The sequence below is a fragment of the Physella acuta genome, unplaced genomic scaffold (assembly GCF_028476545.2).
Source record: "Physella acuta isolate Inbredline_101_S28 unplaced genomic scaffold, ASM2847654v3 ptg000325l, whole genome shotgun sequence".
Taxonomy (NCBI): domain Eukaryota; kingdom Metazoa; phylum Mollusca; class Gastropoda; family Physidae; genus Physella; species Physella acuta.
In genome coordinates this window covers 10001-142231 of record NW_026731844.1, presented here as the reverse complement: position 1 = coordinate 142231, position 132231 = coordinate 10001, and the positions used below count along the sequence as shown (strand labels likewise).

At 37.1% G+C, this 132231-nt stretch overlaps 7 protein-coding genes across 10 annotated transcripts in view; 2 read left to right on the top strand and 5 right to left on the bottom strand.

Annotated features, from left to right (window-relative positions):
* The window catches only part of LOC131940705 (mucin-2-like), a 5082-nt gene extending 3474 nt beyond the window's left edge, over nucleotides 1-1608 (bottom strand). Inside the window, exons 1-3 of the mRNA XM_059299462.1 lie at nucleotides 1530-1608; nucleotides 1190-1249; nucleotides 835-939 (exon numbers count right to left, since the gene is read on the bottom strand). Of these exons, the coding sequence (XP_059155445.1) occupies nucleotides 835-939; nucleotides 1190-1249; nucleotides 1530-1608 (244 nt within the window). The remainder of the gene's footprint in view (nucleotides 1-834; nucleotides 940-1189; nucleotides 1250-1529) is intronic.
* A 3910-nt stretch (nucleotides 1609-5518) lies between these two features.
* Nucleotides 5519-14641, top strand: LOC131940657 (GRAM domain-containing protein 2B). Of its 2 annotated transcripts, XM_059299374.1 has the most exons (16): nucleotides 5519-5687; nucleotides 5945-6013; nucleotides 6222-6325; nucleotides 6757-6817; nucleotides 6983-7063; nucleotides 8953-8995; nucleotides 9350-9437; nucleotides 9730-9833; nucleotides 10518-10613; nucleotides 11170-11247; nucleotides 12265-12478; nucleotides 12623-12680; nucleotides 12836-12877; nucleotides 13170-13280; nucleotides 13473-13578; nucleotides 13920-14641. In XM_059299374.1, exons 3-16 carry the CDS (start codon nucleotides 6232-6234, stop codon nucleotides 13989-13991), a joined length of 1248 nt encoding a protein of 415 aa, XP_059155357.1. In that variant the 5' UTR covers nucleotides 5519-5687; nucleotides 5945-6013; nucleotides 6222-6231; the 3' UTR covers nucleotides 13992-14641. The 2 variants fall into 2 exon arrangements, with proteins under 2 accessions (XP_059155357.1, XP_059155358.1); XM_059299375.1 differs by lacking the exon at nucleotides 6983-7063.
* Nucleotides 14642-31388: 16747 nt separating this feature from the next.
* Nucleotides 31389-74434, bottom strand: LOC131940703 (uncharacterized). 3 transcript variants are annotated; one of them, XM_059299457.1, is made up of 3 exons: nucleotides 74224-74434; nucleotides 33498-33688; nucleotides 31389-32368 (listed from the first exon to the last, which is right to left on the bottom strand). In XM_059299457.1, the coding sequence occupies exons 2-3, from the start codon at nucleotides 33634-33636 to the stop codon at nucleotides 32061-32063; spliced, it is 447 nt and encodes a 148-aa protein (XP_059155440.1). In that variant the 5' UTR covers nucleotides 33637-33688; nucleotides 74224-74434; the 3' UTR covers nucleotides 31389-32060. The 3 variants fall into 3 exon arrangements, with proteins under 3 accessions (XP_059155440.1, XP_059155442.1, XP_059155441.1); XM_059299459.1 differs by having other exon boundaries at nucleotides 31389-32365; XM_059299458.1 differs by lacking the exon at nucleotides 74224-74434 and adding an exon at nucleotides 46525-46627.
* An 8662-nt stretch (nucleotides 74435-83096) lies between these two features.
* LOC131940704 (uncharacterized) lies at nucleotides 83097-88726 on the bottom strand. The gene is made up of 5 exons (XM_059299460.1): nucleotides 88309-88726; nucleotides 87472-87626; nucleotides 86442-87168; nucleotides 83677-83861; nucleotides 83097-83558 (listed from the first exon to the last, which is right to left on the bottom strand). Exons 1-5 carry the CDS (start codon nucleotides 88724-88726, stop codon nucleotides 83097-83099), a joined length of 1947 nt encoding a protein of 648 aa, XP_059155443.1.
* A 6495-nt stretch (nucleotides 88727-95221) lies between these two features.
* LOC131940658 (uncharacterized protein C15orf61) lies at nucleotides 95222-98243 on the bottom strand. Its single transcript, XM_059299376.1, has 3 exons — nucleotides 97774-98243; nucleotides 96725-96857; nucleotides 95222-96111 (listed from the first exon to the last, which is right to left on the bottom strand). Exons 1-3 carry the CDS (start codon nucleotides 98092-98094, stop codon nucleotides 95981-95983), a joined length of 585 nt encoding a protein of 194 aa, XP_059155359.1. The 5' UTR covers nucleotides 98095-98243; the 3' UTR covers nucleotides 95222-95980.
* Nucleotides 98244-98359: 116 nt separating this feature from the next.
* Nucleotides 98360-110042, top strand: LOC131940702 (major vault protein). The gene is made up of 25 exons (XM_059299456.1): nucleotides 98360-98593; nucleotides 99016-99149; nucleotides 99378-99441; nucleotides 99711-99935; nucleotides 100141-100232; nucleotides 100419-100488; nucleotides 100607-100701; nucleotides 101110-101176; nucleotides 101526-101667; nucleotides 102089-102193; nucleotides 102278-102368; nucleotides 102605-102665; nucleotides 102788-102882; nucleotides 103124-103202; nucleotides 103486-103639; nucleotides 103799-103878; nucleotides 104085-104144; nucleotides 104291-104369; nucleotides 104658-104782; nucleotides 105019-105119; nucleotides 105555-105781; nucleotides 106570-106634; nucleotides 106781-106861; nucleotides 107443-107523; nucleotides 108187-110042. Exons 1-25 carry the CDS (start codon nucleotides 98540-98542, stop codon nucleotides 108310-108312), a joined length of 2553 nt encoding a protein of 850 aa, XP_059155439.1. The 5' UTR covers nucleotides 98360-98539; the 3' UTR covers nucleotides 108313-110042.
* A 6009-nt stretch (nucleotides 110043-116051) lies between these two features.
* The window catches only part of LOC131940676 (neuropeptide Y receptor type 2), a gene marked incomplete at its 5' end in the record, with an annotated part of 23734 nt that continues 7554 nt past the window's right edge, over nucleotides 116052-132231 (bottom strand). Inside the window, 5 exons of the mRNA XM_059299406.1 lie at nucleotides 116052-116843; nucleotides 120032-120245; nucleotides 120731-120840; nucleotides 124130-124331; nucleotides 131868-132001. Coding sequence (XP_059155389.1) covers nucleotides 116052-116843; nucleotides 120032-120245; nucleotides 120731-120840; nucleotides 124130-124331; nucleotides 131868-132001 — 1452 coding nt within the window. The remainder of the gene's footprint in view (nucleotides 116844-120031; nucleotides 120246-120730; nucleotides 120841-124129; nucleotides 124332-131867; nucleotides 132002-132231) is intronic.

Genomic DNA, 132231 nt, shown 5'->3' with positions numbered 1-132231 from the left:
GGTTTTGTTCAATGCTGGGGTTATGGGAGACATTTTGGTCTCACAGGTTCTGTTCAATGCTGGGGTTATGGGAGACATTTTGGTCTCACAGGTTTTGTTCAATGCTGGGGTTATGGGAGACATTTTGGTCTCACAGGTTCAATGCTGGGGTTATGGGAGACACTTTGGTCTCACAGGTTCTGTTCAATGCTGGGGTTATGGGAGACATTTTGGTCTCACAGGTTCTGTTCAATGCTGGGGTTATGGGAGACACTTTGGTCTCACAGGTTCAATGCTGGGGTTATGGGAGACACTTTGGTCTCACAGGTTCTGTTCAATGCTGGGGTTATAGGAGACACTTTGGTCTCACAGGTTCTGTTCAATGCTGGGGTTATGGGAGACACTTTGGTCTCACAGGTTCTGTTCAATGCTGGGGTTATGGGAGACATTTTGGTCTCACAGGTTCTGTTCAATGCTGGGGTTATGGGAGACACTTTGGTCTCACAGGTTCAATGCTGGGGTTATGGGAGACACTTTGGTCTCACAGGTTCTGTTCAATGCTGGGGTTATGGGAGACATTTTGGTCTCACAGGTTTTGTTCAATGCTGGGGTTATGGGAGACACTTTGGTCTCACAGGTTCTGTTCAATGCTGGGGTTATGGGAGACACTTTGGTCTCACAGGTTCTGTTCAATGCTGGGGTTATGGGAGACACTTTGGTCTCACAGGTTCTGTTCAATGCTGGGGTTATGGGAGACACTTTGGTCTCACAGGTTCTGTTCAATGCTGGGGTTATGGGAGACATTTTGGTCTCATAGGTTCACTGCTGGGGTTATGGGAGACACTTTGGTCTCACAGGTTCTGTTCAATGCTGGGTTTATGGGAGACATTTTGGTCTTACGGGTTCTGTTCAATGCTGGGGTTATGGGAGACATTTTGGTCTTACAGGTTCTGTTCAATGCTGGGGTTATGGGAGACACTTTGGTCTCACAGGTTCTGTTCAATGCTGGAGTTATGGGAGACACTTTGGTCTCATAGGTTCTGTTCAATGCTGGGGTTATGGGAGACACTTTGGTCTCACAGGTTCAATGCTGGGGTTATGGGAGACACTTTGGTCTCACAGGTTCTGTTCAATGCTGGGGTTATAGGAGACACTTTGGTCTCACAGGTTCTGTTCAATGCTGGGGTTATGGGAGACATTTTGGTCTTACAGGTTCTGTTCAATGCTGGGGTTATGGGAGACACTTTGGTCTCACAGATTCTATTCAATGCTGGGGTTATGGGAGACACTTTGGTCTCACAGGTTCAACGCTGGGGTTATGGGAGACATTTTGGTCTCACAGGTTCAACGCTGGGGTTATGGGAGACACTTTGGTCTCACAGGTTCTGTTCAATGCTGGGGTTATGGGAGACACTTTGGTCTCACAGGTTCAACGCTGGGGTTATGGGAGACATTTTGGTCTCACAGGTTCAACGCTGGGGTTATGGGAGACACTTTGGTCTCACAGGTTCTGTTCAATGCTGGGGTTATGGGAGACATTTTGGTCTCACATGTTCTGTTCAATGCTGGGGTTATGGGAGACACTTTGGTCTCACAGTTTTTGTTCAATGCTGGGGTTATGGGAGACATTTTGGTCTCACAGGTTCTGTTCAATGCTGGGGTTATGGGAGACACTTTGGTCTCACAGGTTCAATGCTGGGGTTATGGGAGACATTTTGGTCTCACAGGTTCTGTTCAATGCTGGGGTTATGGGAGACACTTTGGTCTCATAGGTTCTGTTCAATGCTGGGGTTATGGGAGACACTTTGGTCTCACAGGTTCTGTTCAATGCTGGGGTTATGGGAGACATTTTGGTCTCACAGGTTCTGTTCAATGCTGGGGTTATGGGAGACACTTTGGTCTCACAGGTTCAATGCTGGGGTTATGGGAGACATTTTGGTCTCACAGGTTCTGTTCAATGCTGGGGTTATGGGAGACACTTTGGTCTCACAGGTTCTGTTCAATGCTGGGGTTATGGGAGACACTTTGGTCTCACAGGTTCTGTTCAATGCTGGGGTTATGGGAGACATTTTGGTCTCACAGGTTCAATGCTGGGGTTATGGGAGACACTTTGGTCTCACAGGTTCTGTTCAATGCTGGGGTTATGGGAGACACTTTGGTCTCACAGGTTCTGTTCAATGCTGGGGTTATGGGAGACACTTTGGTCTCACAGGTTCTGTTCAATGCTGGGGTTATGGGAGACATTTTGGTCTCACAGGTTCTGTTCAATGCTGGGGTTATGGGAGACACTTTGGTCTCACAGATTCTGTTCAATGCTGGGGTTATGGGAGACACTTTGGTCTCACAGGTTCAATGCTGGGGTTATGGGAGACACTTTGGTCTCACAGGTTCTGTTCAATGCTGGGGTTATAGGAGACACTTTGGTCTCACAGGTTCTGTTCAATGCTGGGGTTATGGGAGACACTTTGGTCTCACAGGTTCTGTTCAATGCTGGGGTTATGGGAGACACTTTGGTCTCACAGGTTCTGTTCAATGCTGGGATTATGGGAGACACTTTGGAGAAGGGGGGTGATGTTGGTCCTCTTTAATACATCCACATTGATGGTGGTGCTCTTTTTTTCATTCACATTGACGGGGGTCCTTTTTCTTTTACATTCACACTGACAGGAGGGAGGGGGGGGATTTATTCGAAATATCAACCCTGCCCCCCCCCCCCCCTTTTTGACGTGACGGAGGGTCTTTTTTTAAAATAAATTCACACTAACATGATATTCACTATGACAGGGGGTCCTTTGTGATACATTCACTATGACGGGGGTATTAATTTGATACATTCACTATGACGGAGTATTTTGTATAACCCCGCATTACAATTGAAGTTTTTTTTTGTGTGTGATAAAAATCACGTTGTGTTCATGTTGACGTGGAACACGGTGTATTTTGAAAATGTTCATAAGGGGGGGGGGGGGGGGGCAAAATTTTGTATCGTATTCAGTTTCCTGTAGGTATCTTTGTTATTGTTGCGGTATCAATGACCGTATTCATAATCAGCTTTATGAATAACATCGTGATTTGAGTAAAGGCTAAAGCAATAACTAGGCTTAGGTCTAAAGTCCGGATTTATGTCAGGTTTGTTTTAGTGAATGGTTAGAACCAGGGTTAGTATTATAGCTGTGGTGTATTAAAAGTATGTGTGTGGGGGGGGGGGGGGGGGGGAAGGGGGGGGGGGGCTGAAAACACAGCAGACTAGAGCCCTGTGGTTTCAAGACCCCCAGATTATCTCATATAAAAACAAAAGTAAATTTCTTTTCAATCAACTACCTGTTTCAACAATTAAAATCAATTTTAAACAATTATCCACCACAAATATCAATGTCAACGTATTCCCTCCCACTAGAGGATTATAAAATCTCCAAGTGTTATGATAGACCTTCATTCATCACTTCTTGTTCAGACACTGTTTACATGAAGTGAGGTTAGATCTCCCTGGAATAACACAGCGTTTTTTCTTCTTCTGACAATCAAATAGTCTGATTCGCACAATGACGTCACTAGGTCGGGTGATATCCGGTGCGGCCACCCCCCCCCCTCCACCGACTAAATATCTGATGTACTAAAACTATAGAAAATTTGGTGTTTACCTTTATCCCGAATGGTGTCATCCTGTGCCTAACGATATAAAAGTAAAAGTTAAGATTCTTTTTTAGACCTAACAATTCATTGGGCTGATTAAGTGGATCAAGTCGCTTAACCTCGGCATATGAAGGGGTGGTGTGGTCAGCACTTAGCCCAGCTGCATTTACTCTCCCAAACGTATGTCAGGTACCCATCAGAGCTGAGTGGTCTCAGGGACAACCTACAGTCACAAGACCGAACCTGGTTCTGAACTCGAGACCTTCGGGCTAGCAGTTGAACGCTCTACCATTTTGAAACTGAATATATTAGTTAATCAGAGGCGTAGCGAGGGGGGGGGGGGGGGGCGGGCGGGGGGGGGGGGGACATATGTCCCCGGGCGCCGACCTTAGGGGGGCGCCAAATTGAAAGTTTGAGGGGGGGGGCTGCAAATTAAAAGTTCGAGGGGGGGGTGCAAATCGAAAGTTTGAGGGGGGGGGTGCAAATGAAAAGTTCGAGGGGGGGGGTGCAAATCGAAAATTTGCTCCCGAGGGGGGCGCCAAATTGAAAGTATGTCCCCGGGCGCCGGGAAGGGTCGCTACGCCTCTGTATTTAATTGACATTATTTAACTTTTACACAAATTGTTTTAACAAATTCATCATTGCATCTCATCTTGACCTAGATTTTTTATATTTTTTTAAATTATATAGTAAAGGGAAATAACTCAATTAATCACAGTTTTATCTTGGATGTGAAAAGCTCATGAACAATATGTTCTGTAATTCATAATTAAGTACAAGATGTTATTTAAGTATTTTTTTGTTTCTAAAAGAGTAGATAAATACTAAAACTGTTTAAAACTCCACTTAATGTTAGTTAACCGATACTCCAGCCTTTAAGAAAAAACTTTTTTTTTTTTTTTATCTTTCATGTTAGGGCCTAAGTAAAATTAAAGTTGTTATATGGGGCAAGGGAAGTAACGTTCACCTGTTTCTGTGACCTCGGCATATGAAGGGATAGTCATGGTCAGCACTATGCGCAGTCGCCTTTACTTTCCCTAACGTCAGTTAGGTACCCATCAGAGCTGGGTGGATTTATGGACGGTCTACCGACTTGAACCCGGATTCGAACTCGAGTCTAGCAGTCTAGCTCTCTACCGCTAGGCCACTCTTTCCCATCATCTAGCATACCCCGATCTTTCTCGCTCAGGCACATTATATTGAAGGCAGTACAAAAATAGACTAGAGCGGGCTTTATATGTTATGAGAGGTGTGATACATCCAAAAATATTTAAATTTATATAATTAGTCGTTATTAACTTTTAGTAACTTTTTTCAGGCAACGCACTTCTGTTTATATGACGTCACGCTATTTTAAACTAGAGTAAGAATGTTCCGTTTAACCCCCCTTCGTCCTTTCAACAAACAATTTATTGAAATGATTAGGATATTATTATGCTCATAAAAGATTTTAGCAAATATTTTCTTTTCAAGACTGCTTTTTAAAAAATTGAGATATTATTTTAAAACGGATTGCAATAAAAACAACTCTTCTGCACATCGAACTCCAACACTCCAATATTTTCATGACGTAATAATTTTATGGCATCAATTTCATTTTTGTCCGGGTCAAATCGTCGTGCACCGAGCCTTAAAGCGGTCAAATTATTTATTATACCTAAAAATTATAATAAATTATATATTCATTTTATAGAAATGCTACTAAAATGTAATAATATATATAATCATTGTTGTATTAATAATACAAAACTATTCTGTAAGCTATAAATAATATTTTTACAAAATACTTTTACAATCTGACATATCAATTTACATCTACATCCAGCATCTTTTTGAGGCATCACAAATTGATATTACACCGGAGAGTCAAATGAAATAAGGAAGTTGCCTCGTTTTGATGTATACCAAAATAAACTGACCGATGGAGACGTACATCATTGGTTTCCAGCTTTGTTTGTATACAAATTTGCAAAGAAATATTTGCAAAACAACATTTGAAGCGCACTAATTAGGATCTAAATATGGGTGTATACACACATTTATTTGGAAAGCTTTGTAATAAACCTGTAAAATTGGTATGCTTTTTAAAAAGTTATTTTTACCTTAATCTCGATTCTAGACAGATCAAGCGATCAAGATTTCCCCACATCAGCTGTCTCAGAGTAACAGATCTCTGTTCTGTTAAGTCTCAAGTCTACATCTAGTCTAGTGCCATTCGGCCCAGTCAACTAACCCACTAGCTAGGCTAATGTATAGACTAGTGTAGCTGTCCAATATGTGACAATATTTACATTTAGGCCCTAGATCTAAATGTTTTATTTTTTTTTTATAGATGTCAAGAAACCTGAAACAGCATCTCCTGGCTTAAACTACAAAACTGTAGCAAAGTATCTTTAGTGGGGTAAGTAGTAGATTTATTTTCAATTAACTTGGGCATGTCTGAGTCTCCCCGTTGTAAATAATGAAAACATTTGTGACTAATATCAAAGAGTTGAGAGAGTGATTAATTTGACCAATAGCCCTTATTTTTGAAAAACAGTTGTTTTTACTGGAGAGCCAGAGCTTAATAATAATAAACGTTAATAATAAACTGTAAATTGCCTCTGTAGAAGTTACCGGATGGAAGTGTTGGGTACAGCTGTTGGAACCATTACAAATGACACTTTTATGGATGATCTTGGTACATCTGGTGCTGATGGTACACTTATCCCAGGTATTTTTACTTTAAATAAAAGGAACAGTTTTAACATCCTTGATAAAAAATATCTGTAAAATTATACTTAACACCAAATTTGAAAAATATTACATTGTTTATTACTACATAAGCCTACTGTTAACTATTTCTGTTCCTCTTTAAAAAAAGAATCATAAACTTTGATATATTAATTTTGAAAATATCCACATGTCATCGGGCATTATAAAATCATGCCTACAGTTTGGTCTTGGTTAGTGGGGTGGTATGCTTGTCCTAGACTTCACATCTATATAAACTCATGTTTTGAGTTAGATACAATGGCTTAACTCTAAAGAATGCTCCAGTGTTCACTATGGGCAAATGATGCTATTTTGTTTCATGTAGATGTACTCTACTGATGTCCTTCTGATAATAGTGTCAATTGAAACTGAGAAATTAATATTTTTCAGGTCAAAGAGCATCCTCAGAATATGGTTCATCATTAAACACTGACAACAAGTCTGATGGAAGGTAAGTTAATAATCACCCACTTTTATTATAACTGTATTTATAACTGACTTGATGAATATTGTCCTTTTCAGGTTTTAGTTTGGTGGTTCTCTCCATGTCCCTGGATAAATCTATTAGAATCTATCAGCGTGTATAGACAAATTAATGTGTTGCTTGTATTTTCAGACATGGGCATTTTTTGAAAAAGAAGCCTGTTGTTTATAACATGACCACATACCCACCAGAAAACCCACCTCGAAATATTGGGTAATTTTTTAAAACCATAAAGGATGTTCACTTCTTTTTATTTCAATTCTATTGTGGACATTATTTTGAATCCATTTTGGAGTATTGAAGAATAGTTTAATTTCTCGTATAGCTGGTACAGCTTTGTGGAAAAATGCATGGTCATTATCCAGCAGCTCTTTGTAAAAGATTGAAAGTTTCTATAGATTATTCAGTGGAGCTTTATAGCAAAACTTCTTTGATTAGACTTTTGATAATCAATAAATCAGTAATTTAATACCTGACAGTGCAGTTTAAGCATCTTGAATTTGATGATTCTCATGAAGTTTATTTCTACAGCACTGGCAAGATTTTTATGCTCCAAGATATATTTATCTATTTTATAATTTTTGTTTTATTAAATTCCTTTTTGCTCTTTATTTCTCAGATGAGCACTGCTTTTCAGCTCAGTGTTTTAGTATTTAATGTATATACAAATAATCACTTTAAGCAGTTTTTAATTAATTAAATTGATTTTAACCTATATATCATTACCTATTTGATTTAAACAAAAAACTTATTTAATACAGTATCAGATTTTATCTTTATTATAAAGGCTGTTGAACTTTTTGAAGATTTGATCAGTACATTATTATGTTAATACATGGTTTTTAAACCCTAGATGTTTCATTAATTTTTAAGACTTTTCACATTTTTACCTTTATAAAGTATCAACATTGCAATGTTTCCTTTTATTGATTTTAAACTTTTGCCAAACTGCACTGTTTTTTTGTGTGTATTAATTTTAATTGCTAGCTTAGTATTGCCTATATTTTTTTTTTACATCTGTTTACACTTGAAAAAAGGCAATTAAAACAAGATATCAGGTAGTTTGTGAACAAAAATATCTGTTTAGGGACTTTTGGCTTGAAAAATCCATCATGGACATGAATACTGCTAGACCTTACTTTGTTGATTACTGTAATACATACCAAAGTGTGAAAAAACTGCTGGTGTTATGACATGTAGCATTTAGGTGTAGAGAATCTTTATAATTTCAGTTAATAATCTGCTGTAGCCAGGCCTGTTGTATGAATCATGTTTGTCTGGATGCTCATCTGTCTAGTTAGGTCCTGCTAAGTGTTAATATTAAAAGGCCATGCTGTAGATAGTTTCATTTTAGTTTAGAAAAAAAAATGTCAACTACAAATTTAGTAATTTGTAAAAATGTTCAGTGGTGTTTTTTCAGAACCACCTTTTTGTGACTTTTGTAGAGGAATGTAATTTAACTATCTTGAGTTATGGACAAATTATTTCAAAAAGAAAAGTCATATGTTTACTTGTGTAGCAAGGGCCTAAAATATACATGTACAATCTGTTACTTCATTTGCTTTAAGCTTTGAAATGTTATGCCATTGTAGCTTTTATACTTTTTTTAAATATTAGAGAAAAAGATGTAAATATTTTTTATTAGCATGTTTTTGTTAATGATTCTAATTTGTTGAACAATGTTAAGTAGTCACTTACTTCAATTCATTTTAAATATTACTTTAATTTATTTATGTAAAATGTTTACCAAACTTTCATCACCTATCACCACAGATTGGTATACACTTCTTTTCTATTTTTAGGATCCACTTGGTTCATCTAATCATTTTTAAGTTATTTCAAAAGATTCTATGTTTGAATTATTTTCAATGCTAAATTCTACTGTGTATTTGATATTTAATTTTATAATCCGCCTAGAGTAAAGGTGCACTACATTTTGTTATAACAGTTGAAGATCATCATCTTTTTTTATTTTTATCTAAAATATTTCCTGTAGTTATTTTATTATTGACAAATTAATTTTAAAACACCTTTTTTCAGATTGTACATTTTTTGTTGTTTTCAATTGATCTAATGTAATTTTAAACATATTTTTTGAACAGTCCAAGCTCAAAAAGTCCAGTGAAAAAAGTTCCTGATGTCTCTGTAAGTAGTGTGTCCACAAAGCTAGCAATTCACCTGATTACTCTACAACCATTCTAATCATATTAAAGTGTTGAACAAGGGTAGGCTCCCTTCCATATTGGTGAACATGGGTGAAATGTAGCTAAAACATGGTACTCTTCCTTCCTAACATTCTGACCACCTTAAAGATTTGGTTAAAGTTATTAGCTTCATCTCTAGTACTAGGAGTTGTGGCAGATACCTAACTCCCCTAACATTTGCCATTCTGCCCCAATCAGCAGTGTTTACTACCTAACTGCTAGACTACCCTTTCAGCTAGAAATAATTACACCATCCAACACTTACCTTAATTTTTCACTTTTTTTGTGTTTGTAGGAATTACCTGTCAACATAAGCAAGTCAAGGACCATTAGATTTCACAAATTGTTCAAGTCTGCACCAGTTGATGAATATCCAATTGAATGTAAGCTTGTACTCTTCAATTTCTATCTTTTTTAAGACCCTTTGTATATTCACCTGTTAGTACACATTCTGTTTGCTGTGACCTGTGTTACACAATACGTTGGTGAAAGTTGTTTTTTACCAACAATAATAAATATATATTCATGTGTAAGTTTTTTTGTGGAACTGATACCTTACAGTAATAGAGATTTGTCTAGGAGACCTGGGCCCCCTTATACTTTATCTATATGCTGTTTATGAAGTATAACTAAAATTTAAATGACAGCATTAACTCTATTTTCTCTGTCCCACAGCCTTCTCATGTGCCTTTAAAGGAGATATACTTCTCCACGGTCAGATGTATGTGTCGCACAAGTGGCTGTGTTTTTACTCTAAGATCAAAGCCAAAGGGCGATGTGTAAGTTTGATACTTACTTTTTAGTCAAGCATAATCATATTTAAAAATTGACAAACCAAACCTTGTTTGATTTGTGACATAAGTATAATTTGTGTAGGTAATCTATAAGAATTCATTTTGTTCTATTTTTCTGTATCAACTGTATACAGTTCATAATATTAACATCTTTAAAAGAAAATAATCTAAAATTTATTCAACCCGTTTTTAAATTCTCTTCCTTCATGTCAATCTCTTTCACTTAAGTTCATATCAACTTTTTGGCAGAGTTCCCTTTTGCCCAATTGTACTGTTCACAAGTACAAAGATCAGTTGCAGGCAGAATGTAACATTGAAAGATGAATATTCAATTAACACTACGTTTGTTTTATAAATTTATTTATCGTGACTTACACTCAATGAGACACGTTAATTAAGATGTAAAAGTTTTGGTAGAAATTTTAGTTAGACATTAATAAATTGAAGAGCACCATTTCAAAATATAAATGTTCATAGTCTGAAACCAACTGATTGGCTACACACAACTACTGGATCTGACATTGACACTAAATTCAGACCACAATACAAAAATTTAATGTGTTCAATTAATGCAATATGCACATCAACTTTCTACATCTTGATTCAGTTTTGTTCAATTAATTTCATATATGCCAGTATTCAAAACAAAACTTTTAAAAACACGAACAGATTGAGATTCCATTTGACAAGATCATCAGTATAACCAGGGAGAAGTTGGCACTGATTATACCAAATGCTATTGGCATTCAGATAGCTGATCACAAGGTAAAGAAATACTTTCATCACTTGTATCTCATATGGTTATACTTGCAGATAGTAAATAAAACCTTATTCTAATACAATTTCTTAGTCATATGAAAACTTCAGGATAAACAATTTACATTTTAAAATATTGATTTACCAGTATTAATGCATGAGTAAAATGTAAATAGAAAAGTTTAATCAATCACACCTTAACATTTTTATGTTGTTGAATATCTGAAAGTTCATCTTTATTATATGTCAGGAAATAACTTAACACTTAACATGTATTGTTAATTTTAAAGTGTATTAAATATATGTTGTTTTGTGTATGCTACTAAACTGTTGAATCCAAAAGTAAAAGCTAGAAAAATGTTTTGTTTCACTGCTTTTGCTTCAGATTGTTTGTGCATCTATGTTTTTCACTAACAATGGCATTAATGTTCACAAAGTGTCTCTCTGTTTTCACAAAAACCATTTTCTTAAAAAACTACAACTTGGGGCATGATTTAGCTGTGGGAAAGGCATTGTTGGTCAATTTGATTTGATTTCTGCCCTAACAAGAATTTAATTTTCTCAGTATGTTTTTGGATCTTTTATATCAAGAGATTCAACCTACAAAAAACTGGTCACACTGTGGAAGATAAATCAGGACATGGTAAGTGGGTCCAGCTTTCCTGGATCAAATTTCCTTGAATCATTAACACAATATCCCTGCAACAATGTCCCAGCCTTCAGGTCATCTTATGCCACCACTCACCATGTTGGGAGGTGTTTTCTTGATTTCTTCAGTAATGTTTCCCAAATAGCTTATAAAATTCCTTTTTACCATCATGATGTGATAAGAGCTTAAATTTTCAGTTGTTTTTCTTCATGAAGGGTGTCTTGAATAAAAGTTCTTTTAGCATTTTGCTCAGAAAAGATACTAGTAAGAAAAGGATCATTGCAGAACTGCTTGCAGTAACCAAATCTGAACCATTATGTTGGTTTGTAAAACACATTATGTGTAAATATTTTTATAACTTCACTTGAAAAATAGTCTAAAATATTTCAGGAAAGGCATTGGAAGAATTTATTAATAAACATAACCTGCTCTGTGCTGTTAGTTGCATTAGTTAAGGACAGTCTTGATCTGGTACAGCAGCACCAATAAAATGTATATGATCAGCTAGTTTGGTTAAACTACTATTTCTAAGCTAGTGTGTAATGTAAGAAGAGTGTTCATTGTTTTAAAAGGTGCTTTAGTAAACTCTTTTTGTTGTTGTGTGCTAGTATTGTGACTACTTCAAAAGTAATATCATCAGCAGATAATTTGTTTGGGCTGAACTTTTCAAACCTTCATTTTAAAGACAGGGCAATTCAACATTAAATTTGATAGCTCTTTGTCCTCATTGTTGTAAAAATTAACTTTTAACCAATCCGCTTTTGTTATAATTTTAATAAGCTTAACAATATAATAGAAAGCGTTGGGTATGCTTTTGAAGACATTTTGTCCATTACATTTTGTACAATCTTTCTGTTCTAGGTGACTAAGGTCCTGTAGTTAAAATCAAATGATGGATTTGAATTTTTATTAACAGTATGTTTTATTGAAGCATATATTATTTAGTTTGCACATAGATGCAATTTATTACCGTACTGTTGCACATTGTAATGCTCACATGCTGTGTTCTAGGCTCTAGGTGATGTGGGGCTTGGTCTCAATGTTGGTGTGGGTGTGTTGAGCCACTCCAACAGTGCTGACAGCTCAGAAAGTGACACAACAGAGGATGATGTTGATGCTGGAGGTCAGCTTGACCGCGTGCTCTCCGCCCATCGCAGGATTGATGTTGACGTCATCAAACACACAGATTCACCTTTGCTGGGCAGACAGCCAGGAATTCAGCCCTGTAGGTGTCACACTCTTAGACTTTCATACTCCGCCATGACTGGCTCAGATATTTTTATACCATACATTAAATGTTTTATAGCTGATTGTTCCATTCCGCTATAGATAATTTGTTGTACTACTAGTATTGTCACTTTTTTTGCAGGTTTGAACTGCAGTAGCGCAGTCAATACTTTTTTTTCTTTCTCTCTAAAACTTCAAAAGTAAGTTGATGGATGTATAAAAAGTAAATTTAAAATTTTTTTTAATTATAATTAGAACCTTCAATATTTGTGGCTGCTCTAAGGAGCATATATTATTGATTTAAAACTATTATTTTGGTATTTCTAAAGATAAAGTTTCAATCAATTGATTTCAGAATACCTCGTACCAGCATGTTGCTTGGGATTTGTACCATACTGTAAGATTTACTTGTAGATTTTACTTAAATTGTTCATGCAGTTTTAATAAAACCTTATTTTATACAAGTTAAGAAAACATGCTGTGGTGCAAGGCCGTAGAAAATGAGCTAGTTGTTTTTACTCTTAAATTTACATAGCATGCATTTTTAAAATGTCATCATGATAATATTGTTTTATTAAATCTACGAATTTGACCATATTTTCTGTTTATAATTTGCCTTCCAAGTGTTATTTCCTACTGTAGTACCTACATACTGGGTCATATATAGTGTCATTGTTTCTTCTTCCCAGGGTGTTTTTCCTTCTGTTGTCAGCCATGGGACTAACTTACAAAATTCTACTGCTGCAGAGTAAACTGGAGATCAAAAATGTCTGGTCCCCTCACTCTTCCGTCAATTTCAGGTAAATTTACAATCACCATTTTTGCCATTTACCTCTACATTTACTAGATGACTTGAATTTGCTTTATTCTAATTAGTGAAAAAAATGTAATACTTAGAGCAATTTTAGAGTAAAATTATTTAAGAGCTGTGATTATAAATTTCTTCTGAAACCTGGACTGTCTTTTCAATGTAAACCATTTGATTGTTATAGAGACCGAGCTATGAGCAACTTGTATTGGCTACAAACAGAAAGCCATGCATCAGTTGTGCGACAGCTACACAGTGTTTTAGAGGCCAACATTCATCTTTTAGAAGAGGTAAGTATGCACATTCTTTTACTCCAGCTGTCATAATTTACTTTGTTGAAAAGTACTGTAAGTACTGTGGTCGGTTGCTTTTGTCTGATACTTAAAGCAGAAAATAGTTGTAACTATGAAACTTTGATAGAGTAGACAGTTCAAACAAATAATTGAATTAGATATATGTTCAGTTGTGAGCATAAATTAATTTTTAATCTCAAACTGTCTGGATTTTTAAAAAGTGGGATCTTTCTATTAGAAGCAGTGTTTAATTTTTAAAGTTAGTTCAACTGTTTTGGTTCAGGTACTTGCACCTAAAACTGTCTAGTTTTTATTGTTTGTACAACTTGTTGCTTCAGGTGAATGTTTTGCTCAAGAGCCTCCACCGAGATCCCCAAAAAAGCTCAAACTGTAGCAAGAATGACAAGTAGCCTCAGCAAGTTTTACCAGTGCTTGATATTATCAGCAAAATGTTTTGGGCCTTGTTGGAATAAGTGAAATACTTGAACACAATCCTTTTACATACTTTGTTTTTCCAGCTGTAGATGGTATGACATTTTATCTTTTTTTTACCAACTTTCAAATTACAGAGACAGATGTTTTTTTTTATAAAGAGAATCAAAGGCAGTAGCAATATGTTTTTGGTATTTTGTACTTACTTTGATATTTACTTAAGGCTTTGAGGGATATTGTTTTTTTAACAGGCAAATGAAAAAGAAGTATTTGTATTTTATTTGAAGAATTTTATTCTATAAATAATGATATACAGAACTTTGTTATTCATCTGAAATACATATTTTAAAAAATGGGCTATCACATGCTATACCGTTAGTTTTTAGATTCCCATTATCCATATAATCATCTCTCTTTGTATGCTTTTGGTATAGAATTATATTTAGTTTGATCATTTTACTATGGGGCCAATTAGCACAGAATTTTAAAACATTTGGTTTATCATTATCAATTTTTCTTTCTTATTTTTATCATACACATTTTAGAGTTACAGCACACATGAATAACAGCTACATTTTTCAGTATGTTTTAAATTTTATTTATATAATAGATTCTTCTTTAACAATTTGTATACATATACACATGAATAACAGCTACATTTTTCAGTATGTTTTAAATTTTATTTATATAATAGATTCTTCTTTAACAATTTGTATACATATACACAAAGTTTGTGAACATTCATAAGACGATGTGCAAATATAAACTGTTTATAATTATAGTGCATATTTTTGAAATCTATTTGTGTAATGCTTCCATTTTCTTGTCTTCTGTTAAGGGCATGGGCGGGTGATGAGTACCAACTTTCTTATTTCCGAGTCTAAAGATGTAATACTTGGTTAATAGTTATAACTCAAAGAGTTAAGCATAAAAATATTTGTTTTAATTTTTTAAATCTTGCGTTGCCATGGTGACGGCGGCCATATTGGATTTTATTGACGATTTTTAAATGGAAATAACTCAAAAATGGTTTGTACAAATTTCATGAAAACTTAATATAGTCTGCAGACACATGTGTTTAAGACTTCTGATAGATTACATTTTCAAAAAAGAAAATAGTTTTTTTTTTACTTTTTTTTTTCAAACATCACTGTAAAAATTTCATTATTTCGTCCAATTTTTTCACTATTTCAACAACAAAAAATTTTTTTTTACAAAAATTCCAAAAGTGTTCTATCAGTTTTATTTGAACATATATAAAGAGTAACTGGAGCAAATTTAGTTCAGTTCTGATAATTATTAACAAAGTTATTTCAACAATTGTACAAAAAAACATCAAACTGAGAAAAACGCAAAAAACTAACAAAAAGTTGCAAAAAATGAAAATTTATCGCTGTATGTCACTAAAATCGACCACATTTATAGCCTGAAGTTTGGTGCTGCTGAATATATTCCTTCTGAGCTTGTTCGGCTGTTAGTTTTATTTTTTTCTGGCGCTCTTTGTTTTACCTAGAGTTGTAGTAAAGCTGTTGTCATGGCGTCTTTTTTCGCGTCCTTCACTGAGTCTTCGACTATGGTTTCCTTCTTTTGACAGCAATGCCATAACATGCCTGGGCCCAAAATTGAATTATGCTATCACAGAAACAGAAGTATATTTTGCATGGTCTCATGTCTAAAGCCAATTATGATAAGACGATGTCTTTGTTTATTGTGAAAGGCCTTGTTCTGGATTCTTTTGCAGTTGTATACTTACGGTTTACAACATTTTTATTACTGCCACACCATGCTTGAAGCAAACCCTTTACACTTTTTTCATCAATAGTAGCCACTACATCACATGTATTGATAACATCAAGAAGCAAATCACAGTCGACAATAATTCTGCATGGCTGTGGTTTACAATTAGTACTACCAGTACGAGATGTAACAGTGCTTTCTTCTGTCTGTAAAAACTGTGTCTTACATTGCCGCAGTTTCTTAGTAAATGTGCATATTACATCTGCACCAGTGCTTGTCTGAATAGTGCTAGATTGAGTGGAGGTAGCTGCAATCAGTTGCATTCGGACGTGCCCTAGCTTTAGTAAATTAGTTAGATGTGTGTAGTGTATCTATTTTTAGCGAGTGTTTTGTTCTACGCATTATCGAAAGAGAAACAAATTAAATCGCCTCACTGCTTATGATAATTCACACAAACTAATCTAAACTGTTAATAGTATATTTAATTGAAATAATTATATGTTAAACTAATGTAAGTATTTTACAGAAGCTTAGAGAAACAAAACTAGATCAAACTTAGCAACGCGCTGAAACTAAGGGAATGTTTACTTACGAAGCGAAACGACCAATCGCTAACTAGCTTCCGCCGCCGTATGCCAATGAAAAAATTGAGGTAAAAAATTTGCATACCGGAAAAACCCGACTGAGTAAAATAAACAACTTTATGACGTAGAAAAATAATCACATTAAAATAGGTATTTTGATTGGTCATTTAATTTTAGAACAAATAAAGAAAGGAGGTCACGGCCTTTCCATTGATATGAAACACATTAGGTTTCCGCGAAGCCTAATAGTACTTTTCTAGGTCGAAAAATTGCTATTTTTACTAAAAAATTAAACAAAAGACCCTGTACACACTACATTGAACCCGGTTTTTCATAATTAAATACTAATTTTAGGGTCATAACAATGTCATTTTTAGATTCAACGATGGTTATTCTGTATAGATCAAGTAAAAGTGGGAAATCGATGATTTAGTGGATTTATGACGAAAAGTACACCCGCCCATGCCCTTAACCCAATTTTTGCTTGCTATAGTGTGATATTAGTTGTATAAATCCTGGATGGTTAGATTTTGTCCTATTTTTAATTCTTACAGTTGGCTTTCATGGTTTTAGTTTGGCATTAATTTATTATTTGTTCTTTTGAATTGGCTTGGTAAATGATTATTTAAATTTCATTTATGAGGAGAAAAATGTCAACGCACAAGTTGTTTTAAAAAAATTAGTTTTTCTTCTCATTTTCATCCTCCGTCATTGGATATCATTTAATGTTTTAAAAAAATCATTTAGACCATAAAAGTGAATAACTTTTTGTCTTGTTCTGGTCTTGTAGGAAGCTAGGCTTGGTTTTTTTCTTGAACTAGGTGTAGCTTGTGTTGTATATGAATTGTTTCTCTCCTAGTCACTACATGTTGCCCGGTTCATCAGCTCCATATTTGACTAGGTTAAATATGGCTTTTGTTACAGAAATATTTTGCTTTTTTAGTCTAATCAGAATGTTATTAGTTTAAATAGGTTCCACATTGCTTTTTCCATACATATATGTGCCATAACTTCCAAGGGTATGTGAAAATTTTGTACATAGTTTACACAGTTTGTCTAGAATATTTATGGTCCATGTGCGCCAGATATTTTATTTACATTTTTGCAAGAATGTAAGGCTGTCAGTGGCCTCTTTCTCTCAATTTTTACATATTTCTAAAGTTATTTATAGCTTTATCTAAGTGTCAAATATTTTCTTTACTTAAAACTTAAAATCACTGTATTGAACCTACAGTTTCAATATTTTTTACTATTTACTTAAACTTGGTATTGAATTGAATGGACATACCTTTCATATGTCTACGAATCATTTTTAAAAATAACCCCTATTAACCCTTAAAACTTAACGCTTTACACATTTCTTGCCACGCCCTCTGGATTTTTTGTGGACCATTGTTGCAGATTTCTCTAGATTTTAGATAACATATCAACTTTGATTTTTATTTTTAAAATTTATATCAGCAGTAGCTGAGGATTTTTTAAAAGGTTGAAATTTGTACAGATTGTATGATTTGTTTAGTCTAAAACATAATTTTTTTCATCACACAAGGTTGAGTGTTGCTGTCATACAATGATGTAACTTGAGTGATTGGCTAGAATTCATCACATAAGGTTGAGTGTTACGTAACTTGAGTGATTGGCTAGAATTCATCACATAAGGTTGAGTGTTACGTAACTTGAGTGATTGGCTAGAATTCATCACATAAGGTTGAGTGTTACGTAACTTGAGTGATTGGCTAGAGTTAACGTACGGGTAGGGCGTAACATTTTTGTTTCAAGTAGTCCCATGTTAACTGTGATTCTTCCATATCCATGTACACAATTTTCGCATTTTTACTTTGTTCTATTATATCACTGTTTTTTTTTTAGTTACATCCCTTTGGGTGAAGAGTTATATGAATTGCATCCCTTTGATATATGATTTTATTGAATGACTTCCCCTTTTGTTTACTACCATCTCCCATCACTACTTGACGCCCACTTTGATTGTCCCTGCTACAGCTGTTTACTCTGTGGCACCACACAATACAGACACTGCTGGTATCAGTTGTACTCTATACTTTGTTATTCAAAGTTTTCTCTAGTTGTACTGCTAATATCTAGTTTTCCTTATTAAGAGGTGATTCTCACCACAGCATTAGATGAATGTCTTGTATTTACTTGAGTTTTTTTCTTTACAATTTTTCATATGTTGTGTCAGGCTGAATCACTATCTGCTGTTCACTTACCCTGGGTTGTTTAATGAAAGTGAATTCACTTGTACATGAAATGTTTAACAGTGAATTATTTTTTTTTTACAATCCCAAATCAAACTAGTTGATCTTTAAGCTACTGCACTACAGTTGATGATATATGTTGACCAATGAAGTATTTATGTTTTAGCATCATACTGTTGTCTCATAGATTTTTTTTTTTTTTTCATGAAGTCTAATGCTGAATGGAGATTTATTAGGTTCCTAAGATGTTTATTGTATGAATAAAGTTGTAAGGCTGGTAGTATCAAAGCCAAGCGGGTCAGTTATTCTAGTCACAAGATCGTGTTCCAACTCTAGTTCACAACAACTAATTCAATCTTTAGTTTATCACAACAACTAATTCAATCTTTAGTTTAGAAAATTTAACTCTTAATAGAGGTAACAATAAGTTGTTGGATGATGTGTAAAAAATTCTAGCTATAAATTGGATACGGTCACAGTAAATAATATGATGGGTAAAAAAAACTAGCTATAAATTGGATAAGGTCACAATAAATTATATGATGGGTAAAAAAAAAACTAGCTTTAAACTGGATAAGGTCACAAAAAAATTGTATGTATACAAAAATTAGCTCTAAATTGGATAAGGTCACAATAAATGATATAATGGGTAAATAAACAAATTGCTTTTTTTTAATTATTAGTTGCCCATGAGTTGATGGCTTCTATTTTGTAAATATGGCATTGCTGATTGATAAAATTATTTTAGTTTTTAAGTTTAACTTTTTTTTTTTTTTAATTTTAGTAATGGCTTAAATAATTTTCCCACTTTGTGTTTTTATTTTTTTTTTACCATTTAGTTTGTGTATGTTTTAATGACCAACACAACTTATTGCAGATTACATTTAGAAAGACATCTTAAAAGTGTTAATATCATGTGATTTGTGTGTTTGGCTCATCATTGGGATCACCTTCTATGAACATGTAATACAAATTCAATAGTTAGCAAATCTCACAAAATCACCAAATATTGTCCTACAACTACTGCCAAGTCACTTAAAGACTGTAACAGTGGAGATTTAGTTCAGAACTGTGTATATTTTATTGTGTAAATAGTAATTAACCACACTTATCTTGGTAAGTCTGTGATAAAATAATCATTCCTTTAATTAATTTGGAACTAATTATTCAGATTTTTTTTCTGCCACTTTAGATCTATTTCTAATATGAATATATTAAAATAAGAAACTTATGAACATTTTATATTCAGTATGTGCAGGCTTTTATATTTAGTTTCATTTTTTTGTTATTCAGTTTTTAGTTTTAAATTCTTTTTCTGAATGTAAAATAATCCCATTGAAATAACAGGTAGTGGATTTCAGTGATGTCCTTTCAAATACTTTTTTCTTTATTTCGTTACTGATTAAATAATAATAATTTTATTGTAATTAAAATGAGCTTGAAATTATAACCTGCTTAAGATTCTTGTTTAACAAAATAGTAACCCCTATACCAGTGTGATATTTCTCACACAAACGACTTGGTTGTGTCCCTTGATAACAGAATTATCCTTGTGTCAGTCACTGAGAGGCCAAAATCTCTCCATTACTTGACACTTTGATTCAAATGTTTTGTGAATTATTTATTTTTATTACATTGACTATTCATTGTCCAGTTTTTACTGTGAGGAGATTTTTTAAAAAGTTTGCTGGTTAATATTTTTGCATAGCAATTATGACTACTTAATTAGGTGACAGTGTGGCCAAAAGTTTGAAACCAAACCAATTTTAGTCCTAATTTTGTTCATCCACTATATTTTTGTGCATGGATGCTGTTTTTAAATTTGTATATTTGTACTATAAGCAATTGTTTTAATTGCCATTTACACATTTCAATTCTTAATTTTATGAAGAAAATATCACTGCTTTTTGCATAGATTTATTTATTAAAAACAATGCTTTAGATATAGGTAAATATGTATAGGTTATGTTATTGTTTATGTTTAAATAAAATAGGTGAGAATGTATCAAATGATCCACATTTAGTGATCAATATAGGTAAGCTCATTGTTGAGAGATGGACAGAAGAACAGGATAGTTCAACTTATAAGTTTTTTAAGTTGTTTGAAATATTTGAAGAATGAAATGGTGATTCTAAAACTTTACTTTCTATTGGAGCTAAGCTACTGTGATGATTGGTTTATTTACAAGCATCATGGAGTATCACCTGATGACCAACGTTTTCCATTTGACCTAAACACAACAGAATGTTCTAGTAAAACAAACATACAGATTTAAAATGTGTGAAAATGTGATGTTTTAACAAACCACTGATGTTTGAACTTAAGACAAGCTGTACAGTGGTACAGGTCAAACATGTTTTGTTTTGTGAGATTTTGGGTGTGTTTATACTTCCTATTTTTTTAAAATCCCAACTTGGTGTGTTGTGCTGAAACCTTGTGAGAGCCATGTTTGATAGGGTGGAGCTTGTCAGTGCCAGCAGTTGGTGTCAAGACATTTCTTGTGTCAGATCTAACATCAGGTATTTACTACAAACAGATGATGTTGTGTGTCAGTACACATCTGTTGATGGTGTAAGTGTGTGTGTACATGTGTTAGCCCCACCACAGCATTTAATGATTGTTAGTCCACAATACCTCAGATCAATGGGATCAGCCATCAATTCAGATTCTGTTGTTTTTTTTCTGAGGAATATTTTTGATTCATTTTTTTTTCTGGTTGTTTCAACTCGGTGCCAATTAAACTAGTATCTGCACTCAGGCTTGTTGTTGGTGTTGATTGTATAGATGTCATGTGGTTTGTAATGTGGTGTGTGGTAGACAAGGACAGAATATTTCTTAGACTAGTTTGTGTATTTGTTGGGGATTTGTTGTGAGTTGCAATCAAGCCAAGACACAAGACTGTGTGCTCACTATAGGTTACTCCCTTGTAGCAAGACGTTAAAAAATTGCTATGCTTATATTATATAAGAAAATACGGCTAATGGACAAATTTAACGGCCCTAACGAATTTTTCCGACGGGCATAATGATTTTTTTTGTTACCCTCCAGGGTCGATCTACGACCTCACAAAATATCAGGGGGGGGGGGGGGGGCAGTAGGTCTTTCGGCAATTATTTTTTAAAATATATAACATTAGAGTCTGACCGACACTTTTTCCATACGGCCTAGCCATCTATCGAGGTACATACAAGAAATTAGCCAGATGTACAAAGGTTAAGTAAATCTTTGTTGAAAATACCGTGTTTTTCACATAAATTACAAATATCATATAAGGAAATACAAATGGTCAGTTTTGACCACTTTACAGATTTTTCCCAGTAATGGCGAGTTTTTTCTGACATCCATAGGCGTTTTTCTACGACCTCACAAAATATCAAGGGGGTCGTTCAGCACAAGTTTTTTTTTTTCGTTATATAGCTCAAATAAGGAGAATTTGGCTTGTGTTCACTTTTTAGCCCTCGCCATGCAAGCAGAGGCTGACCTATAGTTTATCCAAGAAGCCGATTCATTTACCCGGGTCTATGGAAAAAATAGCCAGATGTACAGAGCCAAAGTACCCTATAATGGTTTTGCAAATAGTCATCGTTTTTCACCAAATTAACAACGTTTATGTAGGGAAAATTCGAACCGGTCACTTCTAAAGCCCTTCCGGAGTTTTTTCCCGAATATACCATTGTTTTTTTTTTCGCTACCCCCGAGGATCTGTATACGACCTCGGGAGTTATGAAGAGGTTCCTACGTGGGAATTTTTTTTCAATATATAGCTCATATAAGGCACCGGTCAGCCGAGGTCAGTTTTGACCCCCCTCATCTTGGACTTGGCGGCCAACCGGCACCGGCCCCCGTAATCTATTTCCACAAGGCAGGAGCCTGTCAAATTTGAAGCGCCTGTGGCGCCGGGAAGTGCCCTGTCGGGATCCGACCACTTCGCTTATATATATATATATATATATATATATATATATATATATATATATATATATATATATATATATATATCTATAATATAAGCGGGCTGAGCGTGTCCTTCCTTCCTTCCTTCCGTCCGTCATCGCTATAGATTTTGGGACTATAAAAGTAAACTGCGCACCAGGCTGTGCTTTTCAGTGCACCGCAGTGTCTTATTATAAGTATTAGAGTAGGGTTTGTTTATATAGCGGCATAGAGCTATTTTATAATTGCCACGGTTTTTACTCTTTCGCATAACGTCAAGAAAATATTAAATACACGCAAACTGCTAAAACGTATTAAAAAGATTAATGTCAAATATCATTTTAGTTTATATTCCTAGAAAAAATGGATACATTTCCATAAAAGTAGGTCGAAAAAGCTAATTAATTCCACTTTTTTTTTTGTGGTAATTGTTTCAAGGGAGGTAATTTGAAAATATATTTAACTCAACAATAATTTAAGTTAATCTTTTTTTTATTACTACCGCATTGATTAGTCTATGTTAAGGTTCATAATTAAAAGAGAAAAATGTTAAGATTATTTATATTATTTTCTAATTAGTCTATGATTTCTCAAAATCACTATTTTTTGTTTTTGTTTTTTGGTGCTAACAGATGGTTAAATTTTATAATTATAATATAGAGAATGGTGGAAAGACTCTCTCTGGGCGCGGACGCCTGGGAAAAGCGTGATTTTCGGTGGTAATTCTAATTACATTGCCAATGTGTTTTCTTAGAACCATAAAAGTAAACACCACTTGCCGTACATTCATTTGCATCGCATTGTTTTATTGTAAGTTATGGAGTAGGATCTATTTATGTGACTTAAATTTTTAATGTTGGAAAGGGTCTCTTTGGGCGCGGACGCCTAAAAAGCGTGTTGTTTGGTGGTGATTCTAATGTTGTGGTTGTGTTGTTTTTTTTTTTGGTTGTGTTGTGGTTGTGTTGTGGTTGTATTGTGGTTGTTTTTTGGTTGTGTTGTGGTTGTGTTGTGGCTGTGTTGTTGTGTTTTTGTTGTGGTTGTGTTTTTGTTGTGGTTGTGTTGTAGTTGTGTTGTGTTGTGTTTGTGTTGTGGTTGTGTTGTGGTTGTGTTGTGTTGTGTTTGTGTTGTGGTTGTGTTGTGGTTGTGTTGTGGTTGTGTTGTGTTTGTGGTTGTGTTTTTTGTGTTTGTGTTGTTTTTGTTTGTTTTGTTCTGTTCCAAAGTTGGTACATTTAAAAATGATTTACCGTGGCGGAGCACGGGATACAGCTAGTATAATATAAGCGGGCTGTGTCTGTCCTTCCTTCCTTCCTTCCGTCCGTCATCGCTATAGATTTTGGGACTATAAAAGTAAACATTCGCACCATGCTGAGCTTTTCAGTGCACCGCAGTGTCTTATTATAAGTAATAGAGTAGGGTTTGTTTATATAGCGGCATAGAGCTATTTTATAATTGCCACGGTTTTTACTCTTTCGCATAACGTCAAGAAAATATTAAATACACGCAAACTGCTAAAACGTATTAAAAAGATTAATGTCAAATATCATTTTCGTTTAGGCTTCCATAAAAAGTGGATACATTTTAATAACATAATAACAGTACGGTAGAAAAATCAAATTAATTTAACTCTTTTCTAATTTTGACAAAGGAGGTAATTTAAAAATACATTAAACTCACGCTAATAAAAAATGTGAATGCAAATATACGTTCGTCATAGAAGGAATTAGTGAATGCAAATTATTCGGATGTGTAAGAGGAAATTATTGTTAGAAAATTATAATTAGCATGGATTGATAAAAGGCAATCTTTTATTTATTTTATTCACTGAATGTAGGCCCTACTGTTTATTACTTATAATTTTTAATCAACTATTCAGCACTATTATAGGCGCGTCATCACGTTCATTAGGTGCGCAATGGTTTTAGTTATGAAACTCTATTGTAAATTTTTAAAATTTAAAGTACTGGGGGTGGGGGGGGGGGGTGGTGTGTGGGGGTGGGGGGGTGGTGTGTGGGGGGTGGGTTGGTTTCAGTGTTTCTTTCAGACTTTTTCCTCCCCGGAGAGGGGTGGGGGTACTTGAAATTTTCGGGGGCGGGGGTAGAATTTTCTGGGAGGGGGCGGACACTGGAACAAGTATATAATTATATTTCGTTGAATGGGACGGTAGACATGTTTTTTTGGGGGGGGGGGGGGGTGGTGGAGGGTGGGGGGTGGGGGGGGGGGTGGGGGGCGGTGTGTGGCGGGGTGGTGTGTGTGGGGGGGTGGGGGTGGTGTGTGGGGGTGGGGGGTGGTGTGTGTGGGGGGGGGTGGGTTGGTTTTAGTTTAGAGAAAAGAGACAGCACTATCGGCCTAGCGCCCGTTGTACCCTTCCTCAACGGGCCATTTTTAACACGTTTTTATTAACTCAGCTTCGCGTTTGTGTGTTTGTTGTTAAAATTGACATCGAAAATTAGCCCACTTCTGATTGCTCTAGAGACCTGAAATTTGGCATGCATGCTACTTTCGCCTAACAATTTCAGATGCAATCATAAAAACTAGCAATTAGTGACCGTAATTAGCTTAATTTAATTACGCCCCAAGGACCATAAATTGATGTGAGCGCGCTGGCCGTGATCGTATAGTGGTTAGTACTTCGCGTTGTGGCCGCGACAACCCAGGTTCGAATCCTGGTCGCTCAAGATTTTTTTTTAGTCCGTGTATTTATAAACACTTTTTTTAAAAACCACGTGTTTCATGTGTAGCAACGGACTAAAAAGGAGAAAATAAAATACTTTAAAAAAACTTTTTAAAAAACCACGTTTTTTATGTGTAGCAACGGACTAAAAAGGAGAACGGACACGGTAACACATTGTTAACGGTGACACGGTTGGTACGCTGGGCATGCTAAAATACACATAAACACGTTTTTCCTTAACTCAGCTTCGCGTTTATTTGTTTGTTTATGGGAGATTTGATCACGTGATTCGTGAGTAGATCCCCACGCCAGCAACGTAAATTACACCCTTTCTCTGTTTAAAGCGTATCGGTCGCTCAAGATTTTTTTAGTCCGTGTATTTAAAAAAACTTAGTCAAGTCATACTTAATCAAGTGATTAGATAAAGTAGAAAATAAACTATATAAAAAACTTTTTAAAAACCACGTTTTTCATGTGTAGCAACGGACTAAAAAGGAGAAAATAAAATACTTTAAAAAAAACTTTTAAAAAAACCACGTTTTTCTTGTGGACTAAAAAGTAGAAAATAACTATTTACATACATTTGATGACAAAAAACGTGGGTCGGGCAGATGGGTCGGGAAATTTGATGGTGAACGTACCCACGTTTTTTTGTCATCAAATGTATGTAAATAGTTATTTTCTACTTTTTAGTCCACAAGAAAAACGTGGTTTTTTAAAAAGTTTTTTTTAAAGTATTTTATTCTCGTTGTATATATTATAGATACTGCCTATTATATATACCGTTTTCTAATAATCTATCTTTCGGGTTTTATAGGAGAGGCGTAGCGAGGAGGGGGGGCATATATCCCCGGGTGCCGACCTTAGGGGGCGCCAAAGTGGGTTGGAAAAAAATTGCGAGGGGGGGGGGGGGGTGGCGGAAATCGAAAGTTTTAGGGCGGGGGGGGGGGGGGGAAGGGGGTGCAAATCGAAAGTTTGAGGGGGGTGCAAATCGCCGGAAAGGGCGCGATTTGGCTCTACGGGCTAGACTGTGAGCAATATGCCTTTATGATTGCATTTAAATTGTGTTTATGTTATGAGTGTTGTGTTTGTTTTTTCGTTTTTTTTTTGTTTTTTTTTGCGTTCGTTTGTGTTGTGTTTAGTTTTGTTCTGTTCCCAAGTTGGTACATTTAAAAAAGATTTACCGTGGCGGAGCACGGGATGCAGCTAGTATATGTATAAAGATTTTACTAGTAGTAACGCCTTGGGATAAGAAAGTGACACATATATATATATATATATATATATATATATATATATATATATATATATATATATATATATATATATATATATATATATATATATATATATATATATATATATATATACGTGTTGGCTGGTACCAAATTGTTGATTCTTAAGTAAGCATGTTGGCTGGTACTATATTGTTTATTTTTAAGTAAAATGGTAACTTGGGTGCTTATTAAAGGGGTTTAGGTGACTAGGACTAGTTAGAGAAACCCAAGGGGTTAATCTAAGATATTGGGGATGAGCAGGCCAGGGGAAATCTAATAGTAACTTGGGTGCTTATTAAAGGGGTTTAGGTGACTAGGACTAGTTATAGAAACCCAAGGGGTTAATCTAAGATATTGGGGATGAACAGGCCAGGGAAATCTAAAATTTAATTAAATGTTATCGGCTCACTCTGGTCGTTAAGGGCTACGAGCTCTATGCAGGTGCATGAGTGGCACGTAATGATGGTAAGACACCCGCGGTGATTTATGTCTAAAGTTGAATTCGGACATGCCGCTGGACATCCCGGTAGAATCATTACTCATGACCTCTGTAGTGGTCAGTTGTCAGGTGTGAAACGCGGCGGGAGTACCGCGTGGTCGTGCGTTAGCTCGAGCGGTGTATGACACGATCGTTAGCCCTGAGACAACGTGAAGATCTATAGCGGTCAGTTATCGGGTGTGCAACGCATGGGTGCATAGTGACCGGTGTTATCTCGAACGTCGAGAGATGGGACGGAGCCCAACTCGGGTTCTATAGCTCTAGGGAGATGATAAGGGGGCAAGACTAGCCTATAAATGAGGAAGGGCGACTATGTTGAGGTCTCTCTTTTCTCTCACAGACACATAGGCTAGACACCATGGTCTAGGCCTTGGATGGTGGCAGCCTTGAAGGCTGGCCACTAAGGCTGGATTATTGGCCCAGCAGATGTTTTGTTGCTGTACATATGTGTTTCGTTCCAGATATTTACATGTGTGACCTGATGTTTATACATGTGGCCAATGTTGTACCAGTGGCCAAACGTTTGCCGTGTAGATATGTTCTTCGTTCCAGTGGCCATTATCTTTGTGGCCCGATGTTTGTACCAGTGGCCAGAGGTTTTATTCCAGTGGCTGGAAATCTTCCTGCCGTGTAGATATGTTCTTCGTCCAGTGGCCATTATCTTTGTGGCCCGATGTTTGTACCAGTGGCCCAATGTTGTATTACAGTGGCGGGAAATCTCCCTGCCGCTTGAGTGTCGAGCTAGATTGTTGTGAGTACTGATGAGTATTCATAGATGGACTTTAACCGTGTTTGATTAGTGAAATCAGAATTAGCGATGATAACATTTACCCGTGTGGTCCTGGGATTACATAACAGTGCAAGTAGTAAAGTTAGAACTAGAGACGATGACATTTACGTTTTTGATTTTGAGATTACATAGCAGTACAAGTGAAATTAGGACTAGGAAGAATAACTTTGACAAGTGTGATTCTGAGATTACATAAGCAGTGCAAGTAGTTAAGTTAGGACTAGAGGAAAGGACATTCATATGTATAAATTCTGAGTTGTGTAAATGTAGGTTTGCTATCCACACTTATATATGTGTTTTCTATGAATTAATGTCAGTAACTACGGTGAATAATTCTGCATTGAAATGTAAGTTTGATTATTTTTGTCTTTTTGACTAGTATTAGAAATTCAAGTGATGTTTTCTTGAATATAAAAGACTGGCCAGGTCTTATTTGTATTGTGTCTTTGCTTTTAACATATAAACCTTTGTGACGTCAAACAAAGATAAATAAATGCATATTATGTGTGTTTACTATGTTTTATTTTTAGTTTAATATTGGTGTTGTATAGATTTTAATTAGTTTTGCTCAGGTCTTATTAGACCCCTTTGTCACCACGCAAAGGTGCACGGATGAGTGAATAAGATCACCTCTTCGGTTTATCCCCGCCCTAACATTTGGTGTCAGAAATGGGATATAAGATATCTATTTCTCGACGAACCCCTAACATATATATATATACATCTTATGCAGGCCACCACTTAGTTGTATTTTAGATGAAGCCCGTGTAGGTCACAATGTATCCATTAATTAAAAACAAGAACACAGCCAGGTTCTAATGAACATTTGATTTAATTACAGATTTTTATGAAAATACATTCAAATCATTTTGACAATGTTTACATGTGTTCACCATACGGATATAGGAGACTTTGATAGCAATACTGAAGTACATTATTTGATACCATAATATTTGAATACTGAACAGTTGGCTTATGCACAGGTCATAAAAAGACCACCACCACCCCTAATTATATAACAATTCTATGAACCAGCCACACAGCAGGGTGCTTCTAGCACTCTCAAGAGTTTTGAATCACATGGTGTTTGATAAAAATTGTTACATTTTGACATGAGAAAAAAAAAGCTTTGTACTGCGTTAAAAGAAAATCTTTGTTTTCCTATTGTGTTTACCCCGCCATAGTAAAGAGACGTGAAAATAAAAACTGAGACATAACTATGATCTATACCACCACTTTCGCATTATCCCTTGGTCTAATCATTACAGTAATTAGAGTTTTAGAACATCGTGCTTGTTATATTATATTATAAACATACAGCGAAGTTTTCAAAGCTTTGGCTAACAGTCAAACAATGAAAATAGTTTATTTGTTGCGTTTATATGAGGATTTATATAGACATTTAATTAATTGCTTAGCAAGTAGCATAGGCAATAAATAGAAAACACACAACATGCACAGCTGTGTTAAATCAAATCAAAAGAAAATAATTGATTTAAAAACCATAATTGTATACAGCTACATCGATTTTTTTTAATGGGAATTCATGAACGAGCATGGACTAATTTATTTTAATTTCTTCATTAACGTCTTTGATTTTACGACTTTTGAATACGCCAACAATTTGTAATAAAAAAAATTCAAGACAGAATAATTTAAACTTCAGTTAAAAAATGAATTTGCTGAAAAAAAAATAAAATGATCGTATTAAAAAAAAACAACAACAACATTGTATTAAACAAATTCCCAGGCAAGAGAAAGTGGGGCCAAGTTTGCTAACGATGTGTGCCAAGGTCGGCAGTCCTAGCTACACAATCGATTGTATTCTGTCTTCTCTACTTAATACTTATGTCTAATGTATAGTATAGCTTCACTGCTCATTACTCAAAAACCTGCAATCCTAATACAGAACAACCATATAATTATTAAACCATCTCCAATAACGCACTAACACTTTTGATTGGAGTTGTTTGCTAAATGTTAGCAGGATAAACTTGACAATTTTAAAAACAATTTTTTGATTTGCTGGAGAGGGTTTTGAAATTTTGATTTTCAATTGTAGAAATCTGACAATAGATCGCTTCTTTTGTGGTTTGTTGAGTAAAAAAATAAAAACAATAAGAAAAGAACTTTTAGCCCCAGGTCATCGGGAATAACAAAAAAAAATTTAAATAAAAAAAAAGAGGCCGCCATGCTAATTCTTAAGTATGTTTGTTGATTTCTGTATTTGAAAAAAAAAATGCTTTTTTTGTTTGTTTATTACAACTTTTGATTTAACCTCACAAGATATGAAGCGTCAGATCAAAGAAGGATTTATTGATTTAGAGATCCGTAGAGAATCCTAGCATGTAGAATTTTGTAGTTTAATTAAAACAAATTGATTTTTAAGAAGTTTTTTTTTGTGCCCGTCCATAAAGGAATCAGCTAGTATTACTGACTGCTAGCACTGTAGGACAACACATTTTTCAGATCAGTGAAGGGATTAGCATTACCGGTACCAATCGTCATTATAGGCGGCGGAGAAGGGATTGGTTTTTTTTGTCACTATGTTTAGTAGGAGTAGGGATGGGAAAAATGTTTTTTTGGGAGGTTGAGGGGGTTAAAATCGTCTAAGTAGCATAGTGGTCTATAGACTACCTCTTTAGATTTATTTCTGAAGTAGAGGTCTCTACATGTGCTAAAGCTTTTAAGAGGCGATGGAAAAGTTAGCCTTGAAGTGGTGGTCAGCATAGACAAGTAGCATGAACACGAAATATATATATATATATATATATATATATATATATATATATATATATATATATATATATATATATATATATATATATATATATATATATATAGGCCTATATATATATATATATATATATATATATATATATATAGGCCTATATATATATATATATATATATATATATATATATATATATATATATATATATATATATATATATATATATAATAGGAAGTAAATTGATATGCTAAAATATATTTTTCTGGAATTCTGTATTCAGCAAAAGTCCTTCAACACACGGGTAGAGGAATGCAACGGTTAAAAAGTTGAACAATATTAACAATCTACATTGACATGACATAACATGCTGATGACGAAATATTTAGCTATAGGCTACCGTGGTCGTCACGTGATTTTATGCTGCGCGTTCAGTTTGTATCACAGCACAACTGAAACAGGTTTTACACTTCTATATATCGAGTTAATACAGAACATAATTTAACACTAAGCTATCATAATTTAACGATAAACTCCAACAATTTAACACTAAGCTATCATAATTTAACGATAAACTCCAACAATTTTACACTAAGCTATCATAATTTAACGATAAACCCCAACAATTTAACACTAAGCTATCATAATTTAACGATAAACTCCAACAATTCAACACTAAACTATCATAATTTAACGATAAACCCCAACAATTTAACACTAAGCTATCATAATTTAACGATAAACTCCAACAATTTAACACTAAGCTATCATAATTTAACGATAAACCCCAACAATTTAACACTAAGCTATCATAATTTAACGATAAACTCCAACAATTCAACACTAAACTATCATAATTTAACGATAAACCCCAACAATTTTACACTAAGCTATCATAATTTAACGATAAACCCCAACAATTTAACACTAAGCTATCATAATTTAACGATAAACTCCAACAATTCAACACTAAACTAACGCAATTTAACACATATCTAATATCACAACATGGATTTATCACATATAAACGTTTAAATATTATAATTTAACACTCGATTATCACAATGATTTAACAATAAACCATCACATTTTTACTCTGATCTACCACAACTTAACCATTAACTCACACTTTAACACTCATTTATCACAGTTTAACCTGGAGCACTCACAATTTAACACTCAACACTCACAATCAAAATAATTTAAAACTATCTCAATTAAAAACGTATTCCGCGAAATAAACCATAATGAAAAATGAAGACTGAAGCAGTAAAACCTAGGCAAGAATTACAGCGATAAATAAAGGCAAAATCCAATTTAGACACAAATCATAAGCCCCAAGCAGAATATCTTTTTTATGAGTAATTCGGGCATTCATTTTCGACATGCAATAGCATTTGTATCAGCATTATATGACGTCATCATCTGAGGATCATGTAAGCCAGAAGTCCCATTTCAGCGTCATTCCCGTTTGTAACCAATCGCGTCATCGCTTTCAGTACGCTGCTGAAAAGTAGGTCAGAGAATGACAATGTCTAAACTAGCTACCATGAAGCGAGAAATATTTCTTAAATATCTGGGTACGAGATGGAATTGAAATTATAAGACTCAGCTTTTCTTTTTCTTCTTGCCCATTTTTTTCTTTTTGTTCTTTTTTCTTTGTCTTTTCGAACCTTTCAACTTTTTAGTTGCGCCTAATTGTTTTTTGACATGTCCTTTCCTCCCATTCACGTCCGCCACTTTGCTTTTGTTTTCCCCCTTTGCTGCGGAGCTGGGTTTCTGTGATGTCATAATAATATTGTCGCCGACAGGGGGCGTAGCTGTGTCTGGGGCATAGCTCACACACGGAGGTTTAGAGTTGAGGTCCGTGTCGTCTTCTTCTACACACAGTCCATTCACAATGTGCTTGGTATCTGCTTAGGTTTGAAAACAAAATCATTGTTGCAATTTATTTATTTAAATATGAAATATATATATATAAAAAAAACACAACCAACAACCGCAGGTAACGTATCACATCAATTACTAAGAGAGGAGGGGTTTGATGGTCTACCACAGAGGCGTCGCTAGGCGAGGGCGGGGGGCACCGTGTGACACTAATTGGAGGGGGGTGACACCAAGACAAAAATTGCAAAATATATGCTAACTATCGAGGAAACCATGAAACGTCGCTTTGTTCCTTTTAAATTAAAATAATGTATATATATATATATATATATATATATATATATATATATATATATATATATATATATATATATATATATATATATATATATATATATATATATGACCTATAAATTTTTTTATTTGGTGTGCGTGGAGGGGGGGGGGGGGAGAGGAGAAGCGGTGACACCTTGAGGTGCCGTACTTGGCGACACCCGACCTAGCGACGCCACTGGTCTACCATAAACGGTATCACGATTTTGTAGCTGGTTTTAAGCCTTACTCCACCACAATTGGTCATAATTCATCTAATAACATGGCATGGTCAAGCACCGGTTACCAGAAAAAAATGAGCAAATCGGAAAACTGCGCAAACAGAAAAATAAGCTAATGGAAACGAATTATACAAATACACTTTAATTTTTTTCATATTTCGTAAGAGAATGTTTAATTATGCTATAATGTACAAGTTATCATTCTATGCTAAGGTCTTTATATGCTCGATTTAGAAAAAAGTATTCATTTACGCACATTTTTTATGCAGTTTTCCGTTGCGCAATTTTCCGGTCACCCTAGGTAGGTCTACCACGTGAATACCAACAGACCACGTGACCTTGGTGTACACGATTATAAAGACCTATTTCCCGACTTAATTCCTTAGCATCCAGTAGCTTACACATGATCTTTTGCCTCTTCGTAATTCCCCCTCCCCATTTCCAAAGACAGACACCCCCCCCCCCCCCAAGATTATAGAAATCCACTTTCTAAGATGTAATGAAATATATTTCCTCTTTCTGTCCACCAGTATAGGAGTGCAAGAATCTATTCTCTAAGATTTTATGCCCCCCCCCCCCCCCAAGAAATCTAATATTGACTTACTGCCCAAGAATGAGGCGTGTGACCTCTTATCCAAGAACGGCGAGACTTTACACGAGTTGGTCTCATCTTCCAGCCTGGATCCCAGACAGCTGAAGATGAAGACAGCAAGGTGAAGGTAGCGCTGGATCTGATTCGCCATTGGCTGTGTCTGCTAACGGATTGGGTTTCCTTACACGTGGGCGACGGCAGGTCTGAAACGACGAGAAAATATTAAAAAATAAACAAACACAAAATATAAAAAATAAACAAAAGAAATAAAAAAAAAAACAACAAACAAACATGATATAGTGAAATAACGTTGATGCATAAGGAGAAAAAATACCAACAAAGGAAATTAAAATATAGATGTAAAATATATTAAAAGATGATATTTGCAATGACAAAATGAAAAAGTAAACCAATCCTTCAAGCTGTTATTGTGCTTCTGTTTCATGTACTTTGTTGATGCTATTGATGTTGTAAACATAAGTTGTATGCTAGATTTGTATGTGGATGATGTATGCTAGTACACTTGTATCTATATGATGGTGGTGGGTGATAGTATGATGGTGGTGTATGATTGTATGGCAGTGATGTATGATGATGTGGTTTGATTTTTATGATGGTGTGGATTACTGTATTGTGTAAAGTGTTGTATTACGGTGCGGTTATTATAGTATAATGGTGCTGTATGATTATGTTGTATGATGGTGTTGCATGATGGTCCTGTATAATGGTGCTGTTTAATGGTGCTGTATCATGGTGCTGTATGATTGTGTTGTATTATGGTGCTGTATAGTAGTACTGTATGATGGTGCTGTATAGTAGTGCTGTATGATGGTGTTGTATGATGATGATGTATTATGGTGCTGTATAGAGGTTCTGTATGATGGTGTTGTATAGTAGTACTGTATGATGGTGTTGTATGATGATGATGTATTATGGTGCTGTATAAGTGTTCGGTATGATGGTGTTGTATAATGGTGAGGTGTGATAGCGCAGTACAATCACGTGACCGTGTGGTATGAAGATTAAAAAAATAAGACTCCGTCTACACAAAATGTATAAGAAAAAAACGAAGATTTTAAAAACAGAGACACAATTCCAGCTCGGTATTCTAAAAACTCCAGGCCGTCGTGTGAAAGGTTTCTCTACTTTCACAGTTGGACTCCAGACTGTTCGATAAAACAAAAAAAAATATATGGAAGTAGATGACTGGAGAGGGGTGGGCAGCTCAATAGTTCCTTAAGCTTGATATATTCCATCTCTTCCCAAGTACCCAGGCAATCACATTTCGTGATGGGCCATTAAATCAGCACTAAAAGACCGCCGGCCTGGCTTCTCTTCTCTTGGTCAGTGGGTACTTCCGCCTGATACTGGTGTGTGTGTGGGGGTTGGGGGGGGGTGGCACAAATGGCTGTCAGATGAGTGGCTGTCTGGCGTCTGATTTAATACGTTGATGTGGCTTTGTTAAAGATAATCGATGAGGTTAGGGGATTGGCAGTTACGTCACAAGGCGGGGGTGTGGACAGCACCGGGTGACACCATCCAGACGGGTGACACCATCCAAACGGGTGACACCATCCAAACGGGTGACACCATCCAAACGGGTGACACCATCCAAACGGGTGACACCATTCAAACGGGTGACACCATCATAACGGGTGACACCAAATGTAGCTAATTTCAAGGAAAAAAAACCTACTTTATCAGTTAGTTAAAAAGACTTCCTTAAATTTTTTATATTACGCGCATGGTATCGCCATCTGGGATAGGCATTGCATCGAGTTGCTTATGGCTTTTGTAAAATAAAATACATTTAGTATTTGGTGGGGAGCAGGGGGGGGGGAGGGGGCACCCTGGGTCACCGCACTGAGTGTCACCCTACCCAGTGACGCATTTGAAGCTTTGTACTCAGGCTATCATAGACTAAGTACAGATGAACGCCAAATACAAAATAATATAAACACTTCATCAGTAGGCAGACGTTCATATTAGTGCATATTAGTATTCAACGAGTACATGCTAGTAAGGGGTATGGACGTATGGAAATGACATGGAAGAAAAAAGTGAGAAAATTGTGGGATGGCCTGTAAGAGGAAGTTGTAGGGTGTTGTTTATGTCGGTAGTTTCCTGAGGATCATATTCCGTTACAGCCATGAAGTTATGTGTTATTGCGCAACGAAATCCAGAAATCAATAGACGGGGATGATCATGATAGAATGGTTTTGGTGTGGTATTATAGCTGTGGGCGGTCTGTGATAGAGCCAGCCATGGGACATGTAGGCAGACATTAGCTGTGTACAGCCATGTAGGCAGACATTAGCTGTGTACAGCCATGTAGGCAGACATTAGCTGTGTACAGCCATGTAGGCAGACATTAGCTGTGTACAGCCATGTAGGCAGACATTAGCTGTGTACAGCCATGTAGGCAGACATTAGCTGTGTACAGCCATGTAGGCAGACATTAGCTGTGTACAGCCATGTAGGCAGACATTAGCTGTGTACAGCCATGGGACGTGTAGGCAGACATTAGCTGTGTACAGCCATGGGACATGTAGGCAGACATTAGCTGTGTACAGCCATGTAGGCAGACATTAGCTGTGTACAGCCATGTAGGCAGACATTAGCTAGGTACAGCCATGGGGCATGTAGGCAGACATTAGCTGTGTACAGCCATGTAGGCAGACATTAGCTGTGTACAGCCATGGGACATGTAGGCAGACATTAGTTGTGTACAGCCATGTAGGCAGACATTAGCTGTGTACAGCCATGTAGGCAGACATTAGCTGTGTACAGCCATGGGACATGTAGGCAGACATTAGCTGTGTACAGCCATGTAGGCAGACATTAGCTGTGTACAGTCATGTAGGCAGACATTAGTTGTGTACAGCCATGTAGGCAGACATTAGCTGTGTACAGCCATGTAGGCAGACATTAGCTGTGTACAGCCATGTAGGCAGACATTAGCTGTGTACAGCCATGGGACATGTAGGCAGACATTAGCTGTGTTCAGCCATGGGACATGTAGGCAGACATTAGCTGTGTACAGCCATGGGACATGTAGGCAGACATTAGCTGTGTTCAGCCATGGGACATGTAGGCAGACATTAGCTAGGTACAGCCATGTAGGCAGACATTAGCTGTGTACAGCCATGGGACATGTAGGCAGACATTAGCTGTGTTCAGCCATGGGACATGTAGGCAGACATTAGCTGTGTACAGCCATGTAGGCAGACATTAGCTGTGTACAGCCATGGGACATGTAGGCAGACATTAGCTGTGTACAGCCATGTAGGCAGACATTAGCTGTGTACAGCCATGGGACATGTAGGCAGACATTAGCTGTGTACAGCCATGTAGGCAGACATTAGCTGTGTACAGCCATGGGACATGTAGGCAGACATTAGTTGTGTACAGCCATGTAGGCAGACATTAGCTGTGTACAGCCATGTAGGCAGACATTAGTTGTGTACAGCCATGGGACATGTAGGCAGACATTAGCTGTGTACAGCCATGTAGGCAGACATTAGCTGTGTACAGTCATGTAGGCAGACATTAGTTGTGTACAGCCATGTAGGCAGACATTAGCTGTGTACAGCCATGTAGGCAGACATTAGCTGTGTACAGCCATGGGACATGTAGGCAGACATTAGCTGTGTACAGCCATGTAGGCAGACATTAGCTGTGTACAGCCGTGGGACATGTAGGCAGACATTAGCTGTGTACAGCCATGTAGGCAGACATTAGCTGTGTACAGCCATGGGACATGTAGGCAGACATTAGTTGTGTACAGCCATGTAGGCAGACATTAGCTGTGTACAGTCATGTAGGCAGACATTAGTTGTGTACAGCCATGTAGGCAGACATTAGTTGTGTACAGCCATGTAGGCAGACATTAGCTGTGTACAGCCATGTAGGCAGACATTAGCTGTGTACAGCCATGGGACATGTAGGCAGACATTAGCTGTGTTCAGCCATGGGACATGTAGGCAGACATTAGCTGTGTACAGCCATGGGACATGTAGGCAGACATTAGCTGTGTTCAGCCATGGGACATGTAGGCAGACATTAGCTAGGTACAGCCATGTAGGCAGACATTAGCTGTGTACAGCCATGGGACATGTAGGCAGACATTAGCTGTGTTCAGCCATGGGACATGTAGGCAGACATTAGCTGTGTACAGCCATGGGACATGTAGGCAGACATTAGCTGTGTACAGCCATGTAGGCAGACATTAGCTGTGTACAGCCATGTAGGCAGACATTAGCTAGGTACAGCCATGTAGACAGACATTAGCTGTGTAGAGTCATGTAGGCAGACATTAGTTGTGTACAGCCATGGGACATGTAGGCAGACATTAGCTGTGTACAGCCATGTAGGCAGACATTAGCTGTGTACAGTCATGTAGGCAGACATTAGTTGTGTACAGCCATGGGACATGTAGGCAGACATTAGCTGTGTACAGCCATGTAGGCAGACATTAGCTGTGTACAGCCATGGGACATGTAGGCAGACATTAGTTGTGTACAGCCATGTAGGCAGACATTAGCTGTGTACAGCCATGTAGGCAGACATTAGCTGTGTACAGCCATGTAGGCAGACATTAGCTGTGTACAGCCATGTAGGCAGACATTAGCTGTGTACAGCCATGTAGACAGACATTAGCTGTGTACAGCCATGTAGGCAGACATTAGCTGTGTACAGCCATGTAGGCAGACATTAGCTGTGTACAGCCATGTAGGCAGACATTAGCTGTGTACAGCCATGTAGGCAGACATTAGCTGTGTACAGCCATGTAGGCAGACATTAGCTGTGTACAGCCATGGGGCATGTAGGCAGACATTAGCTGTGTACAACCATGGGACATGTAGGCAGACATTAGTTGTGTACAGCCATGTAGGCAGACATTAGCTGTGTACAGTCATGTAGGCAGACATTAGTTGTGTACAGCCATGGGACATGTAGGCAGACATTAGCTGTGTACAGCCATGTAGGCAGACATTAGCTGTGTACAGCCATGGGACATGTAGGCAGACATTAGTTGTGTACAGCCATGTAGGCAGACATTAGCTGTGTACAGCCATGTAGGCAGACATTAGCTGTGTACAGCCATGTAGGCAGACATTAGCTGTGTACAGCCATGGGACATGTAGGCAGACATTAGCTGTGTTCAGCCATGTAGGCAGACATTAGCTGTGTACAGCCATGTAGGCAGACATTAGCTGTGTACAGCCATGGGACATGTAGGCAGACATTAGCTGTGTACAGCCATGGGACATGTAGGCAGACATTAGCTGTGTACAGCCATGGGACATGTAGGCAGACATTAGCTGTGTTCAGCCATGTAGGCAGACATTAGCTGTGTACAGCCATGTAGGCAGACATTAGCTGTGTACAGCCATGTAGGCAGACATTAGCTGTGTACAGCCATGGGACATGTAGGCAGACATTAGCTGTGTACAGCCATGTAGGCAGACATTAGCTGTGTACAGCCATGTAGGCAGACATTAGCTGTGTACAGCCATGTAGGCAGACATTAGCTGTGTACAGCCATGTAGACAGACATTAGCTGTGTACAGCCATGTAGGCAGACATTAGCTGTGTACAGCCATGTAGGCAGACATTAGCTGTGTACAGCCATGTAGGCAGACATTAGCTGTGTACAGCCATGTAGGCAGACATTAGCTGTGTACAGCCATGTAGGCAGACATTAGCTGTGTACAGCCATGGGGCATGTAGGCAGACATTAGCTGTGTACAACCATGGGACATGTAGGCAGACATTAGTTGTGTACAGCCATGTAGGCAGACATTAGCTGTGTACAGCTATGTAGGCAGACATTAGCTGTGTACAACCATGTAGGCAGACATTAGCTGTGTACAGCCATGTAGGCAGACATTAGCTAGGTACAGCCATGTAGACAGACATTAGCTGTGTAGAGTCATGTAGGCAGACATTAGTTGTGTACAGCCATGGGACATGTAGGCAGACATTAGCTGTGTACAGCCATGTAGGCAGACATTAGCTGTGTACAACCAACCAAAACACATATTCATAATTTGCTAACTGTAGTTTAACCACGCTGATACACTTAAATTAACTATATCTAGTTCATACATGTTAAACCCAGAAATTTAAACAATGACTTAAACAAAACTACAATGTGTTTACAGGCCTTTAAAGACTAACAGAAACTGACATATCCATAAAGAAAGGCAGACCTACCGTAAAAAGTGAACTCCTAGCAAAATTATTTTTAAACTAACATCGTAAATCTAATTAATAAAATCCTGCACCTGCTTGAACTTCAACTTTCAGAAGACGACTTTTTCGCACTGACCTCTCGCACCAATATAGAAGGTGGGACTTCACACAAATAGTGGTAGGTGGGTAGCTAACATAATATCACGAATCCTATTAACAAGTCACATGAACCGGTGGAAAAAATAAATCACACGAACCGGTGGTAAAAAACAATCACATTAACATTATATATATATATATATATATATATATATATATATATATATATATATATATATATATATATATATATATATATATATATATATATATATATATATATATATATATATATATATATATATATATATATATATATATATATGCACATGAAAAAAACGGGTAGCTGCAAACACAGTTAAGTAACTGTACCTGACACCGATGCTGGTGACAATATCTATCATACCGGTTACGTTAGCGCCTACATACTCTATCAAACTGCCACATCATATTAAAACATCTTCAGGGAGGTTAAGAACAAGAGAACGTAACTCTAAACTTGATTGAATTATTGATGAGTTTAAAAAAAAACATCAGAAAAAAAAAAACATTATCAGATCTGGGATTTCATTTTTTTTTGTGTCCCTGAGATTTAAAAAAAAATATGCACGTCGTTAAAATGACATTTATAATTAGGTGCCGGATAATGCCGGTTATTCCCTGGTTTAGCCGGACACAAGTATAACCTCTACACTGTACATTAAAGAGCAGACTAGAGAAGTATGGAGCGAGGAGGAGGGGAGGGCGGATAATAATGTTGTGGTAGATGACGGCGGTTAATTAGCTGAATAATATTGATTGACGTTAGCGAACGCGGAAGTAGCGAACACTGGGATGAACGATTAGAACCAGTAGCGAACACTGGGATAAACGATCACAACCAGTAGCGAACACTGGGATAAACGATTAGAACCAGTAGCGAACACTGGGATAAACGATTAGAACCAGTAGCGAACACTGGGATAAACGATTAGAACCAGTAGCGAACACTGGGATAAACGATTAGAACCAGTAGCGAACACTAGTATAGTCGATTAGAACCAGTAGCGAACACTGGGATAAACGATTAGAATCAGTAGCGAACACTAGGATAAACGATTAGAACCAGTAGCGAACACTGGGATGAACGATTAGAATCAGCCTCTGTTGTCATTTTACTGGTGAGTCGTGTGCTTCTAGCAGAACAATCAACAGAAATATGGTCAATGTCAAGGTCAAAAGAGGAGGAGATAATCACAGGAGGGCAAGGTCAATCGTAGAATCCAAAGCAGTGAATATAAACTACAATTTTATTGGTCTATTTAAATTATTGCAGCGAATATAAGCTAGAATCTTATTGGTTTATTTGAACAGCCACATGGTTTGTGTATATGAGCTTGAATCGAAACCCAACGTCATAATAAACATCCAACTAATACGCCCTAATTCTGCTCCTTCATTATAAACCCTAACCCACACGCCACTGATAAACCGATAATCCTCTCCCTTTTATAAACCCCAACCCACGCGCCATTGATAAACCCCCAATACTACTAACCTTCATTAAACCTTAATCACTAGACGAAATGTGTACACGCCCTAGATACTAACCTGCATTATACCTCAACATTCCACTAGAGGTGTACAAGCCCTAGATACTAACCTGCATTATACCTCAACATTCCACTAGATGAAAGGTGTACAAGCCCTAGATACTAACCTGCATTATACCTCAACATTCCACTAGATAAAAGGTGTACAAGCCCCTAGATACTAACCTGCATTATACCTCAACATTCCACTAGATAAAAGGTGTACAAGCCCCTAGATACTAACCTGCATTATACCTCAACATTCCACTAGATGAAAGGTGTACAAGCCCTAGATACTAACCTGCATTATACCTCAACATTCCACTAGAGGTGTACAAGCCCTAGATACTAACCTGCATTATACCTCAACATTCCACTAGATGAAAGGTGTACAAGCCCTAGATACTAACCTGCATTATACCTCAACATTCCACTAGATGAAAGGTGTACAAGCCCCTAGATACTAACCTGCATTATACCTCAACATTCCACTAGATAAAAGGTGTACAAGCCCCTAGATACTAACCTGCATTATACCTCAACATTCCAGTAGATAAAAGGTGTACAAGCCCTAGATACTAACCTGCATTATACCTCAACATTCCACTAGATAAAAGGTGTACAAGCCCCTAGATACTAACCTGCATTATACCTCAACATTCCACTAGAGGTGTACAAGCCCTAGATACTAACCTGCATTATACCTCAACATTCCACTAGATAAAAGGTGTACAAGCCCTAGATACTAACCTGCATTATACCTCAACATTCCAGTAGATAAAAGGTGTACAAGCCCTAGATACTAACCTGCATTATACCTCAACATTCCACTAGATAAAAGGTGTACAAGCCCTAGATACTAACCTGCATTATACCTCAACATTCCACTAGAGGTGTACAAGCCCTAGATACTAACCTGCATTATACCTCAACATTCCACTAGATGAAAGGTGTACAAGCCCTAGATACTAACCTGCATTATACCTCAACATTCCACTAGATGAAAGGTGTACAAGCCCCTAGATACTAACCTGCATTATACCTCAACATTCCACTAGATAAAAGGTGTACAAGCCCCTAGATACTAACCTGCATTATACCTCAACATTCCAGTAGATAAAAGGTGTACAAGCCCTAGATACTAACCTGCATTATACCTCAACATTCCACTAGATAAAAGGTGTACAAGCCCCTAGATACTAACCTGCATTATACCTCAACATTCCACTAGAGGTGTACAAGCCCTAGATACTAACCTGCATTATACCTCAACATTCCACTAGATAAAAGGTGTACAAGCCCTAGATACTAACCTGCATTATACCTCAACATTCCACTAGATAAAAGGTGTACAAGCCCTAGATACTAACCTGCATTATACCTCAACATTCCAGTAGATAAAAGGTGTACAAGCCCTAGATACTAACCTGCTTTATACCTCAACATTCCACTAGATAAAAGGTGTACAAGCCCTAGATACTAACCTGCATTATACCTCAACATTCCACTAGATAAAAGGTTTACAAGCCCTAGATACTAACCTGCATTATACCTCAACATTCCACTAGATGAAAGGTACGCAGGTTGCCGCATGTGCCGGCTAATTACCTGCTCTAATTAAACTGCCATCTTTTTATTCCTAATGTGAACCTGCTCTCATTATCCCAGCACGCGTTCTTTGTGTTAGTCCAGAACAAGATGGACGTTACAGGGAATGGGCAAGTTAATTAGTAATTAATAATTATTGATGGCTAGTTATAATGAAAGAACACGGGAAGGGAGGGGCGATGATGTGACGGTAATTAAGTTAAAGATGATGTAAGTTGAGAGGATGGGTGAACTCCATGTTGTCTTATGATATACCGGTGTGTGTGAGTTTTTGTGTGGGTCTGTGTGATGCGTATGTGTGGATATATGTGTCTGTATGTGTGTGTGTGTGTGTGTGTGTGTGACTCGCTATGTCAGGATGTACTTCCGGGTCGCGGTACAATCCGCCATAGAGCCTGGTTTGTTTACCGGTTGGGTCACGTGGGGGGAGTGAGTACAACACTAGGCCAGCGCGGGGGTTGGGGGAGTGGGGGAGGGGGGGGGGCAGGGGGAAATAAATGTCCAGATAAATTTAAAGAAGACCACGATCCACACACAGCGCAACACGGCCTTAGAATAACAACCCAGGTAGAAATATTTACAGTCATGTTTTTAACAAAAGGAAATTTTAAATAACTTCATGCATTTAGAAAGTATAGTATTGGAAGAAGTTACACTGATGAAACAGTCAGACGAATAAATGTTTCTGAAATTCATTTATATATTCTTCGTTACCTAAAGCCTAACAAAATGGAACCACTACATCCCACTGAGTTATAAGATCATGTTGAAAAAAAACTACTGTATCACACTGATGTATTAGATCAATTGAATGGAACAACTACATCTCACTGATGTATGAGATCACGTTGAATAAAACCACTACACCACACTGAGTTATAAGATCACTTTGAATAAAACCACTACATCCACTAATGTATAAGATCACGTTGAATAAAACCACTACATCCACTAATGTATAAGATCACGTTGAATAAAACCACTACATCCACTAATGTATAAGATCACGTTGAATAAAACCACTACATCCACTAATGTATAAGATCACGTTGAATAAAACCACTACATCCACTAATGTATAAGATCACGTTGAATAAAACCACTACATCCACTAATGTATAAGATCACGTTGAATAAAACCACTACATCCACTAATGTATAAGATCGCGTTGAATAAAACCACTACATCCACTAATGTATAAGATCACGTTGAATAAAACCACTACATCCACTAATGTATAAGATCGCGTTGAATAAAACCACCGATGTATTAACCCTATAGTTTCTCACCTATTCGTATCTTGTTTCCACAAGCGATAGCCAGATCTGTTTGTCTGTAAACTAACTTGTACTCTTCATGTGTGTGTGTTTTTTTTTGGGGGGGGGGGGGGGGGGAGGGACGGACAGGGCGTGGCGCCCTGGAGCTCCTTTCTGTCGATGTAAATAAAAACGAGGTGTGTGAAAACCACCACGAGATAACCCACGCAGGGCGCTATATGCGTGACGCCCCAAAACTCTAACACAAGACATACTTGTCTAGAAACTAGTGTACTTATGCTGATTTCCCCAACGGGAGTGCTAAATTACGTCACGTTAGAGCAAGGGACTCACCCATATGACGTCAAAATAAACGCACTGTCCTCGGTGACGTAAACCCGTCCCAAACTGCACCCCCCTCCCCAAAGTAAGCTGAATGAAAACAAAACAACTCCAGTGTCTAATTCAAGACGCGCTAGACGGACAGCAATTTTCCAGCGACGCTGGGCATTAGCGGCTATTTTCTTTGATGTGGCTGTTTACACACCTCTTTAGGCAGGAACAGCACGCGAGAGCTAATACGTGAGTTGGGGAGTAATGGTAACATCGGGTTTAGAGGAATAATATGTAAACCATGTTCTGTTCAATTAGCATCAGTAGAGCTTTCATGTTAGCAGCCGACATTATCATGCAGAAGTCTATAAGGAAAAGCGTGGGTTGTAAATATAATTGTTTTCGTAAGAGTATTCAAAACATTATATAGCGACCAACGGACCAACGCTTTCTTTCTAATTATTTAAATAGTGGTATATTTATATATAATTAAAGAAAATCATTTTTATTTTATTTTTAGTTCACATAAAAAGCATGTTATTATACACGTTTTTTTCAAGTTACTTTAAAAAATACTATTTAAATTTAAAAAGAATCTCAAAGCTAAATATAACTGCACAGCAAATGAATGCAAACAATCTATATATATAATTCTCTTCTGGGAGACGCTAGAAAACAAGCTGTAAACGCGCTCCCTACCACACCCACTCCTATATGGTCTTAGTGAGCTGTGTTCACTCTAAATATTTACAACCAGAGCCGGTTTAGCGACGACTATTAGGGGCAGATAATTTAGTTTGAAACGATTTTAAACGTAGGGGGGGGGGGTAACTAAGTTGAGTTGACTTTAACGGAGGGGGGGGGGGGAGGGAAGGGGGTTATCGTCCTTAACGAGCTATATATAGTATAGTGTTTTAAAGAAATATTTTCAGTGGCAGCGTTGGTAGTAGTGTCGAATTCACAAATTATGAATAACTGAAAAGTAGAAAAAACAACAACTAAATAGCGGCGTATGATATGCCGCGGATCGGCTCGTATCTGTATAATAGAGCGAATGAAGTCGAGTTTTTATCACAAAACATTGCCATCGGGTCTTGACCTACGTGCCAAGTTTGAAAGATATCAGTCCGGTGTGGAAGATTTGCTCTCAAGTTTCGATCCATGACGGCAAAAGAACGAAGAATCTCGTTAAATAAAACCTTATAAAAACACTGAGTATTCTACATTACAAAGTGCAGAATATGTCAGCTGCAGATATATTGATTGCTACAGTAATGATGTACGGCTCAACAGATTGCTTCTAGTCAAGGGGTGTAACTCCTCCAGGCCAGAGAGGGAGACAATTCTAGGTTCTGTAAACAAGCCTTCATAGAAATAAATCGATTAAAACTATGTCGAAAACTTGAAAGTTGATAGGCATAATATGACGGACTGATGAAAATTTGAGATATAGAATTTAACAGACGAAAGTTTACGGACATAACTTGAAGGACGAAAGATGACAGACATGATTTGACAGACTAAAGATGACAGACATGATTTGACATACTAAAGATGACAGACATGATTTGACAGACTAAAGATGACAGACATATTGTCATAATTTAAAAACCAATAGGTGACTGACCATCATCATTAAAAAAAAAATCTTACCAAGATAGAAGGCTTGACAGACCAAAGTTGACAGACTTCCCAAGACAGACAAAAGTTGACAGATTTACTTTGATAGATGAAAGCTGAAGACTTGACAGATCAAAGTTGACGACTTGACAGATCAAAGTTGACAGACTTAACTTGACAGACCAAATTTGACAGACAACCTGACAGACCAAAGTTGACAGACTTAACTTGACAGACCAAATTTGACAGACTTAACTTGACAGACCAAAGTTGACAGACTTACAATGACAGACACCGATATTGACTGGGCTTGAACCCCCGTCGCTAGCTACCGCCCTGTAATCTCTACTTACCTGAATCACCTGGCGCGACCTTTGATCGTGTAATAACACCCGGGGGTTGTCTCAAGGACAGCCATCAGCTCACGTGGCTTGCTGAAGGTCAAGGACGCCAGCGTGAGTGTTGTGTTGTACACAACTACGACGTGGGTGCTAGCCACGCTAAGGTCGGCTGGGTTCATTGAATTTTGTTTTTCTACCGACCGGAAGGTTTTTCTAGAACTGACATTTTAATTGAACTACAGACCCCCCCCCCCTTCTTAGAACTAAGCAATCATCTGAATTCTATTGGTGAAGACAGGATTCTGTGTTAGTAGGGGTTGGGATGGGGGGGGGGGGTAAAAAATCGCATATAGTGTATATCTTTATAGGAAATTATAGAATGAGAGAGATATTTGATAACACCAGTAACTTTAACTCATCCCGAGACTGAAGTCATTTTATGGGCTTGCGTGTGTGTATGTGTGTGTGTGTGTGTGTGTGTGTGTGTTGGTGGGGGGTGGGGGATGTTTCAACACCCTAACACTACCATTCCTCCGTCACTGTCTGAAGTGGTTAAATTCTCAAGAAGAAGAGTAACCACTCTACAAGTCTCTAACAGACGGATTTAATGGGCTTTTGAAGTAGTTCAATATCCTCTAAAACTGACCAATTGATTTCTAGAATTGATCTACGAATTTAACTTAGACCCCCCAGAATCTATCCGCCAGATATATGGCATTGACCTACGGTCACGAAGGTATAGCTCTACCTACGGTGCCTACAGACTCTTGGACTAGTGACTAGCTATTGTTCTAGAACTGACCATCAAGTCCCAAAAGTGATTCCAGACTTCTGGTCGTCAGGACAACTAAATTTAAATGTCTCCACCATGTATCAACTTTCGATGAAGCTTTAATCAACACTCAGGCTGAAAATAAACAAACGTAGACCTAGCCGTGTTCACAATCTATTCCAACATGGTCGCGTTTCTAAATTTAGTTTGGGCAAATAAAAAAATCAATCACGCGTGGCGCGAAACAATACGGCTCTTTTATTCTATTGAAAATACGTTTGATTTCCCCACCACTGAACGTGTTTATTTACTGAGCATTGTGTTTGTCGGCTCGTTCTATCCAGTATAAAAACCTCAACCCCAGTTGTCAAATAAAAAAAAAACTTAATAGTATAGGGATATTTTTGTTGTGAAATTAACACCGAATAAAAACTAGCAATCTTGCCCATGAAATAAGACATAATTGCCTTTGTGTTTAAAAAAAAAAAGTTAGAATTTTTTTCTTGTTAGATAATAATGGTAGTGTCCCCTTACTTTAGCGTGGGTTGTCTCCCTGTATTCATTCTCTTTCTCTGTCCGTATACATTTACAAATAATTTCCCTTTTTGATTGGCGCAGCTTCCAAAGTGCTAAAGACAAATCGACAAACCAATTACCCCTTTCCAGGCCCATCAAACAGCCTATAAATCGAACACCAATCAATAAGATAATGTTAACGGCCAATGCAGGGGTTTGATCTATGATCAACATGGACGACAACGCAGCGTTAAAAAAACCGTTTCCATGGCAACCTTTGTGGTTATGGATCGTTTCATGACAGGCGGAACAACAATGCTAAAAGAAAAAAAACCGCAATAATGTTGAGAAAAAAAAAACAACCGCAACAAACAACTGAAAAACAAGAAGGCTGTTTTTAGACGATTTAAGAAGTGTTGAGTAGCTGGTTCCTTTCATTGACTTGTTCTGGGAGGTGGGGTGAGTCGGTTGGATACACATGGCCGATTCAAAAGGATGGGGGAGGGGAAATGATACATCTTACTTTTAAATATGTTCACCCAAAATTCGTTGTCAGCTTGACAAAAACTGATTGTTACCCGACAGAATCTGATAGTTGTCCGACGAAAAGTGATAGCTGTCCGACAAAAACTGATAGCTGTCCGACAAAAACTGATTGCTACCCGACAGAATCTGACGGCTGTCCGACGAAAAGTGATAGCTGTCCGACACAACCAGGTCTAACAAACCCCGATAACTGTCTGACACATGTGTTGGATGCGAAGTAATACACTATTACATGTGGCGTCAATATTGATTTTTATATATGCTTCAGCTGTTTCAACTTATTTTTCTTGTTTATGGTCATTAGCTTCGACCTACGAACTTGTTCGAACTTTTTAATTGTACTTGCTTAGCATGTAATAGTCTCTATTCAGACTTCGAACAAGAAAATATTTTTATAATGTTCTATATACGAACTGTTTTCATAATTTTAATGAAATTACGAACAAGACACGAATTGTTTACATTATCGGATTAAATTTACGAACAAGAGACTATATGTTTCCATGATAAGATTAAATTTACGATCTAAGCAAACTGCCAAAGTTGAAATCTACAGTATATCACATTTGTTGACATTCAATGATCTCATAACCAAAAGCAAATTGTCTATAAAGGTCAGTGTGTCTCGTCAGTTGGACCCAGGTTATGACAAAACAGGTTGATAATTTGTTGACACATGACAAGTGGCATGTCATGATCATTAAACCTGTCTCGCCGAGTGGCATGACATGATGGAGTTGACATTTGAAGATCTCGTTCATACTGAGGGGTACAACATACATGTCGATAACATAGGGGGAATCAGTGGCATGTTAATAATGTATGTGTGGATCAGTGGCATGTTAATAATGTATATGTGGATCTGTGGCATGCTACTAATGTATGTGTGGATCTGTGGCATGCTACTAATGTATGTGTGGATCTGTGGCTTGCTAATGATGTATGTGTGGATCTGTGGCTTGCTAATGATGTATGTGTGGATCTGTGGCTTGCTAATGATGTATGTGTGGATCTGTGGCTTGCTAATGATGTATGTGTGGATCAGCGACGACATGCATATTATGCAGGTTGGATCAGTGGCATGCTACCCCTCGTGGTCTCACACCCTAGTCATCCCTACCCCCCGTGGTTCATACCCCACCCTGAGGTCACGCCCCACCCACCATGGTCACACCCCTCCCAACATGATCCCCCACCCCCGTTGTTCACAACCCACCCCCGTGGCAACACCTCACCCCCGTGGCCACACCCCACCCTCCGTGGTCACCCCCACCCCCCAACATACCCTATACATACAATGCCCCACTACAGCCTAGACATACAGTCTCCTGCTATGTTCTCTACATTCCCAATACTCTCCTAAACTAAAATATATTCAATGACCTAGAAATCTCATATCCCGTTCAATGATTTCTTTACTTCTAACTTTTGTCTATTTGTATGTATATCTGCACGCTCGCGTATAAATATTACTATTATACCGCCATCTGTCAATATTTCCTCCCAGAGTTTCCGAGTCTGACAGGGAAAGGTTATTGGGTTCACAACAGCAGCAGAGATCAGAACTTAACAATGTAAGTAAACATTCACGTTTCGACAATCTGTCTTCGCCAGCAACCAGGTAGATTATCTCCATCCGAAAAATGATGTTAGTAAACAATACGAATTAAGTTTGAGGGGATCGTACAGGGCATAGAGAAAATAAAATAAAAAGAAAAAGGCGAAATTAGATTTTATTTTAAAATGTTTAAACGCGTACAATAGCAATGGGCGGGGCAGGGGATAAAGTGTATTCAAATGGATCCAATAACCGTATAATTTTATTTAAAAAAAAAACAACACTTTTATACCTATTTAGAGATTTACAAAAGAGAGACAGACAGACTGCTGGAAATGAAGGACTAAAGGACGGACGGATAGACAGATACGCATACGGAAACTCAACCAATCAATAAAACATAAAAACAAACATTAAACAAACAGACAGACAGAAAAACAAACCGATTTAAACAAACAAACAAACGAACGACCGAACGAACGAAAAAACGAACAAACAAATAAACAAAGCCGCCTTGAAATTAGCAATTGATTCCCAGCGAAGTCTGTTGCTTGTTGACATTTCCTCCCAGTCTCAGAGAGCGTGTCAAAGATTCTCATCATTATTATCTTAATTACCCACTTGTTTTATTCGTTGAGCGGCCAGCCATTTTGTTATCGTCGGTTACTTTTCTTTTGACTCTGTAACTCGGCAAAAGTTAACTTTTATGGCAACATTAGTTATCTGTTAACCGTATCTATGTATAGTGAGTCTTCATTCATCTCTATTGCCATTGTTATGTTTAAAATGACACCTGAACATGTGTAAACACGTGAGGGATAAAACTTCGAATGTAATTTGTTTTTGTAAGATTTTTGTCAATCTTTTTCAGCGACAGAATTCGGACAATATATTTTTAATAAAACGATTTTGTTTTACCTTTACTTTCAGTGATAAACAAAATTTATAGTAACTACAGAAGTAGTGTCCCCCTTCCCCCCCCCCCCCCCCCATTCCTTCGAGAAAAACATGTCACTTATAAAGTCCCAACAGCAAAAAATACGCCCTTACACACTTACACTTGCGTGATGGATTATAAGAGATGAATGCTGCTCGCTTTGATCTCATTCGGTGCTGTGTTCTGCACGAGTATTGGGTGAGGGACTGAAAGTTTTTCCTTCGCTGTAGGTTCATGCTTTTAATGTGATGAGCTCATGACTATTTTATCGTCTGTTTCTGTTTCACTCCAAGTTTAGGGTCGCTGTCATTTGTTTAATTATTTAGTATTGATTATGGTATGGGGGGGGGGGGGGGGGTAGGTCTAGTTCCTTGTCAGTTCTCAAGCAAAGGGTCATTCATTCGTAACACCATTATACATCCAACACACACACACACACACACACAAACGTCCAACACGCCCTCATATATCCAGCATACAGCACAGCCATACAACCAACACACAGCCATATACCGGATATCCAATATCATAGCAAAATAATACAACTAGCGAGTCATTCATCCAACACACACGACGCCAACATCCGAGTCATGAATCCAAAATCCTATTAATAACCCGAAACATCCCAGTCGAACACCTAACAAGGTCCTACATGTCATATACTCTCATTACTCAATTACATACACGCAATATACAACACTATCCTTGTCATAAACATAACATATCCACACAAAAAACACCTCCCTACCCACACGGACAAAACACCTCCCTATCAACACAGAAAAACACCGTCTATCAAAACACAAATCACCTCCATATCAACAAGGACAAAACACCTTCCTATAAATTCAGACAAAACACCGCCTTATCAGGAGACAAAAACATCCCTCTCAACACAAAACACCTTCCTATCAACACAGAAAAAACACCGTCCATCAAAACACAAAACACCTCCCTATCAACACAAAACACCTCCCTACCAAGTTACTACCAACATGGACAAAACACCTCCCTACCAACATGGACAAAACACCTCCCTATCAACACAGACAAAACACCTCCCTATCAACACAAAACACCTCCCTATCAACACAAAACACCGCCCTATCAACACAAAACACCTGCTTATCAACACAGACAAAACACCTCCTTATCAACACAAAACACCTCCTTATCAACACAGACAAAACACCTCCCTATCAACACAAAACACCTCCTTATCAACTTGGACAAAACACCTCCCTATTAACACAAAACACCTCCCTATTAACACAAAACACCTCCTTATCAACTCAGACAAAACACCTCCTTATCAACTCAGACAAAACACCTCCTTATCAACACAGACAAAACACCTGCTTATCAACACAGACAAAACACCTCCTTATCAACACAAAACACCTCCTTATCAACTTGGACAAAACACCTCCCTATCAACACAAACACCTCCTTATCAACACAGACCTAACACCTCCCTACCAACATGGACAAAACACCTTCCTATCAACACAAAACACCTCCTTATCAACACAGACAAAACACCTCCCTATCAACACAAAACACCTCCTTATCAACTTGGACAAAACACCTCCCTATTAACACAAAACACCTCCCTATTAACACAAAACACCTCCTTATCAACTCAGACAAAACACCTCCTTATCAACTCAGACAAAACACCTCCTTATCAACACAGACAAAACACCTGCTTATCAACACAGACAAAACACCTCCTTATCAACACAAAACACCTCCTTATCAACTTGGACAAAACACCTCCCTATCAACACAAACACCTCCTTATCAACACAGACCTAACACCTCCCTACCAACATGGACAAAACACCTCCCTATCAACACAAACACCTCCCTACCAACACAGACCTAACACCTCCCTATCAACACAAACACCTCCCTACCAACACAGACCTAACACCTCCCTACCCATCCTTTGATCTACACAGACAAGACAAACTTGACGCGGGCAGGATCCAGGGAATATTGTTCAGAAATAAATTGAGGTCAATGTTATCGTCTGATAGATCTGGCAGATTTAGAAGATTATGGCCAATTCCGGTGTCTGGCCAGGACAAACTGGTGTCAGGGGAGACAAAAACTTTTGGACATAAATAGGACGGCAGTGCTGGAATCGATTGGCTATTTAATTGACGTCATCTTCGCCATTCGTCATTTGGTTACGTAACCCTTTACTTTAGACTGGTTTGTTTGATTTGATTTGTTTATAAAAGTTGGTAAAGGTGACGTTGTCTCTCTTTACTTTAGACTAGTTTGTTTGATTTGATTTGTTTATAAAAGTTAGTAAAGGTGGCGTTGTCTCTCTTTACTTTAGACTAGTTTGTTTGATTTGATTTGTTTATAAAAGTTGGTAAAGGTGGCGTTGTCTCCCTTTACTTTAGACTGGTTTGTTTGATTTGATTTGTTTATAAAAGTTGGTAAAGGTGACGTTGTCTCTCTTTACTTTAGACTAGTTTGTTTGATTTGATTTGTTTATAAAAGTTAGTAAAGGTGGCGTTGTCTCTCTTTACTTTAGACTAGTTTGTTTGATTTGATTTGTTTATAAAAGTTGGTAAAGGTGGCGTTGTCTCTCTTTACTTTAGACTAGTTTGTTTGATTTGATTTGTTTATAAAAGTTGGTAAAGGTGGCGTTGTCTCTCTTTACTTTAGACTAGTTTGTTTGATTTGATTTGTTTATAAAAGTTGGTAAAGGTGGCGTTGTCTCTCTTTACTTTAGATTTGTTTGATTTGATTTGTTTATAAAAGTTGGTAAAGGTGGCGTTGTCTCTCTTTACTATAGATTTGTTTGATTTGATTTGTTTATAAAAGTTGGTAAAGGTGGCGTTGTCTCTCTTTACTTTAGATTTGTTTGATTTGATTTGTTTATAAAAGTTGGTAAAGGTGGCGTTGTCTCTCTTTACTTTAGACTGGTTTATTTGATTTGTTCATAATAGTTTGGTAAAGGAGACATTATCTCCCTTTACTTTTTTTTTTTATTTGATTTGTTCACACAAGTTTGGAGAGTCGCAGTAGCGTACGCAGGGGGGGGGGGAGCAGGGGGAGCGGCCGCTCCCCCTCTGGCCATTTGTAGCAAAGTGGCGCCTTTTTGGAAACTTTTTAAACTCAAAGTTTTAAACATTGATTTGTTAAAAAATTATCTTTGGTCGGTACATTTGAAACGTAAATCTCTGTGAATATTGTTTTTGCAATTACCAGTAAAAGGTGTGTGAGCAATACAGTGATCTAACCCATACCTTCTCATTAGGTCAAAAAATTATGTTTAAAGAACACAAAAAGTCAGTAGCTAATTAAAAGTGCATGATCTGCAATGTAAGACTGATATTTTAGTTACATGTGGGATATTATTCCGAATCTTTTACTTTTACATTGAAAAGCCTGGTTTTATACCAACTATGATTTTAAAAACGTTCATTATGCTGTAATACTTTAGCATTTATGATAACAATATATTTAATTTTGATTGCAGACAAAATATTTTTGTAAAAACATATAGTGTTAAGCTACTTTATTAGATTCTAAAGTAATTATTGATTTGTTTAATAAAATATGTAGACATATACATAGTTATATTAAGATATTGATTATTTCCCCTTTTTCGCTAGTCTTAATATATGTCCCAGGAATTATTATGTAATTTTTTACAAAGATTATTACGAAGCAGATTTTGCCGCGTTCATTGTTTTTGTTGTAGTGTTTATATATATATATATATATATATATATATATATATATATATATATATATATATATATATATATATTTGTTTAGAGTGAAACCATTTTTTTTGTTTCGTCGGCCTACATTGTGAGTTTTTTTAATTTCTTCAGAGTGTTAATTTAAATTTATTTTACTTCATATCGAAGAAATAACATAACCTAATATATATATATATATATATATATATATATATATATATATATATATATATATATATATATATATATATATATATATATACTTATATAGAAGATATTACAAATTTGGCGACTTTTTTTGCTATTTCCGCTCCCCCTACACCGAAAACTTGGATACGCCTCTGGAGAGTCGATTTTGTTTTCGTTTGTTATAGAATAGTTTGTATAATTTTATTACAAAGTTTGGTAGAGGTGACGTTGTTCCCCATTGCTTTAGACTCGTTTGTTTGATTTGTAAAAGTTTAGTAAAGGCGAATATAAAATGAATGTTATAATCTCATACATTGTATAAGGTTATTTTATAATTGGAAATTGTAATTTTATAACTTGTAATTTCCGAATATGAACACTCCCTTTATGGCAATATTAAAATCTCGGCGCAATCGTAAACGAAACAACCTGCAATTATTTTATTTAAAAAACATGATTCAATCAATTTGCAATCAACGGATTGAGATTTATTGATTTTGGAGCGTACTAGAAGATACTGAAGACGTTGAATTCTTGATATTTATGAAATAGAACATCAAATATGGCATATATTGTAGATCTACATGCTAACGATATAAAATGCAGCCAGTAAGATGGCTTTATACGTGTGATTGGCTAATGTTTAAACGTAGCTTGGCTTATTTGATCTCTGTCTATATAAGACACACATTCTGTTTATTGTTCTATTTTCTTGCTAACAATAATATCTTTTTTATCCTAACAGAATTTACTGCTCTCTCCCATCTTTATATACATGGATTAAGAAAAGGAGGATAAATCTAAGATTTACAATTAATTATATGAGAGAACGTTTGTCATGTTTATCATGTTTATGTATGTTTATCATGTGTTGAGTTTGGGTATGGATTATATGTCAAAAATTTATTTACCATGTGTTGAGTTAGTGTATGAATTATATATCAAAAATTGGTTTACCTTGTGTTGAGCTAGGATATGGATTATATGTCAAAAATATGTTTACTATATGTTGAGTTAGAGTATGGATTATATGTCAAATGTTTTACCATGTGTTGTTAGTTTATGGATAAATAAATCTCACTTATACCAATGTGTTCAGTTAGGGTATGGATTAATTTGCCAGAAAATTACCAATGTGTTCAGTTAAGGTTTAGATTAATATGCCACAAAATTACCAGTGTGTTCAGTTAGGGCATGGATTAATATGCCACAAAATTACCAGTGTATTGAGTTAGGGTATGGATTAATACGCCGCCTTTTAACTCCGGGTTGTACATGCGCATTAGCTAAACAAGGCTGTCCTTGTTCGGGTCAGATAAATTACAAGCTTCGGCCTACAGAGATCTGAGATAACTTCCAAGATATCAGCCAGTAAATATGCCTAGTTACATCTCTCAAGGTTGAAGGAAAACAAATGCGAATGTTAACGAAGCATTTGGAATTAGAAGTTAGATAACTCCAGGGAAATAAACATGAGTTTTCGGACTTGTTTTTCTCAGGATGACGACAGGAAAGAAAAGCCCATTCATGTTTTTTTTTTTTTTTGTTTACTATCTAGCTGCAACTAAATTTTAGGATATCTAAATGTATGTTTGAGTTAATGGGGAAAACAAGACTTCTCTCCCCTTAACTTCTTTAAACACCGCAAACATTCCCCATTGTGTACGAGTAACACATTTATTGTCATAAAATTTTAAGATTTATTTTTTATGTTGTTTATATTGTAAGGGGTCGTATACAAGGATACAAAAGATATGTTTTTATTTCAAAAATTTTGCCTGAAAAAATAGCTTCTATAAATGACGTGATTGCGTATATCATAATACGCAATAGTTTATCAAGTTTATGTGATGCGTTTAAAAATGTGGCTACATTATGTCAACAATTTGATGATCTAGACGTAATTGCTGCATAATTTGACACAATATAAAGGTGGCTCGACATAGAGATGACAACACAAGCCTGTGATATGAAAAAGTAAAAGAAAAAGATAAACTCTACTTCATCTGACCAATGGACGGCCAGTTCTAAAATTGAAGATTTATTACTGTACCGTTTCTCTAGGTCTAATGACCTAGACGTAATTAGGCTACCTTTATAAACCGAACCTTCTCGCATTATAATTGCACCCTAAATACGTTTTACATTGAGCTAATTAAAACGTTCCCAATTAATCTTCATTAAATCTGATCATTTGAAGACTCAAATAATTAAAACTAATTAGGTTCCGTGCACAAATTATAATCCTCAGAGATTCACTTTGACTCTGTTTAAAAAAAAAAACGGAAAAAATAATACAAATCTAATTGTGAAAGGGAGATAACTTCTGTTTATTTTATTTTTTAAAACAACCCTTCAGCCGAGGACAATAAAAATGTTTATCACTGACGTGCTAATGAACAATGAGGGAAATTGTTTCAGGTCAGAAAAAAAAATTAGACGGAATGTTTTAAAACAAATGTTGGCACAAATTATTCGTTCTTGCTAATGAAATTATCAGAGTCTGGAGAGTAAAACTACAACCACGGGGATGTTTGTTGTACAAATCTTTACCATCTGGTGTAGTGTAAAAACATAAAAAAACCTATTACCCTCTGATATAATGTAAAACCTATTGCCCTCGGATATAATCAAAAACCTATTGCTCTCAGATAAATTATAATCAAAACCATTGCCCTCTGAATTAATTAAAAACCTATTGCCCTCCGATATAATTTAAAACCTAACGCCATCTGAAATGATAAAATACTTATTGCCCTCAGATCTAATTAAAAACCTATTGCCCTCATATATAGTCAAAAACCAATTGCCTTCGGATAAAATCAAAGACCTATTGCTCTCAGATAAGTTATAATAAAAACCATCGCCTTCTGATTTGTTGTAAAACCTACAGTGCAGTTACCTATAGTAAATACTTCGTCTCTACAATCTCATGTAAAAAATTGCTATCATCATTCAACCAATGCAGTCATACATTCCCTACATTTAGTGCCAGTGTTTGTCAGTCATACATTCCCTAAATTTGGTGACAGTGTTAATTGTTTCAGTCATACATTCCCTACATTTGGTGCAAGTGTTTGTCAGTCATACATTCCCTACATTTGACAGTGTTTGTCAGTCATACATTCCCTACATTTAGTGACAGTGTTTGTCAGTCATACATTCCCCACATTTGGTGCCAGTGTTTGTCAGTCATACATCCCTACATTTGGTGCCAGTGTTTGTCAGTCATACATTCCCTACATTTGGTGCCAGTGTTTGTCAGTCATACATTCCCTACATTTGGTGATAGTGTTTGTAAGTCATACATTCCCCTACATTTGACAGAGTGAGTCACATAAATATTCACAACATGAGTTTTTGTCTACAGATCTTTTGTTCTTGACGGCGCCTGGTGTTTCCATGGTAACGTTATTCACGCCGATTAACTCATAAAATAAATTTAAAAAAAAACAACCTAGTTAAATTTAACACAGTTCTCCCCCACCCTATACAATTATCTACACCAAATGTATTAACAGTCAACCTATGTTTTACTATCAAGTTATTTATCACCATTTACACGATGTGTCACCATTATCTCTATATGTTACGCATGTGTCACCACCAAACTATGTATCACAATCTCCATACTCTACTTTATAAGAGTATGTATTTCTTCTTACCTGTGTAGATACCACCTGCATTTGTTTCACTATAACCGTATGTATCATCACTAATCTATAACACTACTAACCTATGTATCGCAACACCAGCCTGTATCCGCACCAACCTGTATTACCACCAACCTGTATCACCACCAACCTGTGCCACCACCAACCTGTGCCACCACCAACCTGTGCCACCACCAACCTGTGCCACCACCAACCTGTGCCACCACCAACCTGTGCCACCACCAACCTGTATCACCACCAACCTGTATCACCACCAACCTGTGCCACCACCAACCTGTGCCACCACCAACCTGTGCCACCACCAACCTGTATCACCACCAACCTGTATCACCACCAACCTGTGCCACCACCAACCTGTGCCACCACCAACCTGTGCCACCACCAACCTGTATCACCACCAACCTGTATCACCACCAACCTGTACCACCACCAACCTGTGCCACCACCAACCTGTATCACCACCAACCTGTATCACCACCAACATTTATCACCACCAACCTGTATCACCACTAACCAGTATCACCACCAACCTGTCTCACCACCAACCTGTATCACCACCAACCTGTCTCACCACCAACCTGTATCACCACCAACCTGTATCACCACCAACCTGTCTCACCACCAACCTGTATCACCACCAACCTGTATAACTACCAGCCTGTATCACCACCAACCTGTCTCACCACCAACCTGTATCACCACCAACCTGTCTCACCACCAACCTGTCTCACCACCAACCTGTATCACCACCAACCTGTATAACTACCAGCCTGTATCACCACCAACCTGTCGCACCACCAACATGTATCACCACCAACCTGTCTCACCACCAACCTGTCTCACCACCAACCTGTATCACCACTAACCTGTATAACTACCAGCCTGTATCACCACCAACCTGTCTCACCACCAACCTGTATCACCACCAACCTGTATAACTACCAGCCTGTATCACCACCAACCTGTCTCACCACCAACATGTATCACCACCAACCTGTCTCACCACCAACCTGTGTCACCACCACCCCGTCTCATATCGCTGACTCACCAATGCGCTGTTGCACGTAAATATTCATACACTATGTCAACAGAGTTTCTGCTCATTCTCTACTACAAAAAAATCTGGCATATTTAAGCGTGGGCAGTGACCTTCCTCACAGAACTGGCCAGTTTGGCCTAGCCTAGCTACCAAACGTTTGTAACGTGCCTGGTGTATATCAGACTAATGAAAGAAGAAAACGGGACGACGTTGAAACTTCTAAGATGTACATAGATAAGTAGATGTGTACTGCTACCACTTCCAGCAGCTTTAAAGGTGAAGTATTTCACGACATCCTAAAACGTTTAAATATTCTATAGCTTTTCAACTTTTTATAACTAGTATAGTGGCCCGTACAAACTTTCCTTTCATAACCTTTAAATACATATTTTTTATTCATATCTATTTATGTCAGTAGCCTTAAATGTCAGATAATGTAAACTGTTTTAATTTAAAATTTTGAACTTTATTTTTTGTTTGTGTGCTATAACTACTTTGAAAAAGATATTTTTTTTTATTATTATCCGTCTTAAATCTCATTATGAATTAAAGATTTGAGAACATTTTAGGGCTTAAGGGTTACATTCTTTAATTTCTAATTTTGCTTTTTTGTCTGTAAAATATTTTTTTAGACTATGTGCAACCAAGGTTTAAAAAAAATAATTATTAAACACGTTTAAAGCTTTAAACATACCAACCATGCTACCATCTAGCCACGTGGTCTTATGGTCAGCTGGTCAATACTTAAACCTATTCCCGTCGTCTGATCCTATGATCAATACGCGCCACGGTTACAGACACATTTAAATTTAGCTAATAACACGTGATTTCTGCTTGTTTTCTGGGTGTGTGAAACTAAGAGAAGAAAAAAGTTTAAAACAAAAAACACAACCTATCGATTAGTTTAAAATTGACGGCCACTAAGGACGGGATAGTTGGCTTTTAGCAACCACAGAAAGGCGAGCACTGGGTCAGGTATAGAAGGGCGAGCACTGGGTCAGCTATAGAAGGGCGAGCACTGGGTCAGCTATAGAAGGGCGAGCACTGGGTCAGATATAGAAGGGCGAGCACTCGGTCAGATATAGAAGGGCGAACACTGGGTCAGATATAGAAGGGCGAGCACTGGGTCAGATATAGAAGGGCGAGCACTCGGTCAGATATAGAAGGGCGAGCACTGGGTCAGATATAGAAGGGAGAGCACTGGGTCAGATATAGAAGGGCGAGCACTGGGTCAGATATAGAAGGGCGAACACTGGGTCAGATATAGAAGGGCGAGCACTGGGTCAGATATAGAAGGGCGAGCACTGGGTCAGATATAGAAGGGCGAGCACTGGGTCAGATATAGAAGGGAGAGCACTGGGTCAGATATAGAAGGGAGAGCACTGGGTCAGATATAGAAGGGAGAGCACTGGGTCAGATATAGAAGGGCGAGCACTGGGTCAGATATAGAAGGGCGAGCACTGGGTCAGATATAGAAGGGCGAGCACTGGGTCAGATATAGAAGGGCGAGCACTCGGTCAGATATAGAAGGGAGAGCACTGGGTCAGATATAGAAGGGCGAACACTGGGTCAGATATAGAAGGGCGAGCACTGGGTCAGATATAGAAGGGAGAGCACTGGGTCAGATATAGAAGGGCGAGCACTAGGTCAGATATAGAAGGGAGAGCACTGGGTCAGATATAGAAGGGCGAGCACTGGGTCAGATATAGAAGGGCGAGCATTCAGATATAGAAGGGCGAGCACTGGGTCAGATATAGAAGGGCGAGCACTGGGTCATATATAGAAGGGAGAGCACTGGGTCAGATATAGAAGGGCGAGCACTGGGTCAGATATAGAAGGGCAAGCACTGAGATATAGAAGGGCGAGCACTGGGTCAGATATAGAAGGGCGAGCACTGGGTCAGATATAGAAGGGCGAGCACTGGGTCAGATATAGAAGGGAGAGCACTGGGTCAGATATAGAAGGGAGAGCACTGGGTCAGATATAGAAGGGCGAGCACTAGGTCAGATATAGAAGGGAGAGCACTGGGTCAGATATAGAAGGGCGAGCACTGGGTCAGATATAGAAGGGCGAGCATTCAGATATAGAAGGGCGAGCACTGGGTCAGATATAGAAGGGCGAGCACTGGGTCATATATAGAAGGGAGAGCACTGGGTCAGATATAGAAGGGCGAGCACTGGGTCAGATATAGAAGGGCAAGCACTGAGATATAGAAGGGCGAGCACTGGGTCAGATATAGAAGGGCGAGCACTGGGTCAGATATAGAAGGGCGAGCACTCGGTCAGATATAGAAGGGCGAGCACTGGGTCAGATATAGAAGGGCGAGCACTGGGTCAGATATAGAAGGGCGAGCACTGGGTCAGATATAGAAGGGCGAGCACTGGGTCAGATATAGAAGGGCGAGCACTCGGTCAGATATAGAAGGGCGAGCACTGGGTCAGATATAGAAGGGCGAGCACTCGGTCAGATATAGAAGGGAGAGCACTGGGTCAGATATAGAAGGGAGAGCACTGGGTCAGATATAGAAGGGCGAGAACTGGGTCAGATATAGAAGGGCGAGCACTGGGTCAGATATAGAAGGGCGAGCACTGGGTCAGATATAGAAGGGCGAGCATTCAGATATAGAAGAGCGAGCACTGGGTCAGATATAGAAGGGCGAGCACTGGGTCAGATATAGAAGGGAGAGCACTGGGTCAGATATAGAAGGGCGAGCACTGGGTCAGATATAGAAGGGCGAGCACTGGGTCAGATATAGAAGGGCGAGCACTGGGTCAGATATAGAAGGGAGAGCACTGGGTCAGATATAGAAGGGAGAGCACTGGGTCAGATATAGAAGGGCGAGCACTGGGTCAGATATAGAAGGGCGAGCACTGGGTCAGATATAGAAGGGCGAGCACTGGGTCAGATATAGAAGGGCAAGCACTGAGATATAGAAGGGCGAGCACTGGGTCAGATATAGAAGGGCGAGCACTGGGTCAGATATAGAAGGGCGAGCACTGGGTCAGATGTAGTGTACCAATACACTCACACAAATGACAAGTGAAGATTAACATTATAAATAGTGAAGATATAGACACTAACTAGAGTGGTATCTACAACTTATATTGGCGGTTTCAGGGGTAATAACTTTTCTTTTTGTCATCTAAACCTGCTGTAAGTAAATGCTGTAACTTTTTAAATAAAAACGAGATGTAATTTGTTTTTAAAGTTCAATTGAGGATCGAAAACGGATTAAGTTATAAGCAGAAGATTTTTTTTTTAAAAGGACAAATAAAAACGTGTTTATATAAACTATTTTTTAAACTTAAATCTTGTTGAGATGAGGAAAATAATTTACCGAAAAATCCCTACTAAACAGAAATAAATCATTTAAATCTATAAAAAAAATCTAAATCGTCTTTTAGAATTTTTTGAAAACTATTAAAAATATTCCCTACCTATTGAACTTATATTGTCTAATTTCATGCAGCAAGCAAAATTGATTGAAGTAAAAAAAAATCCAAATCCAAATTTAAATAATGTATCTGTTTAGGCTCTCTAAAATCCTCTATGTCTTTTATAAACACGAACTTGTAGAACCCGCTTTATCCAGGACATACGCGGTGTTGTATTGCATTCTTCTTGTGGAGAAAGTAAACTAGTTTCAACAGATCTCTCACAAAAATAATTGAAATTGTATTGATGTTAAACTTTGGTTTGGCGCGTTAAAAAAATCTGGTTGATTTTTTAGCCAGGTTTTTGCAAGATGAGGTGTTAAAAGAAAAACGCCATGATAATTGAAAAATGCGTTTAAAGAAATCATGTTGTGTAACTTGTCAGCCATCTTCTCCTTCTCCACTGAAAGTCTTTTCTATAGATGGATAGTAACAATGGTAATGTAATCTTGCAGGCCAGACGTGAAATATAATATCCGTTCTTCTGACCTTAGCACCAAAGGAGTCTATAGTCACTGATTTCATATGGGGGCGTGGTCGAGTCGGTAAAGCTCATGACTTCTAAACCGAAAAGTCTCGAGTTCGAACCCCTGGGTAGATGAGGCTCGTTAGCTGGGGACAGCCACTCTTCTAGGAGAGACAACTACAAAATCAAACAACTGCTGCCTTGTAGTTTGTTCTTGGTTGGACATAGGCTATGGAAGCAAATCTAAAAAGAAAAGCAGGCTGAAATCGGAGTCAACGGCCTCAATGGCGCATAAACAGTTGACACGTATTCTTAATTTGTGGGATACAACACTAAAATTAAGAACGAAGAACGAAGAAGAAGAACTGATCTCATTGCTCGACGTTATACTCAAGCTCAGAGCCTAGAGTCACTGACTCCACTGATAGTACGCAAGTCAGTAACCTGAACTTTTAAATGGCGCCTAAAACATCGCCGTGCCAACAGTTTGATTTGATTCAGTATTGATCAGCTCCACGTTCTAAAGGTGGATTCATTTGGTCAAGGCTGTAGGTAATGTTTAGGCCCAGACATCGTAAATTGGTTTAGACTCAAGCTAATGCTACCGTCTAGAGTAGTTTAGGGTTCAGCTAATGCTACCTCCCAGAGTAGTTTATAGTTCAGCTAATGCTACCTCCCAGAGTGGTTTAGGGTTCAGCTAATGCTACCGCCCAGAGTGGTTTAAGGTTAGGCTAATATTACAGCTCGGAGTGGTTTAAGGTTAGGCTAATATTACAGCTCGGAGTGGTTTAGGGTTAAGTTAATGCTACCTGCCAGTGTGGTTTAAGATCAAGTTAATGCTACCACACAAAGTTGTTCAGCTGATGCTTCCTCCCACCGGTCTTAATTAAGTTTAGAGTTAAGCTAACGCTACAACTTTTAATTTTGTTTCATGACACTCCAAGGCTCCAATAGTTTATTCTTGTCAGAATCTAATATATAAAGCTCAATTCTGTATGTAAATTAAATGTTTGTCGTTGACATACTTGTATGGATTTAAGTGTTAGAATATTATCGTACTCACAATTTGAGTTTATGAGTTAACAAAATTAATACTGAAAGTGTTGGGAAATAATTTTCATTTTTCAAACTGATAGTAATAATTGTCGGATGTTCATTAAACACAATTTCAAAAAAATATCATCTTATACAACAATTCTAATTATGTCTGAAAATTATTTATATTTAGTCCTTTAGCACTTACTTCCCTTTGATAAATTAGGAAAACACAATTACTTCCCTTTATAAAACATTGCTTTAGTGGAAAAGAATTTACTTTTTATTACTTTGCTTTGGTGTTGGGAAAAAATAATTACATAATTAGCGGGGATTGATCAAGTGCAAATGCTGTATGTATTTTACGGATAAGCTTGGAGTATTACAATTGTTCATTTGGTTTGGCACCTACGTTCGTTTAAGTGAGTGCAAAAGACTATGAATAAGTTGGGGTACTATAGTCGTTTATTAAGCTGAAACAGGCTAGACTGTTTGCGTTTATGTTCGCGTTAGTGTTTTCTTTGTGTTTAGGTTGGGTTTGCGTTAGTGGTTGCGTTTTGATTTGGTTCGTTTTTGTTCTTTCTTTTTTCGTTTGTGTTTTTTTCTTTGGGTTTGTGTTTGTATTTGTGTTTGTGGTTTGTATTTGTGTTTGTGGTTGGTTTTGCGTTTGGATTTGGTTTGTTTTCGTTTGCTTTTTGGTTTGTGTTTTTTTTCTTTGGGTTTGTGTTTGTAATTGTGGTTGGTTTTGCGTTTGGATTTGGTTTGTTTTCGTTTGCTTTTTTTTTTTTTTTGTGTGTTTGTATTGGTGTTTGTGGTTGGGTTTGTTAGGTTTTTGTTTTCGTTTATATTTGTAATTCTGTTAGCGTTATGTTTGCGTTTTGTTGTTTTGGTTTTGGTTGGTTGTGGTTTGGGTGGGCAGTGCCGGGTTTATGATGATTACTAAACACACAGGTAATGGTCTTTAATAGAAAGGTTTTTCACAGAAGCCAGAGCAGGGCCTGGCCGGGACGGCTAGTATGTTCTAAAATACGGCTGAGCCCATACAAACACGACCACCCCAAAAACTTATATTTACAACACATATCCAGGCCATCTTTACAACTACAGTATTTACACGTGACACCAAATGTACACAATTAATTGTAATAATAATATTACAAACAGTTTTTAAAACTATATACACGCACCATAAAAGAACTTTTTCTAGTGTTTTCTTGTAAACATATTTTGTGTCCAAATGTCGATGTTTAACTCACACAATTAAGATAGAGTGAACACGGTGTGAGATAAATAAAAACAATAAAGATTAATTGGGTTGTGTAAATACCGGAAACGTACAAAAAGTGGCGAGATGTGCGGTTAGTAGATTACGGGAAATCGATGCCTTAGAACACTAATAGACTTTCAGGCTGCCCGAGATTAATTACGGGTAAAGGTAATTAATGATTTACAGAAGACCTTGCCTAATACAAATTACTTTACATTACGCTACCAATCACCCGCAGACACACGCACACCAACTCAAACACGCATACCGACGATTGTAAACATACACACACACACGCACATACACACGCAAGCAAACTCTCCACACGCATGTACATTAATACGATTATAAACACACATACACACACGCATCAAACATACACACACGCATCAAACACACACACACACACGTATACATACAAACAAACACACACACGCACATACATAAGCTAGCAAACTCTTCACACGCATGCGCATAAATGCGATTACAAACACACATACACACACGCATCAAAACACACATGTGAACATGCGTACACACACGTACACACACAAACACACACACACACACACACGTAAAACCGCACACGCACGCACGACGAGCGCAATCTTCTCTCCTTTTCAGACAATTAAAAAAAAACAACAAATCTGCTTAAGTTACCGTGGGAGTGGCTGTAAACGCAAATTAAATATTGATCAGAAAACTTTAGCAAAGCCGAGCTTCGATTTGCTAGAGCAGCAACGTTGACGCATTCCAAAGCCCCACGCAGACTTTCCAATAACTATATATATATATATATATATATATATATATATATATATATATATATATATATATATATATATATATATATATATATATATATATATATATATATATATATATATATTCTATATAAATATATATAATATTTATGTTTGTTATATATATCTATAAATATACATATATATGTATGTTTATAAATATATATATGTTTATATGTATGTTTATTTTATATATATATATATATGTATATATATATATATGTGTATGTTTATAAATAAATAAATAAATAAATAAATATATATATATATATATATATATATATATATATATATATATATATATATATATATATATATATATATATATGTGTGTGTGTGTGTGTGTGTATAAACATATGTATAGGTAGAGAGAGTGACAGAGAGAATAGTTTACTAAGTGTGATCTGAATGATGGTGCTGAATGTTTTCGAACATATTAGCTAGTTGTATTGTAACAAGGACTGATTTTGTAAAATCATTTTTTAAATGTCATTCCTCTCCGACTCCCCTACGCCTCTGTTCTTTCAAGTTTTTCTATCGACTGCAAATTAGATTAAAATTGCTTTTCAGCTTTTCTATTTAAAGGAAGCTTTTAAAGCCTTGTTAAATTGAAGGTTAAAAGATGTGACGTCTTGAACTCTTTACATGTCTGCTGTCTTTAAATGTAAAGTCTTATATATTTAAGTAAGTCTCTAATGTCTTTCATGACGTGTCTTGTGTCTTTAAATAAGGTGTTTTTTATGTTTAAATAATGTCGTATGTCTTTACAGGAGTGACTTATGCCTTTAGTGATGTATCTATTTACATGTTGTGTCTAATGTCTTTACCTAAGTTGTCTTATATATTTACATGAGGTGTCTTATGTCTTATAAGACAGATGTCTCATATCACGAACTCAGACAAACAAGCTGCTAGATTCCTCTTCAATCTCTGACGATCACACAGGACATGGTGTCAACTGAATCACTTTCTTAACCCAAGATCCACATTTTTAGTCCTTAAACCAACATCCATATATCCAGAAAATAGTCTCTAATCCTTCATCCACATTTGACTATTTGATTATAATTACCCCAGTAACTGTACGATGACCCTGCTACATATCATCAAAGTTTTCCTTACTTGCGCATCACATGAGTCAAGTAGAGCCATGTCAGATCTTGTACCAGATATTCCATGTTACCGGCGCCATTCCACACAGTTGGACGGTAATTATGTGTTGAGATCTCCCACAAGAAACATCGAATCGTGGCCATGGGATATCAAATGTGACCACTCGTCAGACAAATATTGGCCGAGAAGAGATTGGGCGAGAAGACATTGGGCGAGAAGACATTTGGGCGAGAAGACATCGATTTTTGTGGGGGTTTGAATAACCTTGATGTGGTTAAACAGGGGTTCGCCCACGCTGGTCAATTTGTGTTCGTTTCTGTGTTTGGTAAACACGCGAATCTGTGACGAGATAAGTTTGGCATGATTGTTAAAATCGACCTGAGTTTAGCCGTACAAGTAATCAGCAAGTCGATGAAAAGTTTTTGTTTATATTTCTTAGAATCTGGACGACAACTTAGCTGGGTTATTCAAAATGCAGCAATATTAATTCTGTGTATTCTCATCCTAGGCTCTAACTCTAGCCCTAATCCTAATCTAGTCCTGACTTTAAGCCTAATCAAGCCTGTAGCCTACACTAACAATTCCACTGGCATTAACCCTGGCACTGGGAGCGGTAAAGGGAAATAATTAAACCCTGTATCGTTTTGTTTTTCTCAACAAAAACCTTATGTCCTAACTAAGACACATCATATATTGCGACATAACGATGACCTAGTTCGTTCCCTTCATCACGAGATTTTGCATAATTAATGAGAAGATTAATGACCTGAGTGGGTGAGTATAAAGTTACCGTATTTCACAAGCTGTGACAGATTGCGTTTGATAACGTCATGAGCTCGTTAGCTGTGGGCAGCAGAACTCGTTAGCTGTGGGCAGCTGACCCAATGTTAGCTGTGGGCAGCTGACCCAATGTTAGCTATAGGCAGCTGACCCAATGTTAGCTGTGGGCAGCTGACCCAATGTTAGCTGTGGGCAGCTGACCCAATGTTAGCTGTGGGCAGCTGACCCAATGTTAGCTGTGGGCAGCTGACCCAATGTTAGCTGTGGGCAGCTGACCCAATGTTAGCTGTGGGCAGCTGACCCAATGTTAGCTGTGGGCAGCTGACCCAATGTTAGCTGTGGGCAGCTGACCCAATGTTAGCTGTGGGCAGCTGACCCAATGTTAGCTGTGGGCTGCTGACCCAATGTTAGCTGTGGGCAGCTGACCCAATGTTAGCTGTGGGCAGCTGACCCAATGTTAGCTGTGGGCAGCTGACCCAATGTTAGCTGTGGGCAGCTGACCCAATGTTAGCTGTGGGCAGCTGACCCAATGTTAGCTGTGGACAGCTGACCCAATGTTAGCTGTGGGCAGCTGACCCAATGTTAGCCGTGGGCAGCTGACCCAATGTTAGCCGTGGGCAGCTGACCCAATGTTAGCTGTGGGCAGCTGACCCAATGTTAGCTGTGGGCAGCTGACCCAATGTTAGCTGTGGGCAGCTGACCCAATGTTAGCTGTGGGCAGCTGACCCAATGTTAGCTGTGGGCAGCTGACCCAATGTTAGCTGTGGGCTGCTGACCCAATGTTAGCTGTGGGCTGCCGACCCAATGTTAGCTGTGGGCAGCTGACCCAATGTTAGCTGTGGGCAGCTGACCCAATGTTAGCTGTGGGCAGCTGACCCAATGTTAGCTGTGGGCAGCTGACCCAATGTTAGCTGTGGGCAGCTGACCCAATGTTAGCTGTGGGCAGCTGACCCAATGTTAGCTGTGGGCAGCTGACCCAATGTTAGCCGTGGGCAGCTGACCCAATGTTAGCTGTGGGCAGCTGAACTCGTTAGCTGTGGGCAGCTGACCCAATGTTAGCTGTGGGCAGCTGACCCAATGTTAGCTGTGGGCAGCTGAACTTGTTAGCTGTGGGCAGCTGACCCAATGTTAGCTGTGGGCAGCTGACCCAATGTTAGCTGTGGGCAGCTGACCCAATGTTAGCCGTGGGATCAGGCTCTAAAGTGTCTACAGCCAACCCAATGTTAGCCGTGGGATCAGGCTCTAAAGTGTCTACAGCCAACCCAATGTTAGCCGTGGGATCAGGCTCTAAAGTGTCTACAGCCAACCCAATGTTAGCCGTGGGATCAGGCTCTAAAGTGTCTACAGCCAACCCAATGTTAGCCGTGGGATCAGGCTCTAAAGTGTCTACAGCCAACCCAATGTTAGCCGTGGGATCAGGCTCTAAAGTGTCTACAGCCAACCCAATGTTAGCCGTGGGATCAGGCTCTAAAGTGTCTACAGCCAACCCAATGTTAGCCGTGGGATCAGGCTCTAAAGTGTCTACAGCCAACCCAATGTTAGCCGTGGGATCAGGCTCTAAAGTGTCTACAGCCAACCCAATGTTAGCCGTGGGATCAGGCTCTAAAGTGTCTACAGCCAACCCAATGTTAGCCGTGGGATCAGGCTCTAAAGTGTCTACAGCCAACCCAATGTTAGCCGTGGGATCAGGCTCTAAAGTGTCTACAGCCAACCCAATGTTAGCCGTGGGATCAGGCTCTAAAGTGTCTACAGCCAACCCAATGTTAGCCGTGGGATCAGGCTCTAAAGTGTCTACAGCCAACCCAATGTTAGCCGTGGGATCAGGCTCTAAAGTGTCTACAGCCAACCCAATGTTAGCTGTGGGCAGTTGACCCAATGTTAGCTGTGGGCAGCTGACCTAATGTTAGTCGTGGGCAGCTGACCCAATGTTAGCTGCGGGCAGCTGACCCAATGTTAGCTGCGGGCAGCTGACCCAATGTTAGCTGCGGGCAGCTGACCCAATGTTAGCTGTGGGCAGCTGACCCAATGTTAGCTGCGGGCAGCTGACCCAATGTTAGCTGCGGGCAGCTGACCCAATGTTAGCTGCGGGCAGCTGACCCAATGTTAGCTGCGGGCAGCTGACCCAATGTTAGCTGCGGGCAGCTGACCCAATGTTAGCTGCGGGCAGCTGACCCAATGTTAGCTGCGGGCAGCTGACCCAATGTTAACTGCGGGCAGCTGACCCAATGTTAGCTGTGGGCAGCTGACCCAATGTTAGCTGTGGGCAGCTGACCCAATGTTAGCTGCGGGCAGCTGACCCAATGTTAGCTGTGGGCAGCTGACCCAATGTTAGCTGCGGGCAGCTGACCCAATGTTAGCTGTGGGCAGCTGACCCAATGTTAGCTGTGGGCAGCTGACCCAATGTTAGCTGCGGGCAGCTGACCCAATGTTAGCTGTGGGCAGCTGACCCAATGTTAGCTGTGGGCAGCTGACCCAATGTTAGCTGTGGGCAGCTGACCCAATGTTAGCTGTGGGCAGCTGAACTCGTTAGCTGTGGGCAGCTGACCCAATGTTAGCTGTGGGCAGCTGACCCAATGTTAGCTGTGGGCAGCTGACCCAATGTTAGCTGTGGGCAGCTGACCCAATGTTAGCTGTGGGCAGCTGACCCAATGTTAGCTGTGGGCAGCTGACCCAATGTTAGCTGTGGGCAGCTGACCCAATGTTAGCTGTGGGCAGCTGACCCAATGTTAGCTGTGGGCAGCTGACCCAATGTTAGCTGCGGGCAGCTGACCCAATGTTAGCTGTGGGCAGCTGACCCAATGTTAGCTGTGGGCAGCTGACCCAATGTTAGCTGTGGGCAGCTGACCCAATGTTAGCTGTGGGCAGCTGACCCAATGTTAGCTGTGGGCAGCTGACCCAATGTTAGCCGAGGGATCAGGCTCTAGGGGTCTACAGCCGACCTATACAGGTCTGTGGTAAAGTAATTCTTCTTCTTCGTTCATCATTGCGATTGTAGACGGTATTTCCTCCAACACAATGGTTCTTAACCTGGGTTCGATTGAACCCAGTTGTCTGGTGAGCCAGTCCCAGGGATTCAGCGGAGGTCAAGACATACACCCGACTCAAATGAACCACGATCGGATTTTGTCACTGTGGACGATATAATTATCAAGAAGGGGGAAAGCGCATATAAACAAGTAGGGTTCGGTACCTCCAAAAAGGTTTAGAACCACTACTCAACACAATTATATATTACGTATCAACGTGTTGTGCCCCATATAGGCCGTTGATTCCGAATTCAGCCTGCTTTTCTTTTGAGGCAAAGAACGAAAAGAATGGAAATTTTTGTTTTAAAGAAAACGATGGCAATTTAACAGCACGAACTATTAAAAGAGTACATAATAATTTAGGATATTATTTATGTTAAAAGTATTATTTGCATTTTTATGCTACAAAAAAAAATCATTAATTCATTACCCACAGGTAAAAATAAATGAACACCAAGATCAGGCTTTATAATATTGAAAAAAAAAAGAAAAAAATGTAATTAGATTTATAAATTTGGCTTTTGAGATTGATACTGGGTTTGGTGTTTTGTGTATTCTCTAGGGATGTTTGTAACTCCGATAATATAATCGGCTTGATGTGGAAGGCGGTATGGGGGGGGGGGGGAGGGGGGAGTAAATCTGTTTGATGGTGAGCCTTCGTAGTCTATGAGAAAACAGATATAGTAGAGTCCATCTGTTTCTTTGAAGAGATACCGAGGTCAGCGTTCTCTGTCCTGCCTGATTCAAAACTTTTAGGCGACCAGCCCTAGCACATAGACATTTTTGCTAGTATATGAATTTGTATGAGGTAAAGCCCATGTATGTATTTTATGTATGAAAGAAAATGATACATCTACTACGTACGTATACGATAGTAACGTGGAGTAATCCTGCAAGGTAATAGGGTGGAAGGATTATTTAAAATAGGCCTCAAATGTTACGTTTAAAAGGACTATTTAGAAATAGGCAAATGTTACGTTTAAAAGGACTATTTAGAAATAGGCCTCAAATGTTACGTTTAAAAGGACTATTTAGAAATAGGCAAATGTTACGTTTAAAAGGACTATTTAGAAATAGGCCTCCAATTTTACGTTTAAAAGGACTATTTAGAAATAGGCCTCAAATGTTATGTTTAAAAGGACTATTTAGAAATAGGCAAATGTTATGTTTAAAAGGACTATTTAGAAATAGGCCTCAAATGTTACGTTTAAAAGGACTATTTAGAAATAGGCAAATGTTACGTTTAAAAGGACTATTTAGAAATAGGCAAATGTTACGTTTAAAAGGACTATTTAGAAATAGGCCTCCAATGTTACGTTTAAAAGGAAGAGCGGAGAGATTGTTTACTGTGTAATTTTAAAGTTAGCCTCAATGTGACGTGACCTGCTAAGGGTAGCCGGTAGTAAACATCTTATCTAAGGCCAGGGCTGGGGGTGGGGTCACTGGGGTGGTGGACGTGAGCCGAATAAATGTGCGTTATCTGGCACCAGTTGTTCCAAGATTTTATTCTCAACACAAGAGCCGGCTGGTTATATTCGTAAGGCTACCTGCTCTACAGAATCAAGTACAGAGAAATAAAGGGGGGAAAAGCCGCTCAAATTTGCCCCCTACCCTCATCGTATTATATACACAAACCTTTAAATCATACGAAATTTAACGAGCTTGGATACTATAGTTTGTAAAAAAAATATTAAATATATGACACGTAACATTTCACCCCTCCCCCCTGCAACTCACTGTCACTAAAGTTGAAATCCCCACTCCCCCCATCTAGGTGTGTGACGTCACATACAAACGACCTCTAGCTTAATACCCAAGTAACGATTTCACATTTTTAACACGATGCATGTTTAACGACCTGTTACAGCAGACGAAAGATTTTCTTCAAACAAGAGTTTCTTTCAAGCCTTTCAAACACCCGCTACAAGCCGTGTTTTGTTTACACGGACCACGTGATCACATCACAAGAAGAATGTCTTTACGTCTCCCATCGAATGTCTTTACGTCTCCCATCGAAGACAATTTTACTGAGCTCAGTCATCAGATTTACGACAATTACTCGCCATCGAAATTCCAATTTAACACTCTCTAAACATCAACATGTCTCCACCTCAGGCTAATTCTGATATTTTACATCAACTTTTACATCAACTTTAAAGACTCATATTCTTACCTTAATTAAGACTACGATAAAAAAAAGGAATACAATAATCATTATAGAAAATAAATGATTGTTTCAACAATTCTAAAAATTGCTGAGTAACTAACAATATGGTAGAGTGGTAGAGCGCACGACTGCTAAAAATCTCGAGTTCAGATCCCAAACTAAGTCCGTAAGCCGTTTTTGGGTCCATCCAGCTCTAATGTGTACCTTACGTTAGGTAAAGTAAAGATGACTGTGCATAATGCTGACTACATTATTCCTTCATAGGCCGAGGTTATAGAAACAGGTGAACTCTACTTCATTACCACAAGGGCCGTCATATTCGAAAAGGTAACTTCAACAACAGCAACAATAAGCATCAGTGTAATAAGCAAGATTAGTTTAAAGCACACACAAAAACAAAGTATAAAAGTAAATTACAGTAAAAATATATTAGAATAAGACACGCTTTGTCTAAATAAAAGATAAAGATTACACATCGTTTGTTTGATTTGGACTATCTGTACATGTGTGTTCGTTCAAATCTTTGAAACAGTTTAGTGTTAACATCGCTCAACTGGCGTCCCGGTTTGTTTACAAACACGACACGCTTGCCAACACGGATGTGACACGGAATCGATTCTTTCAATACATCGATACAAATATTCGAATGCTTACTTACAATTGTCTGTTGACGATTGCCCCTGGTATCGTGTAGTTTGCTGAGCGAGAGGATGCCATGTATCCGAGAGAACTCCCTACTCAAGAAATCGCTTCCGTCTTGTACCTAATGCGACGCTTTGCCACGCTTTCTTAGTGTACAAGTTTGCCAGCTTGGCCGATCGATATTGTCTGGCATGGCCCGTGGCTGGGCACAAATCTAAACCGCTCAACTCAAATCTGACGCGATGCCATCGGCTCACTCCACGACCACCTCGTGAGTAGGGCTGGGGAGGTGGGGGGGGGGGGGTTAAGGATGGGAGTGTGCAGATAGGTGGGTGAGGGGAGGTGGGTGCTGGGAAAAGGTGGGAGAGAGATGTAGGTTCGTGACTAGGAGGACGGGAGAAAGGCAGGGAGGGGGAGAGGATTGAGAGGGTGGGGTGGGGGTTAATGACGGAGGGAGACATGATGATCTAGTAGAGTTGAGGATGGTGATGAACGCTAGGATGTGAAGAGAAGAGATGGAAGATGTGATACCTTAGATGGTGTAGAGATTTATCTGAGAGTACGGGTGTCATGTGCGTGTGTGTGTGCTTGTGTTTGTGTGTGGGGGGTAATATGTTGGGGGTAGTAGGTTGATGGTAGAGCTAGGTAAATGTAGGTATAACTGTGAGTAAGATAGGGGTCGGGTGGGGGGGTCCTGTGGGTGGGAGTGGTGATGTAGAGAGTCCATAACATGCTGTGTGACTTTAAGCTAGATAAGTGTTGGGGGTAGGGCCTATGGGCTGGGAGGGGTGATGTTGAGAGTACATAACACGTTTCTAAAATAACAACCAAATAACATGTCACTAAAACAGTCTGTAAAATGAAAAGAACAACCCCCAGAGAAAAAAAGAATTAAAGTAATTAGCCCTAGAACCTTGATCGACCCAAGTAGCGACCCATTAGCCCTAGAACTTTGATCGACCCAATTAGCGACCCATTAGCCCTAGAACCTTGATCGACCTAAGTAGCGACCCATTAGCCCTAGAACCTTGATCGACCCAAGTAGCGACCCATTAGCCCTAGAACTTTGATCGACCCAAGTAGCGACCCATTAGCCCTAGAACTTTGATCGACCCAAGTAGCGACCCATTAGCCCTAGAACCTTGATCGACCCAAGTAGCGACCCATTAGCCCTAGAACCTTGATCGAATAAAGTAGCCCTCAATCATTGATCGACCCAAATGTATCTAAAAATAGACAGGTCAGGAAATAAATTAACTCTAACCAAAATTTTCCGTCACAGTGGAAATCTTTCGCACGGTGAAATAAACACGAACAATTATTCAATTGTCGCTTAGATAAACATCAATATCACATCAATAAAATTTCAAAAACATGAAACTGAAAACTATAGAGCTACCAAGTCACAAATCACGAAAAAAATTAATGTACAACAGTATTAATTTCACGACAATAATAAAAACGACAAAGACATAAATCTCACATCAATAAAATAAATTATAAATACATAAATCTCACAACAATAATAAAACGACAGAGACATAAATCTCACTATAATAATAAAACAACAGAGACATAAATCTCTCTAAAATAATAAAACGACAAAGAGATAAATCTCACATCAATAATAAAACGACAAAGACACAAATCTCACATCAATTAAAAAATGATAAATACATAAATCTCACAACAATAATAAAACAACAAAGACATAAATCCCACTAAAATAATAAAACGACAAAGACATAAATCTCACTACAATAATAAAACGACAAAGACACAAATCTCACATTAATAATAAAACGACGACGAAATAATATCTTTACAAATCAACAGAACGTTTACAGACGTAATCAGTCCAACAACAATGACATTTAAATCCCGTAAATGTTTTACACACAACACGGAAATAAAATACCATGCCAACTAAATCGTTGTGACATTATCTGATAGAGAAGTTTAGGACGTGCTACAGTAGTTGATAATAGAACCAACTAAGCTAATTAACATAATTAGCTGCGCTACAACTGCGTAGTTTAAAGCTAATGAGCTAATTACTGGGAGGGATAATTAAAACACAAATTTCATGGTGGTATTGGATGAAAAAATCCTAATACTTGGTGGTATTTGAAAACCCTAATCTTATTCTTAGTGGTATTTGAACAATATAATAAGTTTATACTGGGTGGTATTTGAATCTTCTAATATTAATCTTGGTAGCATTTGAAAAAAATCAATACGTATATTGGTGGTATTTGTGTTGAAGATAATAAGTTCATAATATTTTTCCCGTTCCTGCAAAAGACTCATGTGGTAGATGAAGTAGAGTTCACCGGTTTAACCAGATAACTACGAAACCAGGGTTTAATGAAAGAGAACCAGCGTTCGATGACAGAGAACAAGGGTTCGATGAAAAAGAACCAGGGTTCGATGGAGAGAACTAGGGAACCAGGGTTCGATGAAACATAACCAGGGTTCGATGACAGAGAACAAGGGTTCGATGAAACAGAACCAGGGTTCGATGACAGAGAACCAGAGTAACAGGCTCGATGAACCCGGGTCGTGATCAGAGGATGATGGGGGGGGGGGAGGGGCTGAGACCACGTGACAACCAGTGTATAAGGTTAGCCTGGCCCGGCAAGGATCAGTCCCATCGATCACAGCGTGATATGTAGGTCAATAGTTTCTTATCGTAGGAACAGTCACGTGGTGTTTTTATTTTGGTAGTTTAAGGGGTCGTCTATAAATGACGTCACACACCTAGGATGGGGTGGGGGGGGGGGGGGAGATTCTACATTCGGTGACGATGTGTGACGTTGTGTGACAAAAGGGGAGTGGGGTGCACAAAGTGTTACGATACAATTTTATATTTTAAATGTAAGAAACCACATATTTTTCGGCGGTTTTAAAAGAAATGTTTTTTTTTGTAAATATTATAACGCGGATTGGGACTAATGTATTCAATATTGACCGATCACGGTAAATATTTTTTACAGAAATCGATGTTAAAGCATTAATGTTTAAAAAAAAAACGATATTTTGAGAAAAAAAAGGGGGGAGGGGGTGTTTGGAGGCTGAGATGTTATGATGGCAATTAATGGAAAAGTACAGTGAGGCGGGGGGGGGGGGGGGGGGCACTGGTACTTGTATGTGTGTGGCGAAGGGGAAAGGGGGGGGGGGGTAAAAAGCGTCGTACAGAGTGATTATTTTGCACTTTCGCTAATCTATAAATCAGCTGTTTAATCAAGCTAATAGTTTACATTAGAGCCAAATTAGAATCATGAACCGTAAGAAGACTAGACAATTGTCAATGACCTCAGTGTGTTTTTTTTGTAACTAAACAATGAAGTACATCTATTATTTTTTTTTGACCATCATTGTATTTTCTGTAAACTACTTTTGAGAAAATAGTCGTAGGTTGTACACCTTTGTCATTTTGAATTTCTTCTTCTTCTTCGTTCTTAATTTTTAGTGTTGGAAGGGATCGAGCCTTATTTGCCAGAGGGTTTGAACAAGAGACTTTTTTCGAATTGATCAACCATGAGCTTTTTGCATACTCGATCACGCCTCCATCACAATTAAGTATACGTATCAACTGGTTGTGCGCTATTGAGGCCATTGACTCCGATTTCAGCCTGCTTTTCTTTTTGGATTTGCTTCCATAGCCTTTGTCCAACCAAGAACAAACTACAAGGCAGCAGATGTTTTATTTTGGAGTTGTCTCTCCTAGAAAAGTGGCTGTCCCCAGCTAACGAGCCTCATCTGCCCGAGGGTTCGAAGTTCGAACTAAAGACTTTTCGGTTTAGCAACTATGAGCTTTACCGACTCGACCACGCCGAGTAATTGTAAGTAACTAACACTCAATAACACTCATTATTTAACGTTAACTGAATCTTTTTTTTTCATTATTGTAATACATCTAAAGTTTGTGTACACTGATTTAATACATTATTTAGATTATCAAACACAGTAATACTGCACATTTCTGCTAACTTTTCAAGTTTACCCACGCCTTTTGTCAAAAAATTACTTGTCTAGCCGCTTAAAAAACCTGTAGGGGGCACGATTTCGTGTGATTGTAGATAAGAATAGATAGAGGATTCAATGTAAACACATTATTTTGATTACCAGTTCAATTGCAATAAAGAGAAGGCAGTAAAAATGTCAGTCTCCGGCCATTATACAATGTATCTTTACGCCTGGGTGGGGGTCCGTTAAAATTCAAACATTCCTTTGTTTATGTTGCTCATAAATTAGGACGTTGTGATCCAGCTCTCGTCGGTAAAATTCACATAAATTTAATGTGGGGTATTCTTTAAACTTTAAACAAACCATGTAACATTCTATATCAAGTTTTGGAGTAATTTATTAAAATTGCTTTCATTTTTTTACACTACTTTTTTTTAAATTAAAAATGTAAAAAAAGTAGTGATTGTGTCGTCCATAAACTACGTCACAGCCATTTTTGTTTTATATCTTAATTAAGGTTAGGGTAAGGCTTTACATTTCGTTTGTTTTTCCTCAGACATTTTAGAATTACGGTAGATGAAATAAGCAAGGCGCTGTGGGACGGAATACGCACTATTGATATAACCAACTATTATGATGTATTTTAAACAACTATTTTAGAAATACAGGGGGCAGAGAGTAGCAGGACACTGGATTGTTAAAACGCTTAACTCGGCATAGGACAAGCTTGAGTCTATAGGGAATGTTTGAGTCCACCCAGCCTAAATGAGTACCGAAAATTAGTTGGATTAATCGCACACTGTTTCATTACGCTAAATGTGTCAGGGTCCGTTATAATTAACGTTTCTGTGGTTTCATGTTACTTTGAAAGACGTGACAAAATACTTCTTTTAAAGCCCAGACAACCCTTATAAATTAAATTCATTTTTAAAAGGTCCCTTTCAACTTTAGGGATAATTCTTTTAAAAAAATGTTTTTTTTTTCCCATTTAATTCTTGTGTAGACCACGAGCTAGTCCCACTCTATCGATATTATCTTAGATTCATGAACCTCTGAACACGTAATTGTTTAATTACCAATTACCGGTGGATCCATTGACTTAGCTTAAGCCTGTTTTGATTTAACCGATTATTTGATCCGTGGATAGATTGTAAACACGTGTCCAGTCCAACTTTTTAAAATGTTCAAGTTGGTCTTGATGAGTTGATGACGACATGTATCTAACAAAGATGTCAACAATGAGGAAATCTTGATGGTTAGACATCGCTCTGAGCTGTTTACTTTGGTTATAGTTTAACATTAACGATGGGCGGACAGACGGACGGACAAATGGGCGGACAGACGGACGGACAAATGGGCGGACAGACGGACGGACAAATGGGCGGACAGACGGACGAACAAATAAGCGGACAGACGGATAGACAGACTGATGGACTGACGACGAATGGACGGACACACAGATGGACGGACAGATGGACGGACAGATGGACGGACATATGGACGTACAGATAGACGGACGGACACACAGATGGGCAGACATTACCACCATAACATAAGGATTCCTAATTTTTTTAGAATTAAAATGCACTAAACAATTTTAAAAAATTAGAGATTAATACAAATAATAAACTTAAAGCTAAAAAAACACGAAACACTGTTTAGTCGTACAAATAATCAAAATAGGCCTCTTATACCATGTACAAACGATCAAAATATACCCTATATACCATGTACAAACGATCAAAGTAGACCCTATATACCATGTACAAACGATCAAATTAGACCCTATATACCATGTGGAGATAATCAAAGTAGGCCCTATATACCATGTACAAACGATCAAATTAGACCCTATATACCATGTGGAGATAATCAAAGTAGGCCCTATATACCATGTACAAACGATCAAAGTAGCTCCTATTTTCCATATACAAACGGTTAAGTGATATGATGCTGTACTTCAAGAGCAACTTCCCTTTAGTTTTACTTTCGTCAACCCGCGAACATATAAATTGAGTATAAAACAGTAGTCATTACGACTACTGAACACTTCTCGTTCAATGTAAATATCGATACTCTAGCATAGTTGAGTTTAGTATCGAGCACTTGTTTAAACGGGCGTGAACGATATCGACCGAAACTTCCACTTGAAATAACTTTTTCCCCCTCAAATGTAAATCAGCCCAAGCTTCCGTGTTGACAGAGGTTGTGTTTGAGATATGTGTGAAGATTGATCTACACATATTTTAAAAAAATATTTGTCTGATTAAGTAGCGATATTAGCTATAGTAGTTCGAAATGGTAATTCTAAACAGTAGTTCTAAAAAGTAGTTCTATTAAGTAGGCCTAGTTCTAACTTGCAGTTCTAAATAGCAGAGCAGTTCTAAGTAGTAGTTCTAAAAAATAGTTCTAAACAGTAGTTCTAAATAATAGAGTTCTAAATAGTAGTTCTAAATAATAGTTCTAAATAATAGTTCTATATAGTAGTTCTAAATAGTAGTTCTAAGCAGTAATTTCTCAATAAAAATCCTTTTATAGGTTTTATTTAATACTAGCGTACCCGACCCCCGCGCGTTGCCGCGGGGATAGAAGAAAGTTTGACGAAATATCTTAGGATTTCACCAACGCGTTATCAATTATAATTATATGTTCTTAGACGCGTGACCTTCTTTTCTAAAAATGAGTTATTTAAATGTAAACAATGCCTGTTCTTGGATCATCAATAGCAGGACACGGGTTTACCTACACTACCGCATGAAAACATTGAGTGTACATTAATCACTCACCGAAATAATATGGTAGAACACACTTCGGTGACCGCCTCTGTGTCAGAGACGTAGAGGGGCGCTGTCAGGGCCCCCACCCACCGATTACACTACCGCATAGGCGCGACGTACGACCCCTGGCTCCTTAAAACTAACAGGCACCATCGTGCCAAATAGCATCCTGTTAATAATGATGCATATTTCGTCATTCTCTAAAGTGACACAAATGAACAGGATTTTTTTTCTTTAAAACGTAAAAAAAGTATTTGACGTGTTTTAAACATCAGTGTGACTGATGCAATGTGCTAGCGCTACTAATGGTCTATTATTAGATGCTCGATCTCAATTTCTGACTGGATTGTCTAATAATAGATGCTTATTGCATCATTCGCAAAGTGACGAAACTCTACAGTAGGCTCCTCATATTCAAAAAGTTATTTTTTCCTCTTTGGCAAAGTGAAGAAACTGTACATAAGGATTTCCTCTCGTTACAAAGTTATTTTTAGAAGCCTGTTGTAGTTTTACCGCTGAATATAGTAGTACCCCTTACTCGCTATGCAGGACGCTCGATTAACGGATGCCAAGTGCCAACATAGTCGCTCTAAAACTCTGGGCGCCCAACCGTGTATTGACGAAAGTTGTACCCTATATGGCGCCGCCCATAAGAAACTTTAGTTTAGAAATATTCTCGGGAGTATTCTCATCTACTCCCTAAAGTTTCATGGCACTCGGATGAACCGCATCCGATTTTTATTTTTTTATATACCGTGAATAGAGAAAAAAAATCGCTCCACCCACCCCCCGGAGGGCGCCGCCCTTGCAATATTAAACAATTTTTTTTTTGCAGAACCCTACTATTAAGTGATCTAATCATCTCCCCAAAATCTCATGGCTATCGGATAACGGTGTCACACCAAAATTGACTTTTATTTTTATATACCGTATATAGAGAAAAATCGCACCCTCCCGTGGCGCCGCCCTTGCAAAATTAAATAGGATTTTTTTTACAGAACCCTTCCCCGGAGTGTCCTAATCAACACCCCCAAAGTTTCATGCCTATCGGATGAACGGTGTCACTGCAACTCACTTTTATTATTTTTATATACCGTATATAGAGAAAAATCGGACCCTCCCGTGGCGCCGCCCTTGCGAAATTAAAAATTATTTTTTTTACATAACCCTACCATAGAGGGTTATAACGAACTCCCCAAAGTTTCATGCCTATCGGATGAAGAGTGTGAAATCAAAATAGACTTTTATTTTGATATACCGTATGTAGAGAAAAAACAAATCGCGCCCTGCCGGGGCGCCACCCCTGCGAATTTTAAATTTTTTTTTTCGCAGAAACCTCCCCAGGAATATTCTTAACAACTTCCCGAAGTTACACGGCGATGTGATGAGAGGTGTGGTAATGCATAAAAGACACACACACAGACACACACACACACATACATTGCTTTTTATATATATAGATATAGATAGATAGATCTAGCGAACAGCTTACAAAAAAGAACGAACAGATCGACTTAAGCTGTTTTGACTTATGACACAGGCAGAATGAATGGGAAACATTACAGCGATCAATCGTATTAAACAAGTTTTTCTTTTCATGTTGTAAAAATAATCGGAATCGGCAAACGTGGCAAGTGACAGTATAAGTGCGATAACCGTGTTTTTATTTTCGTTCAACTGGGCTTACTGTCGATTACCTCCCTTGAAATTTAAGTATGAGTTAAATATGGCATTAGTTAGGTCTATACCGTATGATGGGTGTGCCTTTATAGGTCTACACCGTGTGGTAAGTGAACATTAGTTAGGTCTACACCGTATGATGGGTGGGCATTTATAGGTGTCTGGTTGAAAATATGTCAAGTCTATTAAGATCTGGTTTTGATTAGACAGCACAGACATAAAAACACAAACATATAAAATATGATACTTAAGCATACTTAAACATACACAAACACACACTCACTAACACACACATAGTTATCTAATTATGTGTTATGTGTGTTATGTGTATATATATATATATATATATATATATATATATATATATATATATATATATATATATATATATATATATATATGTATGTATTTATTTCTTCTTCAAACGTATCACGTCCAACAAAGAGAAAAAACTGTATTCCTACTATGCCAAGCCTGTAATCTTATACTTGCGATAGACCCACAAGTTGACCACCAATACAAGGGCACCGATCCCTGCCGTGACCAGAGCGTAGTACAGTGGACTGGCAGGGTCCCCACTGGCCTCCAACAGGGGGCCCATGAAGGTCGACAACACCAGGTAGGACAACGGCTGGGTCGCGGTGACCCAGGACATCGTGGCGCCATAGGACCTGTCAGGGGACGCCTCAGTGCTGCCGCCTGTCGGGATATTGTCGTGTAGGACAAGATGGCCGTTGGAGTTGTTTGACTGGTGATCTGTCGGGTGTGGGAAGTCTGTTTTTGTGTCGTCTGCTGTCTGGTCCCTGCCTGTTGTCTGGTGTCTGTCTGCTGTTGTATGGCTGTCTGTTGTCTTGTTGCTATTGGATATCCTGTCCTGTTGACGGATACTCTTGTAGTCAGGCTCAGCAGCCTGCTTTAGATAATCCTGTGAAAAAGAGAAAGGTACGACATTAATCTGCGCAAGTTAAAAAACTATCAATTACAGTCTACTTCACTTACATGTGGCCAAAGTCTAGGTGGCCGACAAGTAAGGTAGTACATACCTGAGGTTCGTGGCCCATGGCCAAAGTCCGGGCGGCCAACACGTAAGGTGTCGAAAACAGAAGTGATCTGTATACTCCATTCAAAATGGCCGTCACAAAGTAGAGGGGGGCGAGCTTGGTGGCAACAAGCGTTGCTAGGGCAACCATGATCAGCAATGAGGAGATAAGGAACTCGTTGATCAGACCTAGCGAAAATAGATACACATGTTTTGTTTAGATTTAGTGGAGATAGATACATATGTTTTGTTTAGATTTAGTGGAGATAGATACACATGTTTTGTTTAGATCTAGTAGAGGTATATAACACAAGGGTCATAACTAGAGGAGATAGATACACAAGGGACATAACTAGCGGAGATAGATACACAAGTGACATAACTAGAGGAGATAGATACACATGTTTTGTTTAGATCTAGTGGAGGTATATATATAACTAGCGGAGATAGATACACATGTTTTGTTTAGATCTAGTGGAGGTATATACACAGGGAAATAACTGGAGGTGATAGATACACAAGGGACATAACTAGCGGAGATATATACATATGTTTTGTTTAGATCAAGTGACATAACTAGCGGAGATTGATACACAAGGGACATAACTAGAGGAGATAGATACACAAGGAACATAACTAGAAGAGATAGATACATAAGGGACATAACTAGAAGAGATAGATACATAAGGGACATAACTAGCGGAGATGGATACACACGTTTTGTTAAGATCTAAGGACATCCGCTCATCTAGGAGAGACAACTGCAAAATTAAACAACAGCTGCCTTGTAGTTTGTTCTTGGTCGAAGAAAGGCTATGGAAACAAATCCAAAAAGAAAAGCAGGCTGAAATCGGAGTCAACGACCTAAATGGTACATAACATTGACACGTAAAACTTAATTGTGTTGGAGGGAATCTCTTCCAACACTAGAATTAAAAAGGATGAAGAAGAAGAAAGTTTAGACCTAGTGGAGATAATTACCCATGGGCCATAGGTGTGTTTAAAATCTTTGAGAGTCCGCAATTCTTTTGTTTCTGTAATCTTAGTTTTTATTTTGTAAAAGAGGTTTTGTGTGAACGAGAGGTAATCGGAATGTCATGTTACATCCTTGGACCCGGGGTTGATTGAGTGGCGGATTCTCTGAGGGTCAGGGTACACTTGTACACTTGTATGGATACCAGCATCCCGTATAGGCCGAATTACTGTTAATGTGAATTTTATCATATTTGGTTTATAGGGTTTTACAAATAGGTTTACTCTATACGGGCGGTCGGTTGGTAAAAAAATATATAAATTGCTAACGAACGTTAGCATACTCAATTGATAACCAATGGAGTTTATATATATATATATATATATATATATATATATATATATATATGTTGTAAGTGGATATAATATATACTGGACCTACAATTTTATGATGGTAACGTCAGTATAATTGTGCCTGTCATTAGTTGTATTTTAATGCTTCTATTATTGATTTATGCATTACTTCAGTCCTAGTTACTTCGTATTATCTCCATTGTATTGTAGACTTGTAGTGGCAGGATAATCTTTTTAATTTACATAACTATATAGTCATGTATAATACATTGTAGTAATGGTCATTGTGGGCCTGATGTGTATAGGTTTCACGGTTCTATTTGAAATTTAGTAAATATTTTAGTGTCTTGTTTAGGCAAGTGTGTAACCTGTTTTTCTTCCCCTATTGTGGGAACATTTCCGTATGCTATAACATCCTATACCACATCAAACTCACTCCTAGTGTAAGTAAGTGGCGTAGCGAGGTCGGGTGTCACCCGGTGTGGCACTTAATAGTGTCACCCCCCCCCCCTCCGAGGCGTAGCGACCCTTCCGGGGACAAACTGTCAAACTTTCCATTTGCACCCCCCTCAAACTTTCGATTTGCACCCACCCTCCCTCAAATTTTTCTCTATATATTTTGCTATTTTTTGCCTTGGTGTCACCCCCTTAAATGGTGTCACCCAGTGCAGTCGGCACCCCCGCCCCCCTTCGCTACACCTCTGGTGTAAGTAGCTATATTATAAGCATGTAAGTCAACATCTTGTACTTGTACATGCTCTTTCAAAGTATAATTTTTGTTGTGTCGCTGTGTTATCAGCACCCTGAGGTCCCGCTCGAGCTAATTCAACACAGCACTGGTGTGTGTTAAGTAAAGCTGGGCCTAGCATTGAGCTCATCACTCTACCTGTGTTGTGTTGTCTCTCAGGGTCAGCCACTACACACTAACCCTCAATGGTGACGCCACTGACATACCCAATGAGGAAGTGCTACACACACAACATGACACAACCAACTTAAGCTAAACACTTTTTTTTATCTATTCTAGTCTACCGCCCCCCCCCCCCGAAACGAAATGCAATTTATAAAGAAAATATATATTTTCAACAGTGTCCGCCCACTCCCAAAATTTTTTTTGAGTTTTAGCCGTTATTTCGCGTTTAAGGAAACAGTTTTAAATACATTTTAATCGGAACTTATTAAAATACTCTATGTTGACACAGTGCAGATCAGATTTTGGAAAAATATCGATGTTTTAAGAAAAATTCAACTGCAATTTTTTTTTTTTGGGAAGGGGGGGGGGGGGGGGTCCTGGCTTTTTGTGACGATGTGTGATGGAGAGAAGGGGAGAGGTAAAAAACATCAAAAAAGCGTGACGTCATTTATGGTTACTCCAAAGCATAGGACGTAAACAAAACACTTCACACCATAAATATCCATACATATATAGACACGACAACCTACCAATTTTGTCAGATATTTTTTGATGTAATACACTGTAGAGAAAATACGTGGCTTGAAATAGGAACGTTGCGATGGCAATGTCCTTGACCCCTTTCTCAAATCGTAGTTTGGGCTCCGAGCCGCGCGCTGCGCTACCGTCGCCATGATACACCCCAGCAGTTAAAAAATTCCCGCCGTAGATCTCGAAACATATGCAGCAGGAAGACGCGAAGAAATTCAGAAGACACGCTAACAACAAACAGACGAAACTTTGCGAGCCTCGAACAGATTTAATACATTCTTTCGTCCGGGCTAGTTTCCTCTTCAAAATAAACACTTTGTCCTGAGTCGGGTGCTCTTTTATAAGATTTTGAGATCTCTTAGAATATTTGTTTAATTTGTCACGTTCAGTTAGGTTGCTATGGATACCATTGTTTATAGATGGCGCGAATTCAGACGAGCAAACAGCGCTTAGCACTTTGGACGATTTCGCTGTATTGCATTCCACTGTCTCGCCATCTTCCTGATTCTTCGAGTTATTAGAAAAGTATTCCAATCGTTTAATGAAAAAACGCCCGCTGATTAATGTAATCGATACTGTGACCAGTACCGATACCACCAGGAAGATACTAAGCGCTATTGCAGTGCTTAAACTTGGATCGATACTCGCGGGAAACAGGTTAGAGTAGTCGATTAGTCCCATCAGAGAGAAGACGCATCCTCCAAGTGCAGCCATCATAACACCCAGCTGGGGATGAGAAGATATTAGCATTGTTAGCGAAATGGACCGTCTATGTTTAACGTTCCACTCACGGTTTATACACCTCCTTCGTCACTCAACGTCACAAAAGTAATGCGCTCATCTATCTTGACTACTCATCTAAACTACACATCTAAACATCTAGACTACACATCAGACTACACATCTAGACTACACATCTAGACTACACATCTAGACTACACACCTAAACTACACATCTTGACTACCCATCTAGAATACACACCTCTACTACACACCAAAACGACACATCTAGACTACACACCTACTTACAGACAGAACCTTGGTGTGTTGTGACTCCTGCACTGACTCCAACATAAAAGCGCGTATATTTGACGAGCCGGTATCGAATCCTATATCTACCAAAACAAACGTCAAGACCGCCAAAGTGGCCGTCCATGTTGATGAGACAGACGACACACTTTCCTCTGAAAATAAAAATTAGATTATCAACATAAAGCAATTACCAACTAATTATATATCAAGTGACCTCTGAGCAAGCAGAGAATCAAAACGACTGTATAAAATTGGAAGAGCATGTTTATAAGAGAGATATGAATAGGCTTAAGGACATGCGTATAATTCTGGTTGGGGGAAAGCAGTGTTTATTTCGGGCATTTCTTCGGGGGTAGGGGGTGGGGCACGGGAGAATAAAATAAGAAAGAAACACTTGGAGAAAGGGTCATGGTATTTGGCAAAACAAATAATAATAAGGTGAGCATATTACTTGCTACAGTGAGTGAAATTTTGGGAGAATCGTTTTTTAGACTACACTAAACATAAATATAAATCGACAACTCAGACCTGCAATCAAAACTGCACCAAAGTGCTAAAAAACTAAAAAAAAAAAAAAAAAAACTACACAGGACCAGACGGCATACTTCGTTAAACTTTCATGCCGAACACCAAGCTTTAGAAATAACGACCCCCTCCCCATCCCAGCAAGTCTGGAACTTTAAAATAGTAACATAAAAAAATAAAAATAAAAGTTGACGATGTGACCTCATGATCTAGGCTCTTCCGTGAGTCAAAAACAATAAGGAAAGAAGGAAATTTGGAAGAGAGGAAATATGTTGAAAATACTTGGGCAATATTAAAAAATAAAAGTACCTGTGACCGTTGAAGTGTCATTTGTAGTGCCATTAGTAGTTCCGACAAAACAAGCGTTACCGGAACAACCCGTGACGTCACATTTCCCAGAATCCTGATACACCTTAAGGCTGCATCCAACAATAAAAACCACAGCGCCTAACGCTTGCATAGATCCACTAAAAACCACCAGACAACCTTTCCTGCTGAAGCGGTTTCCCGAGTCACCGAACCGCCCCATGAGCGGGATGAGCAGGATGCCCAGCAGGGCGGATATAACGCCAGCCAGGGAGACGAATTGGAGCGGCACCCCCAGCAGCTTCTCCCAGAGCACCATGTAGATGAGTTCATAGGTCACGGTCACCTCGGAGCCAAACAGGGCGGAGCTCAAGATGGCGTAGTGCCACTGCTTCCGGTTGTTGCTACCTGCACTCACCATTCTTACAGACACCAAGTCTAGAGCTTTGACACTTTTTATATGCAGCAAGAGTTGTCTAGTTTAAAATTTAGCATATACCTATATAGAAAATTAAACTTGTTTTTAAACTCTAGAGAGTTTAAATAGCGCTTAGTTTTGTTTTTTAAAGTACAGGAAGGTGACACTAGGAGAAAGAGAAAATAAATATAAACATTATTTTATCATGGATCTTAAGTCAAAATGTACTGATATTCACAGTGAAAGGTGTAGTGTGTCGACAGTCAAGCTGTTGTACACAAACGTGACGGCTGGCTGGTAAAATCCACTCAAGAAAAATTCTATGTGTATATATAATTCTTTTCTTGGAGACGTTAGAAAACAAGCTGTAAGCGGCCCTTCAGTCCCCTCTCTTCCTGTCTAGGAAGTCTGGTGAGCTGTGGTTCACGCTAAATGTTTACAGTCGTAGAGCCGGGTTTAGTGACGGCTATTAGGGCATATAATTTAGTTTGAAACTATTTTAAACTTAGGGGAGGTAACTAAGAGAAGGCTGCTTTCACGGGGGGGGGGGGGTGGTTATCGTCCTTAACGACCTACTGATAGTGTTTTAAAGCAAATATTTTCAGTGGCAGCATTGGTACTGTCGAATTCACAAATTATGAATTACTGAAAAGTAGAAACTAAAACAACTAAATAGCGGCGTATGATACGCCGCGGGTCGGCTCGTAGACCTATAATTCACGTGTAACGGGTACCAACGGCTAGTAATAATTATTTTTTTAAAATTTTAAATCTGAACGATTTGTTTTAAGTTAAACATTCAACAGCCGTGTTCTAAATTAGAAATACTGTAAAACTCAACCGTTTAGATTTAGAAATATCCAGTATGTATGTAGTGGGACACCAGAATGTTAACACCACAACATCCAATTCAACAACATTTAGAAAATTTACTTCGTCGTGGGCCTATACCAAACACACCGAAATAGAAATCCCTTGTTCAAATATGCCTACAACAAAATAAAAACATTCTGCTGTGGTCTAATATCCGAGTAAAACAAATAAAAAATTATATAAGAAAACGACGAAACAAACTGGAAACCACGTGTTTTAACTGAGTGGGATTTTGCGTTGTTAATCCACCATCGCGAGCTTTACATACTGCGCCGATAACTCTGTTCAACTTCTGTTTTTATCGTCGTTTTATACATGTTAATTTTTTTCATAATGAATGCGGTCGGTATGAATAATTGATATAAGTAGATAATAACTTTTTAAAACGTGGTATGAGCAGATGGTGTTAGCGTTTGGGGGTGGGGCGGGGGAGAGGGTAAGGGCTAGAACCAACACATTTTCAAAATTTTCAATGTCTTATAAACAAGAATTATGCTTTAAAATCGTTATACAAATAAATTATATATACATAAAATTATATATGCATACATTTATATGCCCATCTATATATATATATATATATATATATATATATATACATATATATATATATATATATATATATATATATATATATATATATATATATATATATATATATATATGTGTGTGCGTGTGTATGTATATAAAAGTATAAAAATGCATGCGGGATGTGAACAAAGAATATGTCAGCGATGTTAAAGTGATCTCCATTACACAGAGAGTGACAGATATAAAGGGCGTTAAACCTGTGATGTGAATGGTGAAGTGCGATTAAGCTGTACATGGAAGAGGGTTTTACTATAGCCTTGTTAAATGTTTAATGTCAATTTTTTTCTAACAGATGGCGTTATTTAAACACTTGAACCTAATTATTCATTATTGTTTTTTTTTTTAAATTGAGCATTTTGAGTATTTGATAAATAATTACAATCAATGATTATATATATATATATATATATATATATATATATATATATATATATATATATATATATATATATATATATATATATGTATATATATGTATATATATATATGTATATATGTATATATATATGTATATATATATGTATATATATATATATATATATATATATATATATATATATATATATATATATGCATTTATATATATATATATATGTATGTATGCATGTATGTATGTATGTATGTATGTATGTATGTATGCATGTATGTGTATGTATGTATGTATATGTATGTAGTTATATATATTATGTATGTGTATATACTATGTATGTATGTGTATATGTATATATATTATGTATATGTATATATACGAATATATTTTCTTTGTTAACTGGACCCAGTAATACTAATATCTCCATAGCAGAGAAAACAGTAATTAAGCAGATTGAAACAGCTGCTAGCCTCAGTTAGTCCAACCTGCGCGATGGGCATGGTAATGTTGCAGATACCAAGAACGAAATAATTATGAGAAAAAGAAAAAGAGAACCTGAAAATGGAAACGGTAAATCAAACAAAAGACACGCAATGATGGTGTGTTGTAGGCTACATTACCAGAAATGGCAAGAGAGCTCCTTCTAAATATCCCAAAACAGATGATTGCAGCAAATATAGATTCAAATACAACTCTGAAATATCTGACGAAGATCGACACATTTGCAAAGAATATTGTAGTCTTCCAAGTTATGATATGAGAAAAAAACAATTTGTGTGCAACCTTGTTCTTGAAGAACCTACCAAAAGGCAGCGACCCAAGTCAGCAACTCCAGATTTAAAGAAAAAGAAACAGAAAAGTCGTGCGTATTTCTTAAAATCGAATGATGGTACAAAAAGAAGAGTTTGTCTGGAATGTTTCTGCAAAACGTTTTCATTTTCATTTAGATATGTTGACTCAGCCTATATTAGTTTTAAGTAGCCAGGGGCCGTACGCTGTGCCTCTGCGGTAGTACAATCGGGGGGGGGGGGGGGGGGGGCTCCCGAGAGCGCCCCTCTACGTCCCTGACACATGGGCGGTCATCAAAGTGTGTTCTACCATATTATTTCGGTGAGTGATTAACGTACACTCAAGGTTTTCATGCGGTAGTGTTGGTAAACCCGTGTCCCGATATTTATGATTCAAGCGCAGGCATTGTTTACATTTAAATAACTCAGTTTTAGAAAACAAAGTCACGCATCTAAGAATAGAGGATTGGTAACGCATTGATGAAACCCTTTTTATATATTCTGTCAGACTTTCTTCTATTCCCGCGGCAATGCGCGGGGACGGGTACGCTAGTATTAAATAAAGTGTTATTTTGTTACATTTAAATATAAACATAATAAGGCAAAAATATTTTTAAAAACCTTTATAATAGTAACCTTTGAAAAAATTAAACAATAAACGAAACAAACTTGCTTTCTTTACTAAAATTTAAAGTATTAGTCACTAAATTTGTTAGAGATTTCATGAGCAACCAAAGCTTGTATTTAAATAAAAAAGCACGAAAAAATGGGATACACCATTACTTCTTGAGCGTAGATCCCACATGAAATTGCGATGTTGCAGACATGTTTCTCATTTTTTCGAAAATTTCCAAAAGCTCTACTGTCGTACTCTACGTGCATGGTCTGGACAGCAAAACCTTGAGCGCTCACCCCGACTATTTATTTAGAACTTACACAAGCAATAATTACAAAAGTACCTATAATTCGGTAGTCAATAAAAGAATCATTATACAAAACAGAATATAATTAAAAAACCTAATTTATAGTTCTGGTGAATTTGCGAGGTTGCAGACTTGTTTCTGATTTTCTCAAAAATTTCCAAAAGCTCTACTGTCGTACCCTACGTGCATGGTCTGCACAGCAAAAACTTTAGCGCTCACCCCGACTATTTTTAGAACTTACACACATGGCTGAGAGAGGTGGCAGTCTAAAGTGAAACTTGGGGAGAAAAAAAATATATTGAAATGACAGAGATTTAGAAAGCGAGAGTGAGTAGCAACAGTGAAAAAAGGATTTCTGAAACCAGTGAGCTCATGCAAATGTAATGTTTTCATTACGTGATTGCAGTACACTAAATTATTAATCAGCAATGGCAGTGTTCCCGTATAGTTAGTAGTCTCTTGCCCTTCATCACAAATATCGAGGTCCATGGCGTTAGTATGGTGTTCAATGACATGTTATAGAGGAGCCTACTAGCTGGTCGAAAGTTAGAAATAAAATGTCCTTAAACAGACAAAGAAACATATATATATATATATATATATATATATATATATATATATATATATATATATATATATATATATATATATCGAGTGTATAGAGGACAATCACAGTATGTCCACTTTTTTTTTATTCGATATTATTGTATATTCGTATAGTCATGATCATGAGCTTGTAGAGCACACTGGTAAAATGTCCAAAAACAATACCAATCATTGCATAAAACACAAAACAAGATTATAGTATCTTTCTTTTAGCAACTTCAACAGAGCACAAATGTAGTATTAGACAAATAACATCTGTGCATTACAAATGTTTGTGATTTATTTCGTACAAGATGGCCACCAAACCATGCCATTCATTAGAAACCAAACGTATTCACAATGTTTAAGAAGTGTTAAAAGCTTCTTGATGAAGATGAAGATCTTGATACAGGTAATGTTTTAGTGTATTATGTTTATATTTAATAGGTTTTACTAGGGAAAAATTAAAAGAGTAGTTAGTGGATTTGGGCACTTAATTTAAATGTCAGTCACACAACCTCTCCATCAATCTATGTGATAGTATCGCTACTGATCTGTTTTTTTGAATACTTTAATAAGGCACTGTTTAATAGCCCATGTGTAACAATCCCCCCTCTGTAACAACGCCCTCTCTGTAACTATTCCCCTATGTAACAATGCTCTCTCTCTCTCTCTCTTTAACTATTCTCCATCTGTAACAATGCCCTCTCTGTAACTACTCCTCGTCTGTAACAATGTCCTCTCTGTAAATATTCCCCCATCTGTAACAATGCCCTCTCTGTAACTACTCCTCGTCTGTAACAATGTCCTCTCTGTAAATATTCCCCCATCTGTAACAATGCCTTCTCTGTAACTATCCCTCTCTGTGACAATGCCCTCTCTGTAACAATGCTCAATGTAACTATTCCCCCTCTGTAACTATCCCCCATTTATAACAATTCCCTCTCTGTGACCGTGGCTTTAGTCCGCGTGTAATAAATGTCAAGTCCAGCTGTCTTCACATCAGCATATTAATATCAGGCTTCGTCCGTGAAAAAATGTGTTATCTCCCTTGATATTTTCTTTTCATTATTAATTCATACATTTATTTTAAAGCTTACGTTTAGCATATGAAGATATGTATCAACATGCAGCATGTAACACTAACAGATATGAATACATTGAAGAATGTGTTGGCCCATAAAAATGTTGACTCCTCCGAACTTGCAAATAAAACGAAAAATGCGAGTTTGTATCAACGCATTTACTTTAAAATTAAATCAGAAGTAAGCATAGTATAGACTCTAGAGCTTGAAAATTAGATAGGAGAAGAGGGGAGGTGTTAGAGCCTTCCCCCACAAAATAACAGATGTCTTACCTCACCTAAAAACTACTTGGGTGGTTGTTCTGTCTTTAAAAAATTGGAAAATCTTCTTTGTTCTCTATTGTAAAGTTGGACGGGATTTCCCCCAACACAATTAAGTATCAACATGTTTTGCACCATAAAGGCCATTGACTCCGATTTCAGCTTTTGGGATTTGCTTCCATAGCCTGTCTCCATCTAAGAACAAACGACAAGGCAGCAGTTGTTTGATAGTAATGTCTGATACCACAGTTTAGCGTATTTAGTGAGAAATAGTCGAGATCTTTACTTCCCAACCCGTCAACACTATGTCCTGGTCAGTCTCGCCAGGATCAACGATCCCCATGATACAAACCTTTCCCTGTTGTAACAAGATAGCTGTTACCAGTAAAGTGAGAAAAGCGGCAGTCTACACAATGCCTAAACGGGCCGAGGGATAAGAGATAAATTGTATATATCGTGCTGTATCTACACTATACAGGAATAACGGCAAACTGTAAAATAACATCAACATCCTCTTTGCCCTTTCGTGGCCCAAAAACAAAAGGCAGATGAAGTAGAGTTCATCTCTTTCAATGAACTCGGTATATGAAGGGATAATGTAGTCAACACTTGGTTTCCCCATTGTGAGTTAAATGTACTTAAACCCGAGACTTTCAGGTTAGCAGTCAAAAGCTCTACCATTCAACCAAGCCGCCCCTGTAAAAAAAATTGCTCTCCATACTCAAACCAACTCAGGTATTTATCAAAGTAGTATTGTCCTAGGGACAGGGAACTTAGGTTTTTTTTTAAATTTTAGCCATCACATGATCAGCAGCACAGCAAAAAAAAAAAACAAAACAACTAACACTTGAAATAAGTGTGTTGGCCCTATATACAAATGGTGTGAACTTTACAATCCAGTGTCAGAATATTTACTTGAACTTCACACAGAAAAATAAGGAAAATAAAATAAATTTTAAAAATAATTTTATTTTTATTATAAAAATACATTTATGAGTTCTAGTTCTACATAAATAAGTCAGTTAAAGACAACGCAATGAAGAGTCTACATTTACAAAGGTATTCAGTGAGCACAGATTGAAATATATTTTCCTCTATAAGACAACTACTGTAGGCATCAACTAAAGTTAAACAGATAATTTAAAAAATTGTTTACGATTTTACCACATGGTATTTGTATATCAAGTTTACATCTAAGCATCTTTTATTCCTAGAATCAGGTAAATTAGTTTTTCTTCTTTGACTTCCCCTTTCTCTTTATGGCATCTGTTGATGAATGTGATGTTTCTTGTCTGGATGCAGCAACATCTTCTTTTCTTGAAGGTGAGTCTTTACTTTTTACAGTTTTTTGTTTCTGAGTTTGTGTGTTGGAGGCCACCTCATCTTGTGAGCTAGATAATGGACCTGTCTCATCTAGACTAGAAGCATCAGCACTTACACTTCTGTCATTGAAGAATAGCTTAATCAGCAACCTATACATGCATTTTATGATGTTCACACATATGTTGAGAACAAGGACTATGAAAATAAGGCAAATAAAAACAACAACTATACTCAACCCAAAGCTGAGTTCATAAGTCTGAGGAACCATGATAAAAAAATTTAAAAGTGGAAATACATTTTATTGGAAATTATTTGAATTGTAAATAAATTAAAAAATCATGTGTGTCAAGGTTTTAAAATTAGAATTAAATTTCTCATAAAATAACCAATATCATTACAAAACGATCAGTTTTTTAATTTTTCAGAGCCAGTCAGTGTAGAAATCAAGTTACAACACAATTAATACATTGCATCAGGCCTTTCTTTGTTCAGGAAATAAACTTTAACTGTTTTACCACTTGGCATCACAACATCCTCAGAATACTTGACCAAACACCAAGAGCCTATGCCATAGGCAAGAGTAGGAATTCCTTAAAGATGGAATAAAATGTGCTTGTTTAATTAGCAATCTTAGATTATCAACACTACATACAAAAACTCGGGGGATTTTTTATACCAGTTTCCGATAAGAGAATCTTAAATAAGGGGTGTTAGGTTACTGGTAGTTAACTAAAATACACATATGACTTGGTAATATCAATGCTAACCTTATCCCTAATGCTAAAACCCAATCCTAGTCCAAACCCAACCCTAATTTCTAACCATTAAAACTATTTGAGATTACAATACTACTAACAACCTATTTTTGGAAGAGTCTATTATCGACATCAGCATATTCAAACTTCCAAAAATTCTTCTATTCAAGAATATCATTTAATATAGAAACTTTCTTTAAATGATTTCAACTTGAATAAACTATTGGTTAGAGGGTGGGTTTAGAGGTTAAGTTGACATGTAATTTCAGGATGATGGGGTGGGAGGGGATGGGGGGTTGTCATTTCTTGATTGGTACCCCCAAAACTTTGTTCAGTTTTCCAAATTAAAAATAGGATTTGGGGGAGGTTTAGTTTAAGATTACAGTGTATTTTGTCTATAGAAACATAGTAGCATATGGATGGCAAATACACACATAAGATATTTTACCCAGATTTAACACCTTGAGAAAGGTGTAGAAGGCATTTTCAGCATCAAGATCTGCGTAGTCACGACTTGAACAGTGATATTTGATAAATGGGAAGCAGCCAGTTCTAAGGATGTGATAATTTTTGCCATCAACCTTTAAAAATAAGCAACAGATTTCAACATTGAAAATGCTATTAAATAAGAACTTTTAGAGCAAGTACAACCTAACCATCTCATGAAAAAAAGGAAAATCTCCCAATTACTAGCTATGACCTACAATCTTCAATTGTCAGTTAAAAATTCAGGCTGTATCAATTAAAAGTCATCTCAGTCTAATATGTTTATAAAAAAGGTAGCCTTTCAATAGAGTTTTAATCAGGGTTCAAGTTCAGTTCTTAGAATGTCCCTAAGTCCAACCAGCTCTGATAGGTATCTTGACTCATCTTAGGGATAGTAATGGTGGCTGAGCATAGTGCTGAACACACTGCCCCTTCATATGTTGAGGTCACAAACTTTATTTCCCATGGCCCTTGGAACATCGTGTTAAAAAAAGAACTTTACTTTTTAGGCTTTCAAACCTAATGGTCCATGGGTTAGGTAAAGCAGAATCCATGTGTTTCAGTAACCTTGACATATGAAGGGATAGTGCGGTTGTCCCTTATTATGTTTATGAGTTTATGCATTTAAAAGTTAGTAACTCAGTAACTGTGTTCTTAAAACAAAAATCTACAACAATAGAAAGAAGTCTCTTTAAGAATGGAAAAATGTTAAAACACAGTGAATTAAGCAAAAATATAAATGTGATGCAGATGTCAGTGATGATTTTGACAATGGAAGTAAAACTACTAGAACTAGTAAGTCAAGTAAATTTAAGTAGATCTATTAATTGTTTCAGCACACCAGATCAAAATTTCAGCTTCAATTTAAAATACCTTGACCAACTATTTTCGGCTGAAACTTAAAATACTGATAGATCTAGGTCTAATAAAACTATTTTATTTTAAAAATATGCAGTTGGCCTAAGCTTAATTTAATACTATAATGATGAGTACAGTGGAATTATAAGTTACCTGCCAGTTGAAATGTGATTTTCCAAACTGATCATTTACAACTTCATGATAGTAAACACAGAATGAAGTCCAATGCGGAAGTTTTCGTTGACGTAAATGACACGTCAAAACTTCAGATGATAGAGGTTTATGCAATTTAAACCTTGCCTTTGTGCTATTTGTTATGAAATGTTTGTTAATTTCAAATATTCGGGTCAATGCCGATGAATTTTTTAGAATTTCTACGCCTATGATGTTTTTTTTATCGATGAAATTAGCCGGCCTTTTTCTACTTCTAGTTTTCGACAAATTAAACAACCTTTTTAAAATGAAGCTAAACATCAATATACCAATAACAGAATGTTTTTTTTTTTTACAAACGAGCTATTTAGCTAATGAAGAGCTGCTGTATTAAATAATAAATTAGACGAAAATGGCAATAGAACAAGTTGTATTAAGCCATGGTGAATAGTGAACTATTAACTTTTTCGATCTTTCATGTTAGCCTAATTTTACGCTAGTAACCTCCCTTGAATTAAGCAACAGAAAACTTTATTTTGTTGTCAATATTTTACGAAACAAACCATGAATAAGTTACTAATTTTAGAAACACGGATGTCAAGAAGCAACAAGATTTAGATACAGATTCGAGACATACACCCTTCCACATTCAATATCTAATTGAAGAGTTAAACCAAAATGCAGCTAAATTTGATTTGATTTATAGAACAATCCCTGCAGATATAGATCTATCGTTATCATTCTGTTCATTAATTTAATTGCAATCATGAGTGATGTTATTAGAATTCAACCACTGCAATTTGTTCATGTTCTAGATTTGGTAACTTATAAATTTATATATAAAATTAAAATTAAATAAACTCTTAAAGTCTTAAACTGACTTAAACTTTAATAATTAATTTAGCCTCTTTAAATTTTAAAGTTAAACTTCTTAATTCAGTTTTCAATTTTATTCGAATTTATAAAAATTTATTGTTACCACTGCATTTCATAATAACTTCATTAACATTATTACTAATTAGGGTTGATATTCATCAGATGTTGTAATTATTTAATTAATAATTATCATCATACTTTTTACTATTGATTTGTAGGGCTAGGATGCAGGCCTATTGTTTATTATTGTATAGAAATGAAATAAGTAGGTTATATATTTTAAATATTTATATAAGGCCCTGAATATACAGATCAAATTAGATAAGCTTTCCAACTTGTAATTAATATTATGAACAAACTATCCAGAATAAGAATGTGGTGCATCTTGTGGTGGGACCCAACACCCTTATGCTGAAGAGCAACCATAAGTTGGTAGCTGGACCTCTGCCAATGATTGTAGTGCCACCTGGCAGCTACTGTGTTGTTAATGATCCAATGAGGTTAGTCATTTCTGTTATTACATGCTTTATGTTTTTAATATAATGTTATTATCCTTATATAGTTTTGTAAGACCATATTTTAAAATAATTTAAGTATTTAGTAACTTATTGAGTAACAATTTTAAATCTGACGAGGTTATGGATTAGCACTGAAAAAAAATGGGGAGATTGTTATTGTGATGTCCATGCAAGTTTAACATGTAATTCTTTAATCTTCATTTATTTTAGGTCGTATGTTGAAGGACAGAAATGTGAACTAGATTTGGGTCAAAGGAAAATAAAGTTTCATTCTGTACGTTGGTTTTGTAATTTTACACTATGATACTTTCTAAATAGTAGGCCTACACAATAATTCAAACAGATATATATTTATTTGCTTAAATCTTTTTTTTAAAATGCACTTTTTGAGAAATCAAATAAATATATTTGACTTTCATAGTATCTAATTGAAATTTAGTTAGTTAATATTTGGAATAAAATAGAAAATTTTAAAGGCTTAGTTAATATATACTACAGGTGCTAAAAATAATTTATTTTAAATTTTGTTTATGCTAATGCCAGGAACCCTTCCCCCTTTATCCTGGTGAGCATCTGTCAGCAGCTCCATCGTTTGGTAATGGTTCAAGCGACTACTCACCTGCCATCAAGAAGCTGCCTGTCGTAAAAGCAAACTTCGCTATACGACTGGTAGCTGTAATTGACCACGACGATGAGGGCACGCCCAGACAAGCAGGTGACAGGTGGCAACTTAGAGGACCACTGACCTACAAGCCAAGACCAGAAGTGGTCAGTTAAATTGTTAAAAAACATCTTTTTACAACAAAAAATTTAAAATGCTACAATAGAAATCTACAGAAAAATATTGATGTGTTGATTTCATATTAATATGATTTCCTGAGAACCAAAACTGTTTTTTGTACCTTTTGTTGTATAAATATTTCTATCTACATTTAAAAAAGGATTTCTGATGTATATTCTTCTGTATTAATAGGACATTGAAAAGATAATTGAACCAACAATAATTAAAACTGGACAAGTACTCAAACTTCGAGCTATACAAGATACTACAGACAGTAATGGAAAGTAAGATTATTTAAAGTTATTTAATTTTTCATCACGTTGAACTGTATTTATAACTGCTGTTATAATGATTAAACTATTCCATATTCTGTTATTTTTTATCAGGCTTGAACTTTAACCCTAAATCTTATAAATTTGAAAAAAGATGCATTGAAATGAATAATAATTTATTTAAATATTGTTTTCAAGGTCTAGAGTTACAGGTGAAGAATGGTTGGTAAAAGAACCTGGAGCATATTTGCCTGGTGTATTTGAAGAAGTTAGTATTTTATAAAATTTTACGCCACTTTTCTGTAGAACTCAACAATAATAATTAAGTTAATTCAAAATACACTTTTTGCATTCAATTTTCTTATACTTGTTTTCTGTCGTTGCAGGTTATATCAATTGAAAATGTTATTACTTTAACTAATGACATCGCCTTACATCTTAGAGCTACTCATACTTTGATAGATCTCACAGGCAAGAAAAGGTAACTCTGACCAGGAAAAGTTGTTTTTTGTTTTCTAAAAACAAATGGATTACTAATATTCGCATCATTATTCAGTATAGATTCCTTTCCATATTTGTTGTAAAAATTTTGTGTAATACAGATGGCTCTTCTTTAGTGCTACAACATGTTGCAAACATGATCTCATTTATTAAAAAAAATAATATTGTCAATTGTTTGTGGGATGATTTAATATATATTACTGGCATAGATATAGTATAAAAAAATGCCACATCATTGATGAAAGAGCCCAACTTTATTTTATGCTTCATATCTTAGTTGCTAGACGGTAAATATTTTAATTTATATTATTTCTTTGATTGAAAAACCATTTAATTGATAAAACCAATCAGCAACAATGTTTTCAATCCACAAAAATTGTGTTTGCAGACAAGCTGGGGAGGAATGGTTGTTAACAAATGAATCTCTCACTGAGTACACAATACAAGTTGGTGTGGTAAGTTGATTTTGTTTACTTGAATATGTCTTAAGTTAACAAAAATTTTAAACTCAAGTAGATATAAATTTATAATTTTCCTGATTTAAATCTATTTTGTATCTAACTCAATAGTCTGTGATTAATGTGAAAAGTAAACATGTAATTTAATTATATTATGTGTCTGATTACATTTTGTGTCTAACTGAATTGTTTGTGATCCATGTGAAAAGTAAACATGTAATTTAATTATATTATGTGTCTGATTAGATTTTGTGTCTAACTGAATTGTTTGTGATTGATGTTAAAAAGAAACATGTGTATGAGTAATGTAAACTCTAATTATTTTTACCTTAAAACATTTTTGCAGGAAGTGGTTGAGCAAGTGAAGAGAACTGTGATAAAAAAAGGGCAGTATGCTGTGATACTGAATCCAGTTGATCAAAATGGTTGTCCACGGCTGGGACAGAAGGAGTTGAGAACTGGGCTCTGCAGTTTCTTCTTGAAACCTGGTAAAAGTTTTTTTTGTGTCTACACATATTTAACAGTTGTTTTAATACAAGGGTCATACAGGTAACATCCTGTCCCAAAGGCCATCATCTGTGTGGAGAGCGAGGGCCCGATACACTGGCAACACCTGGCTCTTCTCAACTTATGGCCCTGGCTTTGTGCAAGGATTTCCAATGCGCAATCATCTATTAAACTGTAGAGTCATATTTTAGTAATACCTAGATACTGATAGCCAAAACATGGGTGTATATATATAATAATGATTGCATGTTATACCTAGATTATTATAGCCATATGATGTGTGTATATGTTTAATGATAATCACAAATAATACCTGTATAATTATAGCCATAAGATAAGCGGTAACTTACATCTACATTAAAAATCAAAATGACATTTATTTAAAAAATTGTGAATGTTTAGGTGAAACATTGGAAGATGGTGGGATCCAGAATGCTCGTGTCTTGTCAGAAGAAGACTCCATTCTTCTTCAAGCTCTCGATAGTTTTGTGGATAAAGTGGATGGCAGTAAGTTGGATGAAAATTTACGCTTATTTAAAGAAAAAAATTTTTGAACAGAAAAAGTAAACAACTGGTGTTATCTGTTTTCAGAACCAGTTACAAGAAAAACTGGAGACTACTGGCTAATCAGGGGTCCTTTAGATTACATTCCTCCAATCAATGTAAAAATTGTTAAACAAAGGTAGATAATTAAAATCTCTTTAAATCTACCTTTTGGGTCACCTCCCTTCTTTTATTTTAAAATCATACATGATTTCTCAAAATAGCCACTTTATGCAACACATTTGTCCAGTTACCACCAATTTAATATTAAACACTAGTTTTCAAATGATGTACAAACATTTCTTATGCATCAAAATATAAAATGAAATATTTTTACATGTATACTAACCAGTAAATTTTCCTGTCACTTTCCAGAAAAACTATTCCCCTCAGCAAAAATGAGGGAGTCTATGTTCAAGATATGCACTCAGGAAAGGTATTTGTTTTACTAACTATTTATTTTAAAAAATTTGAACTAATATAATATGTAAAGTAAACAAAATGTTTATTTTTGGTGGGTATTTTCGATAGTTAAAGTTGTGATGATTCCATGCATAGGTGAGACTTGTGATGGGTCCATGTGCCTACATGTTAACTGCCACGGAGGAGTTGTGGAAAAAAGAACTGAGTGAAGAAACAGAGAAGCTGCTGAGGTTTGAGTCAAAATTACATCAAATTTAAAAAAAAATATTTGATAAAATTAAATAGTTTAAAATCTATTAAATAAACCACCCATATAACAGTATTTAATTTCAAACAAACAAAGTGAGCATTTAGTCTAATTTTTATTAAAGCATGAAAAAATCTGAGAATTTAGCCTAATATTTGATTAAACAATGAAAAAATCTGAGCATTCAGCCTTATATTTTATGAAATGAGATTCAAATTTTTCAGCCTAGGTGGAGGGATGGGATCTGGTGATATCAGAAAACTGGCATACTATGAGCAGTCCATTGATCCATCCATTGCTAAAGTAGGTTTGTTTTATGTTGAAATTGTGCCTAGTTTATGTATTCTTATTGGTAGTAATATTTGACTAATTCATGATTCTACTGTAGAACCAATCTTTCAATGTATTAAATGGCTTCAGATTTTGTATCCTGTGTGCTAGTAATTAATTACAAAACCATGATTCTGTTGCTAGGCTAATCTTTTAATCTAATGGATGGCTTCAGATTTCATATACAGAGTGCTAGATATAAATTACAAAAGCCATGATTCTGCTGTATGACTAATCCTTTAATGAACATCAACAGGGCAGGGATAAGACCCGTGTGGTGACCTACCGCTGCCCCAGCAACACAGCAGTTCAAGTGTACGACTACACCAAGAAAACTGCCAGAGTTGTCTTTGGTCCTGACTTGGTTGTGTTGGGTCCACATGAAAATTTTAATGTCCTAAGTCTCAGTGGTAGGTTTTCATCATACATTTTACTAACAGATTTTCTGTTTTTTACAGTGTGCTGCATTTGTATTCATTTTTTATAATTCATTTTATTTCATCACTTGTTTATTCTATTTCCTTATTACTGATCAATTAATAAAAATATGTTAATAAATCCATATTAAGCTGGCAAGCCCAAAAAAGAGGGTGCTCTCAAGTCTTTATGCTTAATGCTTGGGCCTGATTTTATCTCTGATATTATTGAGGTACTTCAAATATTTTCATTAACATTGTTAAAAAAATTTACAGTAAAAAAGTAATTAATATTTCTTTTTTATTTGAAGACCATTAATTCTTAAATTTTAGAAAAACAAAATCTTCTTTGAAATCCTGCAAACAGAAGAAAGTTCTATTAAAAAATGATCTGTCGCAACATGGAAATAAACAAGTTATTGTTTTTTCTTTGAATCAGGTGGAAACAACCGACCATGCAAGACTGCGACTTCAACTTGCCTTTAATAACCATTTTGAGGTTCACTTTTTATTAAGTTCCATACAGTTTATGATGTTAGTTGTTACTAATTTAATTGTTTGAACTATTTTATGCATCTAATATTTCTGTCATTTCTAAATTATATTTGTTGTTTTTTTTCTAATTGTTTTGGTTTAAAATTTTAGGTGGACAAAACAGATGTTGAAAGTGCAAAGAAAATTTTTTCTGTTCCGGATTTTATTGGGTTTGCATGCAGGCAAATTGGTGAGTATTAGTATTTAGCGTTAGTTTTCTTTTCAATTTTGGTGAGTATTGGTTAGTATTGTTTGCTTTCTTCTTTCCCATGTCTGAAGTCAAAGCTATTTTAGGTCTGTCTCCACATCATCTACCTGACCTGCCTTTGATTGTTTCTCTTTGAGGTTTTGATTATATAGAAGTGTTTACAGTGTTTCAAAAATAATTGTCCAGTTACTTTATTAAGCACATGCAATATTTTTTTTTGTTATTTGTGTGTATAAACTGTAAACATTTCACTTTTGCATCTGTGAACAGGAAGTCGAATCCGTGGAAGCGTTGCCCTCACCAGTTTTGACTCGTTCCACAAATACTCAGCTCAGATCATCCAAGCTGCCGTGTTTGGCAAGGAGTCTGCACTCAAATTTGATGTTAACAACTTGGTGAGTTCTTGATTCATCTCACAACTCCAAACCATTTTGCTACTTAAAATCTTATTTAGTCAAGCAAATATTTTTTTTTTCATCCTTTCTCACAACTTAAAAAAAAAACAATAAAATCAAACAAAGATTAAAAAATTCGCAAAAATGAAAAATAAATTTTTTTTAACATTGATTTTAAATATTTTATAACATGGTTATTAAAAAAATTGTTAACATAAGCTGTCTTGTGATTGAAGGTTGTAAGTAGTGTTGATATCCAGAGCATTGAGCCAGTCGATGCTAAAATGAGGGACAGTCTGAGTAAATCTGTGCAACTGGCTATTGAGATCTCCACCAAGTAAGTCCAGTTTTACTGAAGCCAGTGTTCTTATCTCACTTTCTTTAATTATGATTTCAAAAATATTTTGCTTATTTTATTTACCAAAACATAAGTAAATAAGTAATGAACGTTATGAGTCTCTACCAATGATTTAAGCGTGGTCAAATGGTAGAGCATTAGCTGAGTCTTGAGTGGGGATCTGGGTTGAGCCTAGTGACTCTAGGATGTCCCTGAATCCACCCTACTCTAATGTGTACCTGACTTATGTTTGGGAAAATAAAAGCCGCTGGGCATAGTACTGACCACACCATCACCTTCATATGCTGAGGTCAAGAAACATGAACTCTACTTCATCCCTATGGATTGCTAGGTCTCAACAGAAACTTTACTACTACAAATGATTTAACACAGAGAATAAAAGTTATGCATTTAACCAGCTGTTCCTAATGTCAGGTCTATTGAGGCAGCAGCTGCCCATGAGGCCAAGAGAGAGGAACAAATGGCCAGGGGTCAGTTGGAACGTCAAATTTTAAAAACTGAAAAGGAGGCTGAACGAGCTAGGACTCAGTTGTATGAGCTAAGGGCTTTAGCTGCAGCTGTTGAATCCACAGGCCAGGCTAAGGCAGAAGCTCAAGCCCAGGCGGAGAGGCTTCTGATTGAAGCAGAGAGCCATATTGAAGGTAATCATGTTGAGAGAGGCTTCGCATTGAGAGAGCCATATTGAAGGTAATCATGTTGAGAGAGGCTTCTCATTAAGAGAGGCTTCTCATTAAGAGAGGCTTCTCATTGAGAGAGGCTTCTCATTGAGAGAGGCTTCTCATTGAGAGAGGCTTCTCATTGAGAGAGGCTCCTCATTGAGAGAGGCTTCTCATTGAGAGAGGCTTCTCATTAAGAGAGGCTTCTCATTAAGAGAGGCTTCTCATTGAGAGAGGCTTCTCATTGAGAGAGGCTTCTCATTGAGAGAGGCTCCTCATTGAGAGAGGCTTCTCATTGAGAGAGGCTTCTCATTGAGAGAGCCATATTGAAGGTAATCACATTGAGAGAGACTTCTCATTGAAGCAGAGAGTCATGCTAAATTAGGTACTCATATTTTTAAACCTTAGTAAAGTTTGAAGAGAGCAAGCAATAACACATTTTAAAAATGTTCTAATAATCTTGAACAATATAAAATACAAACTGTTTCAAGCTCCAGTAATTAACCCTTTTAAAATAGTTTTGTTTTAGGGTCCTGTCTAAATGCTTCAAAATGACTAATTATTTCTTTTAAGTACTTGTTAAAAGGTTCCCATCTAGCGGCTTGTAAAAAACTAGTTATTTGTTTACGGTTCCCATCTAAAGGCTAATAAAAAAAAAAAACTAGTTTGTGTTGTTTTAGGGTTTTGTTTAATTAAAGGCTTTTACAAAAACTAATTTTTTGTTTTAGGTTCCCGTCTAAAGGCTTATAAAAAAAACAAATTTTTTATTTTAGGTTCCCGTCTAAAGGCTCAGGCTGCAGAGATAGAACATGAGGCAATGCTGACAACACAGACTATGGTAGTTTTATTGTCTTGTCATTCATGAAACAAATAATTGCTTGTTCAAGCTTTTACAAACAATGAAGATGTTGTTGAGAAATTACATCAGAAATATTTTAATTTAATTGTTCTATTGACTTTTAATAATTAATCCATTAATTACAGGTTAGGAACCATGAACTTGATTACCAGAAAAAGCAAAATAGCCTCATCATCAACAAGCAGAAATCTTTTGCTCATCTTGAAGTAAATTTTGTTTAACTTAACATCCATGCACAGTAATGTTATATACTACTGTTGTTCAGTAAATTGTTGGTGTAATCTAGTTTTTTATCAGACCTATAGAAGGGTGCTTTAAATATTTTAGCTTAGATAAAAGAAAATTTAGAATGAATACAAACTTTTTATATTAAAAAAGCTTATATTTAGTTAATTAATGGTTGATTGCAATTATATTTTCTAAAATCAGGGAAAAAACTAATGACTTGTATATATTTTAGCTTTTTATTCTATCTGCAATAAAGTATTTTATCTTAAATGGTGAGTCAAAGTTATAAAGAACTGTCAGTGTTAGAAGTTTGTCAAAAAAGTGTTTCTCTGGTGTAAAACATCAGCAGTAAAAAATAATTTCTGTACAACACTTCACATTTCATATTATTTTAATTATTGTTTATTTAAAAATCCATTTTATTTTAATGCTATTTAATACAAAGTAAGAGTTTTAAAAAATATAGTACTGCAATCAACATTACTACCATGTAATGTAGCATTTGTTGCCTGTATTTGTTTTTCACTAAAAATAATCCAGATTTTGTGTGTGTGTTCAGGTAGCCAAATTCAGTGAAATGGTGAAATGTTTAGGTCCTGAGACGCTGGTAGCCATTGCAAATGCTGGTCCAGCCACACAGGTGAGTTTCATTCGTTTACAGCTAGTCATTTATTAATTTAATTATTTTATGTTGGATCAAATGGTTACGTTACTTCAACCATCTAAATTAGGACAAATACATTTTGTACCAAAATATGTTGCATTGATTGTATTTTGTAGCCCTTTCTATTTAACAAGCTGCATAAACATTGAACTTATATGTGTGATTTTGTTTTGTATGTTAAAGTACTTATACAACCGTGGTTAGATTCTTTCTTGATAGAATATTTAAAAAAAAAAAGGATGGGCATTTCCTGACACTTGTATGTTTAAACAAATCCAATTAAACAATACTTTAGTTGTAATAGGATATGTATTAATTAAACACTACCAATCGAAGCAATACTTTAGTTGTATTAGGATGTGTATTAATTAAACATCACCAACCTTAACCATACTTTAGTTGTAATAGGATGTGTATTAATTAAACATTACCAACATAAACAATACTTTAGTTGTATTAGGATGTGTATTAATTAAACATCACCAACCTTAACCATACTTTAGTTGTAATAGGATGTGTATTAATTAAACATTACCAACATAAACAATACTTTAGTTTAATAGGATGCATGTTGATTAAACATTACCAACCTAAACAATGGATGCATGCTAATTAAACCTAATGATTTACTTGTGACAGCTTAAGATGCTGCAAGGTCTGGGGATAGAGAGCTGTCTGTTGACAGATGGCAACTCCCCCATCAATCTGCTGACCACTGCCTCTGGTCTGGTTGGACATGGACTTGGACCTACTGGATCAGCTTAGTTCTTGGACTTACTGGATCAGCTTAGTTCTTGGACTTACTGGATCAGCTTAGTTCTTGGACTTGGACCTACTTGATCAGCTTAGTTCTTGGACCTACTGGATCAGCTTAGTTCTTGGACTTACTGGATCAGCTTAGTTCTTGGACTTACTGGATCAGCTTAGTTCTTGGACCTACTGGATCAGCTTAGTTCTTGGACCTACTGGATCAGCCTAGCTCTTTGTCCAAGAATGAATGCTAAATGTTGTTAAGTGACTGAAGTACAATCTTGAGTGCGACAGCCATTATTCCATAAAATCATGTCTGGTTATTAATTAATGAAAGATAGAAGTTGATAGTGTATCATTAGGCTGTATAGATTCATTAATTTGCTGTTAACTCACATGTAGATTACGCTGACATCAATTAAAGGCAGGTAACCATCAAAGTAAAAAAATGGCCTCACTTTCTTCTGACTGAATGAAAGCTAAATAAGTTACAACAGATTTTTAAAAAAATTATCACTAATTGGGTTGTGAATGTTTTACTTTCCTTTTTTACATGTTACTAGTTGATAAAAAAATGTTAAAAATTTTTTTTTTCCTTTCCCACTTGTTTTAACATAAAAAAAACCTTATATAAAAATAATTATTCTAATTAAACTTAAATGTTTTTAGCCTAAAATACAATTTTTATAGGCTACTATTTTTAAACTTGAAATTTAAAAATTGATTTTTAGTGTTAGATTTTATTGAAAGTTGAAGCATATGTATTATGGAGACATCTAGTGGAGAAAATGTAGAAACAATTACATTGTAATATACTTTGGGGAAACTAGATTTTGTACCTTGGACCTGTACTTTGAACTTTTACCTAGGACTTGTACTTAGAACTTGTACCTATAACTTGTACCTGGGACTTGTACCTAGGACTTGTACCACTTACTGCTGGCTAAAACACAAAACAATGCTTACATGATTCGTTATTCTAAATCACACGTTTTAGCTCATATATTTTTGTTATCCTAAAGCACACTGTAAAAACTTTTTCTACCAGGTTTTTTTTAATAAATTGTGATCTCCTTTTTTGTATTTTGTTCTTTTATCAAATTTAAAAGCATATTTGAAAACAAGTTTGATTTTAATTTTAATGTAAATATAATTTGTTTTTAATTCACATATATTTAAACCTATAATCTTGGATACATTTTAAGTAGAAGTTCTATGTTTGGCAGCAGATATTAGTTTTCATTTGAAGATTTGTTCACACAAGGCAGCATACCAAACATAATCTAGCTAAAATGAACACAGATACTAAAAATACTGCACATATGTATGAAGGAACATATCGTAATACAAGTTTATATAAAAAAAATTTGTAACATACATATATTTAAATAATCAGTTGATTTTAATCACTAATGTTTACAATTTATCAGTATACAATATTAGAAATATTTGAATTAAAAAAAAAAAACAAGCTCACTGGCATAACTATTTGTTACTGTGTTTTTATCATTGCTTTCACTTAAAGTTTACGTAAGTTGCTTTCTGTTTTTCTCACACTTGTGATAATATTGAATTTCTACACAATGAGATCAATGACATATTTATTTTTGTTTTTAAGCAGAAAAAAATGTAATATTTGTGTAATTATTCTTACACATGTTTGCTGTTGAATTTATTCTTACTGTTTTGTAGTGTTAAGCTGCTACATACTTAAATCTAGTTAATAAATTATCTAACTTTTTGCACTATTTTGTTGTATTTTTCCTATTACATGTGACAGTGTCTTCTTAAAGGGAAGTAATACGATGTATAACATTGTTTTTTGCATTACAACCTGGATAATGCTAGCAGATTCACAGCAGAAATACATGCTACATATTCCAGCAGGACAGATAACTCTGGGGAACTTTAGTTAGGGCCATATTACAACAGGACCGATAACTCTGGATAACTTTAGTTAGGGCCATTTTACAGCAGGACAGATAACTCTGGAGAACTTTAGTTAGTGCAATATTCCAGCAGGACCGATAACTCTGGAGAACTTTAGTTAGGGCCATTTTACAGCAGGACAGATAACTCTGGAGAACTTTAGTTAGTGCAATATTCCAGCAGGACCGATAACTCTGGAGAACTTTAGTTAGGGCCATATTCCAGCAGGACAGATAACTCTGGAGAACTTTAGTTAGGGCCATATTACAGCAGGACAGATAACTCTGGAGAGATCTAATTAGTGCCATATTACAGCAGGACCGATAACTCTGGAGAACTTTAGTTAGGGCCATATTACAGCAGGACCGATAACTCTGGAGAACTTTAGTTAGTGCAATATTCCAGCAGGACAGATAACTCTGGAGAGATCTAATTAGTGCCATTTTACAACAGGACAGATAACTCTGGAGAGTTCTAGTTAAACTGTGCAAATTTTTTTAGTAAATATTTGGATTCGTTGCTTTTCAATGACCTTTTTCAGTGTTAGACAAACATTGCGATAAAAATCAGTGCTTTTGCGCGTACTTTCAGTTATTCCTTTATTATTTCTTTTTATATAATTAGCCTATATGGCAAAAACAAAGAACTAATATCTTTTTAATAAAACAATTTTTATTCATCAAAAATAGTATTAACCCCAGACACATTGAATTCGTAAAAAGCCATGGAGGCAAATCCAGAAAGCATTGCAAGTCGAAGTCGGAGTAACCGGCCATATGGCGAATACTAATTGTATGGGAGATAATCATCTCCTATATTACCATAGTAATTACAAAAAAGAAAAAAGTACTAAAGAACAAGGAGCACAAAAGCATTTTAAATTTTTACTATATTATGTTTTAATAACATTGCAAAACACCTGTAACACTCAGCCTGGGTTAGAAATTATTATTTTTCAATATTTGGCAGAAACTAAGGTAAAACACTCGAAATAAAAAGACTTATTTTCTCAAAACACACTAATGCACACACTCACATGACATGAAGTTGTAAAAAAAAAAACCTTTAACATTCAACCGGACAGGCGGATATTTCAAGGTAGCGTGCCTTCATCGCCAAGGGTCAATTTAACCCTTTATCTACTGACGGTACTTATAAGTACCACTTTAATTAGGTGCCTGTATTATTTTTAATTTAATACGAATTTTAATTTTTTTTGAGGTAATTAATAGTATTATCTCCCCTGAGTCGCCGTTAGTTGGAGGTATCGATGGTTTTAGAAAATTTCTGGTGTGGCGCCATTTTCAATGTCTTGCTGTATCGGTAGTTCACAATTGTTCTGTACAGTTTTCACACACGTTCCTGATTTTCCTTTGTTTTACCTTATTTTTCAAGTTTTCAACCCCAAATATTTTTTATTGGCACCTTCAATAGTCAGGCAAACGCGTCTAACTTCTAGTTTTACAATTTTTATCAAATTGTCTATGTAATAGATCGATGTTTACAAGTGGACTTATAAGTACCGTCAGGGCACTCGGTCATTTTTTAGGATTTTTAGAAAATGGCGAATTTTCGATGTGAAGTGACATAAATATTATTTTGAAAATTAATTATCGAAATGTACTCAAAAATGATATTTACACATTTATAAGAAGGTTAGCATATGTTTTACCATAGAAATATTGTAATTACATGTTGATTTCTAGTAGTAAAAGAATAACAATAATAAAGGTAGCAGTTGCATGCTCATTTACTAGGTTTAGTATACTTCATTTGTATACCAAAGCCTAGTTCTAGTAGTAATATTTAATTTGTTAGTTATATTTACTGCAATAAACTGTCTTGCCTACAATAACTAGCATTTACGTACTGTATACAGGTATCCTATAGCCCATATTTCTGCATATAGTATAGATATATATGGTACATTTTAATCAACAAACAGAAAACAGTAGGCCACTACGACTATCCTAAACACATTGAGTTCACTTCTATTTATGAACTTTACACTGTAATGTAGACTTGTATAATTGTAGCCTACTAGAATGTTATGACTAGTATTACTAGTAGGCCCTAGTTGTGTGCTGAATGACTAGGCTTTTGTTTGTTTATGCGGCTCATTGTAATAGTTATTGGAAGCTTCCAGAAAAAGCATGTTTAGTCCGGCAACCGTTGCTACACCAAAAAGATCACAGATAAAAATGAGGGAGCATGACATGTCGGCAACTTCTGCTGTCTTTGAGGTCTAAGATGTGTTCCGATAGAAAATCCAGTAAAAATCGTACTCAAGATACACTTTTGTGCTGTATTTATGTGTGAAAATTACACAAATTATTTTTATAATCATTGCCATGTTATTAGTTACTAAATGGTATCGTTTGTTCCTGTTTTGGAAAAAAAAAATTTTTTGGAAAAAATGTCCTACATTCCTGACGGTACTTATAAGTACCAATATATGTTTGGGCCATTAAAAATTTATGAAACGAAATTTCCTTCAACATATGCTTTAAATGTGCCAAAAGCAATATGATAACACATTGCTTAAGAAAAAAATTCATTCAGAACTTAATTCCGTAAATAAAGGGTTAATGTCATGGACATTTTTGGAATGATAGATCAGTATGAGTATTACAGAGACACTTCTCCCACGATCGTTTCTATTTCTGTCCATTGGTGGCTACAATGTGAACTTTTGACTCCACAGCTAAGGACGGAGCACAGTAAACTGAGCAGTGAAGAGAAACCGAGTTTGCACACCTTATTTTAGTCTAGTCTTATGCCATTTTATTTTCTTTCTTTGATTATTATATATGCAATTGATGTTCATATCTTTGATGCTGTGTAAAACTATCAAACAAATTATTATTACTGATTTAAATGTTTAAAACAATTGATTTAAAAAAAAAGCAATTGTTTGAGAACTGTATAGATATAGATGTTTGAAAGGGAAGAATGTTTGATTTGATGTGTCTCGTTGTAATAACATAACTTTCCGATTGCTTAAAATTTGTATCATTTTAATTCTCTGTAATCACAAATTTATTTCAGCTCTACTTAAAACCCCTAATTCTAGCCCGCCCCCCCCCCCCCGCCCCCTCACCCACCACGCCGAGGGGAAAAAATCCCTTGAATCATCATTTAATTACACATTTGCATTTTCAGGTTGTTTTTTTATTATTTTTTAATTTTTTTATATTTAGACGTTTTTGTATTAGATCTATGTATAAGTAAACCATCTTAAATGAATGAAAGTAGGCTACAAGTGAGAAAGAAATATTACTATTGTAAATCTGTATCAGTCCTCACAAGCCGGTGATGAAAACTGTAATACTAAAGTGAACACACAACTGACGCTGTAAATTACAAGTCTGAGGAAAAAAAAAAAAAAAAGAGAAAAAAAACGAGAAAAAAAAAACAACACCTTTAAATATTGAAATTCAATAACGAGCGTCCAAACCAGTAGATGCCTTTGGGTAGATTAGGCTTATGGTCAATTTGTACCGTCCATAATCTAATTATTTCATGTAGAAATATAATTTGGGAGAATTACGTGATTTAACTCTGACAATATCCATTTCTTTCTAAACATCAAAGATGAAAGTTTAAAAAGTATGAACTTCTGATGTGTTGAACTACCACACACATCCGAATACGTCTATAGGTCGTCCTTAAAAGCTTGGAGGGAAAGGGGGTGGGGGGGGGGGGGGAAGGCGGCTCGATCTATTTTGCTCAGTGAAATTTATATTTTATACATTGCTGTCAGAAACATTTTTCTCCTGTGGGGTGAATGGAGGGGGGGGGGGGGGGTGCATTTGAAACCTCCGGGGACGGACTTAAGATTACCTCATGCGGGTGGAGGGGTGGTGAAGGGGGCGATCACTGGTTAAAATAGGCCAAATATTTTCTCTAAAATTATAATTTTTTTTTCAATTTATGGGAGTTGGCGGTTGACGTGTCAACCCCCCCCCCCCCCCCCCCAAAGGATTCATGAAAGAGACTGAATGCTGTTTAAAAAATAAAACGTGCAATCCATTCTTTTTGGGGAGTGGGGGGGGGGGTGGGCTACTGAAAAGTGACGTCATTTTATTTGTGACGATGTGTGGCCAACTTTAAGAAATCTCAAGCCAGGCATGTCATAAAATACAACCCCTATGTAAATATCCTAACAAACCTCTCCACCCAATAACATTTTAGTTATCACATCCTAATATAATCCTCCCACACGTTTTGCTAGCCAAATCGTAAATAATAAAAACAGCAACAGAGAATAATAATTGAAAATATTAAGGTTCACTTTTATCTGTGTCACTTTGTACTTTAAAACACCAATGCTAAAGTAATCGATAAAAAGCATACTGACGTTACTTCTTATGTATTCTTAGCCTACGCATATTTATTTTCTACCCAGGGTTCATAGTTCGGTCTCGCGCTATTTCAATGGTTAATATATTTTACTATTCGCACTTGACGTTACGTTATAAAACTGTAACTAAAATTAAGATATATTACTTTTATGACCTAACGAAGTACACAGATAAACACACAGCGACACAGAACTCCGTGGCTCGCCCACACACTTGTTACGTAGCTGTGTTGATTCTTCGATACCAGTGATAACTCTTCTGTCAGTGCTGACAGGTTGTTTACTTTTGTGACGATTACGTTGATATCTTTTCTGTTTGATGAAAGGGAATGATAAATTACAAGAGAAGCCTGGGAAAAAAGATATTGGGGCTGGATGACGTCACAAGGTGATGCGTGTTTAAGAAGACGTCATAAATTGTGTTGGAAATGACGTCAAGTCGAGAAAGTGGTAGTGTCGTAAATTTTTTAAAGTGTCGTCACTTTACTTTAAACATTTTAAAAAAAATGCTCTTTTATCTCGATAATCTTGAGTTCACTTTTTATATAATGATGTGAATAAAAAAATATAATCCACTTGAACTAAGTTGAACGTTACAACCCTGGTTTGTTTCATTAACTTTGACATATGAAGACACACCCGAATACTGCGATCTATCACACGGACGGGTCATAAGACTTGCTACATTTTTGATCCACCCACGCCACAAATTGTACTCTAAAATGTGAATCATCATTTCATCTTTAGGCAGATGAAGAAGATTCACCAGGTTTTCAATGACCTCGGCGTACAAGGAGGTAGTGTGGTCAGCGCTATACCAGCCGCTTTAGTACCCTAAAGTGGTAAAGGTACCCATCGGAGTTGGGTGGACCTGGGGACATCTTACGGGCTCAAACCCGGCATCCGAACCCGAGACTTTTGGGTTAGCAGCTCTACCGCGCCACCACGCTATCCCCCTTCCTCCGCCCCCCCCCCTCCTAAACTGGCTATCAGGTCTGCTACATTTTTTACCCACTCACGTGAGTTAATAAATCAGCTGCCGTCTTTATTTTTTTCTGTTTTGTTTTTAAATTTCGAGTTCTACTAGTATAAAAGAGCCTTAGTGTACAGATGTTTTACTTTACAATTGAAAATATCGAAGATACAATATACCACACAGGTAGCTTCTAGTGATTGAAAAAAATCAAAATAGTTTCATACATCATCGGCAGTTTAGGCTTGGTACTTGTTCAATCTGCGTCAGACAACCGAAGTATGACTGCCACTAATTAATTTAAATAACGAAACAATTAAATTAAACTCCACTTTGGGTTTAGTGTAAGGGACTGTATAAGACACTTTATTAAAGAAATTGTTTTTTAAATAGTGCTTTGTAATATCACACAATAGAAAAGCCCATAGTTATACAAAGCAGCATTATATACACTGTACAAAGTTACAAAGAAATAAAAAGTAATTCATGTCACTGTGTAGAATAGATATGTTGTGATGTTCTATTGAGTTCTAAATTTAAAATATTGTCCTGTTCTGTTGTGTCCTGTTCTGTAGTGTCCTTTAGGACATTCAGGGGCGATATCTCAACCACAACTCTCATAGTATGGGGGGCGCCACAAGTATCTCTCATAATGTCGGGGGCGCTATGGGTATGATCATCAGCACCATGGCCGTTATTGCTCGCTGACTGCTGTATGATGTTGTCTTTCAGCTGACACAGACTGAAAGACGTTGTATCGTTGCCCTGTCTATACGCCTTCGTGTCGTTATTCTGAAGCAAAGCGTCGGTTTCAGAGCAAGTACCATTTTTATCACTCTCTTTACAAGCAGAATGCCGTTTCTCTGAATGGCTTTTCGGCCTGTGTTTTATACTGTCAGTAAAAACAGTCAAACTCTTATCGTTACGGCATCTGTCGTCTGTCTGACTTCCGGAAACGCCTTCAAAACTGAAACGGAAATTTCTCCCTGGAGATTTTTTACGAGATTTCGGTCTGGCTTTCTTTTCCTCGTTTGTGGAGTACGACTTTGAGCTGGAGAGGTTCCTGCTTCTGAAGTTACCGCTGTTGGAGGCTTTCTTCGAAGTCTTGTCATTGCACGAGACTTTCCCGCCAAAACTGTCCAAAAAACCGAGAAATTCGCAGAAAGCTTTCCGGAAGTTTGAGTTGAACCAGCCGTACATGACGGGGTTGGCCACAGACGACGACATGGCGATCAGAAGGCAGACGGCGTGCATCAGGTTGTAGTCGCCTTCTTGAAATACCTGGGGGATAAAAATAGAAGTGGGTGAGCAGGTTGTTGGATAAAAATAGAAGTGGGTGAGCAGGTTGTTGGATAAAAATAGAAGTGGGTGAGCAGGTTGTTGGATAAAAATAGAAGTGGGTGAGCAGGTTGTTGGATAAAAATAGAAGTGGGTGAGCAGGTTGTTGGATAAAAATAGAAGTGGGTGAGCAGGTTGTTGGATAAAAATAGAAGTGGGTGAGCAGGTAGTTCGAATAAATCAAAACATCGATAACATCATTTTCTTTTTCTTCTTCATTGTTGAGTGTTATATGGGTGGCGTTGGGAGGGTGGGGGGGGGAGGTTTCCTTCAACACATTTATTTATTACGTGTCAACCTATGACCCGTAGACTCAGAATTCAGCCTGCTTTTCTTTCTGGATTTTCCTTTAAAAGAATATTGTCGAACGGCGTTGTCTAAGAAAGTCTCGAGTTCGAATCCTGGTACAAGTCAGTAGAACTGCTCTGAGTCCATCCAGCTCTGATGGGTACCTAACTCACGTAAGGGTTAGTAAAGGCGGCTGGGCATAGTGCTGACCACACTATCCATTCATATGCCGAAGTCACAGAAATGGGTGAACTCTACTTCACTTCCCCTATGCACCGTCTGGTTTTAAAAAGGAACTTTACTTTTTTTTCCTGTCGTGTTGAGAAAGTGTCAGATACTAGAACAACCGCTCATGAAATATTTTGTAATTATATTTAGAGTTCCCACACGGTTTGTGAAAATGAAACCTGAAACAGAAAACGGATGGCGAAATATTTTGAAAAAATAAATTACGAAAAATACTCAGTGTTAATTAACACGATTCTTGACTAGCACCAGCCCTATATAATAGATGTAACATAATGACATACAAACACACCACCACTCGCGGTTGATAATAATATGTGCACGATCCTATAGGAGTTGCTCAATGGCGTATTTACAAGGTTTAAAACGAATGTATGCTGGTACCAAGAACTGTAAATTAATGTTATTTTAGACCGTAGAAAACATGTTGACGCTTTTGTAGAAGGCGAGGGCGTGTCTATAACTGGGGTTGCCAGAGCCATATTTAGCATGATGGTTAAATTATTTATTGAATCACGTGACTACGATGCGGAGAGATCTGTGTACATCGCTTATGGTGTATTCTTTTCTCGGGGAATAGTTGAGCAAGGCGGGTCTGCATTCAACCAAGGGACGTAATCCGGTTTTAGACTGACCGTTGAAAAAAAGCTTTTAATGTGATTTATAATCATCCCATTTCATTCGCTAATGGCTTGATGTTTATCCGTTAAAAATAAGTTGTTGAAATAAAATAACTTTCATAAGTAGCTTCGTTAAACTTCCAAAACAGCATACCATTAAAGTGTTTTTCTTTGATTAGTAAAGTAAAAATAGATCTTAGCCCGGAGAAAAGGCAGTCGGCCTATTTTCCAATCGTAAATCTTTTGAAGCAAAGGTTGCAGTAGTTAACACACAAACGGCAAGTAGTTTAGATTTATCCTTCCATGACTTCTTGTAGAAAAATGTAAAGAAAAAGTTTATCTAAATACAATGATAAGCTTTACATGTCATTTTTCTAGTAAATGTTAAAACATATATTTTAAAGTTAGCTGTATGCTATATTTCCACGCAAAAAGGAAGACAATTTGTTTCTTAAGTTCTATCATTAAAGAAAGGATCATTTAAGATTGGATACAAAAATCTAGAAAGATCAAAGCGTCCCACCGCATTGATAATCACAAGCATGCTTCGTGCTGAAAAAAAAACACGAGCTGTTGAAGTTTTAAAGTGGAAATATAAAATGAATTTCTCTTCATGTTGGGGTCAGCGGATACAATTTGTGTGGGATAAAAGGGTTTTTATTTTGGGGTCAAACATGCAATTTCAGATGGGAGAATGTATTTTTTTTATACATTTATTGTTAGGTTTTAATTCTGACGTCATACGATGTTTATAAACCACTGGAAATTGTTAACAGCTTTGGGAAAGATAAAATCAATAACGGGCGTGCTTTACCTACAAATTTATCTGCATGGCAATGGTGTGAGAGAGGAGGGAAATAGAGTAAGTCAGTATAGGATGTAGTAAAATTGTATATGTGGTGTCTTTCGATATCATTTAGTTGGGGCAATTACAATGTGGCTACGTTAAGGCATATGGTGATTGAAAGGCCATCGCTAGAGCCCATTACAACAAGGCCATTACTAGAGCCCATTACAACAAGGCCATTGCTAGAGCCCATTACAACAAGGCCATTGCTAGAGCCCATTACAACAAGGCCATTGCTAGAGCCCATTACAACAAAGGCATTACTTATGCTCACTGCAACAGTTATTTAAAAAGATACCCGTTAGCTATTCCCAGAAATGTCGTCCATGTTTCCTAAAAGTCTTCAGTCCCAGACGTTTTAAGTTGGATGTATGTGTGAGCGTGTCTGTGTGTATATGTGTGCACCATTCATCAACTGCCAACATAATGCCTTCCGTCCCACATTTTACACGTTACATATGTGTGTAGAATAGCTCCATCCAAATAAAGAGTTCTAACACTACACATTAAAAGCCTCTTTAAACACGTTGAAACAACACAAACACATAATCCACAAAAACATTTTAAATTAAATTTCATACAAGTAAAATTTGCCAATTTCTCCCGATACACATAGCCCACCCTTGAGAGTCTTTAAGCCAGAGAGATTAATTAGGACGTGGACATTGTTTTCGAGCTTAATTATACCCTATTATTTATTATTTAAAGCAAGATTAGAAGATTAACGGACTCAAGGTGATTTATTGTCATCTAAAATTCAATCTCACCATCCTTGCTCTATTAGCTTTAACGAAAAGGAACGAAAAGGAACGAAAAGAAACGAAAAGGAACGAAAAGGAACGAAAAGGAACGAAAAGGAACGAAAAGGAACGAAAAGGAACGAAAAGGAACGAAAAGGAACGAAAAGGAACGAAAAGGAACGAAAAGGAACGAAAAGGAACGAAAAGGAACGAAAAGGAACGAAAAGGAACGAAAAGGAACGAAAAGGAACGAAAAGGAAAACTGAACTTTACTCTTTTACGAGATTAGATGTATATGCCCGTTCTCAAATGAAATCAAGTTTTGTGTGTGTTATGAAAGGTGTTGATTAACTTGACATCAACGCCATCAACCAAACAGCAATACCCTACCGTGTGATCCAGGTCTGCAGTGATGTTCAGCAGCGTTAACGGGAGCCACGTGACCGAGAAGATGAGCGCCATGGCAGTCAAGAGAACCATGTTGCGTCTGTGACGCTTCAAGTCGTCTTTGGCCCGTTCGGAGATCTGCGTGTCACTTCCGGGTCTCTCCTCCAGTCGATATTGCAAGAATTTACATATTCTCGCGTGAAGGCACGAGATAAAACTATTTAAATAAAAAAAAAGTTTGAAATCTAGTTTGTTATGCATGAAAAGACAAGTAAATATCCTAAATATTAAATATAGATTTGAAGAGTTGATATATTCTCTCGTATAGGAATGAGATTACTCTTTTAAAAAAAAAACGTTAGCAATACACTTTATAATACATGACTAGCATAGAGGGACACATCGAACACTCTACTTAATTGTATGTAGTGGACAAGGCAAAATGTGATGTTTGTTCTCACAAATGTGAAGGTGATTTATGTTCAGATGACTTTATCCCTACCTTGTGTCCGGTACTCAATAGAGCTGGTAAAGCAATCTAGTACCAGACTACAACATTCCATTGGATGTTAAGTACTTTCTCACAATGATCACGGCACTTACCTAGTAGGTGTAAGGTACTGTGTAAACATTTATCTAGCAGGTGTAAGGTACTGTATCAACACTTACCTAGCAGGAGTAAGGTACTGTATCAACACTTACCTAGCAGGTGTCAGGTACTGTATCAACATAACCGAGGTTGTGTAGATTTCCCTAAACAAATCATCTGGCCAGTGGTCAATACACACCTGGAAAAACCTGTGCTCGTACATCTGCAAAACAAATACAACAACATTAAAATATAAAAACAGAAACGACATTTAAAAATACCACCAAAAATCCCCACATAAAAATACGTTTGCAATATATTTAAATATACGTCATCTCATTATTCTGTTTTAAATATTAAAATAGATTATATTTGGACAAGATGTATTTAAGAGTCTTCATGACCTCACCCAACAGAAAATGAAGATGCTCTTATTGTTACATTTATTGACACTGAAAACTTGTAACTATGTCATTGCGTTTTGCTAATATCATAAAAGCAAAATGTTAATTGTATGTCATCAAAAACGTTGTATAGGCTAACATATGACCACTATAAGTGAATATAAATTAAAATTGCGTTTTTAAATTGTATTTTAAAACTTTACTTTGCTCCGTACTAATTCTTAAACAGTTCATTTATTATGATTATAAAAAAACCTGCCGAGTCTTAGCTGAGGCTAACATCTAGGTACTATTCTATAACTAAGAACATTTCTCTTAGTTGATTTACGTAAAGCAAGAAAATTAAAGGCCGTGGCTTGCGCGTGAGTGACCGCTATAGCCTACAGATGTCAGATCTTCTCAATCACGTGCACATTTAGCGTGCACACATAGACGCATAAATAATTCTCATCACTGGACTTCCATCTTCTTGATTATAACGCTGACATTAACAGCCACTGTGAAAGCTAACATTGGTTTTCGTGGCGAATTTTTTTGTTTTCACATTTTGACCGGAAGTAATTTCCGGTGGATGCGCAGACGGACGAGGGCTGGTCGCAGAAGCGGAAGAACCGGAAATGCCTGTCATACGAGACAGTCGTTAGGGCGGTGGCTGAGATTTGGCTGGAGGTGAAATGAGCCGTGTAAAACCACGAGGGACAAAGGCCGTTGTGATATGAGTCAACATGACTCGACATCGGAAGTGACGTCAATTGGTTTTTTTTTTTTTTTTCTTTTGAACCTCGACATGCACTTCTCAACTGGTGTGACCTCGACGGTTGGTTCTGTAGCCCTAGGGAAATGTGTGTGACATAAATGTCAATAGGGCAGGTGGAGTAGAGTTCATCTGTTTATCTGACTACAACATAGAAAGGTATAGTGTAATTAGATGCTGAGACATTTCTATTTTCCTGGAGTGAGTCAGGTACTCAATAGAGCTGGATGGACTCAAGGGATGGCGTGGCCGAATGGTGGTTCGGTAGAGCTCTCGCGTACTAACCCAAAACTCTCGGGTTCAGATCTTGGGATTCCGTATATCATTAGACTATATATTCTGTTAAAAATTTCATTGAAACAGTTTTATATAGTTTTGAATACAGGTCTTTAACTTAATTATAAAACTTGTGGTAGTGTGCGGATGTCACAATACTATGAGATGAAAACTAACTATAGAGTTAGAGTTAAATTTGAAATATGTTCAATCAATGCTAAGTCTACAACGGGCAGTGTTTCTTCCAGACTTTTTTCCCCGGGGGGGAGGGGGCACTTGAAATTTTCGGGGAGGGGGGGGGCGGTAGACTTTCTTAGGGGGGGGGGCGGACACTATTAAAAGTATACATTTTCTATATAAATTATATAAATTTAATTTCGTTCGGGGGGCGGAAAAAATTTCGGGGGGGGGGGGCAAAGCCCTCCCTCCCCCCCCCCCCCCCCCGTCGAAGAGATGCCTGGAAGAGACTCTGACAACGGGTCTGTCTGTATCAGATTAAGTTTTTAACCCAGATGCTACACTGGTGTAAAATCTGATATACTTACATATATATAAGAGTTTCAATCTCTTAACTAGATTTAATATTCCCGTGTATATTTACTGCTCATATTCTTATATCCTAGTATTCGTATTTTGTCATATTTGCAATGCATTTTAAAATGTTTTTTACCCCTTAATCCTTATTCAATAAAGTAAATGATCCACAAACAAAAAATAAACAATAACACTTCATGTAAGAAAAAAAATACAACATGGATAACTTTCATCGTAGGCGAAATCAGGGAATTGAAAAATTCTGAAATCCAATAAGGTATAAAATAAGTTGGCTGAAAATATTGTGAAACCTTGCCAACAGGGCGAGACTAAATGACGCAAGTTGACGGAGCTCGGGAGATCTGCAGTAACAAGATAGGAACTTGAGAGCAGACAATTTTTTTTGGTGCTAAACGAAATGTGCACTGAACTTAGTGGGTTAAACTAGTTCATCGACCCAGTGGGGGTCTTAGTTTAGTGTATGTGTGTAGGTTGATAAACTTAACTACTGACGCGTTAGTTAACTTTAAGTGTATGTGTGTAGGTCGATAAACTGATCTTGTAAGCCTTTAGTTTACATTTTGTGTGTATGTCGATAAACTGATCCAGTAAAACTTTAGTTTACGTTTTGTATGTGTATGTCAATGGCCATCCTATGAGTCATCGCTCGTTGAGAAAATTGAAAACTCCGTATAAAATTTCATTCGTCTAAAACTGGCTAATTAATTTGTTGTTGTTGTCGTGGAGTAGCAACAACATAAACAAATTTTGCCGCCATTTGAAGATAATTTCCGTACTATAGCCTGTCTCTGTTTTGATAATTTAATGCTTCGGACTTGATTTTCTGGCCTGAAGAGTTCCAGTGATGTCGTGTTCGCAATGCAGACGTTAAAATTACCATAAATTACAATAACAAGACGACACAAACATGCAAGTCAGAGGTGGTGTCAAGATGCGTGCACAGTAACATGCGCAGACGATACGATGCGCACACAAATAGATGAGAAGACAGTAAGACGCGCAGACAGAAAGATGTGTCGATGATTATATGCGCATACAGCATGAACGCAGATAGAAAAAAGCGCCGACGATAACATGCGAAGACAATGACATGCGCAGACTGAAAGACGCAAAGCAAGAAGCACAGATATAAAAATGCATAGACATAAGTAAGGGCAGACAGAAAGTTACACAGAAAGTTACTCAGACAGAAATTGCGTATTGATAAATATGTGCAAACAGAAAGCTACTCAGACAGACGAATGTTGAGCTGACAGAAAGGTTCGCACATAGAAAGTTACACAGACAGAAAGCTACGCAGACATAAAGTTTCTCAGATAGAAAGTTACATAAACATAAAGGAAATGAGACAGAAAGTTTCGCAGACAAGAAGCTACGCAGACAGAAAGATGCGCACAAAGAAAGTTACTCAGACAGTAAATGACACAAACCTTGAGTAACTGAGACAGAAAGTTACACCAACATAAAGTAACTCAGACAGAAAGCTATACAGACAGAAATGACACAAACCAGCGTGCACTCACCTCCTGTGTCTCTATCTTGTGGAAACTGAAGAGCGGCGTGGACAAGAGGATGGACAGAATCCAGATGACCAGTAGAGCCGAGACCACGTGACGCGTCGTTAACTGGGAGGTGTGGACGATGGACATGTAGCGGTCAAGGGCGATTACCACGATGGTTAGTGTGGAGACAAAGACGTCGATAGTGGCCAGAGCCGGGACAATCCTGTGAGAAATAAATGTCAAACAAGTGATGACTACAGCATTACTTTGTACTGTCAGACGGCTGATGACCTCCTGCATTACTTTGTACTTTCAGACTTTGACCTACAGCATTACTTTGTACTGTCAGATAACCGTTGACCTACAGCATTACTTTGTACTGTCAGACGGCTGATGACCTAAAGCATTACTTTGTACTGTCAGACAACCGTTGACCTACATCATTACTTTGTACTGTCAGACTTTGACCTACAGCATCACTTTGTACTGTCAGACAGCTGATGACCTCCTGCATTACTTTGTACTGTCAGACAACCTTTGACCTACAACATTACTTTGTACTGTCAGACAGCTGATGATCTACATCATTACCTTGTACTGTAAGACAACCGTTGACCTACATCATTACCTTGTACTGTAAGACAACCGTTGACCTACTTTGTACTGTAAGACAACCGTTGATCTACATCATTACCTTGTACTGTAAGACAACCGTTGACCTACATCATTACCTTGTACTGTAAGACAACCGTTGATCTACAGAATTACTTTGTACTGTGAGAAATAAATGCCAGATGACCTTTGACCGTCATGATTACCATGGCCAAGGCCGGGTGTCGCCCTGACAGCTCGTGCTGCATAATTAATTAGATCTAATAATATCTACCGCTTCGGGTTTGTTTTTCTGCTGGCTATACAATAAACGTGTACAGTACAACTAAAAATAACCGATTCTTTAGGATGTGAGACGTTGACACGTGGTAAAAAGGTGAAGGTTGAATGCCAGCTAGTTGAAAGGGAAACATTCGGATAATACACCTGGGAGGTTTGAACTTGTAGAATGCAGGTGTTGCTGATTTAAAAAGTCGGACAAGACTACACTCGATCATAGCCTAAACACTGTGTTTTGCTTCTTTTTAGCGCTAAGTAAAGTGTTTGTGAGTTATATTTAGAATAGTCGATTGCGGCTTTATATAATTAAAATCATTGGGTTGATCAAATATTTTAAAACAATAGCGGTGACATTTATTTGGAGAAGGTGAAGGCCTGTTAAAGTCCATCACCGGAAGTTAAAACTCGGACGGCGTCCATTTTGTGGCCGCCCAGTGGACCGCTGTATGGCCACTTGTGTATGGCCACTTGTGTATGGCCACTTGTGTATGGCCACTTGTGTATGGCCGCTTGTGTATGGCCACTTGTGTATGGCCGCTTGTGTATGGCCACTTGCTTATGGCCACTTGTGTATGGCCGCTTGTGTATGGCCGTTTGTCGATTGTGTATGGCCGCTTGTGTATGGACACTTGCTTATGGCCGCTTGTGTATGGCCACTTGTGTATGGCCACTTGTGTATGGCCACTTGTGTATGGCCGCTTGTGTATGGCCACTTGTGTATGGCCACTTGTGTATGGCCACTTGTGTATGGCCACTTGTGTATGGCCACTTGTGTATGGCCGCTTGTGTATGGCCACTTGTGTATGGCCACTTGTGTATGGCCACTTGTGTATGGCCACTTGTGTATGGCCACTTGTGTATGGCCACTTGTGTATGGCCACTTGTGTATGGCCGCTTATGTATGGCCACTTCTGTATTGCCACTTGTGTATGGCCGCTTGTGTATGGCCGCTTGTGTATGGCCACTTGTGTATGGCCACTTGTGTATGGCCGCTTGTGTATGGCCACTTGTGTATGGCCACTTGTGTATGGCCACTTGTGTATGGCCACTTGTGTATGGCCACTTGTGTGTGACCACTTGTGTATGGCCACTTGTGTATGGCCACTTGTGTATGGCCGCTTGTGTATGGCCACTTGTGTATGGCCACTTGTGTATGGCCACTTGTGTATGGCCACTTGTGTATGGCCACTTGTGTATGGCCGCTTGTGTATGGCCACTTGTGTATGGCCACTTGTGTATGGCCGCTTGTGTATGGCCACTTGGGTATGGCCGCTTGTGTATGGCCACTTGTGTTATAAGCACTTTTGCGTTTATGATTTATATAACAAACGACTTCCTGAGACATTGGCCAAAACTGTATGTCTTAATATTTAGTCCAAGCTAGACGCCTTGGAGTGCGGTAACTCATTTTATCATGGCTAATGATTTCGTCTTTTAGTGCAGGGCGGAGAAGGCCTAAAAATAACCCGACAATACTTGCCATGCGCAGCATCCTGCCGCGCAGGCCTCAAGACACAATAGTACACAGAGGTCACGTGGGGCTATTTTAAGACGTACACTTGCAAAATTTTTCAGACGAATGTGGCAAGCTAACTGTTCACATGACATCACAAGGGAATGTTTGTTGTGTTGTCTTAAATGGATGCTAATGAGTTTGACCTGTTGGTTCAATCATTACTGTTGACATGGATAAAAGGATGTTTAGTTTGATTTTGCCATCAAAGCGGCCGTAAAATTAGATAAAAACATAAAGCTGAATAAAATTCAGAAATTTAATTTTTTTTTATCGAATTAATGATGCAAAGGTCGAGAAAGAAGAGAACGTGAAAAAAAACCCCGCTAAGTTTGAGAAATTTTAAGAAAACAAAAAAATTCTTTTTTTTTCAATTTTCGTATCAAATGTAAACATTTTTGGGACACAGTTTTTAGAATCAACGATGTAAAGGTTGCAAATGTATTGAACGTGCAAAAAAAAGTTTATTTTGAGAATATGTTTCATTAAACAAAAACATTTAAAAAAAAATGTAAAACATAGATGTACATATTTCCGGGTCAAAATATTTTTTAAGTATCGTGTCTGCTATTGCTAATAATTATTAGAGCAAAATATAATAAAAATATGTCTTCACTGCGCTTGTGAGATAGGCTATTTCAATGATACTCTATCAAACAGCAGCATTTTTTTTATGTTCTCATTGCCAAGAGATAATCCCTTTTTATTTTTGCTTTTTAAATATGTATGTTCTAGTTACCGAAATCATTTAAACAACCAAATAAGTCCGATCTTTAATAAAACCAGACAAAAACCAAACAATCCAGTTTAATAACCACTTTTATTTTACTACACCACACCCGATTAAAAAATAAATAAATTAATAAACGATTCCAGACTTTCCCAGTTGGGTTTCTTTGAAAAAGCGCGACTAGTATAGCTCACAGACACATCCATCTTATGCATATTTTATTTTTGTTTTTCTTTCGGTTGAGGTCATAATATTTACATCTGGGAATTTAATGCAATATTATAAAATAAAACATGAAAAATGAATCAATTACAAATTTTTGACAGTTATAAAGTGTTTATGTAATCAAATGACTTCGTTGACTCACACAAGTTAACTGTCACGTGAATGTGACCTTTCTTTAAAGTCACTTTCCGGTGACTCCTGACCTCGCGAGAAGACTCAGCCTACAAATCGCCTTCGTTTGACTGAGCTTTAAAGCTGAATCCAACAATGTGAACGCATATTTTTGGAACGTGCAATTCAATTACTCTAATGAGATGATTTTTGAGACACAAGACGTCATGTTTTTTTGTGTTCTTGTCATGGACATTTAAAGATGACAATGGAAAATATTTTTTTTGAGGGGATGTCAAAAAATGGTTCATTGAAGAGGTGATATGTGACAGATATTCCACGAGTTGGAGACGGCGAATGTGACAAAAATGTGACAGGATTGTGGATGGTGGGAGAATACATTGGACGACCGGTGTAGAGGTCAAGAGGGGTTTGTTAAACGTGTGTTTATAGATGTAGGGTGTGCAGGGGAGGGTTGGAATGAGAGTCACAGGAGTCGAGAGAGCAACAGGAGTCACGAGTCTCACAGGAGTCACGAGTATCAGGAGTCACGAGTGTCAGGAGTCACGAGAGTAACAGGAGTCACGAGCGTCAGGAGTCACGAGTGTCAGGAGTCACGAGTGTCAGGAGTCACGAGTGTCAGAAGTCACGAGAGTAACAGGAGTCACGAGTGTCAGGAGTCACGAGTGTCAGAAGTCACGAGAGTAACAGGAGTCACGAGTGTCAGGAGTCACGAATGTCAGGAGTCACGAGAGTAACAGGAGTCACGAGTGTCAGGAGTCACGAGTGTCAGGAGTCACGAGTGTCACAGGAGTCAGTGTCAAACGTCATACTTATCTGAAAAAGAAATCTTTTTATCTCCATATCAGATAAAGTCGTATAAATAAAGAGCTTTTCTCAGCAAGCTTTGCTTTTATAAATAAGTGCATATAAAAATAGCTTCACTATTTTTTGCTAAAAGCTTAACCAAAAAAAAAAATAATCTATTTCTACAAATTAGGTCAACAAAGCAAGGGAAGCAAGTAGTGTCTTTTCTTGAAAGGGACATAACCTCAATAAGATTTCGCAGACCTCATTATTTAAAAAAAAAATTAGTCTTTCCCGTTTCTGTCACTGTTGTATTCAAATCGGTTTTGAAAGAATCTCATCGGCTTATGTTCAAGGTTTTATTTTCTTCTAGCCGAGCGCTCAAGATATTGATCTAGCACTGACAAAAACAAGGCGCACCCCTTGTTGTGGGGGTGCGTGTCACGTGACTGGATGATACATGGCGGCTGCTGTACATGGGGCGTCTCCAGGGACTGGCGCTTTTCAGGGAAATTACCGCGCAGATAGGGACATTAAGGGGGAAAAATGATTTGTCTGGGAATTTATGAGTGTTGCTGTCTGAGACTGTCAAGTTCAGTCTCTGTAGCGTGAGTGGTTCAAGTTTCTTGGTCTTTTGTACGCTACCGTGTTTTGTATGCTGCGGGTATGCTACTGTAGCTGATGGTCTGTGGCGTCTATGTATGGTATCTATGTTTGGGACCATATTTTATGGTCTATGAATATGTGGTCATTGGGAACTTTAGAAAAAATAGTAAAAAAAGTCTATGAAAAATAAAAACAAGCACGAATTTAAATCCAGCGATTTCTGACCACTGGGTGGTGTTAGGGTGGTAGAGTGACAACCCAGAAGTTGTGTTACGTACATCTGAGCATATAGTTAAAGAATATATATATATATATATATATATATATTGCTACCGCCACAAAACCTTCTGCATGAACTAAAGTATATGCTCTGTAGGCCGCTGTTATCCACCCTGCTCACACTGGGAACTATTCGACTTCATTAACCAAACATCCTACTTTGACTTCATTAGTCAAAAACATCTTGCGCTATTTAACTTAATTAATCACATTTTCTGCGCTATTTTACTTTATTAATTAATCAGCCTGTGTTATTTGACTTAATTAATTAAACACCCTGTTTGCACCTGGCTCTATTTGATTTAATTAACTAAACATCCTAAGTTTTTTTACTAAATAAATCAAACATCCAGCTTGCACTAGCCCTTTTATACAGCTATCTACAGCAGTAACCCCCTCGTATCTATTTCACATTGTTGAAACTGAGACGTCAAAGCGTGTTGAATGACTCAGCACTTAATGAATTGACAATATCATGTTAATAAAAAAATAGATGAAATTTTTTTTTAAAATTATATGAGTGAAATGTATAAAAAATAATATCTTCAGTGCAGTAATGTTTTTTGTGTAACAACCTCGAAAAAATCGGTCATCGCAAAATATTTTAAACTTTTTTCTTTACATCAAGTAAGAATAGGTAAAGTTATTTTTCTATTTGCGAAGTGGAGGCTTATTTTTTTTTTCTAAAGTGACTTCATCTATTTTGAAAGAGATCACGTTTTTAATACGTGAATCTAAGTCATGATTTATATAAGTCAGGCGAAAAGGTTGCAGGATAATAGTTTGAGTATCCCATCACACGGAGGCCGCCGAACGTGATTTCGTGGGAAGTGGTAAACAGACTGAAAGTGGGTTCCTGTGAGATTTGGAAATCGTGAGTTTTTTACGCCACACCGGCTACTCTCATGTCGGCCAGTCCGCAGCCTGGCTAGAACCGCCAGTGTTATTGAATTAGACATCAACGCTGGGTAACCTAGTACACAGGGAGGTCGTCCGTCTGATTCAACCAAATATTTAGCCTCTAATCTCGTCAGAGAACGGTACGAGATCTCTAGTTCTCTATCACGAACAAAACATGATCATGGCTAAAAATACTTTTCTGGAATTTCCACAGCGCATGAAATATCACGATAACTGTTTATATATTCGTATTAAAGGATGGAAGTGTAATTTAACATGATTTTAAAATATTGACCTTTACTTTGTAATTTAATATATATGTATACACCTACCTGGTTTATATTATTTATAAATCACATTATATATATATATATATATATATATATATATATATATATATATATATATATATATATATAAAGAGAGAGTACAGGTGTTGTTCGCTTTACGAATGAATATCTCTGCTTGATATTTAATGTCAGCAATTTCCATTGAAGAGATATATTGGTTTTACGTTGTAAACGGTGAACAAAGTACTGGTTGGAGTAGGGACCCTTTGCAGACTCAATACAACTCTTGAACGACGTTGTGTACGATTTGATGAAATTAAATATTAGAAGATTATCATGATATTAAAAAAAATATTGGTGTTATATATACACCGACATTTTAAATTAGTATTGACCTTTACTTTGTAATTTAATATATATGTATACACCTACCTGGTTTATATTATTTATAAATCACATTATATATATATATATATATATATATATATATATATATATATATATATATATATATATATATATATATATATATATATATATATATAACTACTGAGGAGATAAAACTAAAAAATCAAACAGGAATTGAGCCGCGATTGAATTTCTTTTTGGGAAATTCTGCTACATAAGCTGGTATCAAACATATTACTTAGCATTTCTTAGGATTATACAGGCCAAGGTCGAGAGGGAGAGAGAGAGAGAGAGAGATGCAGGGATAATCTATAATCTCTTGAACTAATGTCCAGGTAACCCTCCCCTTGGATTCTGTGGGTGTATCCATTGTTTCTCGAGAGAAAATTGACATATATATATATATATATATATATATATATATATATATATATATATATATATATATATATATATATATATATATATAAAGAGAGAGTACAGGTGTTGTTCGCTTTACGAATGAATATCTCTGCTTGATATTTAATGTCAGCAATTTCCATTGAAGAGATATATTGGTTTTACGTTGTAAACGGTGAACAAAGTACTGGTTGGAGTAGGGACCCTTTGCAGACTCAATACAACTCTTGAACGACGTTGTGTACGATTTGATGAAATTAAATATTAGAAGATTATCATGATATTAAAAAAAATATTGGTGTTATATATACACCGACATTTTAAATTAGTATTTATTTTGTCGTTGAATAATCTATTTTTTCTATACTTCTGACTTGAGTACAATTCACGCAGCCTGAGAATTTGACCCTTACCCAGATGTTAGGCTTTAATCTACTGCAAGTAAATATGTAGGTATTGAAGTAAGTAAAGTTCTTATTTAATCGCACGTCCAAAACTGAGATCCGAACTCGATAACTACGGACTGGCAGCCAAACGCTCTACCGTTCGACCAGGCCGTCCCACTAAGATACTTGATATGTCGGCTGTTAAGGTACTCACCTGCACATGACCGAGCCCATGGTCCATTTCTTCAAGGTCAGCTGGACAAGCGAGAAGGGCATGCAGATGGAGCACATGATGACGTCACAGACCGAGAGGTTGAGGATGTAGATGTTCCTGGAGCTTCGCAGTGCCTGGGGACGGGTCAAGGTCAGGGGCAGATGTCATGGGTTAATGGCAATAATTAATGGAGAGAAAGTTAATTGCAATAATTAATGGAGTGAACGTTAATTCCAAAAATTAATGGAGTGAACGTTAATTGCAATAATTAATGGAGTGAACGTTGATTGCAATAATTAATGTAGTGAAAGTTTGTTGCAATAATTAATGAAGTGAAAGTTAATTCCAATAATTAATGGAGTGA

Coding starts and splice junctions, on each gene's coding strand:
- LOC131940657 (XM_059299374.1), top strand. CDS start 6,232: ATGGAAGTGTTGGGTACAGCTGTTGGAACCATTACAAATGACACTTTT. Junction 7,064..8,952: donor AACCCACCTCGAAATATTGG/GTAATTTTTTAA, acceptor TTTTTTGAACAG/TCCAAGCTCAAAAAGTCCAG. Junction 8,996..9,349: donor AAAAAGTTCCTGATGTCTCT/GTAAGTAGTGTG, acceptor TTGTGTTTGTAG/GAATTACCTGTCAACATAAG.
- LOC131940703 (XM_059299457.1), bottom strand. CDS start 33,636: ATGGCGAATCAGATCCAGCGCTACCTTCACCTTGCTGTCTTCATCTTC. Junction 32,369..33,497: donor ACACGCCTCATTCTTGGGCA/GTAAGTCAATAT, acceptor TTCAAACCTAAG/CAGATACCAAGCACATTGTG.
- LOC131940704 (XM_059299460.1), bottom strand. CDS start 88,726: ATGGTGAGTGCAGGTAGCAACAACCGGAAGCAGTGGCACTACGCCATC. Junction 87,169..87,471: donor AACACACCAAGGTTCTGTCT/GTAAGTAGGTGT, acceptor TCTCATCCCCAG/CTGGGTGTTATGATGGCTGC. Junction 83,559..83,676: donor CCATGGGCCACGAACCTCAG/GTATGTACTACC, acceptor TCTTTTTCACAG/GATTATCTAAAGCAGGCTGC.
- LOC131940658 (XM_059299376.1), bottom strand. CDS start 98,094: ATGTTTAGCTTCATTTTAAAAAGGTTGTTTAATTTGTCGAAAACTAGA. Junction 96,858..97,773: donor AATCACATTTCAACTGGCAG/GTAACTTATAAT, acceptor TTATTTTTAAAG/GTTGATGGCAAAAATTATCA. Junction 96,112..96,724: donor TCTCAAGGTGTTAAATCTGG/GTAAAATATCTT, acceptor TCCATCTTTAAG/GAATTCCTACTCTTGCCTAT.
- LOC131940702 (XM_059299456.1), top strand. CDS start 98,540: ATGAGTGATGTTATTAGAATTCAACCACTGCAATTTGTTCATGTTCTA. Junction 99,150..99,377: donor GTTGTTAATGATCCAATGAG/GTTAGTCATTTC, acceptor CATTTATTTTAG/GTCGTATGTTGAAGGACAGA. Junction 106,862..107,442: donor AATCTTTTGCTCATCTTGAA/GTAAATTTTGTT, acceptor GTGTGTGTTCAG/GTAGCCAAATTCAGTGAAAT.